Source organism: Podarcis filfolensis (genome assembly GCF_964270895.1).
Source record: "Podarcis filfolensis genome assembly, chromosome: 1".
In the NCBI taxonomy this organism is placed as follows: Eukaryota; Metazoa; Chordata; class Lepidosauria; order Squamata; family Lacertidae; genus Podarcis; species Podarcis filfolensis.
The window spans coordinates 54,399,678-54,543,856 of NC_139604.1; the positions used below are offsets into that span (position 1 = coordinate 54,399,678).

The following is a 144,179-nucleotide window of genomic DNA, read 5'->3' on the forward strand; positions in this document are numbered from 1 at the left end:
GACTGTGAGTGAATGGTCTTTGTCCTGCTCTATGTTACTCTCTTTTATTTAAAAATTATACCTCATATTTATTTATCAGATTATTTCACAGTGGCTCCCATCTAAAAAAGCCAACATAAAAAGTCCAAACTGCTAAAATCAATTTTGGTACTCATTTTTAATAAACAGTGTATACCAACAGAAGGGTAAAATAAAGCCACACTAAAACTCAGCAGAGTAAAATAGTTCTAGCTGCTAATCTGAAGTTTAAAGTGGGAATATCAGATGAATGTCTCTCAGGAGGGTATGCTACAATCTGGGTGCTTAGAAAGAAAAGGCCCTGTCTTACATCCCAATCAGTTATGCTTCTCAACATGGTGAGACACACCAAAGGACCTCTGACGTTGATCACAACTGATGTACAAGATTGTGTGAATTGCAATGGGATTTATTTTAGGCCAAAATGGTTCACCAGTAGTGGCTTAGTCATGCTGGCCACATGACCCGGAAGGTGTACGGTGGCACGCTCGGCCAATAAAGCGAAATGAGCACCGCAACCCCAGAGTCGGCCATGACTAGACCTAATTGTCGGGGTTCCCTTTACCTTTACCTAGGCTGGGCTCCCTTTTGCCTGGTTGGGTAAGGACTAGAGGAGCTTCAACTGAGGGGCAGAGTTCTGACCATGTCATGATCCTGTGGCGTGTCACAGGAAAAAGATCTCCCTCTGACTTTTTGGGGGGGATGGAGTTGTTTGTACAGATGCAGAAATGGCATTGGGCAGGATCAACAGAATAAACGGGGCTCCTCATAAGGGGTCTGAGGAGGGGGATTGGCCATGGAACCCCAAGCTTAGGAATTGAATTCCTGGTTGGAATCCTCACCCTGGTCAGCCAGCAAGATCTTGCAAGCTTTGCTTGCACCACAAGGTTCAACACTATAGGCACATGCCTCCACATTTGGTGGGAATGCTCCAAAATTCAACATTTTTGGACATCAGTCTTACAAGAAATCTGCAAAATAACAAAACAGGTATTAGAAGCAACCCTAGAACTGATCCTATTAAATATCTTCCAAGAGAACAATGCACACTCAGAATACAAAGAACTCATAAGACACTTTCCAATGATAAGTATTTTGGCACTGTTGGGTTGGCTTCAATGTTCATGAGTTTGGGAATAGACAACGATACCCCTTTTTGAGGAGTGAGGTTATTACCCCTCTACTACTATCCATACTAGGTTGCTCAACCATTGCTACTGTGTCCTTTCTTCTGGCAAATCAAGATAATAAGGTGACAGCAAAAACTGCAATTTTTTTAGCAGGGGCAATTGGAATAAGATATTTTATTTGATTATTGATGTATACCTCCAGAACCTATTTTTTATAGTTAAGTATTTATCCCTGTCTTCAGTATATTCCATTTTATTTTATTGCTATGGCTAGTGGCTGATGCAAATAAAGAGTCTTCTGATTCTACCATACTCTTTATCAATGAGCTTATTTGAAAACAAGGTAGAGAAAAATAACTAATGAGGATTGGGACCATATTGTGTGGGCTGAATGGAAAGCCAGTAGTCCTGTTTCAAACTAATTAAGGATGAGCAGTGGGAACAAGAACAAATTCCCACACAGCATGTCCTCTGGCGATTATGCTGAGAGGTCCTACACAACATTGTAATGATACAGCTCTCATTCATATATTTCAGGGATTTGATTTCTAGGTAATACCAAAGCAAGTATAAAACGAGCAGTTCTATCTACGCATCTTGATTTGGAAGGCTTTAGAAATGACATCTATCATCTTCACAGGTAAAGTTACTTGGGCTATGTTGACTAACCTGATAAAATCTCAGTTATACAGATTTTATTTTCATTTTCTGTTCACAAAAGTTGTATGGCTGGCAGACCTTGCTACATGTTGTCTCCTGCATGTTTCCTGTGACTGTTAAGAGACCAACAGATAAAGCAGATCTCATTAAACGTGGACTGAAATTAATTAGGAAGGCAGTATTTTCATGAGGCTTTGCAGCCAAATTTTCAAACTCAGCTCAGATAAAACATTTAAGTTTCAAGTTTAAGAGACCTGTCATATTAGTTGGGCATTGAGGCCAGTGGGTTAATGCAATATCTCTGCTTTCTTTCTGCGAAAGGGAAGGGATAGTTCGGTTGGTAGAGAATGAGATTCTTAATCTGAGGGTTGCTGGTTTAAGCCATATTGCAGGGGATTGGACTAGATGATCACTGTGGTCTCTTCCAACTCCAAAATTATCTGGTTCTATGTATTTGCAGCTTAAACATTGCAGGCATGTTCCTTTTTTATTCGCCACAGCAGCCTAACAAAATGAATGGGAAGACACCCTTTCAGTAGGAAGAATAGCACAATTCTTCCCAGCTTTAAATTTCTGTTTACTCAAGTGGCAGAGATGATGACATTAAAGTAAAAAGAATGAGAAAAAAGAAACATGAAACATGAAACTACATGGAAGCCTAATATTTGATGGATTTAGGAAGGCTAGATGGAACTGTCCCTTTGCTGTAGTAGCGTGCTACAAGGGCTGATTAAGGATGCTCTAAAAGATCAACGTTTTGTGAGCAAAACATATGGGTGATGTGGAGAAACTTGTGACACTAGTCAGAATTAGACTAGCGAATCTGTCAATTTCAGTTTCTCTTAGTGCCTCATTTTTCCAGTCACTAATTCTGTTTTCCCCGTTTCCACAGCAGTTTGCAAAGTTTTATTTTTTAAAAAAAAAATAACTGTGGGGAAATACATATCAATTTTTGATGGTATTTTGCCTAATCAGGAAAAAATATAGAAACCAAAAACTTCCATTTATCATTCTAAGCTGCTTGGGGAAAGTGGTTACTATGCTTGCAAAAAGCACCCACTCCTGTCAAAAAATATAGCCATTAAAAAAAATTCCTAGTTAGTGAATGGGCAGAATGAATTAGGCTAAGACAGTGCCACACTTTTCTAACCATTCTGTCTGTGCAAGCATTATAGCTTGTCAGATGAAATGACCACCCCCCTCTTTCCTCTGTGTACTATTCTGCCGGTTACCCTTGAGTCAATTTCTGGGGTGTTGGGGGAAGGAGAGGGCAGAAAGCCCTGTTGTAAAACTCTAAGTCTGTGTCTTCCTCTGACAAGGCTGGTGAGGTGAATCCTGCCTTTAATTTCTAATCTCAAATGGCATCTCGGAGAAAAGCAGGTGAGTTTGCAGTGGGAAAGTGGAGAGCAGAGATAGGGTTCAACACCCCCTCTTGCCTTTCATTTGAAATTGCTCCCTACCCTGCCGTTTTGTGCCAGTCTTTGGCACAACCTGCATTCTTAGGTCATAAGTCTGTCCTGTACTGACTTGCGGTTGCATAACATTGAAACCTCAGCTCGGAGTTTGCAATATTATGCACATGTATTTGGGCTTTAAATCTACTGATGTCAGAGTAGCTAATGCATCAGTAAAACAAGATAACATGGGATTGCAACTTTCCACCTTCTTTTAAAATATGGGAAAACTCTGCCCATGCTATATATTTTATTAATTATGATGAGAGGTCCTAAAATGTGAACAGTGAAAATAAGGAATGAGTGACAAACCTACATTTGTGCTAGGTCAAAATATTATCTTCTACAGAAAATAGCATATGATAAAATAAAGATGACTACCACTGCATCACATCTGAGGTTGCCCACATGAATGGCACATTGTGTATTATGAGTGAAATGACCATGGCTTCCATTGGTTTGGTTCAGAAATAAACTAGACACACACACGCACAAAGAAATGGGGGAAAGGAGACTGAACATTTATGTGCCAATCTGTTTTTTGCTCCCTGACCCTCAATTGGTAACAAGAACTGTCCCGGTCATTTGCTGTTAGTAGGCTGTGGAGAAGAATCTGAACATCCACAGAGGACCCTTGAGACAAGAGCAAGTGAAGAATTCCTGGTTGCTCACCTCTTCTGTGAGGTAAGAACTTTGAGTTCCTAAAGCTCATTTCTGGGGTGAACTTGCCAGGGTGGGAGCGGGTTAAGCAGTTCCTTGTTATTCCTCCACTTAAATATGTAGCCTCCAAAACAGCCTTTGATTAAAAGAGAGAGGAAGGGTGAAGAGAATATTACTTTACATGTTGCTATGTGTTACACCTAGAGAAAAGGTTAAGCAGCTCCATGTCACCCTAGTCATAAGCATGTGGCCTCATAAAACTACTGCTGTTTGGAACAAAATGTTAAAGATGATTTGCTATTCTGTGTCATATCGAGTATGGAAGTAATTCTCTTTCATCATTGTTCTCAAATGAGAGCACACCTTTCTTAAATGGAAGAGGGAAACTTCACAATTATTGAATTTAGGATTCATGGATAATTGGAATATGCACTTAATTCCTCCCATTGTGCTTCAAATCATGGAACGTGATATTTTAAAAGATTGTCATGGTTTCTGATCCCTTCTGCAATTTTCATACAAGTCATCACTTGATTGTGCATTAATTAGCCCCAGTGCTGGTAAAGATAGTCATAACTAGGGGTAGATGAGAATTTGGTTTGGATTTTAATGAGAAACCACCCAGTTTGCACTTTTCAAACCAATATGATAACCCAAATCTTTCAACCAAATCTACACTTCAATGAATTTTGTGATGCAGTTCTATGTAAAAAAATGCATATATTGTGGAAAGGGTCACAAAAATGAATACATTACTGGAAATAACACAGAGAACTGAATTAGGTGAAATCACTTGCCAATATGTATATATTAATTGAAACTTCATGCAAAAATGTGTTTAGTGAAAGAAATTCACACTAAAATCCTGACATATTTTCATGAGAATTTTAAAGAATAAATAAATAAAATTACTTGTTTTTTATTTCCTTTCTGCTTTTCCTCCTAGGGAAACTACGGGATTAATGATAGAGTACCCAAATCAAACCATGGTGACTGAATTCATCTTCGTAGGCTTTATGGAACATCCTGAGCTGTGGGCCCTTCTCTTCGTGCTGTTCCTCTTGATCTACATTGTCACAGTGTCAGGAAATCTTGGCATCATCATATTAGCCAGCCTTGATGCAAACCTGCACACTCCCATGTACTTTTTCCTTAGCAACCTTTCCTTGGTTGACGTTGGCTATTCCACTACTATCGCTCCCAGGTTGCTGATGACCTTTCTGGAGAGCAATAATGCTATTGCATTCACAGAGTGTACCGTGCAATTCTTCTTTTTCTGTCTGTTTGTCACAGTTGAAGCTTGCCTTCTAGCTATTATGGCTTATGATCGCTTCACTGCAATTTGCAACCCATTACTCTATTTTGTTGCCATGTCTAAAAAGCTCTGCATAGTCTTAGTAACAGGTGCATATATTTGTGGATTTGTGAATTCAGCTGTTCAGGCTTCGTTGATATTTAGCCTTTCTTTCTGCAGCTCAAATGTTATCAATCACTTCTTTTGTGACATCCCTCCCATCCTAAAACTTTCCTGTTCAAGCACAGAAGTGGCTAACACTGTGCATTTCATCTTTTCTACTGCAATAGTCATGACCACTTTGTTGATTATCCTCATCTCCTATATCTACATCATTTTTGCCATCCTGCGGATTCGCTCTGCTCAGGGCAGACACAAAGCTTTTTCCACCTGTGCCTCCCACCTCACGTCTGTCACAATCTTCTATGGGACCATTATCTTTATGTATCTGAGGCCCAATTCCAGTGTCTCAATGGATGAAGATAAAATTGTTTCAGTGTTCTATACTCTTGTGATACCCATGCTAAATCCATTGATCTACAGTCTGAGAAATAAAGATGTGAAGGATGCTTTCATAAGGATGAGAGGGAAGATTTCATTAAGATCTCATTAAATTAATTCAGTTATTCTTCAAGATGAGTTTGAGTTTCCAATAGATAATAACCAAGAAAGTGTGTATTTGTTCTATCTCTCTGTGTGTGTGTCCTGGTGTGTTGCTTTTTTTGACCATTCCACACTTAATAGTCAGGAGGTGGCATTAATAGTACATAGCATGGTTGGCTGGCATCTGTGGGTCTTGGGGGAGAATGGATGAGTTTGTCCTCACGGGTGAAGTCAAACCATTGGAGAGTTACATTGGGCGGTTGGACACTGGGGGAACCTTGATATTGGGTAGAGGGCATCTTGTAGCCTCTGCCTGCCCCTCCTTGGTTAAGGGTATTTTGTTAAAGGGATCCAGTGGGTGGGGTGGCCTATGACTGATGCCCAGACAGTGACCAAGGTCATATCACACCTCTAACAGGGACCTGCCAGGGGGATCTGCTATTTGATGTAGGTCATAGGCCCACTCCCCATGGTGGTCTACCATTAGATGGATTCCCAGCAGATGGGCTGGAGTGATTTAAACTAGCTTCACCCAATGTTTATGGTCTTTCCTTCTTTGGTCACAACTGTAGATACATGATCTGTCTCCAGACATAAGTTGAAATCTCCTTTCTTGTAACTTAAATCCATTGGTTTGGGTCCTAGCCCCCAGAAAAGGACAAAACAATCTTGCTTCACATTCCACGTGACAGCTCTTTATTTATTTGAAGATGACTATCGTATCACCTCCCAGTCTTCTCTTTTCCAGGTTAAAAACACCCAGCTCCCTTAACCATTCCTAATAAGGCTTGGTTTCCGGACCTTTTATCATCTTGGTTGCCCTCCTCTGCACACATTCTGGGGATCACGTAAAACCCCCAAAAGTGGCATGTCTGGGAATTTCCAGAGGTATGTCAACCCTACTATTAACTCATGTTCACCAGGGCCTTTTAAACTTCAGATTAGCAGCCGATCCATTTTATTCTACTGTGTTTTAGTTTGGGTTGCCTAGTTTTTATACTAATTTTATTTGGTCCCTCTGTTGGTTTTAACTGATTACTAAAATTGAGTGCTAACCATGATTTCAGTAGTTTGAACTGTTTTCATTGTCTTTTAACAATTTTATGATTCTCTGCAAACCATGACGGCTTTGATTTATATTTCAAAAGTGAAGTATAAATTTTTGAATAAATGAAATAAGTATATTTTTAAAAAATAATTAAAAGAAGGTATCATTGAGCAGGAAATAAAGCACTCCCTCCCAGCTCAAGCATTCCACCATTTATATCTGTGAGTATTGTGATGGTGACCTGATGGCCAAACCAATCAAAACCTCCAGAGGGAAAACCCCTCTAAGTGCAGAAATTAACTACAAACACAAATCCTGAAACCCATAAGGGAACCCAACCCCTGCCCGTGAGAAATGAAGATGTGGCAGTAGTACCACCTACCCACTTTACCTGGTCACACCCTGAAGGCAAATAAATAGGTTTCCCTTGCGTGACTCCAGCCCAGGGTCCCAGAGCTCCTAGCAGATGAGGCAAGTTGGTCTCATAGGTGTTCCCTATCCAGCTCCAGGGCCCCAGAGTCCCAAGATTCAACTTCAGGGGCATCCCCTCACCCAAAAGGTGCCTAAGGAGATCACCTAGGTTAAAGCTTCTTCCTACACCTAACCATCCAAAGTGACTTAATCAACATATTTATATGCCACAAGAGCGGAGGGCAACCTATAGACTTCAGGAGCAAGGCTTCAACACCTCCCAAATGCAATGCGTCAGGAAGATTTGGGACATGGCAAAGCAGGACAGAGTCTCAAAGATGTGGTCTTCCAAACCCACATTCCCATCACGTTCACCTCCCAGAATCTCTCAGTGACATCTATGCTGGCTTGGTCATGACCACAGAATGGAAAACGACAGGATCCCCAAGGACATGCTGCAAAGGGAGCTGGCTTCTGGCACCAAGCCAATTGGCAGACCAACTCTGTGTTGTGAAAGATGTCTGTAAACAGGACGGGAAGGCTGGCAACATTAACTCTGTTGTGTGGGAATCCCTTGCAGGTGGCCATAGTGCCTGGAGACAGTCAGGTTGTGTATTCACAGCAGTGACGAGAGGAGGAAGGATTGCTGGATGGAGTGCAGAAAGAAGGAACGCCATGGTGCATCTTTAGCAGCAAAACCAGATGCCTTCATCTGCCCCAGAACCAGCAAAACATGCCTCGCCTGTATCAGTCTCTACAGCCAAAGCAGGTGCTGTAAATCTCCAGCACTTTGACTTCACCCATGAAGGCACACTCATCCATTGTTTCCCAGGGCCGACAGAAGACAGCCAATCATGCTGTGGAATACTAATGCCACCTACTGACAACTCAGAGAGGAATAGGCAAAAAAAAAAAAAAAAAAAAGCAACCCACTAGGACAGTGGTGGCAAACCTATGGCACATGTGCCAGAGTGGGCACATGGAGCCCTCTCTGTGGGAACATGCACCATCGCCCCAGCATTGCCATTCGAGGTTTACATCTGCCCCCCATGCCATTGCAGGGTGGAAATGCTCCCTAGAGCACTCTCTGCCCGCAGCAGCGTTGGGGGAAGTAGAATTCCCACCAAGCAGCTGGTTTCTGGCCGCCATGCCGCTGTGGGTGTGAAACTGTGTAGGAAAAGGAAAAGGTGCACGTGATTGGTTGCTCCGTCAAGGTTTTTTGTTGATTGCTCCCTGACGGCGAACGTTGAGACTATCGGTTGCTTCTGCTTCCTTCTTGCATGTGAGTGTTTTTCTGAACCCTCCCCCCCCAAAAAAAGCTTCAACAACTCAACAACTCTAAATATGTGGGTTTTGGGTTGCAGTTTGGGCACTCGATCTCTAAAAGGTTTGCCACCACTGCAGTAGGACAATTACACATGCACACACAAATGAAACAAATACACATTTTATGTCTTGGTTAATATGTATTGGAAACTGAAACTCATCTTGAAAAGGAAATGTATTAATTTAATGAAATCTTCCCTATCATCCTTAGGAAAGCATCCTTCACATCTTTATTTCTCAGACTGTAAATCAATGGATTTAGCATGGGGATCACAAGAGTATAGAACACTGAAACAATTTTATCTTCATCTGTTGAGACACTGGAATTGGGCCTCATATACATAAAGATGATGGTCCCATAGAAGATTGTGACAGATGTGAGGTGGGAGGCACAAGTGGAAAAGGCTTTGTGTCTGCCCTGGGCAGAGCGAATCCGCAGGATGGCAAAAATAATGTAGATATAGGAGATGAGGATGATCAACAAAGTGGTCACGACTATCACAGTACATAAGATAAAGTGTACAGTGTTAGTCACTTCTGTGCTTGAACAAGAAAGTTTCAGGATGGGAGGGATGTCACAAAAGAAGTGACTGATAACATTTGAGCTGCAGAAGGACAGGCTAAATATCAACGGAGCCTGAACAGCTGAATTCAGAAATCCACAAATATATGCACCTGTTACTAAGGCTATACAGAGCTTTTTAGACATGGCAGCACAATAGAGTAATGGGTTGCAAATGGCAGTGAAGCGATCATAAGCCATAATAGCTAGAAGGCAAGTTTCAACTGTACCAAACATACAGAAAAAGAAGAATTGCACGGTACACTCTGTGAATGGAATAGTGCTATTCTTTTGTAGGAAGGTCATCAGCAATCTAGGAGCGATAGTAGTGGAATAGCCAACGTCAACCAAGGATAGGTTGCTGAGGAAAAAGTACATTGGGGTATGAAGGTTTGCATCAAGAGCAGCTAGGATGATGATGCCAAGATTTCCTGAGACTGTGACAATGTAGATCAAGATAAATGCCAGGAAGAGAATGGTCCACAACTCTGGATGGTCCATGAAGCCCAGAAGGATGAATTCAGTCACAATGCTGTGATTCGTGTATTCCATTATTTACCCCAAAGTTTCCCTAGGAGGAAGGAAATGAAATTGTGAAACAAGTACCGTATATATTTTTAATCCTCATGAAAATTTCCTAGCAGTTTAGTGCAAATTTCTTCTAATAAGCACATTTTTCTATGCTGTTTAACTAATACAAATTTTTTTGAAGTGATTTTCCCTAATGTAATCCAGTTTTGAAGGTTATTTTCACCAATATATGCATTTTTGTACCTAATGTTCTTTTTAGAAGGTGGCATAAGAAAATACAGGGAAGTCCACATTTCTAAGCTTAGCTGAATTTTGGTCTGCATATTGGATCAAGAAGTACAAATCAAGTCATTTCCACTAAAATGCAAACAAAATTAATTTTAACCTCCATCGCTAGTGGACCTCAAAAATCCACACTAAAATCTGGGACCGATTCTTCCTATCACCTCCCATGACCTTAAGTCCAGTGGGAGAATTCAGTATCACCTTCCTGGCAGGCCAAAGTCCTTGAGGCGGGTAGGCTAATGAAAGGCATTGTCTAGTAAGGAAGTGTCACCCTTGGAATGTCCTATGGACTTAGAGTTACATGAGGACCACATTTGTCACAGTCCTGAATGTCACAGTCCTGACATTCTTTACTCCCTGTATACATAAAGAGTGTATGCATGATAGTATGTCATAGTGATTCAGTCTCCTGTTGGCTGGTATCATGAATGAAATGTTTAATGATAATTGGAACAATGAATACTCCTGGCTGGAATAGTCTGTCTCCGGTGACATCTGTTTTTGCAAAATATATTTAAAGGGAAAATACTGGAACTTTCTCTGTCAGTGTTTTTAACAACTGGAAGACTGCACTGGATATTAAAACAGGATTCTCCAAGTACTGCACTTCAACTAAAGCACTCCTACCCAGCCTCTGCTTTAAACTGAAACACACACAACATTTATTCCTCAAAGTCAGTGTTTAAGATGGGAATTGTAGTCCACCAAAATAACAATGGCAAGGACCTCTTTTCACACCAAAAGCAGACATTTCAACTTTCTACATTACACAACAACACAATTTATTACCCCTCAAAATACCACTGGGCTAGTTGAAGCCGCCTTTGTGAATCAATATAGCTCTATCTTCAGTCCTGGTTTTAGTCTGAAAAGCTCATCCATTTTTCTTAAACATACTCCCCCTTCCACCACTACTTTCTTTCACTCCAGCATTTTCTTATTCAGCCTCTGATGCAGCCTCCCCCCCTCCCATCCACTTCTTCTTGAAATGACCCCTTTGGTCTCCACTTGAAATGAAAATAAATAAGAAATGCCTTTTCCAGTGCAGACTCTCCAGCCTCCAGTCCTGTCTCTCAGCACTCCATGCTCCACATGGCATCCAGGAGATGCTGTAGGTGGTGAAGGCAGCAGTCCTAGGTTCCTACCACTCTAGTTCTCCAATGCACTCTCCTTATTTACAGCCCTGCATCTCATGCCAGGTGTGCATGAACACTCAAAGAACCCTCTTCCTCCTCTTGTGACCAGCCCAGTTCTTTTCCTTCATCTGCTCTCGCCCTGGAGACTGAGGTCAACTGGGAGGGAAAGATGCAAACCCCCCTGGAGAGTCTATGCAATATTTTGCAGAAATGGGAGTTAATTGGGAGAGGAGAGGAGAGGAGAGGAGAGGAGAGGAGAGGAGAGGAGACTCCCCAGAGAGTCTATGCAGCTTTGGAGCTGGCTCCAGCTGGGATGAAGCTTGCTAGCTCCCTCTTCAACCTTCTTAGTAATATCTGAGCAGGATAGTAACAAGATGAGATTGTAATATTGCTCTATGCTGTCAGTGGCAAAGAAACACAATTCTGTGCATTGATTGTGCTCTACTTCAGAGGCTTTCAATATGTATCTCATATCCAGAAGCCTAATTGGTTGGGATGCAAGACAGGGCCTTTTCCAATGTGGCACCCAGGTTGTAGCATTAACTCTCCAGAGAGAAACACCTGACTCCCACCTTTTAAACTTCAGATTAGCAGCCAATCCATTTTATTCTACTGTTTTTTAGTCTGGGTTGCCTAGTTTTTATACTATTTTTTTTGGTCCCTCTGTTGGTTTGAACTGATTACTAAAATTGAGTGCTAACCATCACTTTAGTACCTTTGACAATATTTCTTGGAGTTTTATGAAGAAGAATTTGCAGGGGATGGGGGTTGGTCAAGGTTTTGAAAATGGTATAGGTGCAATTTATTCAGAACAAAAGCCTAAATTAATTGTGAACAATGTAGTGACGGAAGAATTTAAGATAGAGAAAGGAACACGACAAGGTTGCCCAGTCTCTCCATTGCTTTTTATATCGGTCCTGGAGGTTCTTTTAAACATGATTAGAAGGGACCAAACGGTTAAAGGTATACAAGTTGGAGCTAAACAGTACAAACTGAAAGCATTTGCTGATGATTTGATATTGACATTACAGGAGCCAGAATCCAGTACCAAAAGAGTACTGGAACTGATCCAAGAATTTGGACAAGTAGCAGGATTTAAGTTGAATAAGATGAAAACTAAGGTTTTAGAGAAAAAATTAACAGTGACGGAGAGAGAAAGGTTTCAAAAGGAGACAGGACTAACACTGGTTAAGAAAGTGAAATACCTAGGGGTCAACATGACTGCTAAGAATGTGAATTTATTTAAGGATAACTATGAAAAATGTTGGATGGAAGTGAAAAAGGATTTAGAAATATGGTCAAACCTGAAGCTATCATTGCTAGGCCAAATTGCTGCGATAAAAATGAATGTATTGCCAAGGATGCTGTTTTTGTTTCAAACATTGCAAATTTTGGATAAAATGGAGTGTTTCAAGAAGTGGCAGAGAGATATCTCTAGATTTGTCTGGCAGGGCAAGAAGCCTCGAATAAAATTCAAGATATTAACTGATGCTAAAGAAAGAGGTGGATTTGCCCTGCCAGACTTAAAGCTTTATTATGAATCAGCCACTTTTTGCTGGCTGAGAGAATGGATGCTTCTTGAGAACACTGATGTGCTGGATCTAGAAGGCTTTAACAATGTTTTTGGGTGGCATGCATATTTGTGGTATGATAAGGTCAAAGCACATAAAGCATTTAAAAACCATATTGTCAGAAAAGCACTGTTTAATGTTTGGATAAGATATAAGGACTTGCTTGAAAATAAAACCCCAAGGTGGTTGTCACCAATGGAAGCGAAGGCTCAGAAAAAGCTCAAAATGGAGGCCAAATGGCTGAAATATTGGGAAATTTTGGAACAAGAGGGAGACAGATTAAAACTGCAGAGTTTTGAAAAATTAAAAAATAGAGTGCGAGATTGGCTTCATTATTACCAGATAATGGAGGCATATAACTTGGACAAAAAAATTGGCTTCCAGGTGGAAAAATCAAAATTGGAAACAGAACTGCTAGATCCTAAAATTAAGAACTTGTCAAGAATGTATAACTTGCTGTTGAAATGGAATACTCAGGATGAAATGGTGAAATCTGCTATGATTAAATGGGCACAAGATGTTGGACACAATATTATGATGGCTGACTGGGAACAGTTATGGACCACAGGTATGAAGTTCACGGCATGTAATGCCTTAAGAGAGAATATAATGAAAATGATCTACAGGTGGTACATGACACCAGTCAAGTTTGCAAAAATCTACCATTTGCCCGATAATAAATGTTGGAAATGTAAAGAGACTGAAGGTACATTCTTTCACCTTTGGTGGACATGCCCAAGGATTAAGACTTTCTGGGAGATGATCTATAATGAAATGAAAAAGGTACTTAAATATACCTTTTTGAAGAAACCAGAGGCCTTTCTCCTGGGCATGGTCGGCCAATTGGTGTTAAAGAAGGATAGAACTTTCTTTATGTATGCTACAACAGCAGCAAGAATACTTATTGCAAAGTACTGGAAGATACAAGATCTACCCACCCGGGAAGAATGGCAGATGAAGGTGATGGACTACATGGAACTGGCGGAAATGACTGGCAGAATCCGAGACCAGGGAGAAGAGTTGGTGGAGGAAGATTGGAAGAAATTTAAAGACTATTTACAGAAACATTGTAAAATTAATGAATGTAAGAAGGATGTTGGAATGATGTTATGTGGCTTTAGCAGAAATGATACAAAGGATTTGGGAAAAACTGACTGTTAATTGGAGAAAGGAGGGAAAGTAAAGCTACATTATACTAAGATAAATTACAGGACTAAAATTTGAAAAGATGGAAAGGATTTGCTGAAATAGATAATCGAACTAGAATACAAAAAAGGGAGGTGTGAGGAGGTCAAGGAAATAAGCTAATGAAAGATAAGTAATGGGAAGATTTGTTGTATTTTTCTTTGTTGTTTTTTTGTTTGTTTAATGGACTTTATTTTTCTGTTTTTTCTTTTTTTTGTATCTCATCCTTTTTTCTTTACTTATTGTGATGTGTTGTATTGTTTTTTGTTTAAAATGATGTTTTTTACTTTTTCTTTTTGTAACCCTTAAAACTTTAATAAATATTATTTTTAAAAAAACCAACCCCCCCCCCCATCATTTTAGTAGTCTGAACTGTTTTCATTGTCTTTTAACAATGTTATAGTTCTCTGCAAACCATGATGGCTTGGATTTATATTTAAAATGTGAAGTATAAATTTTTAAATAAATAAAAGAAGGTAACATTGAGCAGAAAATAAAGCAAGCCAACTGGAAGACTAGCTCTGCATTACAAAAGATTCCTGCAAACGTGACATGAATGCTAGCAACATTAACCCCATCATGTGGGGATTCCTGGCAGACAACCACAGTGCCTAGAGATAGTCAGATCATGTATCCACAGCAGTGACCAAAGGAGGAAAGACCACTGGGAGGACCACAGAAATAAGAAATGTCATGGTGCATCTGTAGCAGCAAAGTAGATGCCTTCATCCGCCACAGATGCAACTAAACATGTCTCTCTTGTATCAGTCTCTAAAGCCACAGCAGGTGGTGTAATTGCGTGCCAGGACCCATGGACACACAGCTCCCTAGGGGTGAATAAATAGACAGGCAACAGTATATACGATTTGTGGATCAAATAGGCCACCACTTTTATTAGTTACAGATGTGAGTGGTTTTTCATAAACATTGGGTGAAGCCAATTAAAATCACTCCAGCCCATCTGCTGGGAATAAATCTAATGATAGACCACCATGGGGAGTGGGCCTATGACCTACATCAAATAGAGGATCCCCTGGGCAGTCCCTGTTAGAGGAGTGATATGACCCTAGTCCCCGTCTGGGTGTTGGTTATAGACCACTCTCCCCGGATCCCTTTAACAAAATACCCATAACCAAAGAGGGGAAGGAAGAGGTTAAAAGCTACCCTCTACCCAATATCAGGGCTTCCCCAATGTCCAACCACCCACTGTAACTTTCCAGCAGTTTGACTTCATCCGTGAGGACAAACTCATCCATTGTCTCCCAAGACACACAGCCAACCATGCTATATACTATTAATGCCACCTACTGGCTATTAAGTGTGGAATGGGCAAAAAAAGAAGAAGAAGAAGAAAAAGCAACACACAAGGACAATTACACACACACACACACAAATAGAACAAATACACACTTTCTTGGTTATTATCTACTGGAAACTCAAACTCATCTAGAGCAATAACTGACTTAATTTAATGAGATCTTTCCATTCATCCTTAGGAAAGCATTCTTCACATCTTTATTTCTCAGACTGTAGATGAAAGGATTTAGCATGGGGATCACAAGAGTATAGAACACTGAAACAATTTTATCTTCATCCGTTGAGACACTGGAATTGGGCCTCAGATACATAAAGATAATGGTCCCATAGAAGATTGTGACAGACGTGAGGTGGGAGGCACAGGTGGAAAAAGCTTTGTGTCTGCCCTGGGCAGAGCGAATTCGCAGGATGGCAAAAATAATGTAGCTATAGGAGATGAGGATAATCAACAAAGTGGCCATGACTATTGCAGTAGAAAAGATGAAATGCACAGTGTTAGCCACTTCTGTGCTTGAACAGGAAAGTTTCAGGATGGGAGGGATGTCACAAAAGAAATGATTGATAACATTTGAGCTGCAGAAAGAAAGGCTAAATATCAATGAAGTCTGTGCAGCTGAATTCACAAAGCCACAAATATATGCACCTATTACTAAGACCAGACAGAGCTTTTTAGACATGGCAACAAAATAGAGTAATGGGTTGCAAATGGCAGTGAAGCGATCATAAGCCATAATAGCTAGAAGACAAGTTTCGACTGTGATAAATAAACACAAAAAGAAAAATTGCACGGTACACTCTGTGAATGCAATAGCATTATTGCTCTCCAGAAAGGTCATCAGCAACCTGGGAGCAATAGTAGTGGAATAGCCAACGTCAACCAAGGAAAGGTTGCTGAGGAAAAAGTACATGGGAGTGTGCAGGTTTGCATCAAGGCTGGCTAATATGATGATGCCAAGATTTCCTGACACTGTGACAATGTAGATCAAGAGGAACAGCACGAAGAGAAGGGCCCACAGCTCAGGATGTTCCATAAAGCCAAGAAGGATGAATTCAGTCACCATGGTTTGATTTGGGTACTCCATCATTAATCCCGTAGTTTCCCTAGGAGGAAAAGCAAAAATGAAATAAAAAGCAAGTAATTTTATTTTTTTATTCTTAAAAATTCTCATGAAAATGTGTCAGCATTTTAGTGTGAATCTCTTTCACTAAACACATTTTTGCATGCACTTTCAATTAATATCCACATATTGGCAAGAGATTCCACCTAATTCAGTTCACTTTGTTTTCAGGAATGTACATATGCATTTTTGTACATATTATTTGGTGGAAGAACTGCATCACAAAATTCAGAGCAGTGTAGATTTGGTCTAAAGTTTTTGACTATCATATTGGTTTGAAAAGTGTAAACTGGGTGGTTTCTCATTAAAACCCAAACCAAATTCTCATCTATCCCTAGTTATGACTATCTTTACCAGCGCTGGGGCTAATTAATGCACAATCAAGTGATGACTTGTATTAAAATTGCAGAAATTATCAGAAACCGTGATTTTTTTTTTTAAATATCAACTTCCATGGCACAATGGGAGGAATTAAGTGCTGGGTTCTTCTGAATGTTCTGTCATGACAAGTACATCAGCTTGCTAGACAGGATGTTCCATTACCTTCTCCCACTGTGTGCAGTTTGGGGTTTCTCCTTACCAGGGCTATAGGGGAGGAGAGGGAGAAACCCCCGTTGTGAAGTTGGAAGTCATCAAATGGGCTCCTGTTCATGAGAGTTGTTCATTGAATCCCACCATTTAATAGTTTTAAATGTCAGCCATTGTTGAGCTTAGGCATGAGTCATCAGGTCATAATCAACACATGATGTAAAGGACCCCTGGATGGTGCAGGTATGAGAAGGATTTTTTCCAAGTGAGACGCACATTACCTGGTAGACAGCCTTCTGGAGTATACATGGCAGTTGGATGGGATCAGATCGTCACACACCCACGAAATCAGAAATCCTCAACTGAAGCCCATTCATTTCTCATGTAAGCATAGTACTCAGAAACAACCAGCTCAGGCATAAGACTTTGAAGAGTCTGGTGCAATCATCAAGTGCATGTTTCATATTGTTACATACCCATATTGCTGCTTCCTAGAAAGACTTGCTTCCAGTATCTTTTGCAGCAGCTTCCATCCATACCACCTGCTATTCTTTAATCTTGGACAATAAAGCAAGCTTCACTAATTAAGGCTGCAGTTATTAGGGGGAGTATATATGGCTGAACGTAATGAGATTTACTTCTGAGCATAATACTCCATATTCTATTATGTTTAAGCAAATACAACTGGGCACAGGTTCTTTCTTTTGACTACCCCCCCCCCCCTGATTTTGTGTCAGTTTGCTGCAATTGTCAAAATGAAAGGCTTTTAAAGAGTTGGTCCAATTGAATGCAATATCTCTTACCGACATAACAAAAATGCAGAAAAAATGATGATGGTAGCTTAGCTAAGCTGGTAACTCTTACCAGTGGAAAGAAAAGTCATTTCATGACTACAAGAGTATTACTGTGTGAATTAGCAAGATGTGTTTATATATGATTCCTTGGAAACTAGGGACATAGACCCCATGGGACTTTCTAAGTAAGATATAGCTGGGATTGCAACATTCCCTTCAGGTCCACTAGGGAATAGTAGATGACTACAAAGTAATATATTGTCTCAGATCTAGAGCACCAGTTCACATCACTTCTTGGTTGTTGTTGTTTTTTTATTTAACCAGTCTACATTCCAAGAATACATGAGTAGTGTACAAAAACAGAGCATCAAACAGAATACAAATCATAAAGCAATGCTAAAAACACAAAGCCAACAAGAATTTGAAACTGCAGAACTAGAATGGACTAATTCAGGGTGCTTTGGGAGAAAAAAAAATCTCAGCACATTTGGAAACGTAACAAAGGGTGGTATCCAACTAGCATGTCTCATTAGTGCATGGATTTTGACTTGCACAATGAGACTTTCTCCCTCTCCTCCCCCTGGTGCATCTCCTGTGGACTCCCCAAATCTGCTCCAGAGGGCTGAGAGAACCTCAGAACATATTTAGGGGGCATGTGGAAGGAGAAGGGGGGGGGAGTCCCATTGGGCAAGCCTCAGCTGACAATGCATCAAAGTGAGTTAAACATATGTGATAACCAGGTGTGAGGCTCGGGGGGAGGGGGAGGGGAGGGAATCCAATACCACCAAAAGCCATGGATCAAAACTTTCAGAATAAATAGAGAACATGACCAACAGAGAAATCATTTTCAAAAAGGTCAGTGTATTTCATCCCAAGAGCCATGTGTGTGTGGTGAACCCACCATGGCTTTTCATGGTTCACACAGATGCCCAAACACAAAGAATTTAACTGAACATCACTGGCTCAAAATAAGTCCCTAAAGAGTCACACGTGTTACAGGTAGCATCAACAGTAACAGGAAAAGTGGCTTGCTTGTAGGAACAATTGGCCATTGCTGTGGGGTAACTGGACAGGGGGAATTCATGCCCTTATGGCAATGGTGGTGGAGGCAGGATGAGCCTTAATCAGTACTGTGGCAATGAGCAGTTGCAGAGTGGCTACTTCAGAAATGCCACCTTGCCTACTATCCTGCATGCAGCATCTTTCACATCTTTGTTCCTTAGGCTGTAGATGAGAGGGTTGAGCAAGGATGTCACGAGAGTATAGAACACAGAAACTATTTTGTCCTGATCCTTTGGGAAACTGGAGCCAGGCCGTATATACATGAAGATGATGGTTCCAAAGAAGATAGTGACTGCGGTCAGGTGGGAAGCACAGGTGGAGAAGGCTTTGTATCTGCCCTGGGCAGAATGGATCTGCATGATAGCAAAAACTATGGCAATGTAGGAGACCAAGACAATGAGAAAAGTCGTCAGTGCAATGACAGTGGATAAAATGAAATGCACAGTGCGAGTGACATGGGTGTCAGAACAGGACAACTGGAGTATAGGAGGAACATCACAGAAAAAATGATTAATGATATTGGAACTGCAGAAGGACAAATTGAATATGAAAATGGTATGGATAGTTGAACTTGCCAAGCCACAACTATATGCAACTACCACCAATATGGCACACAACTTCTTTGACATAACAGCAAAATAGAGCAGTGGGTTGCAGATGGCTGTGAAGCGATCGTACGCCATCACAGCAAGAAGGCAGCCTTCAGTGGTCACAAACAGACAAAAAAAGAAAAACTGCACTGTGCATCCCTTGAAAGAAATGGTTGTCTTCTCTGCCACAAAGGTTGTCAGCAACTTGGGGGCAATGGCAGTTGAATAACCAATATCAATAACAGAGAGGTTTCTCAGGAAAAAGTACATTGGGGTGTGGAGCCGAGCATCCACACTGGTTACTATGATTATCCCAAGGTTGCCTATTATTGTGGCTACATAGATAACCAGGAACAAGATGAAGAGGGGGACTTGGAGGTCAGGGTGGTCCATGAATCCTACAAGGATGAATTCCGTTACAGAAGTGAGATTTTGCTTCATTATTATTCCTCTATAATGGGATAAAAATAATTATTAGCATAATGTGACAATCAAGGTCAACCACATCTTTGCTTTTCTACATCCCTCAGGAGTATATTGCGCAAAGGCAATAGAGATGATCCCTGCTTGATGTGTAATAGGAGGAAGTTCAAAAGGGTAGGTACCACCACACTAAAAGCCTGATTCCTATGTCATATGCTATGGACTTTCTAGTAAGATGGAATCTGCAGGAGGCCCTCTCCTGAAGTGTGAGGTGATTGATCTGGTACATAAGGAAACATTACAATTTCATAATACAGCATCAAACAATTGCAAAACAGGGACAGGGCCACATTTTTTAAAAAATAAATCATAAAAATAAAACGATTTCAGGGTTCCCTAACCTGGGTGCAGCCACTGGGAATACCTTCTCTTTTGTCCCATCCTAAGTGGGACACTGAGAAGAGTCTCTCATCATCATCATTATTATTATTATTATTATTATTATTATTATTATTATTATTATATTGTTTTGTCAGAAACAGTAACACAGTTTCTGCTTTGATGAACTTGTTCACTAGACACTGATGTGAAATGAACAAGAAAATTCACTGAAGCAACTTTTATTTGGGGGAAGACCAGTCTCATAATGACTGGATTGCTTGGAAAAGCAGCCTCCATCATTTCATGTAAAGAGAGGTTGAGAAAGCCTTCGTCAGACATTTTCTAGAGCACAGTTTCAAGTCTACCAACTTTGCTTTAAATAACCAGAATAAAAATCCATTCATGAAAAAAGAGCTATAACCAGTGCCTTTTTTCTGGGGGTATGCATACCCCTAAACATTTTGTGAATCTAAATTTGGCCTCATTGAGGGGCAGTATTTCAATATGAGCAGGAAAATGAGAGTACTCCTAAACATTATTTTAGAAAAAAAGCACTGGGTACAATGGAGGTTTTGACTGAGTAGTTCTCTACCTACTGCATTGAATGAGGGGGTTAGCATTCTTACCACCAGTTTTGAAAGGAATAACTAAAAATGTCTTTGTTTCCTACCTTTCCCCCCCCCTTTCTTTGCGTAGAATTCAGGTAGACTATTTTGCGTAGCAAATCAGTTTGACATCAGAACATATATTTGGAATTACCGTAGATATAATAAGCACTCAAGTAGGCTTGCCAACATGCATTCTAACTGTAATTTCCACAGCAACGTCCTTCCTTGTGGGAGGATGAAGTCTCTCTCTGTATCTTTCTGTATCTCCTTGTCTCTTTCTTTTGCACAAAAGTTGCTAAAACTGAATTGCTGGCATTTTGAAATTCTCTCACTCCCACCACATGTAGAAGTGCAATCTATTGTGCCTGTATTTTGAGGGATGTACTTCTGGATGAATAATGGGCACCTATTGGCTAGTGCTCACAACATCATTAATGTCCAGTGATGCATCTTTTCCATCCATATACCAACATTCTTTTACACACCAAAAAAGTAGGGATTAAAAATTATGTTATTCTATGAATTTAAGATTGCAATCCTTAAACACATTCACATCAGAGTAAGTTGCAAGCTCCCAAATTTTACAGTGCAAATATAAGATGCCAGTCAGAACTTGTTGCACCATTGCAGCTGGGCAATGTGGATAATCTAGCCTTTCAAAATATTTCTGCACTGGTTGCACCCAGCACTTTTTTTTAAAGAAAGCCTGGATTGTGGCTGTGAGTCCCAGAATGGTTTCTTTTCTCCCACCTGTGAAAAGCCTCTCCCCATTTATTGCCAGGGCAGCTGTAAACAATAAAGAAATAAATAGCCCTGCAGCACCCAAACAGTCCTTAGGGTTTGCTGAGTCACAACAAATATAGATAAATAAGGAGATATTATAAATGGATGATTAAAAAGATAATGCACCAGTAATGATCCCCTTGACTTTCAAGTGGTTTTGCATGGGTTGGAGTTTGGCAATGCCAAAAGGAATAAACTTCTAGATTAATAAATGGATGATAATAAGTGGATGAATCTATGTGATGTTCGTACCTCACTCAATGTTTCTGAAGATTAGCTTTGGTTGTGAAGATCCCTAGGAAACCTGCAAGAGATTTGTAATGCAGCATCATAAAAGGGCTTTCAAACCCTACCCAAGTTTGGTGGCTACTGAAAACTTGTTTAGCTTCCAGACAATTTAGCTGCTTATACTTCTGAATGCCAGAGAACATTTTTTTTTTTTGGCCAATATTTCATGAGTCAACCATAAGAAGAAGAAATAGTCTAAGAACTCTTACCTGTGAATCACAAAATGTCATTCCCAAAGCTTAAAAAGCAAGGAAATGTGGATAGAATTTCTCGCTTTATAGTTGGTTTGGTATTGAGCTAGAAACAGAATTGCTGAAATTCTCAGGAGAGAAACCCATATCATTAAAATATTCAGTATGACCTCTTCGCATAGTCATCACCTGAGGACCTGCAAGCTGGGAGTTTATTTCCATAATTGGTTTGAAACAAAACTGTCCCCATGCCACTCATTTCAGTACATATTTTCAACCATTAATCTACTCCATGTCACTTTAATGTAAGCTTGCATATAGAAGTCATTTACTCTTTGCTTATAGCTGCTTATTGCTGCACTATTTCTGCCAGTGCAATACTCACAATGCAGTAGATCAGGCTTCCTCAGCCTCGGCCCTCCAGATGTTTTGAGACTACAATTCCCATCATCCCTGACCACTGGTCTTGCTAGCTAGGGATCATGGGAGTTGTAGGCCAAAAACATCTGGAGGGCTGAGATTGAGGAAGCCTGCAGTAGATTCAGCAGCAGCTGCAGTATATCTTATCCCCCCAAATAATGAGCAATGAGGCCAACCTAACAATAGCAACATATTTGGTATGTTGGCCTTTGGCTAATTAATCACTATATGGCCATTTAAACCATATAGGAGGTTTATTGTTTTGGTTTGTTACTATGTGTTCTGTTGAGGAGGCCAGGTAGGAATTTTTCCACTTGGCAAATTGGCACCGGCCATGTGGCTTTCGCCTGCCTCGTAGCAATCGTCACAAATTTGTAAAGTTTGGCGGTTAGGCATTGGTAAAACCTGGTTTATGGGAGGGGAGATTGTGGCCATCACCTGCCCCTCCTCTTTAAGGGTATTCCGTTAAAGGGATCCGGGGGTTTGGATCTTGTCCGAAGCCCGGGTAGGGGGTAGGGCCATGCCATGACCCCATTGGGGACCCTGGGGGAGCTCTCAGTTGATGTACATCAACAGGGCTCCCCCTACTGGTGATTGACCCTAACTGGACTACTTGCATGGTGGGCAGGAGTCAGATATAGTCAATTCATTTCCAGTGACTAAGCCAATGCCACTCACATTCTGTAAGCAATAAAGTTGTGGCCTTAATTATCCCATTAACCTAAAATACTGGTGTCTTATGTGTTTTATTATTCAACAAATGGGGGAGGGCTCAGGGCCTTGACATGCAACTGTGTTGTTGTTGTTTAGTCGTTTAGTCGTGTCCGACTCTTCGTGACCCCATGGACCAGTGCACACCAGGCACTCCTGTCTTCCACGGCCTCCCGCAGTTTGGTCAAACTCATGCTGGTAGCTTCAAGAACACTATCCAACCATCTCGTCCTCTGTCGTCCCCTTCTCCTTGTGCCCTCAATCTTTCCCAACATCAGGGTCTTTTCCAGGGAGTCTTCTCTTCTCATGAGGTGGCCAAAATATTGGAGCCACAGCTTCATGATCTGTCCTTCCAGTGAGCACTCAGGGGCTGATTTCCTTAAGAATGGAGAGGTTTGATCTTCTTGCAGTCCATGGGACTCTCAAGACTCTCCTCCAGCACCATAATTCAAAAGCATCAATTCTTCGGCGATCAGCCTTCTTTATGGTCCAGCTCTCACTTCCATACATCACTACTGGGAAAACCATAGCTTTTACTATACGGACCTTTATTGGCAAGGTGATGTCTCTGCTTTTTAAGATGCTGTCTAGGTTTGTCATTGCTTTTCTCCCAAGAAGCAGGCGTCTTTTAATTTCGTGACTGCTGTCACCATCTGCAGTGATCATGGATCCCAAGAAAGTAAAATTTCTCACTGTCTCCATTTCTTCCCCTTCTATTTGCCAGGAGGTGATGGGACCAGTGGCCATGATCTTCGTTTTTTTGATGTTGAGCTTCAGACCATATTTTGCGCTCTCCTCTTTCCCCCTCATTAAAAGGTTCTTTAATTCCTCCTCACTTTCTGCCATCAAGGTTGTGTCATCTGCATATCTGAGGTTGTTGATATTTCTTCTGGCAATCTTAATTCCGTCTAGGGATTCATCCAGCCCAGCCTTTTGCATGATGAATTCTGCATATAAGTTAAATAAGCAGGGAGACAATATACAGCCTTGTCGTACTCCTTTCCCAATTTTCAGTGATCACTTCATGGATCACTGCCTTGCCGTGGCGAAGGGGCTTGAATAACTCAGAGAAGCTATGAACTATGCCGTGCAGGGCCACCCAAGATGGACAGGTCATAGTGGAGAGTTTTGACCAAATGTGATCCACCTGGAGCAGGAACCGGCAAGCCACTCCAGTATCACTGCCAAGAAAACTCCATGGACAAAGACAACAGACATGCAACTAGCCTTCCTCATTGATATCAGCAGCCTCTGCTCATGTGTTGCATCTAACTAATCAGACCTAGGCACTTGAACAATTCTACTTCTCCCATTGGTTTCTGATAAGGGTGGAAATGCCTCTTTTTGATTGCACCACAATGGAATCTAGAGGTTACTACTGGACGGCACTGCTAGAGTACACCATGGGCAACAATGCATCTGTTACAGCATTTTCCATGGTATAAAAACACACCCATTTTTCCTTCCTGAATTTTGAAATGTATCTTTACCTCTTAGTAAAGGTTAATGGTGGTGATCCCTTTAGCAGCTTTAAGTTAGGTGTCTGACAATGATATTAAGGATTTGTTTCAGTTTTCATGTCAACATTTGATCTGCTGATGATGGGTCCTAGTCAAGGTCCCTACTTCAAGGACACAGTGGAACAATCCAGCAGTTGCATTAAGGAAGAAGCTGCACTGAAAAAGAAAAAGAAACATGGAAACATGCCTTTCTTTTAGGAAGGCGCATAAGGCTGCAATACATGCCTGGATTGTGAAGATTCTAGTCCTTGTGTCAGAAGACCTTTTGGCAGATACAGGGAGATACAAAAGTGGTATAAATAAAGCAATTTTAGATAAAACAGGTATCTGGCTATTTATTTAAATGGGCAGTGGTTAAACATATGTTTAACTCTTGTATTGAGTTCACTGCTGCTTAAGTGTGGTTGGCTTGTGTCCTAAATGTAATAGACATCAAAGCCACAATGGTAAATATATGGTGTGTAAGTAAATCCCACTGATATTTTGAATGGACGTGCTGTTGGTTATAACTTTGATACATGTACTAGTGGTTTCAGATGGAGTACCGTATTTTTCGCCCCATAGGGTGCACCACGCCATAGGACGTACCTAGGTTTTTTTTGGGGGGGGGGGGAATAAAGAAAAAAATATATTTCTCCCCCAGGCGCAGGGCTGGCGCGGGGGAAGCCTGAGCTTCCCCCAACCCCAGCCCCCAGAACAGCCTGCTATCCGCAAGCCTAGGGAGACCGGCGGGAAGTCGCGCCGGTCTCCCGAGGCTTGCGGAGAGCTGTGCAAAGCCCGGGCGCGCTCTTCAGCGCACCCCAGGCTTCAGAATGCAGGCAGCTGTGCGCAGCCCTCGGGAGCCCAGCGCGACTTCGCACCGGGCTCCATAGGGTTGCGCAGAGCTGCGCGAAGCCCGGGGCTGCAGGCAGCTCTGTGCAGCCCTTGGGAGACCAGTGCGACTTCACGCCGAGCTCCCTAGGGTTGCGCAGAGCTTCCTGAAGCCTGGAGAGCGAGAGGCGTCGGTGCACACTGACCCCTCTCGCTCTCCAGGCTTCAGCGAAAGCCTGCATTCGCCCCATAGGACGCACACACATTTCCCCTTCATTTTTGGAGGGGAAAAAGTGCGTCCTATAGGGCGAAAAATACGGTAATTTCATAGCTCTATAAATACTTGAAGAGGAACATTTCACAAGTTTTTGCTCAAGACAGCTACATTTCATTAAATGAACATGGTTGTTAAACAGATAAAGCAATAGCAAATAGTGTGATGGACAGATCTAACCATGTCCAGGAAAACTGACATTTTGGTGACACTATATTTATTGATCATGATGAGAACTGTAATCTGCTATATTGGTCATTGAAAGGTGACCAATCTTTAACAAGATGCAGAAGATGGACATATATTTAGGTATGTCTAGATGTACATTTTTGGATCATATCAATTGACTGTGAGTGACAAGGAAGTAGAGTTCCTGAAACTGACATGGTAAAAGGGCACATGCATGTGGATGCAAGCCCGCACCCATTACTGATTTTGAGAGTTGATAGCGGCTAACTTTGCAAGCTTGAATGGCACATAAAAACTGTTCAAGTTCAATATCACAGTGCTGATAGCTTTCTGTTACAGAACCATTTATTTATTTATTTTTACATACCAGTCCCTAAGCAAAGCTTTTATTGAGAAGAAAGTTTCCTTTATATAGACCTCTTCAAAGCAACCTTCACTTCCTTGTTCCTTAGGCTGTAGATCAGGGGGTTTAGCATAGGAATCACTAGAGTATAGAACAAAGAGATGATTTTGTCATGGGCAACTGCAAACCTGGAATCAGGTCTTACATACGCGAATATGGCAGTTCCCAAAAATGGTCACAGCAGTCAAGTGGGAAGCAATAGTGGAGAAGGTTTTGCATTGACCTTCTGTAGAATTGATTCAGAGAATGGCTGCCAAGATGTATATGTAGGAAACAAGAATGGTTAAGATGGTGCTTGACAAAATAATGGTGGAGAAGATGAAATGTACAAGATGGATAAAATAGGTGTTAGAACACGACAGTTTCAGAATGGGGGGCACATCGCAGAAGAAATGATTGATGGCATTAGAGCAACAGAATATCAAACTGAATATGAAAATTGTCTGAACAACTGCATACACAATGCCATAGGTATATGCAACCATAATCAAGAAATGCAGAGTCTTCTGGACATGATAACTGTATACAGCAACGGGCTGCAGATGGCTGTGAAGTGATCATATGCCATTGCAGCCAGGAGGTCACACTCCCTGGACACAGAAATGCAGAAAAAGAAGAACTGAATTGCACACTCATTGAACGAAATAGATTTGCTTTCCATCACAAAAGTTATCAACATTTTGTATTCTGCATTCTTGTATTGTGTAATTTAATGTTGTCTGTCAAATAAAGTTTAATGATGATGATGATGTTATCAACATTTTGGGAGCAATGGTCATTATATAGGCAACATCCAAGAGAGACAGGTTGCTGAGGAAGTATGGAAGTACATGGGAGTATGAAGTTGCCAATCCATCCTGATCAACATAATCACCCCAAGGTTTTCCACAAGAGTCACAACATAAATGAACAGAAACACCAAGAAGAGGAGCATCTGGAACTCGGTGCTCTGTAAAGCCCAAGAAAATAAATTCTGTCACAATGGTCTGGTTTTTTGTCACCATTTAGCCCAGATAAGGTCTCTTCTGCAGGTGAATATATATAGAATCTACAGTTATATAGTAAGCAGATGATGGTTGGATTTGCTTTCTTCACAATTCCTGTATGCCAGGGGCTGGCAACCTTCTTGGGCACATTTGCAAATCAGGAAAATTGTCACGAGTGCCACACACACTACAACCAAGCACACAATGCAGCTTATCCTATTGGTCAAAATAGGATGCTTCTTTCAAGCCCAGAAGGACAACCTGTGGGCAGCAGAGAAGGTCCATGGCTGCCTGATTGATGATATTTTCTATACACCTTTACAAAAGTAAGCTCTAGTTGATTTCAGCTGCAATATCTGTGAGCAGGATTGAAACTTTAGGTTCTAGCCTTGCACTAGTTTCACTTAGCTGAGTAAGAGCAACGAAATCCTAGCAATGCCTATGCAAATCTCTGCATACTCTTTATGTATTTGAACCCATCCATGAGTTACTATCCATAAAATATCTCCAAACAATTTCACAATAAAAGGGTTGTTTTTTTTTAAAAAATAGAATTCCCTATGTAAAACCATTTACACAGCCGATATAGATAGAGACTGAGATAAAGGGTGGTTGGAAAAGGAAGGTCTTCAGTCAACACCAAAAGAACAGTAGAGACAGTGCCTGTCTGCATTCCAAAGGGTAGATGCTGCCACAGTAAACATCTGATTCCTATATCATACAGAGCAGACTTCCTGACGTGATGGTATCATCAGGTGGCTCTCTTCTGCAGAGAAAAACAAGATGAATTTGGGATATTAAGGGGGTAAGGGTATCTTTCTCATGAGTCCCAAGGAGATATCCTGGAGAATCTAGTGGAATGAAAGGAGCTGAAAGGAGCTTAGGGATCCCAACGGACTGGGGTGAGCCTCATCAGGGCCCCAAAATCATCTGAGTTAAAATCATCTATGATTAAAACATTAGAATCTGGCTGACTGATGACTGACTTAAACTTGAGTAAAACAAGATTGATAATTGCTAGCATTACTAACTCTCAGGAATCATGATTGATGAAAATGTGTTCTTTGTTAGAGAGCTTTAAAAGTTAAACTATTTCATCAGTTCATGAGTTTTCTTTGAAACTCATTAAAGGTGATGTGTAATAATCTTTGGAGGAGGCATGCAGTCATGTGATTAGGTCCCGAAGGCATGAACAATAACTGAAGAGCATCATGTGCCTCATCCAAAATTCATATTGTTCCGAATCGCATCCTCAGCTAACCATTAAACTATATCAAATGCAAATGCCTCATGGAAATAACACATTATGCTGTATTGTGCAGGAATATTTTGAGAACAGATACTCTTCCTGGGTAAGTTACCGTAATTTATTCCAGCTTTCTTGAAATGGAGTTGAAAGTGAGAGGGCTGGGTCAATTGCCAAGAGAGGATGCTTGTAGAAATCATTCAAACAAATTTTACTCAGGCTTCCTTCACCTACCGCTGGCTATCTTCCCAGACTCATTGTATCTTTTCTTCTAAAAGAAGGACAGGCAACCTGTGGCTTTCCAGATAGTGTGGGACTCCAACTGTGTTCAACGTGACCCAGCATGCCCAATAGTCAGGGATGTTTTATGTATTACTTTATGTCCTATATGAATATTTTTGCTACAGGAGCAGGGGGAGCTGCAAGCAGGAGGGGAAAGCTGCAATCAAATAGATTGCAATAATACTTATTCTCATTTAATTTCTTAAGAACAACCTTGAAGTCATTTATCATTGCACTGAGTACAATGTTCCACTAAATTGGAAATATTAGGGGTGGTAGTCAACCAAATATTTGAATACAAGGATTAGCACTAGCGCAATGGGACTTTCCTTTCTCCATGTCATCCCGAAATCTGTGCTGGGGTGTTGGGAGAAATCCAAAACAGATATAAGGAGCTAACAGAGGGAACAGATGAGGAGAGTGTTCCAATGTGCAGGGAGAAATCCTTTTGCTAGTAGAATAATTTCCTTAGTGCTATGTTGAACTTGATTTAGTGCTACTTCTGTAAGTATCCCAGCTCAACATTTGTGTAAAACTCCTGGATTAGAAACATTATATGGATATTTCTATTGATACTTAAAACTTTTCAGTAGCAAATGGGACAAAGAGGGGTAGATGGCAAAGGAGGGGAGTACTACATATTATTTGTTTTAGGAATAAATAAGCAGTAAGAATAGAAATGCTGGATTAGTATTGCATCCTTGTATGGACATCATGTTGGTATTTTGCAGTTATACAATATTAGAAATTACATGGTCATTATTAAGATTTATTTTTTTTAAAAAAGGTAGGATGTATTTCAAACATAGCTTCAGCTTATTTCAATGGGGCAGGTAAAATGGAATATAACATGGAATGTAAAAGAGTTTAACTTTAGTAACACTGTACTAACTATAGTAACACTGTAATTCTAAGCAGAACTCAATGAGAGTTAAAGACGTGGGGAGGACTGGGCTGCTGGTTTGAAGGCCATTTGCCAAGCAGCATCACATTAACTCAATGAAGGATGTTATGGAGCAACCAATATACTGGTGTGCCTCTGTGTTTCTCATCTAAATTTCTCCTCAGGTTTTAAAATTTCAGAACTGGAGAATTTCCCCACTGTTTTATACTTTATTGTTTGTATTTCTGAATGTTGCACAGTGCCCTGTACATGCACATTTTACCACAGATTTTTGTGCATTTAATGCCTTCCAGGGTCATGTCCAGTAAATTTATCTTTGTGGGGCCCCGTAAATTTTGCTGTAATGTGCATGTGTGCAGCAAACTATCATAACATGTATTGTAATCCATGCCCCACTACAACACACCTGCACAACTTTGTGTGTGTGTGCGTGCACGTGCATGCATTGTTGCTTAGAGCCACATTCAGTAGCTTAAAAAACAAAAACAAAACCAGAATGGTGAATGCAGAAGAGTGTTTTATTCCATCTTCACACATGTTCTCTAGCCACATGCGGGCTGGCCCAAGCATTCCATCATATTAGTGAAATAATTCCTATCTTCTCAGTAACAAATAGGGTGTGAATCTCTTTCCCCATTTCTTACCTCTATTTGTGATCTTCCCATACTGTTTGCTATACTATAGCAGCTATTGTGTTTACAGTACTTTTTTTTGCTCTCCAAAGCAGTCTTCCAGGTGTTAAAACCACTGACAAAGAGGATTCATTTTCAGTATTTATCTTTGAAATATATTCTACGAGGGTAGCAGAGAACAGTGTCACTAGAACAGAGTATTTCAGCCAGGTGTTTCCACTGTGCCAATTACTCTCAAACATTGCTCTCTGTTTTCAAGTGAGGCTTTTGGGTGACTGAGGAAGATACAGTTGCAAAATGTGCTGACAATTTTGGAATCATTTTCCTATGAATGTGACCGTGTCAGAGACTGGGCAGAGGAGGAATGGTGGAGACTGCCTCCCCAGCTTGACCCTTCCAGGGAGGAGGAAGAGGAAGACAGTTTAGAATTACAACAGGGGTTTGAGGGAGGTCACAGCTCAGAGGAAGATGAGGGGGAAAGTTAGGAAATAATGGGAAAGGAGGAGGGAGTACCAGGGGGCAAGTAGGCCAAGTAGTCTGAAGCCTAGGGCCTCTAAATCTAGGGGGTCTCGCCAGCCTGCCCACTTCCCAGTGGGCAGTCTCCCCTCTTCCAGAATTGCAAACCCAAGACTTCATGCAAGGGCAGGGCAACTCAGGCCCAGCAACTATGAGACTCAGGGCTAGCCAGTGGGGCCCAATTTGAAGCAGTGGGGCGCAAGTTGATTTTTTTTTTGTAGGGCCTCAGTTCACAGCCAAATATAATAATTTATACCCCACCTATCTGGCTGGATTTCCCCAGCCCCTCTGGGCGGCTTCCAACAAAATATTAAAATACAGTAATGCACCAAACATTAAAAGCTTCCCTAAACAGGGCTGCCTTCAGAATTCTTCTAAAAGTCTGGTAGTTGTTCTCTTTGAGAGGGAGGGCATTCCACAGGGTGGGTGCCACTACCGAGAAGGCCCTCTGCCTGGTTCCCTGTAACTTGGCATCTCGCAGTGAGGGAACCACCAGAAGGCCCTCGGTGCTGGACCTCAGTGTCCGGGTAGAACGATGGGGGTGGAGAAGCTCGTTCAGATATACTGGACCGAGGCTGTATAGGGCTTTAAAGGTTGGCACCAACACTTTGAATTGTGCTCGGAAAATCCATCTAGATTGCCCTGGTGTGGGGGCCCCCTTAGGAACGGCACGCGGGGCCCAATATGGCCAAATTGCTCCAATTGCCTTAAGGTCAGCCCTGATGAGACTGTGCAGGGGTTGGACTGACAAGCCCTGCACCTTCTAGGTCCCTGGTGTCACTATTCAGAGTACAGGCTCAAGGACTTGTTATGGAAATAAAGGGGGGCACTTATTGGAAATCAGTTTTGTCACCTCCCCCCCAAAAACCCTGAGACAATGAGCCCAGCCACCTTTTATTCACAGTCGCATAAGCACTACACTACAGCGTAGCCATAAACTTCTACGTTCAACTGCTGAAATATACACCCAAAATGTAGCAATGGAGATTTATGTTACTGCTTTATGAATGAACACTGTGTTTTATGAATGGACTCTGTATTTTATGAATTACCTAAGAGCTACCAATAGGGAGCTCTAGAATCTGACAGCTAACCAAACAGCGACCTCTATTGCTGAAAGCAGGTAACCAGCAGGGAACACTTCAGCTCAGCCTTTGCACTGTTTACTGAACACCCCCTGCTGTGCAGATAATGGAGAAAGCTCATAAATTGTATCCCTTCTTTCGTCCTGACCAACTCTATTATGCTGGTGTAAACCCCGGTGCACCAGGAACCCAGAATAACAGCAAATAAAATCCGCTCATATGTCAGCAACTGATAAGACTTGTCAACCAGTTCTTCCAAAGTCTTCCTAAATTATAAAGCTCCAAAATACAGGCCAAAAGAGAACAGGCCTGGGAAGAGCGAGGCATGCAATGGGCACCACCAGTGAAAAGGCCCTGCTCCGTGTAGCTCCTGCCCTGTCATTTGATAGGGTGCCCACTTGCCCTCCTTCTTGACATGGAATGCTCTTGACATGGAATGCTCTCTATTGGAGTCTCCAGGTCCAGTACAAAGAACATAAGAAGGGAGAGCAGGGACCTTGAAGTTCCCAACAGCTGTTAATCAAGCAAGCAAGCACACAGGGGGCAATCTCATCCTTTATTTCCACACTGTGGCTGCAGACCAAATCACCTGCCAGGAGAGTTATGAGATTCAGGTGAGGGTCAGCTGCCTTGTCAATCCCAGCAGGTATGTAAGAGGCCTTTGCCCTGGCCAGGCCTTCACCTGATAAATGACTGTACAAAAATAACCTTCATGCAATCACATCACATGCTTTTGGGCAGCATGTCATCACTGCTACACATAAGTAATGTTGGACAAGGAAGAGACTCAAATGAGCTCATGGAGCCAAAAGTAGCAAACATTGCATATTCCAATGCTAGAATTTTACGAATTATTCTACTGAGAAATGTGAATTTATAATAACAACTTTGTGTCAGACCATGTATAAGATTGAGAACTGTGAATTGGGTAGCTTCCCATTGAAATGCAAACAAAATCAAATTTCTTCCTTATCCCTAGACTTCAGACAACACACCTGCAAATTTGGTTAAACTGTGTTGAAAACTTTTATTTTCTCCCAAGCCTTCCTGAATTGGTCCTTTCTATTTCTGCAACTTTTAATTATTGTTGGCTTCATGTTTTTAACATTGTATTATGATTTGAATTATATTTGATATTCTATTTTTGTACACCAGCCATGCATTCTTGGATTGTAGACTGGTTAAATAAATAAATAACCCAAAGAAGAAGTAATGAAGGTATGTGAACTGGTGCTATATCTGAGACAACATGTTACTTCACAGTCATCTACAAATGCTCAGTAGGCCTGAAGGGAATGCTGCAATCCCAGCTATATCTTACTTAGAAAGGTCCATGGGGTCTATGTCCCTAGTTTCCAAAGAATTATATATAAACAATGCTTACTAATTCACACAACAAGACTCTTGTATTCATGGATGAAATACCTTTTCTTTCCACTGGTAAGATTTATCAGCTTGACTAATAAAGCTGAAAGAGTTGTTGTTGTTGTCGACCTTCTTCTGCATCTTTTTAAACTGTGCAAAATAGATATTACGCTCATAGAATTATAGAGTTGGAAGGGATTATGAAAGTCATTTAGTCCAACCTCCTGCAACGGAAGAATCTTTTGCCCAATGTGGGGCTCGAACCCATGAACCTGAGATTAAGAGTCTCATGCTCTACTGACTGAGCTATCCCAAGTTTGTTGGACTAGCTTTTTAAAGGCATTTCATTTTGTCATTTACACCATACTGATACAAGATCTGGGCAAGAAGTGTTAGAAGAAAAAACAGTGTCTAATTGCATTTTTGAAAACATACTATAACGTGGAGTTTTATGCCTAGTAGTAAATCTCACTGAATAGAAGAAAAAACAGTGTCTAATTGCATTTTTGAAAACATACTATAACGTGGAGTTTTATGCTTAGAAGTAAATCTCACTGAATTTACTCCCACTAGTAACTGTGGATAAGACTGCAGCCTTAAATGGTGAAACTTGCCCAACATTCTGGAGTGGTGGTGGTGTAGATCAAAGCTGATGCACAGAAGATATTGGACATATGATGTTCATATGTTACCATATGAAACATGTATACAATGATTGCACTGGACTATTTAAAGTCTCATGTCTCAGTAGGGTGTTTCTTTCAGAGTACTATACTTTAATGAGAAATTAATGGGCTTCAATTGAGGATTTGTGCTTCTGTATAATGTAAGAATGATTCTTCCTAGTTTCATCCAGTGTGGAACTGGGAATCTATCCATCTCCTTTCTGTTGCTCCATAAACTTTTCAAGGCAAGGCACAGTTTTCTTATTTTTCTTTGGATACAAGGAGTGGAAAGGTTTGTATGTACCTCCACTGAGGGAGGCGGTAGGCTTCTGAATACCAGTTGCTGGGAATCAAATAAGAGAGTGCTGTTGCCTTCAAGACCTGCTTCTTGGCTTCCAACAGCCATCTGGTTGACTGCTATGAGAAGAGGATGCTGGACCAGATGAGTGACTGGCATGTTCAAGCAGTCATTTCATATGTCCTTACTTAAAGCTTGCTCTGAATGTCTATTGGCAGGATACATGGATGTTGTTGTTGTTTAGTCATTTAGTCGTGTCCGACTCTTTGTGACCCCATGGACCAGAGCACACCAGGCACTTCTGTCTTCCACTGCCTCCCGCAGTTTGGTCAAACTCATGCTGGTAGCTTCAAAGACACTATCCAACCATCTCGTCCTCTGTCATCCCCTTCTCCTTGTGCTTTCCATCTTTCCCAACATCAGGGTCTTTTCCAGGGAGTCTTCTCTTCTCATGAGGTGGCCAAAGTATTGGAGCCTCAGCTTCACGATCTGTCCTTCCAGTGAGCACTCAGGGCTGATTTCCTTGGATACATGGATACATAATACAGTACCAACAAAAACAATGGGCTATATCTGCTCATGCACTTCCATTTGCAGAAGGCTCTTTGATTTAGCAGAAGCCTCGACTAATGGAAGCAGTTTCCTTCTATTTCTCCCTGCAACCTTCTCTACCACTTACAGTGCTGATTTGGGGTGCCCCCCAATCTTTAGGAGCAGAGTTTTGGAAGGCAAAGAGGCATGCATGAGAGATTTCTGAAAATCACTTCCCACCCTTTTTCTGTCCGTGGAAGCCTATTTTGGATCAGAAGCCCTTCTATAGTGAAAGAGCAGCATTTTATTTCATTTATTTAGCAGAACATTTAGACTACACCCTTCATATGTATTAAGAACATCACTCAGGCTGATAACATAAAACATCTGTTGAACTTTCGATATGTAAAACAATTATGAAAAAGAGAAACATTGGATACAACATATTATCCAAGGTATTGAACATTTTTCAAAGTACTGGAAATGTAGAACAGAAGAAGGACCAGGTTGGCTCCAACCTGGACCATCAGCTCCAACATATTGCTTCAAACAGTGAACAGGTAGATGCTCTCAGAAGCTCACAAACAAGGCATGCCTGTGGTAGACCTCCCCTGTTCTTCACCCCAACATGCAGTATTCAGAGAAACAGCCTCTCACTGACTTTTTAAATAGAACTTAATTTCCCTTCTTCTTTCTGCTGACTTGCCTCAGATCAGTAAAATGATGTTACCGTTCCATCCCAATAATATTTACTCAGAAAGAAGACTCATTGCAGCTAACTGATAGTACTGGAGACTGGAGTTAGGTGTGATGCTTGAGGCTCTGGTGGAGGAGTGGATATTTTGTTTTGACCTGAGGGTAACAGTCAACCTTGGCCAATCCTCTGAGGGGTGCATGCCAGTGATGGGCATGAACATCCATGCTCTTACACCTGCTGTTATGTGCATGAGAGGTGCAGGACATTGAGGACACATGCACAGCCTCTCCTTAACTAATCTGTGCAGAGAGGGTGGTTATCAATGCTCAATCAAATGATCAATCTGGGTGCTGGGTTGGATGAAGAGATTTAAATTTCTTTGCCTAACGCCTGTACCATGTCTACTTAACCCCCCCCTTTGATAGGGTTGGGTAGAATAAAGTGTTGGGGGACTGTACCACTAGGACCATCCCTGCTCTAGTGGAAGGAACAAAACTGCTACTGTTAATGAGTGTTGTGGAACCTATTGAGGTGCATCACGCAGTAGGCATTTGGAATGCAGTCATCAAAGAAGGGGCTGGAATTATTCAAAAATGGGGGACCAAGCAAGTGTGCATGAACTTGTCTTGAAGAACTATTAATGTTGGTGCTCATTTAATTGCAAATGCTCCTTCTCTCTTTCAGTGGAGAACAAAGGAACATAGATGGAAAGAAAGAATCATACCAGTGTGACAGAATTCATTTTTGTGGGATTTATGGATCACCCAGAGCTGCAGATTCCTCTTTTTGTGCTGTTCCTTGGTATTTATATCACCACCCTAGTGGGGAACTTTGGGATGATTATTTTAATCCGGATTGATGCCCGACTTCAGACTCCAATGTATTTCTTCCTCAGTAACCTGTCTCTTGTAGATGTTGGTTATTCAACAGTCATTGCCCCTAAGATGCTCATGACCTTTGTATCTGAAAACAGAACCATTCCCTTCATTGAGTGTGCTGTGCAGTTTTATTTTTTCTGTATCTTTGTAACAAATGAATGTTGTCTTTTGGGTGTGATGGCCTATGACCGCTTTGTAGCTATTTGCAATCCATTACTTTATCACACCGCAATGTCCAAGAGACTTTGTATCTCGCTTGTCATTTTGTCATACATAACTGGTTTTGTGAACTCCACTGCACAGACAATTTTTATATTTAGTTTGTCTTTCTGTGGCTCCAATGTAATTAACCATTTCTTCTGTGATATCCCTCCAATCCTGAAGTTGTCCTGCTCTGACATCCACAGTACAGACATTGTTCATTTTACCTTGTCCACAATAGTTGTCATGAGTACTATCTTGATTGTCCTAGTGTCTTATGTTTCCATTGTCACCACCATCTTAAAGATCAACTCTGCTGAGGGTAGGCGCAAAGCTTTCTCTACCTGTGCATCCCATATCATGGCTGTCACTATCTTCTATGGAACTCTGATCTTTATGTATTTGCGGCCTACCTCGGGCTACACAATGGACCAAGACAAAATTATCTCAGTGTTTTATACACTGGTGATCCCTATGCTAAACCCTTTGATTTATAGTCTGAGGAACAAGGAAGTGAAGGAAGCTGTGAAAAGGGCAATCGGCAGAAAGATCTTTGCTTGTTGAGCAGTCAAACTTCATTTGAGATAAAACTGATTTGGTAAGATAACTTTCTGTACCCATTGTTAAAGTATATATTAAAATCTCTTTGATCCTGTTACACTTTACAGTCTTTCCTCAAACTCATCCCTTTTGAGGTTCCTCAGAATCCCAGACCATCTTTGTTTAAAAGTAGACTTTGTGAGCCCTTTGTCCCCAGAACTCAGGAGCCTGGTTCATCACAGGACCCTCCTATGGGCTTCTCCTACATTCTTATGCTCAGGTTCCCCCCTCTTCCTTCCCTTAGTCTAACATAAACAGCATTACTGCTTCCTTTCTCCCCCTAGAAACCTTCCCCTTGGCTCCCTAGGAAGCTAGGTTGCCAGCCTCCTCCTTGGCCTGTCAGCATTTGGGTCATCTGCGGCCTTGAGGCAGAGGGGTCCACCATCTTCCTTGCCTGTCTGTGTTCCTGTTGGAAGCACCAGATGCTGTGGGAGTTTTACCCACAGGACTTTTAAAAATCCTTTCATAAAGTCCATCACCACTGAGTTCTGAGTAAGTCATGGGATAAGGTGACCAGTGCTTTTATTGATAAGTAACTGGAAAAAGAATAGGAGGCGAAAAGTAGAAATAAATGAAGTTTTCACAATGAAGAGACGTAAGGTGTGGGATTCCACAATGATCTGTATTGGGACTGATGCTTTTAAATCTGTTCATAAATGAAATCAGAGGTAAGCAGTGAGAAGACCAAATTTGCCATTGTTGGTGACACCCAGTTATCAGGGCTGGTAAAAACAAAAAGCAACTGTTCAGAGGTTCTTGTGTAGCCAGGGATATGAGCATAGAAGTCCACTTCTTCATGATGGGAAATCACCACCTAGATTGGTGTGTTTCCTTTTGAAAATTTTTCTTTTGAGCCTGAGTCCACCAACTGGAAACCATGAGAATCCAAGACACTTGAACCTGAGCACCCACACACAACGTCAAGGGCTGGACTGAGGAGGAATGGTGGGGGCTGCCCCCCTTCTTCTGAACCTTCCTGAGAACAGGACGACAGTGTAGATTTAGAGCAGTGGTTTGCAGAAGGGTATAGTTCACAGGCTGCAGAGAACAGAAGCTGGGAAATACTAGAGGAACAGCAGGAAGAAAGAGAAGCACCAGGAGAGAGGCAGCCAACAGACGTGGTGTCTTTGGAGAGCATTCCTGACCCCCCCTCCCCCAGGATTAGGAGTGCTGTGAGAGTAGCCAAACATAAAGCTCGGAGACAGAAAGCCCAGACCAACTGGCACAGGAATGACGTAGCATGAGAGAGATGAAGGGGGGGGGAACGTTACTTGGAACAATGCCATTTCTAGGAGAGAGATGCATTATTTTGTCTCTCGCTGTGATTACTGAATAAACTAATTGCTAAGAACTCTTCTTTTATCTGCTTCTTTTCTGCTGCCATGCGAGTGATAGGATTCACTGAAGCCTTGACACCCAAGCTGAATGAGAAAGAATGAGGAGGCTGTGATTTTTAATTATCTGTTAGCCAAAAGAGCACTTGGGAAAGAAACAAGGCACCCCAAGAGTGCTATCACTCTGCTTTCTGCTTTCACTGTTCTCTCACAGCCAAAACGTAGGACAAGGTTGCTCCACTTGAAGAACGACTGTTTAGTTCTCCCTTAAATCACTGTGATTGGAACAGACTGTATTTTTCTAATGAATATTTTAGATTAGAGGGTTGTTGTTCTTTAAATCAAGTAAACAGTAATATCACACACACACACACACACACACACACACACACACACACTATCCCATGTGATGTTAGGTAGGTTCCATTACTGGCTGTAAAAACTATATTTCTGCCTTGTCTTTCAGAACAAATTGTGTCTGGGTATCTGATTGTGTGGCCTGGCCTTGGTGACTTTATTATGCTGCTTTTCTGATATTATGTTGGACAGCTAGATTTTAAAATATGGGATTGTTTCACTGGTTTGATGTGAATTTTGCTTTTGTATTTCGTGTGTATTGCCTTGGGAAGCATTTTATTCTTGGGAGGAGATAACCAAATGAAATGAATAAACAAAGGCATTTTCTACACCAGCTTATTTTCCCTCCATTTTATTTTATTTGTACATCATATTTGTATATCAGACAAATTAAGACAATATCTCCTCTCCCCATTTCACCTCCAACTCATTCAAAAGAAATGACTGAATATGGGATGGGGAATCTTTGACTTTGAATCTTTGGATATTGTTGGACTCAAACTCCCATCCACTCCAGCATGCCTAGTGGCCACAGATATGAGCTATGGTCCAACATCTGGAGGTCCACAGATTGCCCACCCCTGCAGTCTAAACCATCCTGAGGCGAGGAGACTCAGATGATTTCTTTTGACAATTGATCACTTGCTTCAAAGCATCCTTTACCTCTTTGTTTCTCAAGCTGTAGATTAATGGGTTCAGCATTGGGACCACCAGGGTGTAGAACACAGCTGAGATCTTCTCCTGTTCTACAGAGTACATGAAACTGGGCTGCAAGTGACTTAAGCTTACTGGTCCATAGAACAAAGTCACAGCTGTCATGTGGGAAGCACAGGTGGAGAAGGCTTTGATTCTGCCCTCAGAAGTGCGCATCTTTATGACAGAGGAGAGGATGTAGAGGTAAGAGATTACAATGATCAGGAGTGTGGAAATAGCAACTGTCGCAGAGAAGGTTACCAACAAAAGTTCATTAATATGGATATCAGAGCATGCAACTTTCAACATAGCTGGGGTATCACAAAAGAAGTGGTTGATTATACTAGGGGCACAGAATGACAGTCTCAGCAATCCAGAAGTATGTGTGATGGAATTCAATATCCCCCCAAAGTATGCCCCTGCTACTAAGTAAATGCAGACACTTTTGGACATAATAGCAGTATAGAGCAGGGGATTACATATGGCAATATAACGGTCATATGCCATTGCAGCTAAGAGGAAGCCTTCGGTACTCACGAACACTACAAAGAAGCAATGCTGAGTGATGCATCCCGCATAAGAAATGATCTTAGATTGTGCTAAATTCATCAACAGCCTTGGGGCAAAGATGGAAGAATAGCAGAGATCAACTACAGAAAGATTGCTAAGGAAGAAATACATAGGGGTGTGAAGCCGGGGGCTAATCCTGATCAGTACTATCATCCCCATATTCCCAGCCAATGTCAGAATATAGATCAACAGGAATAACACAAAGAGAGGAACTTGAAACTCCAGCCGATCTGTTAGTCCAAGAAGGATGAATTCAGTCGCCATAGTGTAATTGTTTACAGCCATTTAGTTGTGTTGACATGATACTTGCACCTGGTTAACACAATGAAAAGAAGAGGGTCATCACTTCTGATAGGTAGCACAGTTACCAAGCCACTATAAAGATTTAAAGAGTTATATGTTGTTATATCACATTTAAATGTGAGCTTACCTAATTCACACTTTCGAAAAGAATCAGTAAGCCAGAACACACACATACTTTGGCATTTGCACTTCTCTGAATCTTGCAATGAAGTTATCCAATTGAGTACCGTGTAACAAATAAATCCTATACTAGGGTGTTGTGTATAAAAATCCATATATTTGTTAAAGTAACATGCAAAAAAGCATAATAGCAAGGGAAATGGCTTTGTAAAAAAGTTTTTATATACATTAGGAGGAAATTGCCCAGAAACGTGTGTATTAGGAGAAATAATGAAAGTAAGACTTCTCCTTTTAGAGGCCTGCCAAATTTTTGTTTGTAAGAGCAGCACGTTATGAGGCAAACAGAAGGTACTCAACTATTGTCTTCTTCCTAATACTAATTTACAGGAGGAAATAAGCAGGAACTGGATATGGGACAGCCATTTTATCCTGGTTTCCCTTCAGCTGGACTACATGACTGGAAATTAATCCAAGGGAATGACATATTGGAAGGGCACTTGAAGGGAAGAATTGGGGGTATGGCACAGAAATAGTTAAGAATCTCTATCTTCTGATTTACCCCTATAAATCCCCACCACCACCATTTGCATTATTTCATCAAATTAGGGAACTCACATTTGCTGATGGGTACTTATGTTTTCGGGACACGGGTGGCGCTGTGGGTTAAACCACAGAGCCTAGGGCTTGCTGATCAGAAGGTTGGCGGTTCAAATCCCTGCGATGGGGTGAGCTCCCTTTGCTCGGTCCCTGATCTTGCCAACCTAGCAGTAGAAGGTACCTTACCTGCGGGAAGGTAAAGGGCGTTTCCGTGCACTGCTCTGGTTTGCCAGAAGCAGCTTAGTCATGCTGGCCACATGATCCGGAAACTGTCCGCTGTCTCCCTCAGCCAATAAAGTGAGATGAGCGCCTCAACCCCAGAGTCGGTCACGACTGGACCTAATGGTCAGGGGTCCCTTTATCTTTACCTTTACTTATGTTTCCAGGCCCTTGTAATTCTAACATTACATTCCCGTTCAAGGAAAGTATTTTTTAAATGAACAAACTGAATCAATGTTTATTATTACGGCTAAACAGCCAGCATAGTGAAACCAGAAATTCAGAATATTTTTTACATAAACATAAAAACGGTCAAAATGGAGTTTAACAGTCAACATACTAATTGAATAGATTTAAAATATGTGTCCAAGGAAATGTAAACTCCAATTAAATAGGCAAACAAACTCTGTTCTTACCAGCACCTTTGTTGGATTTGTCAGGTTCAGGCATGAATCACATACATCTTCATTATCAATCAGTTTGCAATGGAAAATGAAACATTGAATGCAATTTGCTTGCTGCTACCTTAAAACATGCAAAGGAAATCTGGGAGTCCCAGCTACAGCTGACACCATCTGCAAATAATAGAGGAAGGCAGTCTACCTCTACCAGGAGGGTGGAATGAGTGCATGGCAGCATCACTGCACAATTTTTACAGGACAGTTGATCCCAGATTCAATGGTTTATGATGGGAGAGGGATTTTTTATTATTATTAATGAAATCCCTGAAGCCACTCTAGTCTCAGAGAAAATAATTAAAAATTACACTTGTGGGAGCTCTAAAAAAAGCTCTGTTTTTTAAGTTAATTGAAAACTGAATTGCTGTTTTTTCCTTCTATTTGAATATAAATAATGAACATACCTTTCCTCATAATTTATTTTGTTCATGCTTCAAGTACAAGGAACACCATAATCAATATTTGAGTTAGCCCAGTCTTCAGCATGACATATAAATAATTTTATCAGTTTTATATATGCCATATGGGCAGTGGCGGACTTTGATCTCTCAAATTCCAGTGATGTCCTGTGCAACATTAAAATCCAGCACCCTCTGCCTCTTGTGCTTCTTTCTACAGCATTGTTGTGGTGCCCAGTGTGCCCAAACTGGTCATGCTAGCAGTTTGAAAGCATGCCAGTGCAAGTAGATAACTAGGTACTGCTGCAGCGGGAAGGTAAACGGCGTTTCCATGCACTCTGGCACTCGTCACGGTCCTCCGTGTGCCAGTAGTGGTTTAGTCATACTGGCCACATGACCTGGAAAACTGTCTGTGGACAAATGCTGGCTCCCTCGGCCTGAAAGCGAGATGAGCATCGCAACCCCATAGTCACCTTTGACTGGACTTTACCATCCAGGGGTCCTTTACCTTACTACCATAAAACTGCCTTTGATACGGGGAATGTACAGTGGTACCTCTAGATACGAATGGGATCTGTTCCGGATCCCCGTTCGCATCTAGAAGTATACGTAAGTAGCGACGGCACATCTGCGCATGCGCGTGTCGCTTTTCGTCGCTTCTGCGCGTGCGCGTGACGTCATTTTGAGCGTCTGCACATGTGCAAGCGGCGAAACCCGGAAGTAACGCGCTCCGTTCCTTCCGGGTTGCCGAGGAGCGCAATTCGAACGCGCTCAGCTCGAAGCGTATTCAACCCGAGGTATGACTGTATTCCATTGCACTTGAGCCGGAATCCAACAATGGCAGAGCTGGATCCTTTCCACCTGTCTGAATTACACAAATGGTGGTGGTGTGTGTACTCCAGTGTCTTGAATCAGACACAGTCTCCACAATACAATTTGACTGGGCATTTTGTACTGCTTTGTATCTAATTGGCCTAAAGGGCTGTAAAAGATAGCATGAAGTTTAGGACTGGATAGGACTTTTGCTTCTCTTCCTTCATAGATTTAAGAAACTCTCCTTGCCTGTCATATCAACCATGTCCATGTAAGGATCTCCCATGTATCAATACGAGGGAAATTCTCTCAACACACACAGGGGTATTGCAGTGCATTCAGTCATTCAAATCTTGTAAGAGAGATACATTCTTGGACGGGGTTTCTGTGCACGTATGCAACCTACCACAGGTGTTGCTAAAGACACTGATGTGTGTCAGCATGCAAACCCCCCAATACCACTACATTGCTTGACTAAGACCTGTTGAACATCTAAAGGATTCACTTTAAATGGCGTTTTCAATTGTGTGCGGTGTTTCATTTTGTTAATTAAGTTGCACTAGTTTTTGCTGTCTTCTAATCTTTACAACCTTTGACACATTCCTGCATGTCTGTAATGGGGAGCTTAACTTTTGTGCTCCTATTCCAACCATAGGGTGTTAGCTGTGGCAGTCAAGTATGCTGCCTTTGTTCTTAGCAAGGACGCGGGTGGCGCTGTGGTCTAAACCACTGAGCCTTTTGGGTTTGCAATTGGAAGGTCGGCAGTTTGAATCCCTGCAGCAGAGTGAGCTCCCGTTGCTCTGTCCCAGCTCCTGTCAACCCAGCAGTTTGAAAGGATGCCAGTGCAAGTAGATAGATAGGTACTTCTGTGGCAGGAAGGTAAATGGTGTTTCCATGTGCTCTGGTTTCTGTCATGGTGTTCCGTTGTGCCAGAAGTGGTTTAGTCATGCTGGCCACATGACCCAGAAAGCTGTCTGTGGACATACAGCAGCTCCGTTGGCCTGAAAGTGAGATGAGTGCCACAACCCCATAGTCGCCTTTGACTGGGGTCCTTTACCTTTTACCTTTTTTGTTCTTAGCAATGCAGCTGCTACTTTCATGGTCACTTGTTTTGGTCTAGTTTCTGCTCTGAAGTAACCTGACCATGTCAAGTTCCCCAACCACTAAGGGCAGAATCCCATTCTTGATAGCAAATGATCTGCATTTGACTGGCGTGGAAGGACTGTGTCATGCTCCCATACCAAAACACAGTAACGGTGCTTCTTAACCGAGAATAAGGGAGATATCTTTATTCAGGCTAGTAACAGAAGAGGCTCAGCAGCAATCACAGGGCCCAGAAATCATGATTCCAAGGTACAACGGTTAGACAAGAGGTACACATTTGAATGGAAGCAATGAAGATGTCCCAACAGTTACCACACTCCTCCCACCACGATTTTAAAGACAGGGCGAGCTCACACACATGACTTTCTTGCTTTACAAGATTTCTGTGAGCACAAACGTAAGCTCCGTTTGGGCTGATGCGTGGGCTCGCTGTGTCTTGCCCTCAGACTCTGGATTCACTGCCACCTCTTTCTGCTCAGTCCCTCCTATAGGCTGGCCGAAGTGCTCCCCCTACCCCAGTGAAACTCTGTGCTTCACAGGAGGGGCAGTGGAGAGAGCCAGCAGATTTGCTTCTCTCTCCCCCTGATATCTAGAGTTGCAAGAGGAGAACCTCCATCTTCCATCTCCGGGTGGCAGCCTTCAAGGTTCAGCCTCCACCACTTCTTCTCTCTGCTCCTCTTCCATTTGGGACTGCCAAACCATGCTAGATCCTGATGAAACTGAGAGGCCTATAACAGACTGAACAGAGAAGGAAAGCACAGTGTATGCATTTAACAAATCCAGGGAATTCTGAAATACACACCTTCTCAATTCCCTCATCTCCTGACAGGATGACTGGCATTTAATTTGTTCTTTGTAGGGTAATGCTGGACCTGAAGTTCCATGTCCCTCAATGTCCATAGACAGGAAGGTTTAAGGTATATGTGGTGGGCTGGAAAAAGATGCAGTTGCTAGGATTTTATTATTCTACTGGTATAGATCACCAAAATACATTTGGAAATGTTCCAGTATGTTCAGTTGATATAAGGCCATGCCTTGAGATTTTATTGGCATATAGGTGGCCCAGTCCACCTATACTTGGTAACTGTTAAAAGAGATATTTATTGAAATACCACTTTTCTCTGAATCACTTTTCTTAGAGCACATTTTACATCCTTGTTCCTCAGACTGTAGATCAAAGGATTCAACACAGGTATTATCACTGTGTAAAACACAGAAGCTACCTTGTCTGTGTCAAGAAAGTAGCTGGAGCTGGGTCTGAAGTACATGAAAAGAATGGTCCCATGGTATATGGCCACTGCTGTGAGATGGGAGGCACATGTGGAGAAAGCTTTATGCCTCCCCTCAGCAGAGCGAATCCTGACTACAGCTATAATAATGAATACATAAGAGATTATAATGACCAGCAAGGTGCTCATTTCAAACAGGCTACCAAAAATGAATACCAGCATCTCATTGATGTAGATATCATTACAGGCCAGTTTCAGAAGGGGCGTGAGATCACAAAAAAAGTGATTGATGATATTGGAACCACAGAAGGACAGTCTCAACAAGCCACCTGTCTGAATCAGAGAGTTCACAATACCCAAGAGGTAGGATCCTGCTATCAGACCTGCACAAAGTTTCTTGGTCATCACAGAAGCATAGAGCAGAGGGTTGCAGATAGCCACATACCGGTCATACGCCATGGCTGCCAGAAGAAAAAACTCAGTAGTGGCAAAGATTGCAAAGAAACAATATTGTGAAATGCAGGCAGCATAAGTGATGCTTTTGTTTTCTACTAAAAAATTCACCAGCATATTAGGTGTGATGGTGGTGGAATAGCAGGCATCTAGGAAGGACAGGCTGCTGAGAAAAAAATACATTGGGGTGTGTAGTTGAGGATCTATGCCAATCAATATAATCATCCCAAGATTCCCCACCAGTGTGGCAATATAGATTATTAAAAAGACCACGAAGAGTGGAGGACACAGCTCCAGATTTTCTGTTAGTCCAAAGAGATTGAAGCTGGTTGCCATGGTGTAATTTTCTTTAGCCATTGGATTCATTCACACTTTCCTGTTAGGAAAAACAAAGCAAGATTTATTTATTAGATATGGGACACCATAGCATTTTAACCTCTTTTTGTCTCCTTTTCTCTAACCTCAGTAGTTGAACTGTGTGAGCTACAATTGTTTGGCTGGGAGGTCCTCTTTGATGGACCTTTATTAACTGGAGACTTTTTAAAAAGTGAAAGTTTTTAATCTGGTTTTGCCATTGCACCCATCAACCACCTGGACAGACTGTAAATTCCACAAAATTAATAATTGCAGCTAAAGTGAACCATTAATGCCCTTAGACCTCTTGGCTACTTCACAGTCCTGCTTCAATTAGATGGAATCACAACTCAAATAAAATGGAATTTGGCAAGAGCAGTGGTCTCGATATGCTTGCTCAGAACTGAGTTTAGGTTACCATGTACAGATTTCACCACATTAGAAGTACATAAAATGTCAAACTGGAAAAAGCAGAATGATACCATGTCCTCTGTGAGCTGCTGGGGAAAGTTCCATGTCATGCCAATTCCCAATACCCTCAAATGATACAACTCTGACACCATTCTAGCTCATAACAATTTACTGTTTTAAGTTACAATAGTGAGCCTGGTGGAATCTGCACACATTTTTTTAAAAAAAACGCAGTGAAAATGCTTTTTAAAAAAACGTTTTGAAAAATACATTGAATTTGTCATAGCTCACTCTCGCCATCTAGTGTCACATTTGTATATTGCACATTACAACACACTTAAAACATTTTATTTGCAGCTGTATAGCTGGGTCCCCTACCCCCAGTTTCCATAGTCCTCTAGGACTGGAGTGTTAGAGCCTCCTTAATTGTTGGGCTACCCATTCCCTTATCTTCTAGTTCAACGCTCCCTGCCTCTGAATTTGACACTGCTCTGGAAGGTGAAGTTCTCTCCACTGTTGACTATGGACCCTTACCACACTGGCATCAGCTGCACAACTCCTCTTTTGATGCTCCCAGACTCTCCTCTTTTCTTCCCCCACAGCTCTTCATCCCATTTCCATTCCTCAAGATCTTCTACCTAACTCTTCCCTTTGAGCATTATTTTTTCTCTTAGACAAGTGTCACAACCATGGACCTGGATCACTCTCCCTGACGGAACCTCACTTCTATGTCTCCTCACATTTACATAAGTAGATATGTCAAAGTTACTTCTAGTCTGAACAATGTTGCCCTTTTCCCAGATCACTCCAGTGAACGTTAGGAACATTCTCTTAAGTTTTCAAAATTGGAACAGTAGAATAAAAGAACCACAAATTCTTTCCCCACATCTGGCTGGAACCACCCTCCTAACCACAAGAGAAATGGAAAGTTAATTCATGGCTATAGGTTTATTAATTGTTTGGCTTTTATATTCAATAAAACTACTAATGACATCACAAAACAAATTTATTCATCTTTATTTGGAAAATATGAATCTTGGATTAAATATAACAGACCTTATTCTGGAGGGCACAAATCAGACTATTTCTGGTATATCAGTGTATTTCAGGGAACCTGCCAGCATCACCCAAAGTTAGGAACGTTGTGAGCTGCCATATGAGATGGGTAAACAGAACTGCTATCCATGAGGCTCAAGGCAGCCCTCAAATGACCAGAGCAATTGCTGTTATATGACTGGGGGTGGGGGGCGGATTCATTCTCTGGGACATGGACCAGATTGCACAACTTAAGACACACGAACCATGAACACAGAGCTTCTCCTATGTTGTTGTTGCACCTCCCATTTTTGAACTCAAAGGCACCCAACAAAACCAGGTTTATTGATCCTCTGATGTGTCACCACATTTTCCTAGTGAGTTTGACAGGCCCAAAACAGACCTGAGATATTGTAATGATTTTCTTTATGCTTTTCAGACATTTGATAAACAAAGTGAAGAAGCAACCACGAATAAATATTTAGCAAGCTACAAAAAGAGAAAAGTCACTAACGCTATGAGAGTTACCTGTAGAAGAAATGGAAGATATCCAGTTGCTTAAGAAGTCATTCCTGAAATGAAGTTGTGCTTTTCTGAACTACTTATGTGTATCACAGAGAGATTTGAGGCAAATTACGTGAAGTTTTCAAAAATATCTCTAACACCAAAACAACACAATTAAAGTTTCTCCCAGTGGTGTGTTCTTCAAGAAAGGTAATTGATCTCAAAGGTATTTGTGAATATTGTCCCTGTTTGTCAAATGCTTCTTTTACTCCAAAGTAATTTTTGTACTTTTCGTACTTCTGCTTTGCAGTTCTAACCATGTATGCTCAGTAGCACTGTTTGCAGCAGATGTCCCACCCACCCAACTTGCATGTTTGGCCCCTGTCCAAAGGTAAGCGGGCAATACATGTGTATGGCCTTGCTGTGGAGTTACTCGGTCACCATATTTGGGGACAAGCAGGAAAAAGCCTACAGAATTTGCCTACAGACAAATTGGGCTGGTTTGGAGGTTTTGCTTACCTCACAACAAACGTGAGGTAAACTTGCTGGTGGATAAAGGCACTGAGCTGAATCCTTAATCTAAACACAGGGGGTGGAAATAAGCCCAATTCCCTTCTTGTCAATCAAGAAGGTTCACAAACCTGCAGGGACACCATTTAGCCCCATTGAAACAAAATTAATATAGCAGAATTCGCTGTAATGCCTGTCTCCATAATGGAGGTGGAAGTACAGCCTTAAAGTAGGAAGCACAGGAATATAAGATGGTGATGAACCCAAACCATTGGCTCTTCTAACTCAGTATTGTCTACACCTATTGGCAGTAGCTTCATAGGGTTTCAAGCAGGAGTCTCTGAAACCCTCCCTCAAGATGCTGAGGATTAAGCCTGGGACCTTCTGGAAGCAAAACAGATGCTCTACCACTGAGCAATGGCTTAATAATATTCACCCCTGGAAACAGAGCTAGAATATATCCATGAAAAACGTAAATCAGTACAACTTATGCTAGCTTTCCATGCTTAGGATTGCTCCCTAAACCACCCTTTTCAGTGGAAATACATCCCAATATCAATTCCCAGTGAAATAATGCCATATAACTGATGGGATTGTTTATTTTATTGGACCAAACATGGGCATATTCTTGTCCCTGCATGGTTTTATGCACCATGATTCTATGCATGTTTAATTGGAAATAAGTACCATTGGATTCAATAGTTCTTATTATCAAATAAGTGTGTATAGGATTGCAGCCATACTACCCAGTCGTAGTATTTTCTGGTAAGTGTGCACATAATGTTATAGTTGTTCGGTGGAATTCCTGATCTGCACCTTGTGTAGAAGTAAATGAGAGTTCAACCCCAAGAATGTGTTTTAATGTTTTACTGTGGAACAGTTTTAAATGCTAGTCAGGTATAAACATTACATGAACAAAATAGTAAAGTAGCACAACTGCAAACAAGCTTTATGTTGTTCAGTAAACTTTCCTCTCTCAAGTCCCATCTCTGACTTCTGAAGTTTCATTTCTTGCTGTAAGAGTTGCAGCTCTGATTTCCAGGAGATGAGTCATCAGGTAGTTTAGCTCCTTGAAATTGAAAAACACTAGCCTTCCGCTTTCACCCAGAGTGGAACCTCTCATTTAAGGTAAATGTCTCTTTACAGCATTCCAAATACAATGTGTTCAAACACAACATTTTATGTACATGAAACTTACAACTTTAAGAGGTCATGAAACCCCATATGAATGTTACTGTCAACAGCTGTACACACCTTTTTGGGGACATGATCACTGCATAGAGCAAGGAGTTGCAGACGGTGACGTAACGGTCATATGCCATTACAGCAAGCAGGAGGCACTCTGAGGTTGCCAAAAAGATGAAAGTGTAGTATTGAAGAACGCAACCTACATAGGTAATGGTGGCTTTTCTTACTAAGAGGTCCGCCAACAGCTTTGGAGTGATACCTGTTGAATAAAAGCTGTCAACAATGGACAAGCTCTGTAGGAAGGAGTACATGGGAGTCTGAAGGTGGGCATCAGCATGAATCAAGGCTACCATCCCGAGATTCCCCACCTGGGTGACCAAGTAAATCATTAGGAACAGCTCAAATAAAGTGATCTGCACCTCCCTGGAAGCTGTCAGTCCCGAGAAAACAAATTCAGGGGTAGATGTAGTGCAATTCATGTTCACCATTCATTCAGTTCCAAGAGTTACTGCACCAGAATAAAAAAGGTAAAATTTAAACCAGGATAACACAGAGAGCAATTCTTGCAGCCTTCCCCTTGGTTCATCACTGTAAGCACAAAGTGCTGGACTAGATGGGTCATTGGCCTCATCCATCATGCCTTTTATGTTCTTCTGAAAATAGATGTATTGTTATATGTCTGTGTTCTGATATCCATGCACATATGTAGCAGAATCCAATGCAACCAATCACCTTTTAATGGTCAATGCTGTCTGTTGCTGAAAGCAGCAAAGCAAGTTGCTAGACCGCTTCTGTGTGCCATCTGTCCTCTACTCTTACCCTGTGTGGCAGTTTACCAGGACCAAGAAAGACTTCTGCTCTTGGCCACAAGAGTCCTGTCAGAACAATCAGTGCAAATGAATGGTCTTTCTCATATACATAGACCCATGGCTTGGAGACCATGACTTATTATTCTTTGCATTGCTATCTCCCCACTCTGAGGAATTCTTGAACTATTTTAACACATGACTTCAGAAAGAAATGATAGGTGATCATTTGATAGATGATAGATAGATAGATGACAGACAGACAGACAGACAGACAGACAGACAGAGGATTGATAGATAGATAGATATCACATATGATTATACTGTATCCTGATTTCTTTTCTGGCAACCTGAAAACCATTTGGATGCATAGCCATACTTACGGGATGGGATTTCCTTCTTGATTCATGGAATCACAGAATTGGATGGGAGATCTAGGTTTTTGTGTGCACCATGCTATTGCTGTGGAAGAGAATGCACTGCAGAGCTGTTCTGGGTTCATTATCATGCCTTTTACCACTTAGGAGCAGCATTAATCACATAAAGATGAGCATTCCTGCGGAACAGAAAATTATGTGACACTTTAGTGGTGCCACAAGACATCTCCCTATCCACCCTCTGCAGCTGATAAGCATGTTCACTCCTCTAGAATGTAAACTTCTTGCAATGTTGTGTAAACATTTATCATTTATTGCTTCTTAATTAGTTACAGTTTACAAACTGAAAATCTCAAACTTGCTTCAAGAATTCTTCCTGGTGATGGAACACACCATACAACAAACTTGGAATACAAGATTTCCTGCTGCAGTAGGTTGTCCATTTAGCTCCCAATGCCACCCATCAATAAACTAAGTCAAATTAATGGAGTGGGGCAAATTTTTCAGCCTAAAGGCCACACTCATCTTAGGGCAATTTTCTGGGGGCCACATGCAAGTGGTGGGAGGGGAAATGCCCTTATTAACATTTTATTAAAATGTTAAACTAGCATTTTAGCCACCTTCTCTGTTGGGGTTTTTTAGTGTCTTTACGTGCTGGCATTTCTAGTAATTGGAGACATATCCAAATGCTTCATACACAAAGAAGACCCATTGAAATAAATTGTTTTAAGTTACTATTATGAGTTTTGGGAGGTGAGCTCCTCCCCCAATAACCTTTACATTCAGTGAAGGGTTAGAAAATCATGAGCAAACTCATGATTATTTAGCAAGGGCTGGAAATAATACTAGCTAGCTTCCTCATGAGGCTCACTGTGAGTGGTTCATTGAAGAAGCAAAAGGCTGATAAAGGTCTGCTTTGTTTGATAATGGCAAGGCATTGGCAAAACATCAGACTCTCTGCCCAGTAGCTTTTAAGGTTGGTAGGATTACCATTGGCCTGATGTAAGCAATAGAAAAAAAGAAGAAGAAAGTCTTTTGCAGTGGACTTGAGAAACAGAGGTTGCCATGGTTGGGGCAACAGAGGCTGGGGATGCTGGAAGCGGAAGGTTTGTTTTCTGCAAGTGCCACTAGGAAACAGGAGGAGGAAGTGGGCAGAATTCCATGTCAGGACTGAAGGGCAGCCGCCATGCTGGCTAGCTGGAGCAGGTTGTTACAGACAGACACAGCTTTGGTGCTCAGGATGCCTCTGAATCCAGTGCTGCGCTGTTGGGAAGGATAAGCCCCTCCAGAGATGCAAATGCTGTGAGCTCTCCATAAAACGCTGGTGTAAATATGTGTGTAAAAACCATACTTCATAAAGACCCTAGCTTCTGTTGTGCCTCATTTCCTCCAAAGAAACACAAACACTGGTGAAGTGTCAGGAACCCTAGAATCTCTCACTACTGCTTGACAGAGACTGGGGTGGCTTGATTCAATAGTTCTACTCTGAATACAACTAATGCTGGATACAACCCTGGAAGGGGTGGAGAACCCCCAGCCCGCAAGTCTTTATACTTTGATCATGTAAATCACCCTGTGATCTTTGGATGAAGCGTGGTATAAAAAAAATTAATGAATAATAGTAATAAGTCAAGTGCAGAGTCAATTAACAATGGTCCCAGGGTATGATTGGGAAAGCACATGGAGCCATTTGGTAAAGCTGAGCAGGTCTGGAACTGGTCAGTATCTGGACAGGTGACCTCCACAAACCGCATTTATGCCAAATAGAAATGTAAGAAAATAGTCACAAATAATTGAATAAAGTGCAAAGTAAATGGGATGTCATTGGTAGGGCTGTTGGGGCTTTTGGCTGGCTGGAATGACTCCTCAAACTCTCATAATGCCAATTGCTTGCCTGAAAGAAAAATGGAGAGTTGTATGGCAAGGTGTGTAGAAGTTTACTACACAGAGTAAAGAATCACATCCACTGCTCTGCGCACTTTTGCCTCTGTTTCTACCCAGAAGCTTGTCAGTGAGGGAATGTGGCCTTCAGATTGAAAAAAGATTTCCCATCCCTGTTTTATGTGAGCAGGAATTCTGAATACACAGGTAAGGCAATAAGTTTCAAGAGACCATTGTGATGAATATAAGATCTGGACCCCAGCATGCAATACTGAATGACCTATTCAAAGGGACCGTATATGGTATCTCTCTCCCTCTCGCCAACCAACTCGACAACCAAAATGACAGGTATTATTTCCCTTTTAACAAAATGAGGTGCTCAGGTTGTTCCATCAAAATGGGTTCTTTACTCATCTTCATGTCAGGCAACAAACTTCTGTGCTTTTAAATAAAGTACTGTGCTTTTGTTTTTTGAACTTTGCTAAATTTTCCCACCAAATGTTATTCAAAATACTATGAACTTTACTTAACTTTTCAAGGCCACTTTTCTGCATGTCATTAATCTACCCCCCAGGAGATGCAAAGGGCATTTTAATTTTCCCAACAGGTCTTGTCTTGAAAGACAGAGATACGAGTTTATCTCTCTTTCAAAGCCGCATTATGTTGGATGGAAGGAAACCATCAACTCTGTCTTACATATCCTCAGGAACAGAGAATGGCTGTCATCCTTCTTATCTAACAGGTATGACCATTTCTCCAATGTAAAGGGGGAAAAGGGCTGGTGATGAGTTGTTCAGAGAAATTGGAAGCTTTGAGTGAAGCACGTGTGCCAAAGTTTGAGAAAGTGATATTCTCCTTTGGAATATTTCAAAACAGTACTGTTGCTTTCTTAAAGTATCTTTTGAAGCTCTTCTACTAATGCAAAATATACTTTCTTTCTTTCTTTTTTACTTTCTTTTTATTCAAAATTATAGCAAGACATCCAAAAACATATCATCCTTGTTTCCCCCCCATTTTTCCTCCCTCCCCCCTCCCCCCCAAAACCCACCCACCTCCACCCCCCGACTTCCCTCAGTTCCAGTCTTTGGTTTCTCTAAGAATGCTGTTTTCTGCATGTTACAAAGTTGTATAGATCCTCAAACTATTTAGCTGATTATTATCAATAAAAAGTTTGTGAATGTTTATTCAAAATCTGCCAAGGAGTCCAGTTCGCTTTGTTGCGTCTTCAGATACTTTGTAAAGGGTTCCCATTCATCCTTAAAGTCACAGTTATCCTTGTCCCGTAGCTTATATGTCAGTTTTGCCAGTTCTGCATAGTCCATAAATTTTTCTTGTAATGCAAAATATACTTTCAAAAAGACTGAAGGCTTGATTGGTAGATATATCAACTAAAGTTTGTTAGTTGATTGAGTGAAGTTTGGTAACTTGAATTAGCAAGAGCCAAATGCGGCAGAGGAGCCAGGAGGTTATTAGGGGTGCTAATTTAGTTGCTACGAGCTTCTATAAAAGGGAATCAATAAAAGTTAAGGAAAACTTTTTATTCTTACATTAAATTCAAGTTACATTGCACAATCTACCTGTTGGACATGCCTGCTGTAAAACACTCCCCAATAGAGATTGGGCAGGCATCCTACCTTTTGACTTTTCAGATGTCTCTTAAAGACCTTTCTATGCCAACAGGCCTATGAAGTTGTTTAGAATTTTATTTAGTAGCCAATCATTATAATAATTGCTCTGTATTACCTTTAATGGTTTTTATGTTTTTATATTGCACCATACTGCCCTGATATTTTATGAGATGGTGGTATATAAATACATCAATTAATAAATAAGAGTAAGAATAAGAATAAAGAATCATGAGGTATGGATAACATTACATTATTTTAATGAAACTGAGTAATTGGTTAAAGAGCTAAAATTATATTAAATTCATTGATAATCCTATATTAAAATTATGCTTACCTATATTTAAAATTAAATAAAAGGCAGACAAGGTTTTAAAAAGCATTTAGGCACCCTTTAATCATGATTATCATGCCTCTCCTCCCCTGCTCTGTCATTGCTATACATTTATATATTGTGATAGTATTATATGCCCTAATGTTGAAGTAGTGAGTGCCTCATCATTTACCATACAGCACTTTTAATTTGCACAGTGTTTCATAATCTTACAATGAGCACAGACACTTTATGGAATAGATTACTCCTCCCACTTTTCAGAGGCAGTGTGTTTTCCAGTGCTAAAGATGGAGCACGAGTCTCTTAATCTCAGGGCTGCAGGCTTGAGCCCCACATTGGGCAAAAGATTCCTGCATTGCAAGGGGTTGGACTAGATGACCCTCACGGTCTCTTCCAACTCGACAGTTCTATGATGCAAGTTCTCCAGGCCATAGTTCCAACCCGATCTGACAAGTTTGGTGTGGATTCTTATGAGAGCATTGCATGGGTTTGTTGTTGTTGTTTAGTCATTTAGTCGTGTCCGACTCTTCGTGACCCCATGGACCAGAGCAAGCCAGGCACTTCTGTCTTCCACTGTCTCCCGCAGATTGGTCAGACTCATGTTTGCATGGGTTAGTTATCCCTAAACCCTGCACTTTCCCTCTGTAAGCTGCTATGTGAAGTAAAAATGCTAATCTGCATTCTTAGTAGACACTGAAGGATATGTGCCTCCCGGTACTGAATTCATGCTCCTCACAGTGCAGATGGCAATGGAAGCAAAAGTCTGTCACAGGGCAGAAACTAGCATGGAAAAGGCCAGAGGGAGCACCTTAGTCATATTATTTTCTCTGATAATATACTTGAAGCATTATCCCCAAGTTTCTTCAGATGCTGAAGTGTTAAAACATTTTGCTCAGGCTTTTAAATGTATACACCCACCCACCCACCAATATGGTTAGAGCCCGTTATGACTGAATTCCCGTTTTTATAATATTCTTTTACTGGTTCTATGCTGTAGCTTTGTTTTTATGTATTCATTGTTTTATTGTATTTTAAAATAATAGGCAGCTCAGAAATGTTTTCAAATAAATAAATAAATAAATAAATAAATAAATAAATAAATAAATAAGATTTTATACCCCCTTTCCACTGAAGTACACAAGGCAGCTTACCTAAAATCAGCACAGTACCAAAATACAACCCCAAAGCAAAACGACATATTTTCCCTATGTACCCCTCAGCTAAGTTAGTGAAACTCTTCACAACGAACTCCTCACAGAAACTCCTCACAATAAAGCTGATTTACCTTCAAGTTTTTACACAGTGGCTGGATGCGGGGGGTCGTCCCTTATGAAGCAGTCTCTGTAGCTACGGTGGAGCAGGTGAACAGGGAATCAAACAGAAACGGCTCTCTCGATTGGTTAACCTGGATTTTTTTTTAAAAAGGTGAACTTGTGTATACATTCTTGGACTGTTACGTGTACAAAATGCTAAAACTTTCTCTTTCTTGCAGATACCCCCCAAATTTATCACCCCTCCTTACAGTTTTCTAGTGATAGTTATCATCTCGTGGAAGTAAGTACTGTACATATCAACATGATTTGTTTTATCATAATAATTTGTTAGCAGCTTTTGGGGGGCAGGGAGGGATTATTTAAGAAACCAGAAGACAGCTCAGCCTGCAATCCTAATTCTGTTTACTTTGGAGTGAGCCCCACTGAAATAAGTAGGACTTCCTTTTAAATATACATGGTTAAGATTGTGCTGTAAAGCTCTCTTTGTTCTGAGTTTTTTTTTTAAAATGAAGTATTATATGTGCATAATTGTGCTTATATACTGAGAGAAAGAAAGAGCAAAGAAGGGAGCAGGGAAGTACCATAGTATTAAAAATATTTTAAATGCACACATATATACATATATACGGGTTACAGACGCTTCAGGTTACAGACTCCGCTAACCCAGAAATAGTACCTCGGGTTAAGAACTTTGCTTCAGGATGAGAACAGAGATTGTGCAGCGGCGGCACAGCAGCAGCAGGAGGCCCCATTAGCTAAAGTGGTGCCTCAGGTTAAGAACAGTTTCAGGTTAAGAACGGACCTCCAGAATGAATTAAGTTCTTAACCCGAGGTACCACTGTACACACACACCTCTGTCCCCATTAGTTTTTCACTGATTAAATATTTGTATAAGCTACTGTTTTATTGTTTTCAAGCTGTGACTGTGTAAATATATTCCTGCTGGTTTATAGTTTAATGCAGAGGTTGATAACTGGTCGGCCCCATAGGTTGCTGGCCTCCTAACGCTCATCAACCCCAGTCAGTCAGTTGTCAAGCACGATGGGAGTTGTAGTACAGCAGCATCTGGAGGACCACAACTTCCTCAACTCTATTCTACTGACTGGTGTTCTTTATTCTGAAAGTTTTATTGTGTTTTAATACAAATTTTAAAACTAATATACTGCATTATGGAGCATTGCATTGTTGTGTTTTATAGTTATATTCCTGTTCACCATCTTGAGTGCAAGTAATGCAGAAAGGGTGTGTGTGTGTGTGTGTGTGTGTGTGTGTGTGATAGGACATTAATGGCAGACATTGCTGTTACATGAGGCACATAGAGATTGATCCCCCTTTTGCCTTCGGCAAGCAGGTTTTTCAGGATATGTAAAGCTACTGATTCTTTATTCACATATGGAAAGCTACTGATTCTTTATTCACATCTCCAAACACTATATACACAAGTTGGATATATTCATATTATGCCAAATAGAGCCACTCATTTTTATTACCCTTATGACAACACTTGTGAAGGTTTTCAGTTGGGTAAACGGTGATTATACAAAGCAACGTTTCAGAATGGATGGGTTGTTAAGCACATTCACCTTCTCTTTCAGATACAGGTAACAGACGAAATCTGAGAGGAAAGCTGCTCTTAGAGCAACTTCTCTGCCGTCTCCCTAATCCCATCGGCAAGTGCTGCTTCCGCATATATGAATATGAAAACAGAAGCAATGGTCAAGGGGAATCAGACAACAGTGACTGAGTTCATTCTCCTTGGTTTCACAGATCATCAAGAGACACAGGTAGTCCTCTTTGTGCTCTTCCTGGCCATCTATGTGGCCACCCTGGTGGGGAACATCGGCATCATGACGTTAATCTGGATCAGTCCCTCTCTGCACAGTCCGATGTACTTTTTTCTCAACAATCTGGCCTTCCTAGACCTCAGTTACTCCTCTGCCATTACTCCCAAGATGCTGGCCAGTTTCTTAACAGGAAGGAAAACTATTTCGCTTGCAGGATGCATTGCGCAAATGTATCTGTTTGCTTCCTTTGCAGATGCGGAATGCCTCCTGCTGGCTGCCATGGCGTACGACCGCTACATGGCCATTTGTAACCCGCTGCTTTATCCGGTTCTCATGTCGCGCAAGGTTTGTGTCTGGCTAGTAGCTGGCTCCTATCTCACAGGCGGCATGAGCTCATTTATGCACACTTACTTTACCTTCCGCCTCTCCTTCTGCAATTCCAATGTCATCAATCATTTCTTCTGCGACATCCCTCCTCTGTTGGCCCTCTCCTGCTCCAACACCCACTTCAATGAAATCCTGCTCTTTGCCCTTTGTGGATTCATCCAAACAAGCACTTTCATGTTCATCCTTATCTCTTATGCCTGCATCCTTTGCACCATCCTAAGGATCCACTCAGTAGAAGGCCGCCACAAAGCCTTTTCCACCTGCACGTCCCACTTGACGGCTGTCACTTTGTACTATGGTACTCTTCTCTTCACATACTTGCGCCCAAGCTCCAGCTATGCTCTGGACACAGACAAAATAATCTCAGTATTTTACACTGTGATTTTCCCCATGTTGAACCCATTGATCTACAGCTTGAGAAATGAAGAGGTGAAGGATACCCTCGGCAAAATATTGCAAAGGAAAGTGATGGTACTCAGAGGTCGATAGCAAGATTTCCATTTATTATCGGCGGCATAAACACCACCATTTGCCATACAGATTTGAATCTATGGATCCACAACAACAGAATGCTACACCCTTTACAGTACTTGTGGTTGTATTATATTTAAGGTTGCCACACGTCCGGAATTTCCCGGACATATCTGGAATACTGCATTCGGAAGCAGTGTCTGGGTAGGAATCGCAAAAACATTTGGGAAAATCCAGACGTATGGCAACCCATGTCAGCAATATTGTTTTTGGCTATTTCCCTTAAAAATAGCTCAAAAAAACTTCAAAAAGGTTTGCCCAACAAATTTGGCTAAAACTCAAAAAAGCTAAACAACTTTGGCAAAGGAAGAAGAAGAAGCTCAGCAACTTTTCTGGCTGGATTTTCACCATTTGGAATATGGTGACCCTAATTATATTGCTTCAATTCAGTTCTGCAGGTGATCATTACTTCATTTAAAACCATTTGCTTAACCAGTGATATTTAGATGTTTAATGGCTGTGTGGGACATAGCAGCTTTCTAATGGAAAAGTTGGAGAACATTGCATCTTTTGTAACCTTACAAGAGCCAGACACTAGTACGAAAAGAGTTTTAGAACTAATACAAGTATTTGGTCAAGTAGCAGGTTTTAAGTTGAACAAACAGAAAACGAAAGTACTGGACAAAAATCTAACAGCTGTTGAAAGGGAAAAGTTCCAGAGTGAAACTGGTTTAATAATAGCAAAGAAGGTGAAATACCTGGGGATTAATTTGACATCTAAGAATGTGAATCTTTTTAAAGATAACTATGAGAAATGCTGGACAGAAATTAAGAAAGACCTAGAAGTATGGTCAAATTTGAGACTTTCCTTGTTAGGCCGTATTGCTGTTATTAAGATGAATGTCTTGCCTAGAATGTTGTTTTTGTTTCAAACATTGCAGATTTTAGACAAAATGGATTGTTTCAAGAAGTGGCAAAAAGACATATCTAGATTTGTCTGGCAGGGCAAAAAGCCCAGAATAAAGTTTAAGATATTAACTGATGCAAAAGAAAGAGGGGGGTTTGCCCTGCCGGACTTAAAGCTGTACTATGAATCAGCGGCGTTTTGCTGGCTGAAAAGTTGGCTGCTTCTTGAAGACACAGACACTTTGGATTTGGAAGGGTTTAACAACAGATTTGGTTGGCATGCATACATATGGTATGACAAGGTAAAAATCCATCAAGGTTTTAAGAACCATATTGTTAGGAAAGCATTGTATAAGGTTTGGACTCGATACAAAGATTTGCTGGAAAACAAAACCCCCAGGTGGTTGTCACCAATGGAAGCTAAGGAAGTGAAAAAACTTAATATGGAATCTAAATGGCCAAAGTATTGGGAAATTATAGAACATGAGGAGGGGAAAGTGAGATTACAGAGTTATGAGAAGTTGAAGTCTAAAGTAAGAGACTGGCTACATTACCACCAGATAAATGAAGTTTTTAAACAGGACAGGAAAATTGGCTTCCAGGTGGAGAGGTCAAAATTAGAAACAGAGCTTTTGGAACCCAATACTAAGAATTTGTCAAGAATGTATAACTTGCTGTTGAAATGGAATACACAGGATGAGATGGTTAAATCAGCTATGATTAAATGGGCACAAGACATTGGCCATGACATTATGCTTGCTGACTGGGAACGGTTATGGACTACCGGTATAAAGTTTACGGCATGTAATGCCTTAAGAGAGAACATCATGAAAATGATCTATAGGTGGTACATGACCCCAGTCAAGCTAGCAAAAATTTATCACATGCCCGATAATAAATGTTGGAAATGTAAGGAAACTGAAGGTACTTTCTACCACCTTTGGTGGACGTGCCCAAGGATCAAGGTTTTCTGGGAAATGATTTATAATGAAATGAAAAAGGTGCTTAAATGCACGTTCGTGAAGAAACCAGAAGCCTTCCTCCTGGGTATGGTAGGCCAATTGGTGTCAAGGAAAGACAGGACGTTTTTTATGTACGCTACAACAGCAGCAAGAGTATTATTAGCAAAGTATTGGAAGACACAAGAACTACCCACACTGGAAGAATGGCAGACTAAGGTAATAGACTATATGGGACTGGCTGAGATGACCGGCAGAATCCGCGACCAAGGGAAAGAGACGGTGGAAGAAGATTGGAAGAAGTTTAAAATCTATCTTAAGAACTGTTGTAAAATTAATGAATGCTAAAATGTTTTGGGTAATGCAAAACAGAATTGCAGCGACTAGCAATTGGATATGAGAAATAAGATCTAAAGAAAGTCTTATATGGAAATTAGGGGATGCTGAAAAGATTGATAACAGGGATGCAGAAAGGGGAGGTATGGGGAAGTCGCCGAAAGAAGGTTAAGGAAAAAATGTTAAGAAAGTATACGTGTTTATATGTTTGTTTGTTTATGTATTGTCTTGTATTGTCTTTTATTATGTGTTTAAAACCTAATAAAAATTTTATAAAAAAAAAAAAAAGAACATTGCATCTTTTGGAAGAGGTGATGAAAACATTTTCAAATAGATACACTATGAGTCATATGATTTGTGGATCACGGTCATAAAGATTCTCTCAGTTATCATGAAAACAATGTAAGTGCTCTGGATAAGAGTTCCTATAAACAATTTATTGGGACAGTATAAAATAGTATTTTCACTGAAGCTTTATTCAGAAATTGCTCTCTTCATGCTCAGAAGCATCTTACTGAAAACACAATGCTGGAATAGATGGACCTGTGGTTTGTACTGCCAGTGATCACCTTCTAGACTTGGAGACACATTTCTAATCATTTTCTGAATTGCCATGAGTGCATCATGATTGTATGTCACACACAGTTAGGAATGGGCCTAATGTTTCCCAGTGGACAATTCAGTGTAAAAGGGGGTGTTTCAGGGGGTTGAGAGATCCCCATATGAATATATTTAGGGTAGGCCCTTATGCATCATCAAAGAGGCAGGCAAAAGAGGGCACATATTTGCATAAAATTAGCATTGGCTAATGCACACAGATAGAAATAATTACTATAATTTAAATAGAAATATGTCTCGCCATAGTGAGAAGGAATGTGACCTGTGTGCCTGCTCAATCTGTTGTGGTTCAGGTGTTGTTGATGAGGAGTTTCAAGGCTTCCTCACCCTCTCCCTCCTTGTGATTCTTTAAGCTGGACTTGACAGCTTTAAACAGTGGACTGTCCTCTGTAAAAGTAGGACACACAACCACCCTAGTCATATTTGCCACCCCCAACAGGTGTTACTTGAGCATTATTTTTGTTCCCCTTTAAAATTGCCCTTTGCGATCCTAGTAATGGTGATGTTGCTGCCCAGCCAATCAGATTTGGTTATTTGAGGGCAAGCACAGCTAATGAAGAGCAAGTAAAGGTCTGAATTAGTTTACTTTGCTTTTGGTGACATCGTCACATAGCCAGATCAGAGTGGCATTGCCGCTGTTACTGGTGGGAGATGGGCACTTTGATGAAAAGCGCCATAGTAAAGCTGCAGCCATTTTCAGTAGCAGTAGCCACCAGTTATACTGTTGCCATTGGAATAGGGAGCAGCGAGCTAAGGACTGCCTCCTCAGTGAGTGGGGCCTGCCTAAATTGCTGGGACTTCTCTCTGTAATGGCCTCAGGAGAAAAGGGGCCCTGATCACAAATGGTGAGTGGGATTTTTGCCAGGGGAGGAAACCACATACACCCCCATTATAACCTAGCCTTAGATAATAAATTATTTGAAGGGTGGTTGTGAGCGCTCACAGAAAAGGACAAGAAGCCCAATTCATTTCATTTGTGTTTCAGTGACTGAGCCTGGTCTTCACTAATCTTCACCTGCTGTGTGTGTGTAATTCCCCCCCCCCCAAAAGGATACCGTGTGCATCTCCAGACATGCAATGAACATGTACCTGGAAGCATAGGTGCCAACTCCCTGGAGCCCTGGGTGCCTGAACACCCACAAGATTCCCCATGAAGGGGCCGGGCACCCACAAATTTCAGTGCCAGGGGCATGTACACTGCATGGCACCCACAGCCCCGGGGACCCATGGTCACGAGGCCAAGCTGGCACTCCTGCCTAGAAGCCATAGTTATTCTTTCATTCTAGCATGTGTTTATGGAAATGGACATCTCTACATGACATTGTATGAGTTTGCCATAGTAAACACCAGCAAATCTGTTCTGCAACCAAAAGCATGAATTGGCCCTTTCATGTTGTATTCCTGTGCACAAAGAGTAGGGAAGGGGGAGAAATTTTATTCAGTTCTCCTTTAAAGAGGGAATCTAACTAAACTGCACTTTCTGAAACAACTCAAGGACCAAAACACAGACATCCTTCAGAATTTACACTTCTGAAAATTTTGCAATGCAGTTCCCCAGGCAAGTAATCTCTCTCTCTCTCTCTCTCTCTCTCTCTCTCTCTCTCTCTGTGTGTGTGTGTGTGTATTGGTGAAAAACATCAAATGTGCATTATATTAAGGGAAATTGCTTTGCAACTATGTGCATATTCAAATAAATTCACACTAAAATGCTGATGAATTTTTCATGAGGACTTTAAAAACTAATTCTCATTAAAAAACAACCTTCTACATCAATTTGTAAGTGTGGAGAAATGAACTCCAGATTGGAAAAATGAGAAACTGAAACCAGCAAATTTGCCCATCATCACATGGGTGTAAGCTCATTTGGAAACTGCGGGGCTGACCCACGAGGAAACATGTATAGGATTGTTCTCTCAGTAAAACAATGCTGTTTTTTTGCTGTTGATGTTCAGGCTTACTGGTTGAATTGGCTCATTTCTGTCACCTGGTTTTCTGCCAATTTCTATCTCATGCTTCAACTTCATTGGGAAGAGAGAGTGAAAGATGACACCAAGAAGCAATGAAGAAACACTCCTTTTCTCTTGAGTCAGTACTATTCTGTACTAGGGGATCCTCAGATTCCACATTACATCAGCCCTTCAACAAACACAAATCAAATTTCATGCCAAAAAGACAAGAAAGAAGGAGGATGAAATGAATAATGGAGGGTGTGGGGGAAAGAGTCAAGTAATTCTTTCCCTATTAAATATGCTGGAATATGGTACAGGAAAACACCAATTTTCAATGAATATGTTTTAAAATGTTTCCACATTTATGTAATGTGGTTTCAGGGTTGGGGGTGCTTCCTTCTCCCTGTTCAGAACCCCTCCCCCTGCAGTGTCAGATGAACAAATATATCACTGAGAAAATGACATTCATCCATTCAGAACAGGAATCATGGAAAGATGCTATATATCCTGAGTCAGACAATTGGTCAGTCTAGCACAATATTTTTTACTCTGACTGGCAGCTGCTCTCCAGTATTTCAGATGGGGATCTCGCTCAGCCCCACCTGGAGATGGAGCCTGGGATCTTCTGCATGCAAAACAGATGCTCTACCACCGAGTCACATCAAAACAACATAGTACATTAGAACCAAACCATGTAGAAGTGTGGCTTCTTCATACTCAGGTGTCTCTGACCAGGTTTATATATTCTTCTGGACCATTCCTTTACAAGTCTATCTATACACAAAGTAGATAACAAATGGACTAAGAAGAGCTTGTGTCCCCTTTTTTCTGCATTTCATCACTAACAGCAGCACAAATTTCTCTCCAATGTTCTCTTCAAAGCGTCCTTCACCTCTTTGTTCCTCAGGCAGTAGATCAAGGGATTCACCATGGGAAACACCACCGTGTAAAACACTGAGATTATTTTGTCTGTGTCCATGGCATAGCTGGAACTAGGACGTAGATACATGAATAAGAGGGTGCCATAGAAAAGGGCAACAGCTGTCAAGTGGGAGGTGCATGTGGAAAAGGCTTTGTGGCGGCCATCGGTTGAGGGGATCCTCAAGATGGTGCAAAGGATGCAGGCATAAGAGATGATGATGAGCACAAATGTGCTCATTTGGATGAATCCACACAGGGCAAAGAGTAGGATTTCATTGAAGTGGGTGTTGGAGCAGGAGAGGGCCAACAGAGGAGGGATGTCGCAGAAGAAATGGTTGATGACGTTGGAACCACAGAAGGAGAGATGGAAGGTAAGACAAGTGTGCACCAGTGAGGTCATGCTGCCTGTGAGATAGGAGCAAACTACCAGACATATGCACACTTTGCGTGACGTGAAAAGTGGATAGAGTAGTGGGTTACAAATGGCCATGTAGCGGTCGTACGCCATGGCAGCCAGCAGGAGGCATTCTGCATCTGCAAAGGCAGCAAACAGAAACATTTGCACAATGCATCCTGTGAATGAAATGCTCTTCCTCTCTGCTATGAAGTTGGCCAGCATCTTGGGAGTAATGGTGGAGGAATAACTGAGGTCCAGGAAGGCCAGGTTGTTTAGGAAAAAGTACATTGGACTGTGCAGAGAGGGACTGATCCAGATTAATGTGATGATGCCGAAGTTCCCCACCAAGGTGGCCAGATAGATGGCCAGGAAGAGCACAAAGAGAATGGTCTTGATCTCCTGACGATCTGTGAAACCAAGGAGAATGAACTCTGTCACTGCCGTGAAATTCCCCTTGGCCATTTCCTCCCGTTTTTGTTTCATTGCATCTGGATCTATGGTAGGTGAATCAAGAAGAATGAGCTGTGGGGACAATGAAATGGTTTTAGACAGTAGTTTCCTCTCCCTCTCCCTTGAAACTAGAAGAAGGAGAGTAAATATTCTCAAAAGCCGCCTTGTATATTTTATAGGGAGGTGTGCGATATATGGCAAAATTAAATAAACAAACAACAACAAATAAATAAATAAATATTACCCTTGTGAGAACATTTTGGGCGTAGTTGCAGTTGCTTGAAGGAGCAGTGTGGGAGGGCTCTTTGCAGAGAACTTTGCAGAGAACAGTCTTCTTTTTGAAAGATGTCCTCTATTTGAAGGGCTACCTGGCTCTCAGCCAGGCTATCACATGGCGGCTCCTGAGGCTGCCTCACCAGTAGTGGCTGGTGAGGAGGGGCAGTGCCCATGCTCCTGGCCTCCTGTCAGCAGAGCTGCTGCTTACTGGGAGTCTGAGGCAATGAGGGGGTTAATGCTGTGCAAGTGCACTGGTGGAGCCACTATTAGTTTAGTAACTTGGGCCACAGCTTCATTGGGCATTTCACGAAGGAGATCTACAGAAATCTGATTGTGGTGTAAACTATTGCTAGAGAGTGTAAAAGTACCTTAAATGGTTAATTTGTAAATGCTATGGCTCAAGTGTGATTAGAAACCTCACTTGCTGACCTGAATTTGCCTTCTCTCTTTGATGATAAAGGACACTTTGCACGTGCTCAGAGCTACTGTATCTTCCTTACTGCCATGTATTTCTCAGAGTTGAGCCTTGGCATTAAAATATTTTACAGGGCTTCAACCTCATGAACCCTAACTGAAATTAAGACAAAAATACCACTGCATAATAGTCAACATGCTTAGAAATAAGTTGTCTCTGTGTGTGTTTATTGACTGTTTAGAGCAACTTGCTGCCAACAGACGTCTGTTTATAGAACTTCATTCTGTATAACCACTTGCTTGTTTTTTTAAAAAAATACCCAAAGTAGTATATGCAAAAGCAGTAAAATGCAAAAGCAGTACAAACAAAACACCTAAGTGCCCTCATAACATTATTGGAAAGAACAGGTCACTTATAATATTGTATAGTTTCTTTTCATCCTATGCAGATTATAAGAAAACAAGTTTTCTTACTTTTGGAGGTTGTGCTTTCCTGACATTTTTAAAGGAAAGCAATAATTTGATGAATTAATGCAATTTGAGCTCAGAAAACCATGTAGAAGAAAATACAGTAAGGTGCCTTTGTGAAGCCTTTATGCAGAATAGTCACAAGCCGGAATCTTTGAAGTGTCTGCATCAAGGAAGACAGCAATTTACTGCTACAACAGCAGCAAGAATACTCATTGCAAAGTATTGGAAGACACAAGATCTACCCACTTTGGAAGAATAGCAGATGAAGGTGATGGACTATATGGAATTGGCGGAAATGACTGGCAGAATCCGAGACCAGGGAGAAGAGTCGGTGAAAGAAGATTGGAAGAAATTTAAAGATTATTTACAGAAACATTGTAAAATTAAAGAATGTTAAAATGATGTCGGAATGAAATTAAGTGGTTTTAGCAGCAATGTTAAAAAGGAGTATGTAAAAATGGATTGTTAACAGGTGAAAACGTAAAGTTATAATATATTAAGATAAAGAATTAAGATAAAAACAAAAAGGGAAAGGATTTGCTGAAGTAACCATTTGAACTGGAATACAAAGAAGGGAGGTGTGAGGAGGTCAGGGAAATAAGTGAATGAAAGGTAAGACATGGAAAGATGGATTTACCTTTAACTGTTTTTATTCTTTTCTGTATTTTGTATCTTTTGTTTCTTTTTTCTATTTCTATTTCTTTTTTACTTTTGTAACTCTTTTTGAAACTCTAATAAATATCATTTAAAAAAAAAGGAAGACAGCAATTCACAACTGTGTTGGAGCTGCTAAGATAGCAAAAATTACCATATTCAGGTCAAATTCTTCTTAAATGGTTCTCATTTGTGGCAACTTACCTGTGAAGCACGTAATGGATTATGCATTGTCTCATTGCAGGAACTGTTGCTTTTGAAGGTTTGCCGTTAATCATCATGCTGTTGAGACCAAGTCCCTGGAGAACTTGACAGAAGCTGGGGAAGGGTTCAGGAGGAAAGGGACTGTTGCATATCCAAACCAAAGAGTTACAGGTATATCACGATACTGCAGGGGTAAAACATGAATCAATGAAGGTTGGTGTCCTAAGATTTTAGGATGGAAACACCAGTGCTCATATTAACCAGTGCTCAGAAAGCTTTTGAAATGCTTTCCCTTGTTTCCACTACAGGAAAACAGCCCCAAATGGCTCAGGGGCCAAATACCTGAAAGACCGTCTCCTTCCCTAAAGACCCTCTCAGGTGCTGAGATCAGCAGAGGAAGCCCTCTTGGTAGTTCCTCTGCTCTCAGAGTCTCAGGTGGTGGTGGCATTCTCTGTGGCAGCTTCTTAATTTGTGGAACTCCCTCCTCACAGAGGTGTGTCTGGGACCTTCATTATACAACTTCTGGAGAGTGCAGAAGACGTACTTCTTTACCCTGGTCTTTGAAACTTGAGGTGTATGTTTTCAGGACCCACCTTATTTTTATGATTGTCATTTTTTTAAAAAATGATGTTGTGCTTTAATGTGATAACCCACCCTGGAAGCTTAGGGTGAAAGGTGGGCAATTGATAAATGAATGAATGAATGAATGAATGAATAAATAAATAAATAAATGTGGACTTCGGATATGTGAATGTGGCACAGGCATCTTGGCCCCACCGTCCAGTATTCACCAAATGAAGTTTGCTTCTGGCCTAGATTGGAGTGGTGGCAGATGTTCCTCACTGCAAGGGTGATGGAACTCATTGGGTAGCTCACCCCCAGAGACTGATGGAACCTGTTGGATTCCTGAATGCTCTGCCAGGCTTTCCAGTGGAGAAAGCTGTTGATCATGGTCTCGCTGTGGAATGGGAAGAAGAGACAGGTGGTTGATAGAGTCACTGCTAAATGTCCACTCCAGCATTGTGGAACCCAAGTGACTCCGGGGTATTCTGGTGAGCTACAGGCTATGAAACAAGCCAGATGAAGACTAGAGCACAAATGGTGCAATTCTTATTTTGAAGTCAACCCAACACTGGTTAGTACACAGAATCATGTCTCCCATGTGGCAGGTGTCCTGAGCACACCCAGCCCAAAGGTGACAAACGGATGGTAGTTTAATTCTTTATTGACAAAGCACACACAGTAGGTGCACTAAACACACCCGCTTCTGGTGCCTAAGTAGCTTGCATCCTCTCATCAGACTTGTGCTCCAAGCTGGACTGTTGGAGCAACAGCACGGCCATGCTCTGCCCAAACTTATTTACAGTGGTACCTCAGGTTACATATGCTTCAGGTTACAGACTCTGCTAACCCAGAAATTGTACCTCGGGTTAAGAACTTTGCTTTAGGATGAGAACAGAAATCGTGCTCTGGCGGCGCAGTGGCAGCAGGAGGCCGCATTAGCTAAAGTGGTGCTTCAGGTTAAGAACAGTTTCAGGTTAAGAACGGACCTCCGGAATGAATTAAGTACATAACCCGAGGTACCACTGTACCGTCATCTGATGGCGTACACAAAAGCAACCTGCGACTTCTCCTACACAGAAGTTGCTGCTGTGCCTGCTTCTTCAAGCCCTTTGCGGTCCTGGAAGACAGCAAGGAAGGGACGGAAAGCAACCAACCCCCGTCCTTTGGCAAGTGGTCAAGAGAGGAACTGCAGGCATTTTGAATGTCATGCATTATCTAGATCATTCTAATCTGGGTCCACACCTGGCCATGAGATGGAGCCAGTCTTGGTTGCTCTGATGGATGACCATTACCAAGAGTGGGACATGGGAAGTTCAAGCTTTCTCCTGCATCTCTGTCTCTCTGTGACCTTGGATTCCTCCATCTTGGGCTGGCTCTGTGGGATGGGAATTGAAGGCACTGTGTCCTGGTAGTTCTTGTTCTACCTACTGTGCATGGTCATGTCCAGTAGCATTGGGGAAGTGCTTTTCAGCACCCTGGCAATTATGCTTTGGAGTGCTGCTGGAGCACTGTTGTATACCCAGTGTGTGTGTGTGGGGGGGGATGGATCTAGCCTTGAAGACATAGCAAATATTTCTAGAAGATTACAGATTCACTTAAATGGAAGTTAAGTACTTAAGTACCCCATGTCACCAGACTAGAATACTTGAAAATATCTAAAAGGTAATCCATATCGGTGGGTAACTTACAGAGAATTGCTGTACTTTACAGGGGGGTTACAATACCATCAGTTACATGAAATGTTTAAATTAGATAGAAAAAAATGTTTTTCACACCAAAGCTCACAATTTGAAAAAGAACTTCTACAAAACAAAGAGAAACTTTTGTACAAAATATATAATTTGTTATTAGACTGGGAAACAATAGACGGGCGTGTTAAAGCACACTGGGCGATAGATATAGGACAAAACATAGATTTTAACCTCTGGGGGAAACTGTGAAAAAGTGATTTGAAGTTTACAGCATTTTATTATTTGAAGGAGAACTCTTTGAAAATGATTTATAGACAGTATCTAACTCTGAGTAGGCTTGTGAAAATGTGTAAGGCTGAATCAGATAAGTGCTGAAGATGCAAAGATGTGGAGGGAACATTCTTTCATATGAGGTGGATTTGTAAAAGGGTAAAAGAGTATTGGGAAATGATCCATAATAAACAGAGTCTTTTCTGTTGGGGGTAACTCAGACTGAAATTCCCAAGTGTCAAAAAAGGTTATTTATGTATACTACTACTGCGGCCTGTGTTTTGTTAGCCCCAAAATGGAAAACAAGCGAGGTCTCAACCAAAGAATGGCAACTTAAACTGACAGAATATAAGCAGCTTGGATACTTAACATATAGAATAAGAGAACAAGAAGAACACGTGTTTAGAGAATATTGGAAAACATTTATTGAATATATGGGAAATAATTGTGTACAGCTGAAAACGTTGGCAGCATTAAGGTAAATTCAACAGTATAAATAGTTGTGATGGATGCAATAATGGAATACTGAATGGTATAGTTTTTATAAAATATGCAGGGTATTATGATATGTAATGAACCATGGAAAGGGAAGAAGGAAAGTCATTGATATTTTAAGGATGTAAAAATGAGTATTTTAATTGTAAACCAGAAAATTTAATAAAAATTATATACGAAAAAATAAAAGCTCATCCATATGACTTGAAAACCTTTTAAAGTAGCAAGCTATAGTAAGTGAGAAGATGCGCTTTTACCTGTTACTCTCTTCATTGCCTCCTTTACCTCCTTGTTCCTCAGACTGTAGATTAAGGGGTTGAGCATTGGGATGACAAAGGCATAAAATAGAGAGGCCGTTTTATTCTGATCCTCTGAATAGTTGGAACTGGGCTGTAAATATGTAAATATGCCAGTTCCATAGAATATGATCACAGCAATCAGATGGGAGAAGCAGGTGGAAAAGGCTTTCTTGCGGCCCTTGGCTGACTTTATCCGGAGCACCGTGGAAAGGATGTACAGGTAGGAGCTCAGTATTATCAAGAGAGAGCCCAATATATTGATTCCAGCACAAATGAAAACTAGTGTTTCAGCTATGGATGTATCAGAACATGAGAGCTTGAGTAGTGGGGGGATCTCACAGAAGAAATGGTTGATTTCATTAGACTGGCAAAAACACAAAGTACCTACCAAAGTGGTATGAATGATTGAGTTCAAGAAGCCGGCTGTGAATGCTCCGCCAGCCATCTTGACGCATCGGGTGTGTGACATGATTGATGTGTACAGCAAAGGGTTGCAGATGGCCACATAGCGGTCATAAGCCATCAGCCCAAAAAGGATGCATTCTGTACTTACCAGAGCAACAAAGATATACAGTTGGATGAAGCATCCCAGGAAAGAAATGGTTCTCCTCTCTGATAGTAAAGTTCTTAAGGCTTTGGGGGTGATGTTGGAAGAATAGCAAAAATCTAAGAAAGCCAGATTACTGAGGAAAAAGTACATGGGGGTATGAAGCTGAGAGTCTATTCTGATCAGCAAAATCATCCCTAGGTTGCCCACCACAGTGATAACATAGATCAGCAGCAACAATGTGAAGATGGGAATCCTCAGTTCTGGTACATCTGCAAGTCCCACAAAGATAAATTCAGACACAACACTGATATTTTCTGTAGACATTTTTGTAGCTGATTTATTCCTGCTATTTTTATTTTGAATGAAGATGGATCTTTATATGATTTCAGTTGGGGGAGAGGATGGATTCAGCTGGGAAGAGCGAATGATATACCTTCAGTAGTCATAACCAAAAAAGGCTGGTTGTACTAAGTAATGCATTTCTTGGGTTGTCAGTGTGTACAGACAGCTTGTGTGCCTTAGGTTGTAGAGCATAATTTTTCTTTTTCTTCACAATCTGCAAATAAAAAATAAAGTAAGCCTTTTCTGTCTGGATTTTCACTGTTTGAAAAATGGCAACCCTATGTCAGAGATCTCCACTGCACAGATGCAGAAATTCCCAACTTCCTTGTTTATTCACTGATTAGAAATGGAGTTTCTTGTTGAACTGAATGCAATTGTATTTTCTCAGGGTCGTTTTTTTTAAAGAAAACCCTCAGTAAATTATATGTAATTAGTTACACATTTTTTACGTAAGTGCTGTGCTACTACACTAATAGATGATTCATTTCCCTAACTCTCTGAATTATATGGCCCTGAAGAAAGTAGTTGTCCACCCATGAATGATGGGCAATACCTCCATCATTCATAGATGAACAACAGTTACTATGGGGGATGATGGTGTTGTGATTGGCCTTTACCTGCGTCCCTAATGTTAAATAGAGAGATAGGGGGCAGGTCTGGATAAGATAATGAGTCTGTGCATGACACAAGTATGTGTCGATTGCTGAAGGACTGCAGTTATCAGCACCGTGGATTTTTGGGGTCCTGTCTGGATAATGCCCTAAGACCCTTCCAATTATTGGGCTCCTGTACCCAGTGAGGGTTGGAATCTAATATAGATTGCTGAACTAGTCAGAGAAGTTTCCTTGTAATAGAATGGCTTTAGCTGACCCCTTAAGTGTCCTCCTCGGCATCCAAAACGAATGAGCTAGGCTACCACTAGGTGATGGTGCCTTCCAGAGTAATATGTGGGCCTTTCATCCTCTTGCACACACCTAGCTACTAGAGAGGAAAGCAATAGTCTGGTGGGTGGGTGTGAACTGAGCTGGAAGCAGGCTGGAAGCTGGAGAAACAGGGACATGATGGAACTGTGCTATATCCAAAGCTGGGACTGATAGAGAAACAAGATCTGGTGGGGTGTTAATGCTGTGAGCCCCTCCATCTTATGCTCAGGTTATATACTGTATGTGTCTAAATGAAACTAGATATCTTAAATGCACCACTGTCTTCGCTGAGCTTCATTCCAAGGAAAATGAAATCTGAAAAAGTGCTGGAACCTCTAAAATCTCCCACCACTTGGAGATTAGGGCTGCCTGGAACAGTAGTAACATTTCTTTGGAGGATGATTCCATCTGATACCTGCACTGAACTCCTCCCATTTCACATATATACACTGTTCACTCTCCTTTCCCTTCCCCCACATCTCACATTCTAACTACCCAAATGCCCCATTCACACATCAAGCAGTACTCACCCATCCCTAAAAATTCACAACCCATTCTCTCATGCACACACCCTTTCATATATATGCGTGTGTGCGCTACACACAGAGAAAGTAAAGACACACACATACACACAAAGACACCATTCATATCCCCAGTCAGAAGCACTGTAAAAGGGCAATAATGACAGAACACATGTAACTTGATGGGATCAGAAACTACCTACCTGTATGACTAGGAAGAAAGTCACTTGACAGTGGAAGTGCCCCACCACCAACCTTCAGAAGTGTTTTCTTTCTGTGACTCAGTGATTCAGCTACAATGTACCTTTAAGTCCTCAATTAAGTTATCATCCTAGTAAGCAAAGAGTGTGTGACAGATTTCATTCAGGGTCAGGTCTACCCCATCTGCGGAGGTTAACAAAAGAACTATATCTTTCTGCCACTGTGCCTTAAATTCCTTTTGCAAGTATACATATGGGAACAAACTTTTTTATACTAATTAGAGCATACATTTTTTATCAGGGAACTTAATCTCCAAGGGATAAGAAAGATCCAGAGACTCAGAAGTTTTCATTTCCATATTATTGGACCAGTTAAAAGGTAGACCATTAACAGATACAACTTTTTTCACTGTGCTTGCAAGCAACACAGACCACATGTCCAAGGCAATGATTAACTCAGTTCAGCTGCTTCTCCACATTGTATAAGCTCTTTCCATATCCCTCTAGCCCTGCAGATAAATGCTTGTACTACCACGTGAGGTATGAAACCAACCACCCTAGTTCTTTAGATTCTTTCACAAATGTATATTCTTTCTGAATATTAGGGCACTTCTGTACAGCCAGCTGAGAAAAGTCTGTGTACTTCCTCCAAGATCATTAAAATGGCCAACCAAGATTGCTTCTGTCCTACCTTGATTACATTTCAATTGATTTTCTTCCAAAACTATGAAAAGTTTAGAATTTGCACTGCCTCGCCAGAATTGAATAGTGGAAGCAATAAGTAAGAGCTGGTCTGCCTGGACCAAACTACAGGTGACTTCTTCAGGTAGATGTCAAAAGCATAGGAGACAAGATACAATCATTCAGTGCCTACATGTCAAAGGCCCAATTTAGGGAAACAGTACCCAGCACTACCTTGTATTTCAGGAAGTAGAATAACCACACAGAACAATGTTTTTTTCTTCTTCCCCAAAACCTTCTTACCCTTATGGTCCAGAAGGATTCTACCCTGGGTGTGGATGAAGGAAATCATCAGAGTCCAAAAAAGTCTGGAGGACCCCAGATTTACCACTCATTTTAGGCAATTTGGGAACACATGCATTCAGCTCTACCATCATTTTTGCATTGCTCTCTTTTTTGGAAATTTTGAGGGCCTCTTTTTGGGGAGTGTTTTCTAATAGCTCAGTGCTCATTGTATCAGGGTGAATACTTGACCATCAACTCCAAATACAAAGGGAATCCATATGTTCTCTAAAATGTTCAAAAACATGGCAAAGAACATAGACAGTTATGTTGCATTACAGATATGTTTAAATGAAGAACATGCTTAAGTACTTTACATAAAAAGGCTAGAGGACTTGAATAAAATCTAACATGCAATCTAATTAATTTGACAGTCTGTTGATATAGTATTTTATAGTAAATGTGAAAATGCATTCTTATCCATCACTCTCTTCATTGCCTCCTTCACCTCCTTGTTCCTCAGACTGTAAATTAAGGGGTTGAGCATTGGGATGACAAAGGAATAGAACATGGACACAACTTTATTCTGATCCTCTGAATAGTTGGAACTAGGTTGTAAGTAAATATATATAGTAGTTCCATAGAATATGATCACAGCAATCAGGTGGGAGATGCAGGTGGAAAAGGCTTTCTTGCGGCCCTTGGCTGACTTCATTTGGAGCACCGTGAAAAGGATGTACAGGTAAGAACTCAGGATTATCAAGAGAGAGCCTAACATATTGATTCCAGCACACATGAAAACTAGTGTTTCAGCTATGGATGTATCAGAACATGAGAGCTTGAGTAGTGGAGGGATCTCACAGAAGAAATGGTTGATTTCATTAGACTGGCAAAAAGACAAAGTACCTACCAAAGTGGTATGAATGATTGAGTTCAAGAAGCCAGCTGTGAATGCTCCGCCAGCCATCTTGACGCATCGGGTGTGTGACATGATTGAAGTGTACAACAAAGGGTTGCAGATGGCCACATAGCGGTCATAAGCCATTAGCCCAAAAAGCATGAACTCTGTACTTGCTAGAGCAACAAAGAAATACAGCTGGATGAAGCATCCCAGGAAAGAAATGGTTCTCCTCTCTGATAGGAAATTGCTTAAGGCTTTGGGGGTGATGTTGGAAGAATAGCAAAAATCTAAGAAAGCCAGATTACTGAGGAAAAAGTACATGGGGGTATGAAGCTGAGAGTCTATTCTGATCAGCAAAATCATCCCTAGGTTGCCCACCACAGTGATAACATAGATCAGCAGCAACAATGTGAAGATGGGAATCTTCAGTTCTGGTACATCTACAAGTCCCACAAAGATAAATTCAGACACAACACTTGTATTTTCTGTAGACATTTTTGTAGCTGATTTATTCCTGCTATTTTTTATTTCAAATGAACATGGATCTTCATATGATTTCAGTTGGAGGAGAGGATGGATTCAGCTGGGAAGAGCAAATGATAGACCTTCAGTAGTCATAACCAAAACAGTCTGGCTGTACTAAGTAAAGGGCATTTCTTGGGTGGTCGATATGTACCGACTGCTTGTGTGCCTTACGTTGTAGAGCATGATTTTGCTTTTTCTTCTCAATCTGCAGATATAAAATAAAATAAGCCTTATCTTAACGTCTAGGGATATTACAAACAATATTTCTATTATTTAACAAATATCATTTTGCAACGTTCCATTCCTTAAACAAGGTTTTTTTTCTTCAGTTTTCTGGAAAATCATCCATTATCTTTAAGATTTACAGTAATATTTTGCTGTATGAATTTGCATCTGCTTTCTTTTCATTTTCAGGTTTGAGAATTTAAGATGCAATTCATTCATATATATATATATATATATATATATATATATATATATATATATACCTGGGACTAAGCCACATTGCATTCAGCTGGAAGTACTTCAGGGTAGACTTGAATGGGATTTTGTTCTTAATAACTTAATAACTAAATAAGACATACAGAGCTATATATTTTAGTGCTTTAGCCTATAGTTGTCACCTTGTTCTAGGAAGGACTATGCAGGCATACCAGGGGGCTGCCACTTGCACATCTTCTGCTCGAGGGAGAACTCTTATGTTTGTGTCTGGTTTAAAGACAGCCCTGCCATTAGACAGAGTAAGGCAGCCATGAAAAGTAAAGTGGGAAACAGCTGCTAAGCATCAGGGAGCTCTGCGTACCCAGTGAGGGTTAGAATCTAACCGAGGAGATAGCTGATCTAGTTGGAGAAGTTTCCTTGTAATAGAATGGCTTTAGCTGACCCCTTAAGTGTCTTCTTCGGCATCCAAAACGAATGAGCTAGGCTACCACTAGGTGACAGTGCCTTCCAGACTAATAGGGGTGCCTTTCATTCACTTGTGCTCACCTAGCTGCTAGAGAGGAAAGCAATAGTCTGGTGGGTGGGTGTGAACTGAGCTGGAAGCAGGCTGGAAGATGGAGAAACAGAGACATGCTGGAACTGTGCTTTATCCAAAGCTGGGACTGATAGAGAAACAAGATCTGTTGGGGTGTTAATGCTGTGAGCCCCTCCATCTTATGCTCAGGTTATATACTGTATGTTTCTAAATGAAACTAGATATCCTACATGCACCACAGAAATAAACCCTGGTTTGATTACACCTGTTTTGAGGCCAAGAGAGCCCTGCAACATGCTTACAAAACCTTCCTGACAGCCGAAAATTCTGTCAGACAGCAAGCCTATCTTGCCGTCTGTGCCCTAAAAAAAGAGTATAAAGACCTAATAATCCACCAAAAGGACGCCTATACCAGAAAATGTTTCTGGAATTAATTAGTGCTGCAAAAGCAAAAGATCAGACACTATTTTGGAAATTGATAGCTTCTGGCACCCATAAGGCTATTTCCCCCTTAACCTCACAAATTCCCCCTAACCTTTGGGGCTCATTCTTCCAATCTTTGTATGAGGACGCTGAACCTCCATCATGGAATTATAATATATAACAACTGGCTAAATGGCTGCCAGTTTCAGTAACTGAAGTGAAAACGACCAAAGCCCCAGCCCCAAACGGCATTACGCCAGAAACGATAAAAGCACAGGCGGATTGGTGGGCACCTTTCTTAGACATCCTCTTTACTTACATAGATGACACTGGTCGCATCCCAAGGGAATGGGGAACAGCCATAATTGTCCCTTTCTATAAAAAGGGTAATAGAGGGGACCCAGCAAATTACATTCCAATCAGCTTATTAAGTGTGATTAGTAAACTCTACTCAAAGCACCTCCTTAATAAGTTTACAGAATGGCTAGAGAATGAAGATATCCTGGCAATAGAACAAGCGGGCTTTAGACCTGGAAGGTCCATGATAGATCACTGTCTAATGTTGCAACATCTCATCAATAAATACAAATCAGGAGGGCAGGCCTCACTATATGCTGCTTTTGTTGATCTAAAAGCAGTCTTCGATACAGTCTCCAGAACCAGACTCTGGGACAGACTACACGGTACCACTATAGATAGAATCATAGAATCATAGAATCATAGAATCATAGAGTTGGAAGAGACCACAAGGGCCATCGAGTCCAACCCCCTGCCAAGCAGGAAACACCATCAGAGCAATCCTGACATATGGTTGTCAAGCCTCTGTTCCTAATTCAGGCACTGCACACAAACACGGCTCTTAGAGTCAGGTGTAGCTGCCTAGGACATCTAACAGACCCCATTAAAACCTTCAAGGGAGTCTGGCAAGGGTGCCTTTTGGCCCCTCTACTATTCAATTTCTATTTAAATAATTTAGGATCTGCACTCAATGACTTAGAACTCCACCCTCTGAAGCTCACAAATCGGCATATTTCAGTCCTCTTATATGCCGATGATGCGGTAATTTTATCTAGAACCCCCATTGGGCTCAAAAGAGCACCAGGAAAGCTTACAGCATACTGTGAAACTGAATGTCTCAAAATCAACTATCAAAAGACCAAGATACTCACTTTTGGGGGAAAACCAAAGTTTAGAAACTGGGAACTTCGAGGCCATAAATTAGAAAAAGTCACAAATTATAAGTATCTAGGAATGGTGGTACGGGCCTCAGGAACAAACTTCACATAAACTTCATCGGGAGCTCAGCAGAAAAAACCGCAAACTGTATTCTTAAATTTTTTAGAGCACAAGGGGGCTTTTTCGTCCCCGCGGCACTAAAATTATACAAGGCCAAAATGTTGACACAGCTCCTTTATGGAACCTTTCTGGGCCCACCTTCCTCTGCTTTCTCCCCCCTTGAGAGAGTTCAATCTAAACTCCTTAGAGCTCTCCTACAAGTCCCCAGATGTGTTTCAAATGCATGGATTAGACTAGAAACGGGGATGATGAGAGTGGAGGCCTATATCTGCCTAACATCAATTTACAAATGGCTGACATTGAATCTGCTCCCCTGAGGAATAGCCCCACTGATCCTCTGTGACCAGTTCCACTCAGGATGGCTGACAGCAGTCCTGAACACCCTTCAGAAACTGGGTTTTGCCCCTTAAGCCCTTCTAAGTCTGGGGTTGGGCCAGGCAAAAGCTATGATCAGGCAAAGAGTCACAGACACTGAGAGACAACAGGACTGCTCAAGGTGCCCTGATTGTAAAATTGGAGAAATCAAGAGATATATAGTCGTACCGGCAGCATATCTCTTCTTTCTCGTATCCAAAAATGCTAGAAGGGCCTTTACACTCGCCAGAAGCTTGGCTCTGCCCTCGCTGGTCCTGGAAGGAGCCTTTTAAAAAAGTCCCATATGCTCAGAGACTTTGTGCCTGTTCATTGGGGGATATAGGAAGCCCAGAGCACTTGTTCTTTAGATGTCCCTTTTATGAAGAGGCACGTTGTAAAACCATTGATCCCCTACTGGTGAGGCTCGCTGAGCTACTGGAAAAATAAAAAATTCGACCTTTTCCTGTTAGGCAAAGATCATAAGACGACCCGGATGGTCGCCAGATTCTGTGTACAGATCTGTAGGCTCAGACCATCCCCTGACTCAAACTAGTTCATGAAGAAAATCCCCAAATTCGGTTCCATGGGTGACTCTGGGTCATATCTATGCGGTAGCTGATCTTAAAGTTTTAAGTGTCTATATGCTTATCACATTTATAAATTTTAAATTTATTGTGGTACATTGTTTTAACAGTTTGTTTTCTTTCTGGAATTGTACCCCAAGTGTGTTTTATAAGCTGGTCTCCGACCGTAATAAATTATCTATCTATCATGCACCACAGTCTTCGCTGAGCTTCATTCCAAGGAAAACGAACCCTGAAAAATTGCTGGAAACCCTAAAATCTCCCACCACGTGGAGATTGGGTCTGCCTGGAACAGTATTTTTTTGGAGGATGATTCCATCTGATACCTTCACTGAAGTCCTCCCATTTCACATATATACACTGTCCATTCCCCCCCCCCACCATCTCATATTCTAACTACCCAAATGCCCCATTCACATCAAGCACTATTCACTCATCCCTAAAAATACACAACCCATTCTGTCATGCACACACTATTTCATATATATGCGTGTCTGCACCACACACAGAGAGAGACAAACATGCACACAAAGCCACCATTCATATCCCCAGTCGGAAGCAATGTAAAAGGGCAATAATGATAGAACACATGCAGTGGCGTAGCGTGGGTTGTCAGCACCCGGGGCAAGGCAAGTAATTTGCGCCCCCTAACCCGTGGATTTTAGTGGGGGCAGAGAGCTGCGAGTGCGAGCGTGCCCCCCCATGTTGCGCCCGGTGCGGCCGGCCCCCCCTGCACCCCCACGCTACGCCACTGAACACATGTAACTTGATGGGATCAGAAACTACCTACCTGTATGACTATGAAGAAAGTCACTTGACAGTGGAAGTGCACCACCACCAACCTTCAGAAGTATTTTCTTTCTGTGACTCAGTGATTGAGCTACAATGTACATTTAAGTCCTCAATAAAGTAATCATCCTAGTAAGCAAAGAGTGTGGGGCTGATTTCATTCAGGGTCAGGTCTACCCCATCTGCTGAGGTTAACAAAAGAACTATATCTTTCTGCCACTGTGCCTTAAATTCCTTTTGCAAGTATTCCTATGGGAACAAATATTTTTATACTAATTAGAGCATACATTTTTTTATCAGGGAACTTAATCTCCAAGGAATAAGAAAAATCCAGAGAGAAGTTGTTATTTCCATATTACTGGACCAGGTAAAAGGTAGACCATTAACAGACACAACTTTATTCACTGAGCTTGCAAGCAACACAGACCACAATACCAAGGCAAGGATGAACTCAGTTCAGCTGCTTCTCCACATAGTATAACCTCTTTCCATAACCCTCTAGGCCTGCAGATAAATGCTTGTACTACCATGTGAGGTATGAAACCAACCACCCTAGTCCTTTAGATTCTTTCACAAATGTATATTCTATCTTTCTGAACATTAGGGCACTTCTGTACAGCCAGCTGAGAAAAGTCTGTGTACTTCCTCCAAGATCATTAAAATGGCCAACCAAGATTGCTTCTGTCCTACTTTGATTACATTTCAATTGATTTTCTTCCAAAACTATGAAAAGTTTAGAATTTGCAGTGCCTCGCCAGAATTGAATAGTGGAAGCAATAAGTAAGAGCTGGTCTGCCTGGAGCAAACTACAGGTGACTTCTACAGGTAGATGTCAAAAGCATAGTAGACAAGATACAACCATTCAGGGCCTACCTGTCAAAGGTCACATTTTAGGGAAACAGTACCCAGCACCAACTTGTATTTCAGAAAGTAGCATAACCACACAGAACAATGTTTTTTCTTCTTCCCCAAAACCTTCTTACCCTTATGGTCCAGAAGGATTCTACGCCAGGTGTGGATGAAGGAAATCAGAGTCCAAAGAAATCTGAAGGACCCCAGGTTTTCCACTCATTTTAGGCTAATTTGGGAACACATGCATTCAGCTCTACCACCATTTTTGCAATGAGGGCCTCTTTTTGAGCAGTGCTTTCTAATAGCTCAATGCTCATTGTATCAGGGTGAATACTTGACTATCAACTCCAAATACAATGGGGATCCATATGTTCTCTAAAATGTTTAAAAATATGGCAAAGAACATAGACAGTTGTGTTGCATTACAGATGTTTAAATGAAGAACATGCATAAATACTTTACATAACAAGGCTAGAGGACTTGAATAAAATCTAACATGTTATCGAACTGATTTGACAGTCTGTTGATATAGTATTTTATAGTAAATGTGAAAATGCATTCTTATCCATCACTCTCTTCATTGCCTCCTTCACCTCCTTGTTCCTCAGACTGTAAATTAAGGGGTTGAGCATTGGGATGACAAAGGCATAAAACATTGACACAACTTTATTCTGATCCTCTGAATAGTTGGAACTAGGTTGCAAATATATAAACAGGCCAGTTCCATAGAATATGATGATCACAGCAATCAGATGGGAGATGCAAGTGGAAAAGGCTTTCTTGCGGCCCTTGGCTGACTTCATCTGGAGCACCGTGAAAAGGATGTACAGGTAAGAACTCAGTATTATCAAGAGAGAGCCTAACATATTGATTCCAGCACACATGAAAACTAGTGCTTCAGCTATGGATGTATCAGAACATGAGAGCTTGAGTAGTGGAGGGATCTCACAGAAGAAATGGTTGATTTCATTAGACTGGCAAAAAGACAAAGTACCTACCAAAGTGGTATGAATGATTGAGTTCAAGAAGCCGGCTGTGAATGCTCCACCAGCCATCTTGATGCATCGGGTGTGTGACATGATTGAAGTGTACAACAAAGGGTTGCAGATGGCCACATAGCGGTCATAAGCCATTAGCCCAAAAAGCATGAACTCTGTACTTGCCAGAGCAACAAAGAAATACAGCTGGATGAAGCATCCCAGGAAAGAAATGGTTCTCCTTTCTGATAGGAAATTGCTTAAGGCTTTGGGGGTGATGTTGGAGGAATAGCAAAAATCTAAGACAGCCAGATTACTGAGGAAAAAGTACATGGGTGTGTGAAGCTGAGAGTCCATTCTGATCAGCAAAATCATCCCTAGGTTGCCCACCACAGTGATAACATAGATCAGCAGCAACAATGTGAAGATGGGAATCTTCAGTTCCGGTACATCTGCAAATCCCACAAAGATAAATTCAGACACAACACTTGTATTTTCTGTGTACATTTTTGTAGCTGATTAATTCCTGCTTTTTTTTTATTTGAAATGAACATGGATCTTCATATGATTTCAGTTGGGGGAGAGGATGGATTCAGCTGGGAAGAGCGAATGATATACCTTCAGTAGTCATAACTAAATAAGTCTGGTTGTACTAAGTAAAGGGCATGTCTTGGGTTGTCGATACGTACCAACTGCTTGTGTGCCTTATGTTGTAGAGCATTATTTTGCTTTTTCTTCTCAATCTGCAGATATAAAATAAAATAAGCCACATCTTAACATCTAGGGATATTACAAACAATATTTCTATAATTTAACAAATATCATTTTGCAACGTTCCATTGCTTAAACTAGTTTCTTTTCAATTTTCTTGAAAATCCATTATCTTTAAAATTTACAGTAATATTTTGCTGTATGAATTTGCATCTGCTTTCTTTTCATTTTCAGGTTTGAGAATTTAAGTTGCAACTCATATATATATATATATATATATATATATATATATATATATATATATATTTGAAGCTGTTATCCTAGGCTTACTTACCTGGGACTAAGCCACATTGCATTCAGCTGGAAATACTTCAAGGTAGACTTGTATGGGATTTTGTTCTTAATAACTTAATAACTAAATAAGACATACAGAGCTATATATTTTAGTGTTTTAGCCTATAGTTGTCACCTTGTTCTAGGAAGGACTATGCAGGCATACCAGGGGGCTGCCACTTGCACATCTTCTGCTTGAAGGAGAACTATTATGTTTGTGTCTGGTTTAAAGACAGCCCTGCCATTAGACAGAGTAAGGCAGCCATGAAAAGTAAAGTGGGAAACAGCTGCTAAGCATCAGGGAGCTCTGCGTACCCAGTGAGGGTTAGAATCTAACTGAGGAGATAGCTGATCTAGTCGGAGAAGTTTCCTTGTACTAGAATGGCTTTAGCTGACCCCTTAAGTGTCTTCTTCGGCATCCAAAATGAATGATCTAGGCTACCACTAGGTGATGGTGCCTTCCAGACTAATAGGGGGTCCTTTCATTCACTTGTGCTCACCTAGTTGCTAGAGAGGAAAACAATAGTCTGGTGGGTGGGTGTGAACTGAGCTGGAAGCAGGCTGGAAGATGGAGAAACAGAGACATGCTGGAACTGTGCTATATCCAAAGCTGGGACTGATAGAGAAACAAGATCTGTTGGGGTGTTAATGCTGTGAGCCCCTCCATCTTACGCTCAGGTTATATACTGTTTGTGTCTAAATGAAACTAGATATCCTATATGCACCCCAGTCTTCACTGAGCTTCATTCCAAGGAAAACGAACCCTGAAAAATTGCTGGAACCCCTAAAATCTCCCACCATGTGGAGATTGGTTATTAAAATTTCTTTGGAGTGTGATTCCATCTGATACCTTCACTGAAGTCCTCCCATTTCACATATATACACTGTTCACTCCCCTCCCCCACATCTCACATTCTAACTACCCAAATGCCCCATTCACACATCTAGCAGTATTCACCCATCCCTAAAAATACACAACCCATTCTCTCATGCACACACTCTTTCATATATATGTGTGTGTTCACTGCACACAGAGAAAGTATACACACAAACATTCACACACATTCACCATTCATATCCCCAGTCAGAAGCACTGTAAAAGGGCAATAATGATAGAACACATGTAACTTGATGGGATCAGAAACTACCTACCTGTATGACTAGGAAGAAAGTCACTTGACAGTGGAAGTGCCCCACCACCAACCTTCAGGAGTGTTTTCTTTCTGTGACTCAGTGATTCAGCTACAATGTACCTTTAAGTCCTCAATTAAGTTATCATCCTAGTAAGCAAAGAGTGTGTGACTGATTTCATTCAGGGTCAGGTCTACCGCATCCGCTGAGGTTAACAAAAGAACTATATCTTTCTGCCACTGTGCCTTAAATTCCTTTTGCAAGCATTCCTATGGGAACAAACATTTTTATACTAATTGGAGCATACACTGTTTATCAGGGAACCTGATCTCCAAGGATTAAGAAAGATCCAGAGCCTCAGAAGTTGCCATTAACTTATTTATTTATTTATTTTCTATACCACTCTATATTTTTAAGAAAAATCTCAAAGCGGTTTACAGCAAATTAAATCTATAAAACATAAATAAAGCTATCTGAAGAAAGTCAAATATAGAGTATACAGTCAAAGCAGCATAATATAAAACTAAAATATTATCTTAAAGATTTCTAAAAGGTAGATCATTAACAGATACAACTTTATTGATTGGGCTTGCAAGCAACACAGACCACATTTCCAGGGCAGGGATAAACTCAGCTCAGCTGCTTCTCCCGATAGCATAAACTCTTTCGCCCTCCCTCTCGCCCTGCAGATAAATCCTTCTAATACCACGTGAAGTATGAAACAAACCACCCTAGTTCTTTAGATTCTTTCAGAAATGTATATTCTATCTTTCTGAATATATGGGCACTTCTGTACAAAGAGTCGAGAAAAGTCTGTGTACTTCCTCCAAGATCATTAAAATGGCCAACCAAGATTGCTTCTGTCCTACCTTGATTACATTTCAATTGATTTTCTTCCAAAACTATATAAATTTAGAATTTGCAGTGCCTCCACAGGATTGAATTGTGGAAGCAATAAGTAAGAGCTGGGTGTCATCAGCATTGTGATGACATTCCACCCCCAAACTACAGCTAACTTCTTCAGGTAGATGTCAAAAGCATGGGAGAGAAGATGGAACCATTCAGTGTCAAAGGTCACATTTTAGGGAAACAGTACCCAGCACCACCTTGTACTTCAGGAAGCAGCATAACCACACAGAAAAATGTTGTCCCCCCCCCAAAAAAAAAACTTCTTACCGTTGTGGTCCAGAAGGATTCTATGCTGGGTGTGGATGAAGGAAATCATCAGAGTCCAAAGAAATTTGGAGGACCCCAGGTTTCCCACCCATTTTAGGCTCATTTGGGAACACATGCATCCAGCTCTACCGCCATTGCTGCATTGGTCTTTTTTTTGCAAATTTTGAGGGCCTCTTTTTGGGGAGTGTTTTCTAATAGCTCAATGCTCATTGTATCAGGGTGGATACCTGACGATCTCCTCCAAATACAAGGTGGATCCATATATTCTCTAAAATGTTTAAAAATATGGCAAAGAACATAGACAGTTCTATTGCATTACAGATATGTTTAAATGAAGAACATGCTTAAGTACTTTACATAACAAGGCTAGAGGACTTGAATAAAATCTAACATGCAATCTAATTAATTCGACAGTCTGTTGATATAGTATTTTATAGTAAATGTGAGAATGCATTCTTATCCATCACTCTCTTCATTGCCTCTTTCACCTCCTTGTTCCTCAGACTGTAAATTAAGGGGTTGAGCATTGGGATGACAAAGGAATAGAACATGGACACAACTTTATTCTGATCTTCTGAATAGTTGGAACTAGGTTGCAAATAGACATATATAGTCGTTCCATAGAATATGATCACAGCAATCAGATGGGAGATGCAGGTGGAAAAGGCTTTCTTGCGGCCCTTGGCTGACTTCATCTGGAGCACCGTGAAAAGGATGTACAGGTAAGAACTCAGTATTATCAAGAGAGAGCCTAACATATTGATTCCAGCACAAATGAAAACTTGTGTTTCAGCTATGGATGTATCAGAACATGAGAGCTTGAGTAGTGGGGGGATCTCACAGAAGAAATGGTTGATTTCATTAGACTGGCAAAAAGACAAAGTACCCACCAAAGTGGTATGAATGATTGAGTTCAAGAAACCGGCTGTGAATGCTCCGCCAGCCATCTTGACGCATTGGGTGTGTGACATGATTGATGTGTACAACAAAGGGTTGCATATGGCCACATAGCGGTCATAAGCCATTAGCCCAAAAAGCATGATCTCTGTACCTACCAGAGCCACAAAGAAATACAGTTGGATGAAGCATTCCAGGAAAGAAATGTTTCTCTTCTCTGATAGTAAAGTTCTTAAGGCTTTGGGGGTGATGTTGGAAGAATAGCAAAAATCTAAGAAAGCCAGATTACTGAGGAAAAAGTACATGGGGGTATGCAGCTGAGAGTCCATTCTGATCAGCAAAATCATCCCTAGGTTGCCCACCACAGTGATAACATAGATCAGCAGCAACAATGTGAAGATGGGAATCTTCAGTTCTGGTACATCTGCAAATCCCACAAAAATAAATTCAGATACAACACTGATATTTTTTGTAAACATTTTTGCAGCTGATTTATTCCTGCTGTAGTTATGGTGATTGAACATGGATCTTTGTGCACCTTCAGATGGGGAAGGAAGTGAAGTCTGCAGTGTAGTGCACTGCCTATTTTGACATCTTGCTCTGTGAAGAGGTCATTTGACTTCTCCACCCCCTTGCCAGATATTAAGGGTGTGCGTGGACAGAGGCAGTTGGAGATAGAGTGTGCTGAAATACCTTCAGAAGTCATAACCCAAAATGTCAGAATGTATCACTGTACTTAATAATGAGTATTTCTGTGATTACCAATTCGTACAGGCTACTTGTGCGCCATAGCTTGCAGAGCATGAATTTCTCCTTTATCCTCAATCTGCAAATATAAAAAAAATCATAATACCTAGTGATATTACAAAGAATAGTTATATAATTTAACAAATGTTACTCCCATAGTTCATTAGCGGAATAAATTCCATATAAATTTTAGGGGAAAATCTATTTTTTTCTTCATTTGCGCTAATATCCAGCTTTGTGAATATGCATCTTTTTAAAAATCATTTTCAGATTAGATCATTTAATATGCAACTGTTATCTTTAAAAATGCTTTGAAGCTGCAATCCTATGCCTTATTACTTTGAAGTAAGCCCCAAATCATTCAGTAGGCGTTACTTCAGGGTAAACAGGCATCAGATTGTGGTACAGATTTAAGTCAATGTTTTAAGAATTACACAGCTATATATTTTAGTGCTTTATACTACTATTCTCACACTGGTCCAGGATGTCCTAAGCAGGCATGAAATTCTGCTAGTCTCACTGAGCCTAGCTCACTGAGTCTCATCCAGCAAGTTTGAGGGGAAGGTGCCATGGGAGAGGTCAGGGTCTGCTTCTTTTATGTTTCTGACCTATCAGATACCCCATTCACAAGTAGTATTCATCTTCCCCTAAACACGCACAGAAACATCATTCTCTCATGTACACATCTTTTCATATACATATACATTCACACACAGGACCCCACAAATACACTCAGCCACCATTTCTATCCCCAGTCATACTGGGCAGTAAGGAGACAACTCATCTGATCTGTTGTGATCATGTACTACCTACCTACCTTAATTAATGTGAAGAAAGTTACTTGACAGTGGAAGTGCCTCACTGCCAGACTTCAGTACCATATTGTTTCTGTGGTTTGGTGATTTTATCGTAATGTAAATAAGTCCTCAAGTAAGTAATTATCACAGCAACTATAGAGTGTGCTGCTGATCTCACTGAGGCCAGTTGGCCAGTCAGCTGAGGTTGGCAAAATAGCTATATCTTTCTTCCACTGTGCCTTAAATTCCTTTTGCCTTTAAATCCCTTTTGCATGTATTCATATGGGAACAAACACTGTTATACTAATTGGAAAGATATACTGTTTACTAATTTGAGGGACTTGATCTCAGAGGAGTAAGAAAGACCCAGAGATGCAGAAGTTGTCATTTCCATATTTACTGAACCAGCTAGAAGATAGACCATGACACAACTCCTAATCAATAGCCACAACTTTATTGATCAGGTTTATAAGCAACACAGACCATATTTCCAAGGCAGGGATAAATCACTCAACATTGTATCGGGATAAGTGCCAGGACCAAGGATGGTATCACTTTCAGGGTTAGTAGGCTCCATACAGATAACTGAGCTCAGCAGCTTCCCCACATTAGACGAGAGACAGGATGGAACCCTTCAGTGCCTGCCTGTCAAAGGACACAGTTTAAAGCCACAGCTCCCCAGCACCATTTTGTGGGACCTTTATTCCAGGAAGAAGTTTAACTAACAAAACATTCTTTTTCTCAGAACCATATTATGCTCATTGTCTTGAGGGGAACAGTCCAGAGTCTTCTCCAAAAATAAAAACAATTCATATGATCTCTAAAATTATACATAATATGATTGGAAGCATGGATACTTCTGTTAGATTACTGATACGTTTAAATGAAGAACATGCTTAAGTACTTTACATAATAAGGCTAGAACACTTGAATGAAATCTATGGTGAAATCTAACTGAAGAAGAAGAAGAAGAGTTTGGATTTGATATCCCGCCTTTCACTCCCTTTAAGGAGTCTCAAAACGGCTGACAATCTCCTTTTCCTTCCTCCCCCACAACAAACACTCTGTGAGGTGAGTGGGGCTGAGAGACTTCAAAGAAGTGTGACTAGCCCAAGGTCACCCAGCAGCTGCATGTGGAGGAGCGGAGACGTGAACCCGGTTCACCAGATTACGAGTCTACTGCTCTTAACCACTACACCACACTGGCTCTCCTGAGAGGCAGAAGAAAGAATTCATCCTCAGCTAGTGGACCTATTTACGTAAAAGTACTACCCAATGCTTCATGTTGATAAATTAGCTTACTGAATGCTGACATAGCATAGCGGCTGAGTGGCTGGGTTATAAATCGGGAACTCCCCTTCAGGAATACATTTCTACCATCATCTCACTAGGTCTGTGGTGAGGAACTGGAGCTGCCCAGCGGGCTTCATTCTCATCTCCCCCATTCCCCATGGGCCAAGCTTGACAGGAAGGTGGTGTCCATGTGTCATTCACACAGTGTCAGGACAACTAGGTGACTGTCAGGACTTACAAAGAGCTATAAGCAAAGCCATGGAAGGTCTGATTTTCAGCTGACTAGGTAGACTTATGCAAGCTGCTCTCCCTCAGTCCACAATGTGGGTTAATAATACCAATTTACCTTACTGGGATTTTGTATAGGTTACAGCAAAGCAACACATAAAAAGTTCATTGAACATGTCCTTCATTTATATAACATGCTCTATATATGCAATTTTCTTTTGTTATACTGGCGTTTGTCCTTAAGGTTAACCTGAGTATGAGACTTAATACTGAAGCTGTGCTCCTTACAACTTTGGTGCTCATCCCGAAAGGCAGAGGTTATCATTAACTACACAATAGCCTAAAGATGGGAAGGAGCAACAGCTCATTAATTGTCTGCTTCACATAGCACTGTGAAGCCTGACTGGTGTGATTTAATCCATTTTAGTCTGTCAAGATAAATTGTACAGGACTAAAAGCATTCCAGTGCAATTACTCTGGGAACCTTAATTATAGAAAAGGCAGTAAAGGTCAAACTCACTTATGTGAAACACACCATCAGAAAAAGAAGCAGACTCCTCTCCCCATCATACCAAAGGCCTTACACAGCTCATATTTGTCCTTTCAGTTTGTGACATCAGCAGCAGACTCAAAAGATACAGAGCAAAGTTGGGCATGTGGTTATTATGGCACTCAAATGTGGATTCCCCCCCCTCTACTTCCTCTTTGCACAGAGGTGACATCTAACTTTATCAAAAAGTATAAAACACCTATGTATTGCACATCATGCAAGTGGAATAGATGATTCTGTACAATACAAGCCAACAAAAATCACAGAGAGTTTCCTGTACCAAGTCAAGAACAGGGCAGGAATGTATTTCTTAAAGAGGGCAGCATTTCCAACATATTATATGATGGCAGATCCTGTGGGCATTCCCCACTTGTGGACCACCTGTGGCCCTATAGATGTTGTTGGACTCCAACTCTCATCAGCCCTAGCCAATGTAGTTCATGGTCAAAGACAATGGGAGCTGGAGTCCAGCAACATTTGGAGGCTCACAGCTTCCCCACCTCTGTGCTGAGACCACCAGAAATTTGGTTAGCCATGCTGCCTGGCTCTTGCATCAGAAAAATGTATGACCCCCTCTATCTTACGGTGCAGTTTTAGTCACCAAGAAAGGAATCTGCCTCTCACTTTTCTGAGGGCATCTTTCACCTCCTTGTTCCTCATGCTGTAGATGAGAGGGTTCAACATGGGGATTGTAACTGAGTATAGAACAGAAACTACCTTGTCCTGATCTAGGGAATAGCTCGAGCTGGGCCGTGAATACATGAAGAGCGAACTCCCATAGTACAAAGCAACAGAGGCCAAATGGGAGGCACAGGTGGAGAAGGCTTTGTGCCTCCCTTCCGTTGTCCGGATCCTCAGGATAGTGGTGAGGACAGACAAGTACGATGCTAGAATGATAACAGTGGTGACTATGATGTTGAAGCCAACAACCGCAAAAAGCAGCATCTCATTGAAATGTGTGTTTGAGCAGGCCAGAGTTAGGAGTGGAGGCCCGTCACAGAAAAAATGGTTGATCCTACGAGAACGGCAGAATGGCAGGCGAAAGATGGAAATGGTGTGTGTGGCTGAGCTAATCACGCCAGCAGCGTACGCCCCAGCCACTAGCCCTATGCAAAGCTTATGAGACATCACAACCGCATACAGCAGAGGGTTACAAACGGCAACATAACGGTCATAGGCCATGGCAGCCAGCAGGTAGCACTCAGTGGTAGCACAAGCTGCAAAGAAGAAGAGCTGAATGGTGCATCCGGAGAAAGAAATGGATTTGCTGTTTGCTAAAGAATTCATCAAGGTCTTGGGGACAATTGTAGTAGAATAGCACACATCTAGGAACGAAAGATGGCTAAGGAAAAAGTACATGGGTGTGTGGAGCCGATGGTCCATCCTGATTAACACAATCATGCCGAGATTCCCAGCCACGGTAAAAATATAAATGGCAAAGAAGAGCACAAAGCACAAAACCTGGAGCTCATGCTGATCTGTAAATCCTAAAAGGATGAAGTCTGTTCCCGAAGAGCCATTTCCCTCAGACATTCCTTCAATGCTGCTCTCACATGCCAGTCTTTGTCTCTCCTTGTCACTTGATGGCATTGGAGCTGAAAGAAAAAATACCGTATTTTATTTTAGTTGGCTGCTAATGCTGTAAAAGTCTACAAGGTCAACTCCTTAGTGTCCAAGCTTGGAATCATCTCCAACTCATCTCCTTCCTTCTCCTATATCCAAGCCATTTCCAAATCCTGCCATTCTCATCAATATTTCAAATCCTACCTTTTCTCCACATCTCCTGGCAAAACCTTTAGCCATGTTTTTGACACCCCCTAGTTTGAGTATTAAAACATATATTTACTGGTTAATATATACATTAAACTTTTGGCAGAAAAAAAACATCTTCATCAATTTAGAATGTTTCTGATTTGCTTTCTATTCCCATCTCTTTAAATATTTTCACTGCTATTTTATGCTCCACTTGAGGCTTCTCGCCATTCATATCCAAATGCACAAATATCACCATCAACCGATATATCATCATATACATATAAAACTTTTGGAATAAAATATTTCTAAGAAAGGAAACAAGATCAGATTTTAAAATTTTATCTGTACCTTTAAGAGGCATGGAAATGGCTCCTCCGGAAGCTCTCAGCATTGTTTAACTGCATGTATGAAACCACAAGTCACTGGAAATACTTGTTTCTGTCCCCAAGAGTGCCTATACCGTGGCCTCACCCCAAGAGCACAATGATTCTGAATTTGTTTGTGTCTTTTTCAAGTTGTTTCTGCACTTGGACTTTGTTTTTCTGCTGTAGGTTGGAAGATGAAAGCACAAGAGGATTTTTGTCTTAGGGGAAAATCTCCTTGAAACGATCCAGAACTTAACTCATTAGTTCATATGACAGCCCTGCATCTTTGCACACAGGTCCTGGTATTAGGGCATTGGTGTAGCATGTGGTACACAAGACTGTTCTGGTGCCACATATTATTCCTACCTATTGTATTTCCTACATACAAGAATAAGGTATCCTTGATGATGAACTGCCACATAAACAAGTTTAATTAATTAGTTTTATAAGCTTAACTTTTCATCCATTGGCATAAGGAGCTCCTTAAGACTGCAACTTAGGCTGTGTTCAGACTCCCATTTAGTGTGTACTCAACTGCATTTCCAGTGCTGGACATGTTCACATGACATTACCCAAAATACACATGCATCTAGTACTTTCTTTTACAGTGCTACTATTTGATGCATTGTATCTCAAACCAGCTTCACACCGATTGGAGTCCTTAAGCTGTCCTAATTTGTTTGCTAAAGTGCTCTGTGAAGCACTTTGCCCTCAATTTAAATGCAGCTGCAGCATGGTTTAATAGAGGAGTGGAGATTTTGCCCTCCCTACCCGCCTCTTCATAGGGCTGGGGGCAGATAGCCAGGTATATGTTGGTACTAAAGGGTTAAGAGGTAACAAGTCGCTCTAATCACTGAGCAGCTGGAAGTCATTAAGCATCCAGGAATGTGAGTTAGTTTGTATAAATAGTCAGTTCACCCGTGTGTTTTCCCCCTTGACCTGACTCGCAGACTCAGTTTGTGGCCATGGGCGTGTTTGCTGATATGAGTTAAGTTTAGAGTAAAGTTTTCTTTATGCCGGAGATAAAAGCATGTGTGCTTTATCGCCAGGGTTTTTCTTTTGTAAATAAAGTTTTTTCCTGAGTTCCAAAGTGCTTGCTCCAGGATTCTTCATTGAAAGGTACTGACTCTCCTGCCTTCTTCAACCGCTGCACGAAATTCTCTGCTGAGATAACATTTATGGCGTTGGAAGCACACTGGACGTTTACTTAACATTAAACTAATTAAAGTTTAATGGACAGTATAGCACCACTCTGACTTTCTACACAATTACAGCTGTGTGCAGCGGAATGCCTAAATAGAGCTATACAAGCCCAATTGAAGGCAGCCAAAGTTTAATTCAGTTCTGACATTTATTCACATGAGCAGCAGATTGCCTATGCTGTACAGTAATACCTCCGCAAACATCCACCTTGTCTAGCGTCCATTCCAGCAAACGTCCGCAGCAAAACCGGAAGTACCAGAACGGGTTACTTCCGGGTTTGCTGCTTGTGCATGCACAGAAGCACAAACCGCTCCATGCATGTGCGCAGACGCATGGCTTTGCCCTGCGTCCTTTTTGGCTAGCGGCCGGGACTCCAGGACAGACCCTGGCCGCAAAATGAGGTATGACTGGACTTCACTTTACAGTCGTACCTTGGATCCCAAATGCTTTGTGAGTTGAATGTTTTGGCTCCTGAATGCCGCAAACCCAGAAGTTAGTGTTCCGGTTTGCGAACGTTCTTTGGAACCCAAATCTCCGATGGGGCTTCTGCAGCTCCTGATTGGAAGCTGCGCCTTGGTTTCCAAAATGTTTTGGAAGTCGAACGGACTTCTGGAACACATTCTGTTCAACTTCCAAGGTATCACTGTACTGAGAACCCATGTTCAAAGGATCTCTAGGTTTCATTAGAAAATCGATCGCCCAGCGCTCTGGTCTTGTAAGTCAGGGAGCAAGAGTGGAGCCTGGGGCTGGTGGAGCAAGGAATGGTAGCAGTGTTATTTGTTCCTTTAAAGATAACTGTGCATTTTAATAATCAGTGCTTTTTTCTGGGGTGACGCAAGGGTATGCATACTCCTAAACATTTCAATGTGAGTATGAAAATGAGAGTACCCCTAAACATATTTTTTTTAAGAAAAAAAAGCACAGATAATAATAATACAACTGATACAGTGGATTTTTTCCAGTGGGTACTCAAAGGGATGCAGTACTATCATCTCTTTTTGTTGTGGTTAAAAAGTGTGGCACTTGCTGTAACAACTTCATGGTGAGTACCGGCACCTATTTTTTCTAGAAAAAAAAGCATTGCAACTAAAGTTTTGTCATAATGTTTCTTTTCTCCAAGATGGGGAATTCTCAAATTGCTCCAGAGAATTAAACCCCAAAGGCCATAAAAGTGAATGAAAAACAGCTCCCGCACACTCAAGTAGCATTTGCTTTTGAATTCAAGGAAGAGCATCTTCTCTCTTCCTTCACGGCTTCCCATGATAAGGATCAGACAGGTAAGAAGGGCAGGAACAAAGTTAGGATTGGTCCCAGAAAATGTTGGCCACTGCAACTAAAACAGTTCTCAGCAGAACTGGAACCCTCTCTTTCCTTCCAGGATCCTTCAGAGGCAAAGACCTTCCCTTCAGCATTAACTCTCACAATAGCCACTTAGCTTTTCATAAACTTTACCCCAGATTTAGACAACTGGCGGGAGATTTTCCTTCTCCTTTCACATTATGTGGTCACTATAACACTCGCTATGTAACCTGGAAGCAATTTCATGTACCCATTTCTTTTCTTTTTTTTAAATATTTTTTTATTAAAGGTTTTTATAACAGTAACAAACATATAACAAATACATAAACAGACATAAACAAAAACAAAACAAAAAACATGTACCATTTCATATCTTAATTTCTTATACCTTTCTTCCCCGACTTCCTCATGCCTCCCTTTTCTGTATTCCAAATTCTTATCAATTACTCAGCAAATCTTCCCTTATTTTAGTTTAAATTTAATCTTTCCTTATTCTCCTTGTCTTGACCCTTACTAATAGTAACCGTTTACTTTCCAGTCCAACATCATTCTAACTTTCATTAATTTTGTAGTATTTCTTTAAATAGTCCTTGAACTTTTTCCATTCTTCTTGCGCTGCTTCTCTTCCCTGGTTTCGGATTCTGCTCGTCATTTCTGCCAGGCCCATGTAGTCTATCACCTTCATCTGCCATTCTTCCAGTGTGGGTAGTTCTTGTGTCTTCCAGTACTTTGCAATAAGTATTCTAGCTGCTGTTGTAGCGTACAAAAAGAAAGTTATATCCGTCTTTAACACCCCCTGTCCGACAATGCCCAAGAGAAAGGCCTCTGGTTTCTTAGGGAAAGTATATTTAAATACCTTTTTAAGTTCATTATAGATCATTTCCCAGAATGCCTTAATCTTCGGGCACGTCCACCAAAGGTGAAAGAATGTACCCTCCTTTTCTTTACATTTCCAACATTTATTATCAGGCAAGTGGTAAATCTTTGCAAGCTTGACTGGGGTTATGTACCACCTATATATCATTTTCATAATGTTTTCTCTCAGAGCATTACATGCCGTAAATTTCATCCCGGTGGTCCACAACTTTTCCCAATCAGCAAACAAAATATTATGACCAATGTCCTGAGCCCATTTAATCATAGCTGATTTAACCGTTTCGTCTTGTGTATTCCATTTCAGCAGCAAATTGTACATTTTTGACAAATTCTTAGTACTGGGTTCTAGCAATTCATGTACCCATTTCTAATTTGATCAGTAAATAAATGTTGTAAAGACTTCAGTAGGTCCATCCCTTGGTTGTCTAGTAAGATATGTGAAAAATGCACCTTTCCCATAGTCAACATTCTAATCGTTTTTAATACTGATATTAAATTGACCTGTTTCATAAAGATTTTTGCACACAGTATTTTTTCCAGCTGAGTTTTCTTCTAGAATGATATTTTTAATCACATGCTAAAAACATGAGAAACAAAAGCATCCTTTGAAGTAAAAATAAATAAAAAATGTAGTGAGTGGACTTTGAATTTAATATGCTTCTTGCATTTTATTTCTTTGTTAATTAAATTTATATGCTATCCTTCCTCACACAGGAACACAGGACAGCAAATAAGAAATGATAAAACAACAAAAACATATCCAGTATAAATACAGAATATTTCATAGTGATGAACCTTTAGATTAATCTGGTTCTCTTTCAAACCAATTACAGGATCATTTAAGTCATCCAGATCTCTCTATCCAGCTCACAAGACTCTACCCAGACCATGCACAGAGGTGTCAACATGAAGCCTTTACTGCGGCACTCTTCATTGACAAAATAATATGGCAACAGATAATCTTGTTCAAAGCTGATTTTTGAGTCAACAATCTTGTATCCACTACCATCTTCCCCAATTCTTAGCGATAAAGCATGATCTCAAAGGAATGGAGAAAGGAAATTACACTTTGGTATCAGAGTTCATCCTCCTGGGATTCACAGACCACCCAGAGCTGCAGATCCTCCTCTTTGTGGTGTTTCTCACAATCTATGTTGTCACCTTGATGGGGAATTTTGGCATCATCCTCATAATCCGGCTTGAAGTGCGACTCCACACTCCCATGTACTTCTTCCTCAGCCACTTGTCCTTTATTGACATTTGTTATTCTTCATCCATCACACCCAAATTGCTTGTGGACATCATCTCTGAGGCCAAAGGAATTTCTTTCTCTGCTTGTGCAGTACAGATGTACCTCTTTGTTAATTTAGTGGTGGCTGAATCTTACCTTTTGGCTGTGATGGCATATGATCGCTACGTGGCCATTTGTAATCCCTTGCTGTACACAGTGGCCATGTCTAGAAAGCTCTGCACCCAACTGGTAGCTGTTTGTTACGTGTGTGGCATGGTTTGTGCCCTAGTTCACACTTGTTCTGCTTTTCGGCTAGTTTTCTGTGGGCCAAATGTCATCCATCACTTCTATTGTGACATTTCCCCAGTGTTAGCCATATCCTGCTCTGACAACAGCATCAATAAGATGTTACTTTTCATTTTTGCTACCTTTGTGGAGACTAGCACCATAGTGATCATTCTCATGTCCTACATTTTCATTATTATATCTGTATCCAGGATTCGCACCAATGAAGGGAAATACAAAGCCTTCTCCACTTGTGCCTCTCACTTCACAGCCATCACTATATTCCATGCTACCATTCTCCTCATATATTGCCAGCCAAATGCTAGCCATTCTTTGGAAAGAGACAGAATTGCTTCTGTATTCTACACAATAGTGATCCCCATGTTGAATCCCCTGATTTACAGCCTGAGGAACAAGGAAGTGAAAGGTGCCTTCAAAAGGCTGATGCCCCTCAGGTAGCATGTGGATCTAGGGTAGAGGAGCCCTCCCACCTTAGCTCCCCAATGTTGTTGAACAACAGTGGCTAGCATGGCCAAGGGTCATGGATGCTGGGAGTTGTAGTTGAACAGCATCTAGTGACCCAAGACTAGGAAAGTGCTAAATTCTAGGACTCCTTCTTGTTTGCTGTTCTGGTGACCAGCTGCAGTTGCAGCGTGGACAAAGTTATTCCTTATGTTCATATGTTCATAAAAAGTGTTCTTTGCAAGTGTTCTTTGTAATCCATTTCCAGAAGAGGGTCTAAAAGATGCATGCATGCAACCAATATTGAGATCTATACCATATTTTCCAAGGACAGCTGGATATATCTATGTATGTATTCATTTTAGAACATTGCAAAATAAAACTAGAAATATGAATCAAACTTAGAATGGGAACAGTATTTATTTGGGAACCATTGTTTCACATTTAAAAATATGGTAGATTTTGATGACCACCTTTATATTATGAGGCTGAAGAAGGATTATTTGATTAGGAAGGGGAGTAGCACCAAAACTGCAGAAGGCCATGAAGGCATGCACAATACTTTATGCAACTTTGGCAAAGGTTACATTCTGGGAGTTTGCACACAAAGGCAAAGTACTGTGATGTCAGGAAGACCCCAGGAACCACCCCTGCATGATTATCCCAACTTTTGGGGCTGTGGGAGGCTTGCAGGGCCATCCAGGATCTCGCAGGAGCTTTCCACAGCCTTCTAGAGGCCTTGAGTGTCCTCCTCAGAGCCCAGTAAGCAGGTTAAGGACTTAAAAGTATTTCCAGTGTGAAAAGACTTTGTAAGCCCTCCACCTTGCTTACCGGACCCTGGAAAGATTGTGTGAGATCTCAAATGTCCTGTTCTGACTGTTTCCCTCCTGTTCTCCATTTATTTTCCTGCCACACATGCAAAGCCACCACTGTAAATGATGCATAAGTTGCAGGTCTATTATATTGCCTGAATGTGTCTGGGCTGAAGACTGCTCAGAACTGTACAAAAGCAGATGCCTTTTCTGGGCAGCTTCTTCTGGGGTAGGTGGGGGGTGGGTTGGGTGTCTCTCCAAAATCTCTCATCTCAAAATCACAATTAATATTGGGGAAAATTTATCATGAAAGTTGTTCCCATTTCTGTTGTAAAAGGTATCATGGAAACTCTATTCAGTAGGTAACATTTCTCAGTGCAAGCTGCTCTACAGATTATGACACTTGCTACATGCAATATTTGAAGCCCGTTTTCAAGTGACTTCTACATTGTGATCAATGATCATACAAGAATGGTGTAGGTAGAATGAAAGTGTGGCTCTAGATCTCATGCAGCTTGGCCAAAGAAAATCTGCCTCCATCAGCTGAAGAAATTATTAATGGGTTTACCCTGAGTTAGACAAACACAGAATACAACCCAATCATGAGAACGTTTCATGGATATTAATTGTTTTTTATTGTTCTATTTTCCTTGAATGAGGTTCTAAATAATAGAAAGGCAGAATCATACCCCTAAAGATTCAGTATTCCCTTGACATTGCTTGCATACCTATGGTTTTAATTGCTGCAGACAAATAAATACACACAGACACATCTATAGAGGAAAATAAGCAGCTATAGCAAGGAATTTAGTTAGACACACACATCTTATTTCCCTCTCAAATGAGCTTGTTAGGCCGATTCTCCCAGGGACAGATAATGCAGCATTTATTTTCCTGACCCATGTGGCCCTTTTGATGTAGATCTAGCAGTGATTATCCATGGAATAGTCCCCTCTACCACCCAAACACACCAGGACACATTAGTTTTTGCCCAAGCTTTAGGTATTAAAATGCTGGCCAAATATTTTTTTTTAATTCAAAATCATGAGCATGTCTCTGACAGGGCAGAAGTCCAGCTTGCCGAGCACTGTTAGCTGTCATTACACAAACTATAAATATTGTTATCATGTTTTCTCTCTCTACATATGGATTGTGTAATTTCCCTATCCATGCAATAAGCAGTTTTTAATAAGGCATACTGGGTATTAGCTAAACGCCCAATTACATCTTTATTTTAAAGTGGGCAATCAAGAAAGTTACAAGAATAAAGCAACAAAAGAAAAGAGAGTGAGTCACCACATCACCTCAACCTCTTGGCTTACCAGCCCTGCCTTAGCTCAATGTAGGAAAGCAATAGCAAGGCCGATATCAGGGGGTTGGTTCCACACACACCCCTGCTCACTTTCCTACCATGAGCTTGTTGTTGCAGTGTGTGTTCATACTAAAAGTTTATGCATTTGTTACCCACCGTTAGAAAACATTTCATCCTCTCAAACACACATCAAGGCTTACCTGACACCTTCACTACATATCTTTATGTACCCAGCGTTTGGCCTTTTAAATGTGTGGGGGTTTTTTGGTGTGTTTTTTTGAGGGGGGTTGTTATTGGTTTGTTCTTGTTTTATTATGTATTTTGTGAACTGCCCTTTGGTGAAAGGTGGTATACAATACACAGGGCTGGATTTAGGTTTGATGAGGCCCTAAGCTACTGACGGTAATGGGGCCCTTTATATGTCCAGCTGTCCTTTGTTAACAACAAATTATCACTGTGGTGTTTTTTGTGTGTGTTGAATATATGCTATATGGTAATTTATGGACCTAATAGGTATCTAAAGCCATTTGCACATGCTGCCATGCAACCAGTCCATGCAGAATGTAGGCACCATATATATAGAAATGAGCAAACCAGTGATATTATATGGAGAAGGCTAGCAGATATTGCCTATTACTTACAGCATAGGAGCCTACACAACACAAAACACTGCTGCTGTATGTAGGTTTTATTTTATTTGTTTTTTATCTTATATTTTGGAAATGTACATTCAGTTTTTTCCCTTTAATTTTTTGGGGGGCCCCAAGAGAGGCTTCTTTAGCTTATACGTAAATCCTGCACTGACAATATGGCTGCCATTCATCCGGGAATCGCTCTGAAAAAATGGCGTCTGGAAGGATTTGTGCTCAACAACTCTGTCCAGATTTTCACTTTTGGGAATATGTCAACCCTCGTATACAAATAATAAAAATTAAAAGAAATTAAAGTACTGTATACATCTTTATGCACATTGCTGTGTGTTTTCCCCTCCAGGGTTATTTTCTCCATTATGTGGGGGGAAAGCAGAGACCTACATTGGCTCCCAGTATGTTTCCAAGCAAAATTCAAAGTGTTGGTGCTGACCTTTAAAGCCCTAAACGGCCTCGGTCCAGTACACCTGAAGGAGCATCTCCACCCCCATTGTTCTGCCCGGACACTGAGGTCCAGCGCCAAGGGCCTTCTGGTGGTTCCCTCCCTGTGAGAAGCAAAGTTACAGGGAACCAGGCAGAGGGCCTTCTTGGTAATAGCACCAGCCCTGTGGAACACCCTCTCAACAGATGTCAAAGAAAACAACTACCAGATTTTTAAAAGACATCTTAAGGCAGCCCTGTTTAGGGAAGCTTTTAATGTTTAATAGACTATTGTATTTTAATATTCTGTTGGAAGCCCCCAGAGTGGCTGGGGAAACCCAGCCAGATGGGCGGGGTATATATAAGAAATTATTATTATTATTATTATTATTATTATTATTATTATTATTAGCATGCTAGCTCCACTTCTACAGCCAAATCCTCTGCTGGCCCCACCCTCTGCTGTCCACATGTTGGGGGCATGTCTGTAGAGGGGAAGCCTGCTGAATGCACATAGGCTATACCTTTCAGCTGGAACCCAGGAACATGGTTTCAGAAATATGTGGCCTTTAATACTGGAGGTGACTTCTAGCCACAATAACTAGTAGCCACTGAGCAACCTATGCTCCATGAATTGGCCTGATCCTCTTTTATGTAACTAATCCCCTTTGAAAACTGTCCTTGTTGGTGGCCACCAGTACATTTGTGTTAGTGAATTCCATGAAGTGTGTGAGGAAGTACATTTTTTTGTCTCCCAAGATGTAGCTTTATTAGCTGACCACGAGTTCCACTGTTATGGACCTCAGTCAGGTCCCTTATTCACTTTTTTTTTTACTCAAAAGGGTTCTGTGTGTGTGTGTGTGCGTTCCCCCTCGCATCCTTCCACTGTAAAAAAATAATAGTGTTTCATAATATTTTTGAACAACAGCAACCATAACTTATTGTATTTAATGACTCACATTTATTTATTTATTCAAAATTTATTCTTTAAAATGAGCATCACAGAAAAAACTACATTTGAAAAGAGAGTTTTGTATGTCAACAAAACACACATATTCTCCAGAGCTAAATGAAACATTGAGCTAAGTGAAAGACAAAAGATGACAAGTTCACAGAGTTGGTTTTTATTAATAAATTATTTGAATGACAGATTTGAAGCCAATGTGCAACCATTTCTTTGTTTTGAATAACTGTATTCTCATGAGTGTATGTTTGTTCCTCATATCTGTGTCTTTGTCTGGGTTAGTCTGGTAACAATACAATCTTGATGTCCACTCTAATAACTTAGAACCTTCTAAATATGTACTGCTACTATTGCTATGTTCTTATATTTCTCTTTATTGTATATATTGTATTTACAAATGTTCAAATTTTTTTGTTCATTTCATCACATTCTGAAAGCTTGTATGATTCTCTATTTTGAAATAATGAAATATGGATGATCTACAGCTGTCATACTCAGAGAATAGAGCTCTTGAAGTCACTGGATGTACATTATTTAAATCTCTTAAATTCATTGGGCTTGTTCAGAGTGTGATTATTTTTTACTCACAATTTTTCTTTCATTTTAAAATATTCTCCCCTCCCTATTCTTTGGCTTCTACCTAGCAGATGATTGCTAAAGTTATCCTCAGCCTCCCCATTCCTTTCATGAAAGCTTCTTTCACATCCTTGTTCCTGAGACTATAGATCAGGGGATTCACTAAAGGGACCAACACTGTGTAGACCGCAGCAATTATTTTATCCTGTTCCATAGAATAGCTGGATCTGGGTCTCAAGTACATAAAGAGGAGGGTCCCATAGAACAGACTGACAGTGGTCAGATGAGAAGTACAGGTGGAGAAAGCTTTACACTTGCTGTCATTGGAGTGTATTCTGAGGATGGTAGAGAAGATGCAGGCATAAGAGATGAGAACTACCAATGTGGTGGTAACCTCATTAAATCCAGCAATAGCAAAAACAAGGATTTGGTTGAGACTGGTATCAGAGCAAGCCAACTGAATCAATGGTGGCCAATCACAGAAGAAATGGTTGATTACATTAGAGTCGCCAAAGGACACTGTTAAGGTAAATCCTGTATTTACCAATGCATTTATAAACCCAGCTACATAAGAAGCAAAGACCAACAAAATACATAGCCTTCGAGACATAATGACTGTATAGAGCAGTGGGTTACAGATGGCCACATAGCGATCGTATGCCATGGCAGCCAAGAGGTAACATTCTGTTGTTGCACCAATAATATAAAAAAACAACTGGGTGAAACAGCTAGAGTAGGAGATTGTTTTTCTATGAGATAAAAGACTCACTAGCATCTTGGGTGTTACAACAGAGGAATAGCACAGGTCCAGGAAGGATAAGTTGCTAAGGAAGAAATACATTGGCGTCTGAAGCTGAGAGTAAGTCCTCACTATTACAATGATCCCAATATTTCCCATCACAGTGATAATGTAGATCAGCAAGAAGACAATGAAGAGGGTGATCTGCAGCTTGGATTGATCTGTGAATCCCGCAAGAATGAACTCATCCACCATAGTGCAATTGTCCCCATCCATGTGCACTTGCAAGCACTTGATATATCCATCTGTCTATATGTATATCTATGTGTACATATTCTGTTATTTGAGAGGGTGGAAATAATATTTCAGTGCCCCGTGTACATCATTCACAATGTTTTTTTTTAAAATAATGTTATTATTTATACCCTGTCCACCTGGCTGGGTTTCTCCAGGGATTTGAATTTTAAAAGGTATGTGGTTATTGTTCATGAAAAAAATATGATTTAATTATAATTTTAAAGCAGAAATATTATCAGTTTTGGATGGAAAGGTGGATCTTTCCCCAGCAATCTCCATTATTCTAGTTCAAATGAGAGCATGAAGGTCATGTTACGGTGACTCATGTAATGCTTCTCCTCCTCTTCCTTCTTCTTCCTCCTCTCCTCTTTCAGAATTTCTCTCTATTGTAAGAAAATTAAAAATACTGGACAGTGAAGGCACTAGAGACAGCAATTTCCAGATAATTTCTCAAAGTTTGGTGCCAGTAACCAACAAAATCTGGGTTAATAAATGCATTTTCATGAGGCACCAAAAACTCAACAGAGCTGCTACTGTGGGGCATGGGGTGAGATCCCAGAGACTAGATTCTGCAACTGAAAAAGGCCTGGCTTAGCCTAGGTTACCACTAGATGTAGTTGTTTTTTTTTAAATAAATGTTTATTAGGATTTTACAACACATAAAAATCAAACAATACATATCAACACAAAAAATAAAAAATACACACTTAATAAAAAAAAGAAAAAGAAAAAGAATCCACTTTTAAATTTCAAGGTTCTATATCCCTCTTTCCTGACCTCCTCACATCTCCCTTTTTTGTGTTCCTCTTTATTCCGTCAAATTCAGCAAATTCTAACCCTCTTTCACATCTCATTTATATTTGTGTACTCCCACTTGTTATATCTCTAATTTCCCCTCTTTTTTAGATCCTTTTTTTTCATACCTCTTTTAACCATATCCCAAATGCCATGTTACCTTTACATCCCACATCATTTTAGCATTCAAACAATTTACTATATTTCTGTAGATAATCCTTGAACTTTTTCCAGTCCTCTTCCATCAACTCTTCTCCCAGGTCTCGAATTCTGCCGGTCATTTCTGCCATCTCCATATAGTCTATCATTTGCATCTGCCATTCTTCCACGGTGGGCAAATCTTGTGTCTTCCAATATTTAGCGAGAAGTATTCTTGCTGCTGTTGTTGCGTACATAAAAAATGTTCTGTCTTTCTTTGGCACCAATTGGCCGACTATGCCCAAAAGGAAGGCCTCTGGTTTCTTAGGAAAGGTAAATTTAAATACCTTCTTCAGTTCATTATAAATCATTTCCCAGTAAGCCTTAACCTTTGGGCACGTCCACCAAAGATGAAAGAATGTTCCCTCAGCTTCTTTACATTTCCAACACTTGTTATCAGGCAGGTGATAAATTTTTGCAAGCTTAACTGGGGTCATGTACCACCTGTAAATCATTTTCATAATATTCTCCTTTAAGGCATTACATGCCGTAAACTTCATACCGGTGGTCCACAACTGTTCCCAGTCAGCAAACATAATATTATGACCTACGTCTTGCGCCCATTTGATCATAGCTGATTTGACCGTTTCATCCTGTGTATTCCATTTTAACAGCAAGTTATACATTCTTGACAAAATCTTAATTTTCGGTTCTAGCAATTCTATTTCCAACTTTGATTTTTCCACCTGGAAACCAATTTTTTTATCCAAATTATAGGCCTCTCTTATTTGATAGTAATGAAGCCAATCTCGCACTTTATCTTTTAGTTTCTCGAAACTCTGCAACTTCAATTTGTCACCTTCTTGCTCCAGAATTTCCCAATATTCCATGTTGGACTTTTTCTGAGCCTTAGCTTCCATTGGCGACAGCCACCTTGGGGTTACCACTAGATGTAGTTTGGCAGGCCACAGCGCAACCAGAAGCTCTCCCATTATTACAACTGTCAACTGATTAAACAATTTATGTTATCAGCATTCTGAATTTAAAGTATTTGACTGACTTTTTAATAATAAGAAGAATAACCATGTTGACATCATGTTTTTTGATTATATTGAAACAAATGTAACCTAATTGGGGTTTGTTTTTTTTCAAATGAAATATGTGGCCAATTGTTAGGATGAGTCATCATTCATACTGATTCTTTCATACTGATTTTTTCACAGTAATGCGCCACAAACAGGTTAAAACAAACAGGTTAAATTAATTGAGTGAGTTCTTCAGCTCCGTGCCTCACTGAGAAAGCAATCCTGTACATGTATACTCAAAAGTAAATCTCACTGAATTTAATGGGGTCAGTGGGCACCAGATTACGGCTGAAAGCTTTAGGTGACAGCTAGACCAATTAAAGTTTGATTATTGCAACTGCAACTTTAGCAAATGCTGTAATGGCATTGGGAAACATCTTTGTTTCCTAGTCTTCTACTCAGTCACAACCCTTTTGTCAACCTTTCCAACAGAGTGAAATTCAACTCTCTCATCCTGCTAGTTAATACCCTAAATTTATGCCTCTAAATAATGCCCTTTTCTCATTTCAGAAAAATACAAGGGTCTGAAAGTGTTGGTACATTTATACTAGGTTGCCTGATGTCAAGAGCTTTAGTTCCCTGAGCACAAAATCGGTTGGTTGTTAATGGCTTGAGTTGTTTTCCCTTGATGGTAGAGAAAACAATATTGGAACTAGGGAATCATTTTCTGTTCAAAACAATTCCCTACTCCCAAAAGAAGAAAGAGTGCTTTTATGTTAGGAAACCAGAAATAATGAGACAAAACACCAAGTATGGCGTAGAATTAGGCCCACTTTATTAAATATAAGCAGAACATACTCAACTTATAAATAACAATATGTACAGAAGCATCTTCAAACTCTATCAGGCTCTTGTCTGTTAACTTGGTAAGCCTACACTAAAGGGAGTCAAGCTGGCCTTAATTTCCAACTCCCCTTGCCACACTAGGGCATGCCATTTTAGGGGGTGAAACTTAATTTTTGCAAATTTCAATAAAGGGTGGACACCACAGAAAATGGTCAATTTCATTTCACCCACAGGAGGAGAGCTGTATAGTGAGGAGAGTCTGTACCATTGAATGTAAACTGCACTCAGCCATAATACCCTCATCATCCTGCTGCATACACTTCTACTCATGATAGCTGTGTAATGGTTTTGCAGATGGACATGTACCTGTCACACTACATCCTTAAAGGTGAGGAGGGAATTCTTCCTGATTCGTGGCCCATTAAGTCTGCAAAACCCAAAATGGGTGACACAGGTTAAGCTCAACAGTGAGCCATACCCTTCACCATGACGTCACAAAGCGTGAAATACTCTGGTATCACAATTTACCTCAAACATGCCTCAAGGAACTCATTATCCATTTCAATCTATTCCTTTCCTGTTCACACCTGCAACAGGAAAAGGATAGCTTAGTGCTTCTTCCCCCACTGCTCAACTGTTACTGCTCTTAACCCCCTATGAAGGTCAGAAGGAATGTCTCCACCCCTATCGTTCAGCCCAGACACTGAGGTCCAGCTCCGAGGGCCTTCTGGTGGTTTCTTCACTGCAAGAAATGAGGTTACAGAGAACCAGGCAGAGGGCCTTCTCAGTAGTGATGTCTGTCCTGTGGAACACCCTCCCATCAGATGTCAAGGAAATAAACAACTATCTGACTTTTAGATGACATCTGAAGGCAACCCTGTTTAGGGAAGTTTGTAATGTTTGATGTTTTATTGTGTTTTTAATATTCTGTTGGGAGCCACCCAGAGTGGCTGGGGAAACCCAGCCAGATGGGCGGGGTATAAACAAGAAATTATTATTATTATTATTATTATTATTATTATTATTATTATTATTATTATCAGAGAGCAAAATGTCATTCTATAAGTCTGAAAAGTGGACTCCATCAGCTCTGTAAAGTTCCTGTCTCATGTGTGTAATCCCATATAGTTTCAGATTTACAGTTATCACTCTCTGCACCTTCTAGGGAAATATGGATATCTTGATCTTAGATTGGGTGTTATTATTTAATTTGTTTAGTTTTTGTATGTTATTGTTTATCTGTTCTTATGGTTCTATAGCAATTTGAAAACTAATAAAAATAAACTTAAAACCCCTTTAACAAGTAGCCCCTTCAAAAAAAGAAAAGAAAAAAGGAGCCACTTAAAAACAGCATTTTTATACCATATATGATATAATTAAATTCCACCTTAACTATGAAAAGGCTATTGCAGCCATCCTAAAAATACTTATAAATAAACAGAGTAATACCAGAAAGGCTTATTCCCCTTAAGGAGAAAATGGAAATGTCTTTTGTAGCACATGTCACAGCTTTTAGTACTGACCATAGATATTAGAGGTGTGCACTGAACACAAGATTTGGTTTGGACCTCGACCAGATGATTCAGAAAGTGGTGTGTTTTGGCATGGACCACTTCGGAGGCTACTTGCTTTGCTCAGACCCAAATCAGAATCTTGTTTTGGAACAACGAAGCTTCAAGTTTCCCCATTCACTACAATGGGAATATTTAAAATGTTTATAATGCCTTAACTTTTTGAAATAACTGCTTGAGAGTATAAGATTGTGCCTTTGCCAGTTATGCGGTATATCTCTGAAAATCTTGGCTATCCTTTTTTTTGTTTTCATCATCCCAAATAATCTGATTTGTTTAGCAAGCTTGGCCACCTCACAGTTTACCCCAATGCCAAATCATCTCTGAACCACCTAAGCACCAGCACCAAGTTGGATTGAGGGGGCGGGGGGAGGGGGCAGTTTGTAAAGTTGCATAATAATTTTTGGATAATAACAAGCAGATTTTGTATTTTTATTTATTCATAAATAATTAATATGCAAATCATGAATCACCTTTCTCATTTTCAAGAAACCCTTTCTTATATTGACAAAGCTACTTTTGAAACGGTAGTTGCATATGTTAATAAACTTTACATACTTCTAAGCCAAGCGAAACATAGGGCTAAGCAAAAGACAGGAGACAAGCTCACTGAGAGATGGTCCATATCGATAAATCACTGGAACAATAAATTTCAAGCCAATGTGCAACCAATGTTGTTTGAAAATCTAAATTTCAACATGTCTATATTTGTGCCTTCTACTTGTTTATTTGTCTGGTTTCACACGGTAATAGCAATCAATACAATCTCCATACCTATCCCTTCTAAGCATTAAGAACCTTCTAAAAATCAACTCATAGTACTACAACTACTACTATCACTATGTTCTCGTTTTTATTTATTGTAGATACTGTACGTACAAATATATTATTTTTCTTCCTTTTGGTTACTTTTTGAAGGCTTGTGAAAATCTCTATTTGAAATAAGGTGTGGATGATATCCAACTGTCATATTCAGAGCTCAGACCTATTAAAATCAATGAATGTACATTACTAAAGTTCAGCGCTCCCATTGTACCATCCTGGCACAATGGGTATAACTAACATTGAATATAATCCTGTATAACTCTGGATATATATAGATAATGAGCATTAGGTTTATTCCTATTTTTTTCTTTTGTTTTACAATTCTCTCCCCTCCCCAACCTTCAGGTAAATCAAAGAGCTAACCCTTTGCTATATTCTTTCCAGTATGCGACTGCTACATTTATCTTGAGATCCTGAGTCTCTCCATTCCTTTAATCAAGGCATCCTTCACATCTTTGTTCCTGAGGCTATAGATCAGGGGATTCACGAACGGGATCAATACTGTGTAAACCACTGCGATTATTTTATCCTGCTCCAAAGAGTAGCTGGAACTGGGTCTCAAGTACATAAAGAGGAGGGTCCCATAGAACAAACTGACGGCGGTTAGATGAGAAGTACAGGTGGAGAAAGCTTTGTGCTTGCTGTCAGTGGAGCGTATTCTGAGGATGGTAGAGAAGATGCAGGTATAAGAGATGAGAACTATGGACGTGGTGGTAACTTCATTGAATCCAACAATAGTAAAAACAAGGATTTGGTTGAGAGTGGTATCGGAGCAGGCCAACTTCATCAGTGGTGGCCCATCACAAAAGAAATGGTTAATGACCTTAGAATCACCAAAGGACACTGTTAAAGAAAAACCTATCTGTACTGTTGCATTTAGGAAGCCCACCACAAAAGAAGCAAACACCAACAAAACACATAGTCTTTCAGACATGATGACTGTGTACATCAGTGGGTTACAGACGGCCACATAGCGATCATATGCCATGGCTGCCAAGAGGTAACATTCTGCTGTTGCCAAAGCAATATAAAAATACAACTGAGTGAAACAGCTAGAGTAGGAGATGGTTTTTCTATGTGATATGAAGCTCACTAGCATCTTGGGTGTTACGACAGAGGAATAGCACAGGTCCAGGAATGATAAGTTGCTAAGGAAGAAATACATTGGCGTCTGAAGCTGAGAGCAAGTCCTCACGATTACAATGATCCCAGCATTCCCCAATACTGTGATAATGTAGATCAGCAAGAAGACTATGAAGAGGATGATTTGCAGTTCAGATCGATCTGTGAGTCCCACAAGAATGAACTCGTTCACTATAGTGCAGTTGTCCCCATCCATGTGCACTTGCAAACATACTGTTATTTGAAAGGAGGAAAATAATAAATTTCAGTGTTATAGGTAGCAAATCAGATTTTGAAAAGCTGCTATGAAAAATACAAGATCATTTAACATTCAAAATCTCTTAGGATATATCATCATTTTTTTTAAAAAAAGGAGGAACTTGTCTGAGCAATCTCCAGTTTGATCCTTTAACTGAAAATAAACAGGCATTGTTTCAGTTATTGTTCTTTCTCCTTTTTTAAAAAAGGCCCCCTTCTAAATATATTTTTATATTGTGAGAAAATTAAGAATACTGAGCAGTGCAGAGGCACTAGAACAGCAGGATAGAATTTCCTATAAACAATATATAAAAACAAGAAGAAAGAATAAAATGGGAGAAAGGGGAAAGGAAATTGTAGGCCACTTTTAAGAACTCCAGCAATGATGAGTCATTTGGACTTAAGCTACACCCAGTTGACTTCATTTAAACTCAATATCATTTCCTCAAGTGCTGGGAATAACAATTGATGGTAGCACTCTTTTGTTCATATCCTGTTTATGAGCTTCCCATAAGGATCTGGTTGCTTAGGTCAGGATGCTGAATAAGACAGGTCTTTGGTCGGTCAGAGCTCTTCTAATGTTTTCGTTAATGTAACATACTGATGTAACATACATGCCAAGCCAATAAAGGAGTTCCACATATGGAAGCAAAATTCCACAGATGGAATGTTCTCTATATATGGACATGGGCACCAGGTTAAGAAATATAAGATGACAAATCATATGGGAAAGAAGCAAATCATTTTCTTTACGTCAGCATGGATGTCTCATTTTTAGCCATAAATGCTTTAAATTCATTATAAATTCTCTGAGAATCTGAGGACAACATCAGCTTGTATACCACAGTGAAGAAAAGGAGAGATCTGTACTCACCACAGTTTCAGGCAACAATTATAGCAGCCAGGGAAGGAGGCATATTGAAGTTGGTTTCTTAATTATTATTCTAGGTTATTATTCTAGGTCTGAAGTGCATGCCTTCTTTTAGTCATCAGATTCCCAAATGAAGATGTAGTTATTTTATCTTGAAGATCTGGGTTTGGGTAAACCCATTGGGATCCTTCCACCTGATGGACCTCTGCAGTACTAAGTCAAGCTGCTCTGTTAATAATTCTTTGTTTACCTTGTGACTTTGCCAAGATGTTTTTGGTTTGATATGGAGGAATCCCTAAATAATACACAGTGGAAAGATATTATGGATGATACGATTTTGGGTGCTTCACACTGACAGACCTCATTGGAAGGGAATATAAACTTCCACAAACTGTTACAAAAAGTAGCTTTATTATACTGGCCTTTCTTTGTTGGTGAAGTGCCAGGATTTTACAAGACAAAAAAGTAATTTTCTCCATACTGTACTTTAACAACAAAACTCCTGTGGCGGTTCTAGCATACAGAGATTTGTTAGTACAATCTCCCATGGGGCACTGGCTAATGAAACAGTTGCTGGATTCTCTGTTAGTGCCATCTGTAACCATAAAGGAAACAGATTTTTGTGAATTCTAATATTTACTTATTTATTACATAGACCCTCTTCTTCACCCAATTGTCCCAGGATGAGTTACAAGAATACCAAAAATAAAACAGGTGCAAGTTATCTTGAATATATTAAAATAAATATGCAAAATATGATCGGATCCTAAAGGACTACAGTTGGTGGGAAGCAATCTGCCCCATGGGATATGGCTTGGCAGCAGCTGAAAGCATCTAAGATGCTGCTTGAAAAACTGGCAAGGCATTTTTTAATATTAAAAAAAACCTAGAGAAAAGAAATGAACATAAGAGCCCCACTGCATCAGACCAAAGGCCCCTCTAGTCCAGCTTCCTGTTCTCACTCTCTCCACTTTTGCTTCCTGGCAGCTGTCCAGTATGACAAGATCAATTGCCATTTCCCCATGATTTGGAGAATGATTTTGGACCTGCACCTTAGAGAGGTTTACCTATAACAACAATGAGACCTCACATAACTTAAACAGTTTGGCATTGAGGTCTATTGATGATGCCAAAATTCATTTTGAAAAGTGTCTTAATTGTATATTACCCTATTTGTATTGAAAATAAAACTCACAAGGAAATCAACAAGCAGTACTTCCAGTACTAACAGTATTCATGGTCTTGAAATACTTATTTTGCCAGCTATATTCCAAGGAGGACTCTCTTTTCTTCAAGTTCTTCCTCAGGATCAAAACATAAATTGAAAGTATGTTGAGATTTTTAGGCTAGCATTGTTTGCATTAACCAAACTGTCTTCTTGCTCAAAGTCACCTTCCAGGGTAGGTATTTGACACATACCCAGAAGCTGATTAGTTTAACTCAGGAATGGCTAACCTACAGCCCTCCAGATGCTCCTGGACTAACATTACCCCTGATCATTGGCCATATTGGCTGGAACTGATGGGAGTTGGGAGCCCAGCAGCATCTGAAGGGAAACAGATTCTCCACCTCTAGTTTAACCCTTTATTCATGATGAAACTATGAATTATTGCTGAAATGGACCTGAACCTTTTATGAAATGGTATTACAGAGCAACACATTTCCTTCAAGCAATCAGCTTTATGGGAATATTCACATTTGAAAAAGCCAAGTGTACCCCAAGGGCATGTAGTTTGGTTTGTGTATGAAGGACTCTAGATTCTAGAGCAGCGGTTCTCAACCTGTGGGTCCCCAGATGTTGTTGGACTACAACTCCCATCATCCCTGAGCTCTGGCCTTGCTAGCTAGGGGTGATGGGAGTTGTAGTTCAAAAACATCTGGGGACCCACAGGTTGAGAAAGGATGCTCTAGAGGGAAATAAGGCAGGTGAAGAGAAATGAAGAAGCTGAGAGAGCAGAGTGAATACTGGACCAGAAGTCCAAGTAGATTCTTCCCTTCATGTGGGTGCGCTGTTGGCGGCTGTGGAGAGCTCATAGGGCCTTCTTAGTAGTCACATCTACCCTGTGGAATGCCCTCCCATTAGATGTCAAGGAAATAAAGTATATTTCCTATTTTTCACACCTTGCGCTTATTATGAGGAATCTCTGAACATCTATCATGGAACTTTTGCACACTGCTTTATTATATGTTTAGCTGTTGTTGCTTTAAAAAAATACCTGACCCTTTCTCCAAGCAGAAGGTAGCGTATTAATTTATTTGCAGTGTTTATGTTCTGCCCAATAATTAAGGTTCTCTGGGTGTGTAGAGTAAACATGGTCTCCTTATTACCTTTTTATCCTCACAGCGATTCTATGAGGTATATAGTAGCATATATTCTATATCCTAAGTAGTAGAATATTCTATATACTAAGTAGTAGTGATCGGCCCAAGATCTCCCCATGAGACCACTCTGGCTTTTGTGTTTCCTCACAATCTTAAGATCTCATGTTCATCTCCACAGCCCTCTCTCATTGCAACCACACATGATTTGTGGTATCTTCTACATATTTATTGTAAGAGGTAATCATAGATAAGCAATTTAAGAATAGGGCATTACTTTCCTAGAATTGACTTACTCTCTTTTCTTTAAAAAACAACTCAACAATTTTCGGGGTTTCCTAAAAAAAAATCTCAACAACTTTTGGGATGTCCTGGTTTTTGCTTTTTGAAATATGGCAACCCTAAGCTACAATGAGCACTTCTAGCTTATATTATTTGCTGAACTTATATTGATCCTTAAGATCATCATATAGGTAAATGACAAGAGAGGCTACATTTTTGTAATTTTAATATTGGACATGCAATACCATACATAGATGCTGATAATGGACTAGCAATATATAGCTCTTGTGGAAATGTTTAGAAATTGTTGCTAGCTACTCATTTTGTTACATACCTTCCTCTGAATACCTCCTAAGGCATCCTTAACCTCCTTGTTTCTCAGGCTGTATATCAAGGGATTCAGTAAGGGGATGACAATTGTGTAGAACACAGCAAGGGTTTTGTCCGTGACATCTTGAAGAAACGATCCACTGCCAGAGTTTGGTCGGAAATGCAAGATAAGAATTGCCCCGTGGAAGATGGTAACTGCAGTGAGGTGTGAGGTGCAAGTGGAGAACGCCTTGAGTCTACCTGCCCTTGAGCTGATCCTCACAATGTTGATGAGAATGTACATATAAGAGACGATGACACTCAGGATGGTGGTTCCTTCTACAAGCCCAGCCTCAAAAAAAATCAGGCGTTCATTGATGTAAGTATCCGAACAGGAAAGTGATAAAAGTGCAGTGATGTCACAATATACATGATTGATTTCGTTCGATTGACAGAATGACAGCCTGAAGGTGAAGACTGTATGGAGAAGAGAGTGCAGAAGCCCAAGAGCATAGGACCCCACCACCAGAAGTGTACAGATTTTAGGAGACATGAGGACTGGATACAGCAGTGGTTTACAGATAGCCACATAGCGATCGTATGCCATTGCAGCCAGGAGAAAGCACTCTGTGCTGCCCAGACCTATCACAAAGTACATTTGCAATGCACATCCAGTGAGGGAAATGGTCTTTTTATCTGCTAAGAGATTCACAAAAGTCTTAGGGGCAACCACAGAGGAGAAGCATGCATCGAGGAGAGAGAGGTTGCTGAGAAAGAAGTACATTGGAGTGTGGAGCTTGGGACAGGCTCTTATTAACACAAACAGTCCTAGATTTCCCACCAAAGTAGCAATATAAATAGCAAGGAAGACTAGAAAGAGGACAATCCGTAGTATGAGATTGTTTGTTAACCCTACAAATACAAACTCATTGATTATTACGGTGAAGTTTTTCTCTTTCATTGCATTCAGATTGTTTTATTCCAGAGCTGTAAAATAAAGAAACACGACAACTGAGAAGAAACGACCATTTATTCATCATGCACACGAGAAATCTATGCAATTCATTTGCCACCAGTGACTCCCTTGTTTTATTTAGACAAATATTGGAAGGATTTCTATCAAAGGTACCAGGCGCTTGGGGATAAAGGGAGTGTCTTACCTTCTTCTTCAGCTCTGCAAAGGTATCTGCTTATACAACATGGGGGCCTAGTTATAGGTGGGAAAGGATGTGATGAAGACACCCACACAAACTAAGAATGTACCCCACACAGCTAGCACATCCTTTGTTAATGTAGGAAAGTGGCTATACCAGGAAGCAATGTAGAACCTCTTTCAAAAATTACGGTACTTTTTGGCATTGAAAGTGAATACCCTCCAGCCCAGCCCAGAGGAAAACCAGGACATGCATCTTTCGGGGCTGCAATTTCAAAGGAGCCAGGGGACTTGTGCACGAACACAGCACCCCAAAATGGGGTGTCCCACTTAAATTGGGACAGTTGAGGGGTATGAAAGTGTGCCTTTGGTTCTGCTGCTACAAGAATGCCGCTGTTAAGAGTCTCTATTACTGGGGATGTTGAGAAAGAATATGTAGTCAAAGTTATGCAAGTAAATTCAAGAGTTCGACTGAAAAATTCCTCTCACTTCTGTTTTAAGTGTATAATTGAGACACTCAGAGTAGATTTACGATAATCATTACGCATACTTGCAATTTTTCCAGAAGCTCTTTTGACTGTTAAGAGGGTCCCTTAGTAAAATTCTGCACATTTTCCTTCCCCTTCTAAACTAAAATGACACTGCAGGATCTGGTATCTGTTACAGCTAAGTAACAACTCTGACTCTTGGATTGCTGAGCATAATCTTCTCTTGAGAACAATGCTTGGAAGGTACATGCACTACAATATTGAAGAAAAATAATCAGTGCAGAATGCTGATCAACTGGCTTGCAGTGGAATCATGAAGCACTCTCTCCTTTCTCTGGAGAGCATAAAAAAACCATAATTCTTTAAATGTATATAAGCCTGCATAACAGAGCTCATATAAAGAATGCAAACAGCAAACAAAATCACAAACAAAGAGGCAAAAAGCCTGCTACAAGGATCAATCAAACATGCTTCAAAATTATCATTAGCAGAAGAAGTGCATATATGTGCCAAATTAAGAGCAAAGTTGGGGGAAAGTTATGCAGAAAAACAAGGTGTGTGGTTGCAGGAAAACAACACACTGACTCCTGCTTTCTTATATGTCTCTACTTACTCTTAAAGGAAACTGGGGTGGTAGAAGATCTGAAGAAATAAATGGAGAATAAAATTGCATCAATGGAACTTAATTCCAGAGAGATAACTATGTTGGTCGCTTGGAGTAAAACCCAAATAGAAAAATGTGATAATGAGCACAGTTATTGTATCCAGAAGCATTCTTAGACAGAGTCCACTTTGTCAGCTGCACGGAATGGCATGTATATATAACTGTAGAGCTTTTATTTTATCCCTACCACCCTCAGTGCTCCATGTCCTTGGAGAACTGCACAGAATTCATCATTTTAGGAATTCATCTATTGGGAAAATGTGCCATACTCTCCCCAAGACTCAAGTGCATTGAGGCACAGAAATTGTTCATTGTTTGTTTCTGGTAAATAATAATAATAATTCCATATGAAGAGGCAGGGCCGACCCAATACATTTTGGCACCTTAAGTGAACCACAGAAAGTGCCTCCTCCTTGCTAGGGAAGATGGAGTGAATAAAGATTAACAAAGGGGAAATAAAGATATACACTGGGATCTGCTACCCCTGTGGATCTTGCCACCTGAGGCAGTTGCTTCATGGGTGGGCCACCCTTGTGAAGAGGCAATAATAGAGAAGGGGAGGAGTATTGTTAGCCTTGAAAAACAAACTTATATGAAGCTACAACCATAGCTGTCAACTTTTCCCTTTTCTTGGAGGAATCCTATTCGGAATAAGGGAATTTCCCTTAAGAAAGGGAAATGTTGACAGCTATGGCTACAACTGGAAGAATGTTGGGGGCATCATAGACTGGAAATGGATAACATTGTTTCATGAAGGAATCCCAATAACATAGGAAGCCAAAGCCGGATCACTGGTTTATCTGAATGAATATTGGCATTGGAGGGCAGCAGCCATGTGCAGGACTTAGCACTGACTGGAAGTGGCTCTCTAGGGTTTCAGGGAAAGAACCTTCCCAGCACTACCCAGAGATGCTGCACATTGAACCTAGGATATTTTGCAGGGAAAGCAATGTTCCATCAAATTCACATTGACACTTTGTCACAATTTGTTTTTCTGGGAAAGGGTTGTAACTCCGTGGTAGTGCATCTGCCTGCAGAAGGTCCCAGGTTTTAAACACACACACACACACACACACACACACACACACACACACACACACCAATACAAAACAGTGAGCTGGCAGGAATCAGGGGTACCATATGTCCATAATTTACCGGACATATCCAGAATACTGCAGTCGGAGTCAATGTCTAGGCGGAAATCAGCTAAATGTCTGGGAAAATCTGGATGTATGGCAACCGTGTTGGCAGTGTTGTTGCCGATTTCCCTCAAAAATAGTGCATTTTTAAAAAGCATTTTTGCCAAAAATAGCTCAAAAGCTTTTTAGTCCAGATTGTCACTTCTTGAAATATGGCAACCCTAGCAGAAATACAAAGTACTGGTAGGTACCAGTGCTGAAGCATGGGGAAACACGTGCGACTGAATTTTCTAATAATAAATATTGATATCCATTTTGAATTTTATCTCTTTTGTTCAAGGAAGGACCCAGGGGAGCAGGAGATTTAGGCAGCTGTTGGAAAGTGGGGACTTGCAGGCAGTCTCCACAACTGCCTCAAAGGGGCTAGGCCTCTGAAATGTGTTGCTATGCTGACACTCCTGAGCAGACCTTGTTTCTTCTAATAAAGAGTAAACGTCACTTACTCTGTGTGATTTATTGCTGGCTAGCTTCTGGCATAATGTCAAGCCAAACAATTGAAGAGGGCCTAATTGAGTTTCACAATTAAGTCTATAGAGGAGATAAGTTGACTGCCTTTTTTTAATTTTTCAATTCTAAAAAATACTTCATAGCCTAAAGTCATGCAAGCATTGAGAAAATAGAGAAATATAGGATAAAATATAAAAGAAACAAACCCAGTGAACTAAAAGCAATAAAATCATATCTACAGTTATAGTCACTGTAGAAAATGACTGAGTCACACATCAGGGAAAGCCTTTTTAAACTTTCTGCAGGCAGTGCAATGGCATCTCAGATACTTTTTGAGATGACTGGCAGACAGCAGCTCCCTCTCCCTCTGCTTCTTTCTGTGTGAAAGTTCTTTGTCAAATCCACAGCCCGGCTGTACATCACAGGTAGGACAGGAGTTGGGAGCAAGAAGACTGTTGCACCCGCTTGGAACTGAATCGGGCACAATGTTTTCATACGATGGTAGTAGCACTGGGAAGGGATCCCTTTCAAGACTTTCCACTGGCCACCACTCGCAGCAATCCCATTGGTGATACTTTTATCTGGCCATACATTTGGTGGATAGAAAAGGGTGCTCTGTGCCAATGGAATGCTGTTGGCATCACTTGGCAGGCAGCAGGTGGGCAAGATGGATAGATGGACAACTCTGTCAAATCCAAGCCCTCCCTCCACCCTTGCAGAAAGGGGGCTTTGACTGCTTTATAAATTGCAATTTCAAAAAGAGCATGATAAGCAGCATCCCAAAAGCTTCTTGCATATTTCTCCCCTACACCCCCGATTCCGCCCCCCACCCCTGTCAGCTTCCATGTCCCTCACTATAAATATATAACATGCTCAGTTTAGGACTGACAGGTACCTACTGCCATATAATGTAACACAACAGGGGAAAGGTTGGTAGGGGAGATAAAAGCGCCCGTTCCTCTCTTCTGAAACTCCCCACTTCCAACAAAGTCTAAAGAGCACTACTGTCTGGAGCCCTGGGCAGAAGCAAACCTCTCAGGGTGTGGATAGGTTAGCAAGGATGTAAAATGCAGCCACCTAAAACTAAGGTAGTGGTTTCAACACAAACAGGAGTTTCTCTAGATACACAGAAGAAATTTTGTCAATTAAAATCACACACTGTCAAATAATCTGTCAAGAGTTCCAGAATGTGAAGGAGGCGGGGGAGAAAATGGAGGTGGGGAGAAAAGAAGAAAATAGGTTGTTCAATCCTCAACAAGTTATAGAAATGAATATGGAATGTGAAGTAAAAATAAAATCCCTTACAGGATGTAGTTTAACCTTTCCAATGCCTGTACCACTCTCCTCCCCCAATTATCTAGATGTAAAATGCTTAAGCCAGGCCCACACTAGTTTTTCTGACAGCTAATTCATACCCTCCACCAACATTACTCCAATTAAAATAAGGACGTCCTATTCAATAATGATGATGATGATTTTATTATTTATACCCTGTTCATCTGACTGGGTTGCCCCAGCCATTCTGGGCACCTTTCAACATATATAAAAACATAATAAAACATTAAACATTTTAAGAAAACTTCCCTGTACAGGGCTGCCTTCAGAAGTCTTCTAATGATTGTAGAGTCACTGGTCTCCTTGACTCAGTGGTTGGATGCCCTCTAACATTTCTCCAATGAAAATAGTGACATCCTAAGGAAAAGAGGGGTGTTCCAGGATCAAATCAGAAACCGGATCGGCTTTTGTAAATTGAGAACTGTCCCTGGAAAATAGGAGCACTTGTAGGATTTGCTAATTTTCATGTCCTGAAACTAATTTCTTTAAGAGTTCTGAACAGCACTGAAAGGTTCCTGTTCCAAGTTGACTGAACAGGAGCACTTCTCATACTCCCTATGGCTTAGGGCAGGAGTGATGAACCTGTGGTTCTTCAGACACTGCTGAACTATAACTCCCATCTTGCCTGAACATGAGTCTGATGGGAACTGGAAACCAACAACACCAAGAGGGCTACAGCAACTCCCCATCACTGACTTAAGGAGGTGGGGATACAATGCACTATTAAGCACTATGTTAATAATACAAAAGAGAATAGTTAAAACAGTGGTCAACCTCCATATTAGGGGATACACCATATATCATTCATAGCATAGAATGTTTCCTTCATTCAGCTTGGAATAATATGGACATAGTTTAAGGGAAACATTACATTCCTCACCAAATCAGCACATAGAGGCCAGAGAGAATTCGGTGCATCCTTCTTTCTTTCCAGACTTTACAGATTTAATAATGCCATGCCCATTTGATTTTATAAGGTTCATTAACAAAATATTTTGTCACACACCTTCCGCTGAAAGCCTCCCAGAGCATCCTTTACCTCCTTGTTTCTGAGGCTATAAATCAAAGGGTTGAGCAAAGGGATGACAACTGTATAGAACACGTTCAGTGTTTTGTCAAAGACGCCTTGAACCAAAGATTCATCGCTAGAGGTTGGTCGGAAGTGCAGAATGAGAATTGCCCCATGGAAAATGGTAACCACCATGAGGTGCGAGGTGCAGGTGGAGAAGGCTTTCAGCCTGCCTGCGACCGAACTGATCCTCACCACAATGTTGGTGAGAATATATGTATAAGAAACTACAACACTCAGGATGGTGGTTACTTCTACAAGACCAGCCACATAGAAAATCAGGAGTTCATTGAGGTGGATATCTGAACAGGAAATGGCCAAAAGTGCTGTGATGTCACAGAAAAAGTTATTGATCACGTTAGACCTGCAGAATGACAGCCTGAAGGTGAGGACTGTGTGAAGGAGAGAGTGCAATAGGCCTAGGGCATAAGACCCCAACACCAGAAGAATGCAGACTCTAGGAGACATGAGGACTGGGTACAGCAAGGGTTTGCAGATAGCCACGTAGCGATCATATGCCATTGCAGCCAAGAGAAAGCACTCTGCGCTCCCCAGACCTATAAAAAAGTACATTTGCATTGCACACCCAATAAAGGAAATGGACCTTTTCTCTGCTAGGAAGTTCACTAATGCCTCTGGAGCAAACACAGAAGAGAAGCATACATCCAGGAAAGAGAGGCTGCTGAGAAAGAAGTACATTGGAGTGTGGAGCCGGGGACTGGCCCTTATTAAGGCAATCATTCCTAGATTTTCAACCAAGGTGATCATATAAATAACCAGGAACACCAAAAAGAGACTAGTTCGTAGTGTAGGGTTGTTTGTTAATCCCACAAAGGCAAACTCACTGACCACTGTTGTGGAGTTTTCTTCAGACATTGCACCCAGGTGAAATGTCCAGATCTGAAAAAACACCAAAGCATAGCACAGGTAAAACAATACTTTACAACCAATGTATGGATTTCATTGTTAGCAGTGGCAGGGATGACTATGAGCTTCCATTACTCAGTGGCGTAGAGTGGGTTGTCAGCACCCGGGGCAAGGCATGTAATTTGCGCCCCCTAACCCGTGGATTTGCGCCCCCTAACCCGTGGATTTGCCCTAACCCCAGATGTTGCGCCCGGTGCGGCCGGCCCCCCCTGCACCCCCCACGCTACGCCACTGCCATTACTTTAACAGAAAATTTTACGCATGCTTGAAGGACAAGACCTTCAGGCATAGTTTGCTGCAGGCTTGCGTTCAAACCAATGAACAGTTTAATGCAGCATCTTAGAGACTAACAGATTTGCTATGCTTTTAGTCTGCAATCTTATGCACACTTACAAGGGAGTAAATCTCACTGAATGCACTGAGACCTACTTCCAGATTACTAAACATTCATAGGATTGTACTGTCTGTGGCTAATCTGAAACGTCAATTACAGAAGCAGCATTATATATCTGGTTGTCAGATGCTTGTGAAAAAGACCAGGGAATGGCTACCCGCCCCATGCCTTCTTTGTAGGCTCCCCAGCCCAAACTAGCGGGCCAAAGTTTAAGGTGAGTTACTGAATTTGATGGAGGTTTTGTGCTCAGCTTTGGTGTGATAGGGAGCAGTCCCCTCAAGGCAGGAGTCTGGGGCAAAAGTGCAAGGCACCACACAGTAGAATGAGCAAGAGGAATCCCAAATGCACCAGGTTGGGCTTGTCATAATTTAATGAAATGAAATCACCATCTAAAGAGGAGCTATCTGTAAGACCACCAAGTCCATGTTTAAAGTTACCTATCTGCACAACTAGAGGTGTGGGCTGGGGTCAATGAACAAGGATGATGAAAGCTGTAGTCCAATGACATCTAGGAGGCATAGATGATTTGAGGAAGCATTGTCAATTTGTGCAGTCGTACCTTGGTACCAGTGGTACCAGTGCAATTTGCCTTTGAAGTGGTACCTTGGGTTAAGTACATAATTCATTCCAGAGGTCCGTTCTTAACCTGAAACTGTTCTTAACCTGAAGCACCAGAGCACGATTTCTGTTCTCATCCTGAAGCAAAGTTCTTAACCCGAGGTAATATTTCTGAGTTAGCAGGGTCTGTAACCTGAAGCGTATGTAACCTGAGGTACCACTGTATTAGATACAGTGTGAGAGCTCAGAATCATGAATTGCTTCTAGTACAGGGTGTGCCTCTTACATTGATCCTGCTGTAGGCATACTTCTACTTTAAAAAGCCAGCAAATCCAACACTTTTGTTGGAAAAACAAATCCAGTTAGAATCTTTGCAAACCAATTTGTACTAAAAGTGCTTAGTTGAGATTCCTGCATTGCAGGGAGTTGGACTAAATGCCACTCAGGGTTCCTTCCAACTACAGCTCTATGATCACATAGGAGTAAACCCCACTGAACACAGTAGGACTTATTTCTGAGTATGGATGGTATCTAAGACTGTTAAATTGGATTATCACTGCATCTACTCGGGAGATATTTACTCTTGTGCTATGAACGGTCAAAGAATTCATGCAAGTCATTTCTTTCACTTCACATACTTCTATCTACACCAACACAAAAAAGCACAGCATAAAGTGCACTTTTGCATACTTTTACATACCTTTGGAAATAAGCTCTGCGCAGCTTCTGCATAAACAGCTGTGGTACTCTGGTGCAGTCAGAGAGGGGGGGGCTTAAGGCAGATAGATCTGCAAGTTCATGTAAGATGTAAAATAATATTAAAATGAACTAGATGTGTTGAATCACAGGGATCTGATAATTTGCAATAACATTTTCTCTCCTCAACTCTAAAATAAGCTACAAATGTTCCCTTAATCTGATTGCCAACCCCCTGATTGTTGGTACTATATGGGTACCATAAGAAGCTCTGTTCCATTTTCTTTCTTCACCAATCTTTCCAATGACACTTGGTTCCTAACATTACTTTTCCTCCAGATGTTATTCTCTCAGCAGTCCCGCTCTTTCAGAATTCTTAGCATAAATAGAATGTCTATTCTGATCTGAATTTGCAAGAGACTATCTTGCAATTTATTATGGAGCACTTTTGTTTGGCTGCTGTAAGATAAACAGCTGACAGGATATTGAGCTTCCTCACACATGACTTTTTCAGACTTTAATCCCTCCTGAAGTCTCATAGAAACTAAAACGACCAACAGGCAGCTAATTATTATTTTTTGCCTCTTAATGGAAAGGTGAAATGAGGTGAAATGGCGCTGTCAAGCAGAATTCCAGAGAGGGAAAGAGTGAAATATCACCATTATCACCATCATCACCACCACCACCTCAGGGCAGTTCACAGCATAACAACACAGAATAAAACATCAAAGTATATAATAAAAACAATAACAATAACAAAACAATAGCCACCAACACCCACCCTACCACAAGACACGCTTAAAGGTCCATAGAAATTAATCAGCCAAAAGTCTGGTTGAAGAGGAACGTTTTTGCCTGGCACTTAAAGATGTATAATGAAGGCGCCAGCTGAATCTCCTTGGGGAGAGCATTTCACAAATGGGGAGCCACTGCAGAGAAGGCCTCTTCTCATGTTACCACCCTCCAGACCTCTGGTGGAGGAGGCACACTTAGGAGGGCCTCAGAAAGTGATCTCAGGGGCTGGGTGGGTTGTTTCCCCACCCTCCAGCTTAGATTTTCAAGGGACATGTGGGGCAGCAGTGGGTGGGGGAATTGTCAAAATGGCCCCCTTCTCCTCCATTAGCAGATACCTCCCACTGGGGCAAAGCACTAGGAGGGTGTTCTGGTGGGGCAGAGGTTTGTATAGATTCAGACAAAGCAAGGAGCTTTGAAATTGGGGTGTCAATATAACAAGTATTATGGCTAATGCAGTTTCAGGATGTTTTTACTAAAATCTTTACAATTTAAAGAAATATGTTTTTAGTAAAATTCCAGTTAATTTTGTCGGAAGCCATGGGATGATGCATGGAGTAGAGAAAGTGGACAAAGAAAAGTTTTTCTCCCACTCGAATAACATTAGAGCAGGTGGCCTTCCCATGAAGCTGAATGTAGGAAAATTCAGGACAGGTAAAAGATCATACTTCTTCACACAGCCCATAGTTATAATCTGGAATTTGTTCCCACAATAAGTAGTGATGGCTACTAACTTGGATGGCTTTAAAAGGCAAAATTAATGGAGGGCAGGTCTATCAATGACTGCAGCTCATTTTGTCTGTATTCTATCTCAATTGTCATTGTTTATATGGATTTGAATTCTGGTTGCTGGGATTCACTTGTGGGTAGAGTGCCTGTGCTCTGCTTTTGGACTTTGCTTGGACATCTAGTTGGGCGCTGTGAGAACAAAATGCTGGACTGGTGTGCTTTCGAACTGCTAGGTTGGCAAAAGCTGGGACAGAGCAATGGGAGCTCAGCCCATCATGGGGATTCAAAGTGCCGACCTTCTGATCTGCAAACCCCAGAGGCTCAGTGGTTTAGACCACAGCACTACCCACATCCCTTATTGTACATAGGACCATATATGTCACCAGGTGTCATACGTTCAAATTCATATTCAAGCTTGAATTTGGGTTTCTCACCCTCTCTCTGCCCTCTGTTGGAAAAACTGAGCTAAAGCTGTGAAAGCCATATTAGCTACATTGCAGGGAGGAAGGGATAAAAATATATAAATAAATTGTGGCAGGTGCCAATTCAGTAATATCCTCACGTTGTGCAACATTCTGGCCCATGACACCTACACAATACTGAACTTTCTAACATTGTGCTAGAATAGCAGTTATTGTTCCTTGTTCAGCGAAGTTTTTAATGTGTGACATTTTAATGTATTTTTAATCTTTGTAGAAAGCCACCCAGAGTGGGCAGGGTACAAATAATAATAATAATAATAATAATAATAATAATAATAATAATAATAATTAATGTGCTTCATCCCGAGAAAGGCATTCTTAGCACAGAAACTGATTGGGTTGCACCTTTGATCTATATAGAGCTCTTATCACTATGAATGTCACTGTATGTTTCTAAATTTCCTAGCACTGCAATAGCCTTCTCTCAATTTCATCATAAAGTTTTCATTCCAGTAACCCCTGAGGAATGAGAATTCTTTTTATATAAAGGCAATAGGCTTTTCAATTGTCCTTCACGTGTACAAAAAGCACGTGAAGCCATGGTTATTGTCGCTCCAAATTCATTCCCTGCTAGGACTCGCAACAAACAACCAGGAGAACAGATCAATTATAAGAGTGATCAAGTTGTATTGCAAGGTTCTTTTGTTGTACTTTGTTCCAGCTATTCTGCTATTTCATTTCACAGTGATAACATCCTCTCAATCGCTCGTTGAAGGGCACATTTAACCTCCTTGTTCCTCAGGGCATAGATCAAGGGGTTCAACATAGGGATCATCACTGTGTAGAACACAGAGGTGACCTTGTCTTGATCCAGGCTGTATGCAGAGCTGGGTCGGAGATACATGAAGAAAATTGTCCCATAGAACAGTGTAACAACCATCAAGTGGGAGGTGCAGGTGGAAAAGGTTTTGTGTCTGCCCTCTGCGGAGCGTATCTTCAAAACCGTAACCAGTATGCAAGTATAGGAAATACCAATGGTCACTGTGGTGGTCACACAATTTACACTAACCAAAGCAAAGATCACCATCTCATATATGTGGGTATCAGAGCAGGAAAGCTGGAGAAGTGGAGGAATATCACAGAAGAAATGATTTATTTTATTTGCTCTGCAGAAGGACAAAGTAAAAGTGAATGTGGTGTGGGTAACTGAATGGAACAGTCCAACTCCATATGAACAAGCAACAAGCCAGGCACACCTTTCCTCAGACATAATAACTGAATAGAGCAAGGGGTTGCAGATTGCCACATAACGGTCATAGGCCATTCCAGCTAGCAGGAGGCACTCAGTAATCCCAAATACAACAAACAGAAACATCTGGGTTGCACAGCCTGAAACCCCAATGCTCTTTCTCTCTGACAAGAGATCCACCAACATTTTGGGGGTGATGGTGGAAGAATAACAGAGATCCACAAAAGCCAAGTGGCTGAGGAAGAAATACATGGGAGTGTGAAGCTGTGAGTCACTCCTTATCAGAAAGATCATGCCCAGATTTTCTACTACGGTGGCAATATAGACAATAAGGAACAGGATAAAGAGGGGCAATTGCAGGTCTGTTCAGTTTGTGACTCCTAGAAAAATGAATTCAGTGATTGTGGTGTGATTCTCCAGAGACATTTCCTCATATACAAGTTACCTGTGTGGGACGAGAAACAATGGTTAGCAAAGTAATCTTTTATTTTCTCAGATCAGTTCCCTTTGTGTTGCAAACAAAACAAAATACGATTTCAATAGGTAACTTTGGACAAAGACTTCATGTGCTTCCAGAGTTCTAAAGCAAAGGGTTTCAAAATACAAAGCCTGGAAGAGTGAATGGGATGGTGCTCTTCTGCCCTTGTTTCAGGTGAAGGGTGATTCCCTCACCCACATCCGTTTTGGTGACCCATAGCTGGTGGGACGCATCTGCCAGACAAAGGAGGAATGTGGACAGGCTTAAAAGCCTAACCCTCCTCGGTGCATTTCCAGAGTGGCAGCTCTCCTAATGCGCCACTTTTTATGTTTATAATTATATACTGTATATATGGGACACGGGTGGTGCTGTGGTCTAAACCACAGAGCCTAGGGCTTGCCGATCAGAAGGTCGGCGGTTCGAATCCCCATGACGAGGTGAGCTGCCATTGCTCGGTCCCTGCTCCTGCCAATCTAGCAGTTCAAAAGCACAAAGTGCAAGTAGATAAATAGGTACCAGTCCAGCGGGAAGATAAATGGTGTTTTCGTGCGCTGCTCTGGTTCGCCAGAAAGCAGCTTAGTCATGCTGGCCACATGACCTGGAAGCTGTATGCCGGCTCCCTATGCCAGTAAAGCGAGATGAGTGCCGCAACCCCAGAGTCATCCACGACTGGACCTAATGGTCAGGGGTCCCTTTACCTTTACCTTTACTGTATATATATTTATGTATTTAGAGCATGGGAGTAGCCAGTCCCTATTTAAGGGGTTAAATAGAATTTGTATTGGGGTGGGTACCCTCAGAATTGGCAAACTGAGAGCACTGGCCCCCCACATCTATTTCATGCTGTAGTAGTAGAGGGATATGTTGAGGGAGGGATATGGTAATTGGGCCAACTTGGTGAAACACCAGTTTGACACAGATGCAGGTGTAAGATGGGTCAGGAGGGAGTTAAACTGAGGCATCCTTATGGTGAAGAGATGCTTATCCAATCGACTTCTCACAACTGTCTTGCATAAGTGCTACAGAAATGAAGCTACTCTAGGATTCTGTCGGTCTCATTACATCTGTGGTTGATTACCTTTAAGGTGAACAGGCAAGGGGAGACTGTTCTAGTGGTCAAAGCAGGGATGGAATTTTGGTAAGCTTATTCTCCCAGCTATCAGGAACCCACAATGAGGGGTGTTAGGGTGTTTCTTTTAACTGCATGTTTCATTCACCCCAATTCATACCTCATTTCTTCATTCCTGGCAAAGGAGGCAAAGATGTAACCTGAAAATCTGAAAATTCTACTAAGAGTAGATAGTAATAAAATTATAGTTAACCTCAGGAGGTGGGAAAAACTTCAATGGTAAAATGTTGATTTCTTATGGAATCATGGTCAAGCTATTAAACGTTTTTCATAAGACGATTATGGGCCGTGGTGTGGGCTGTTCAGCAGGAAGGTAATTAATGACTTAGGCTAGGGTGCAATTTTCAAGTGCTGTGTCTTTCTCGTACTCCATTCATTGTATCTTTCAGTGGTATTGTTAGAAGATCTCGAAATGTTCTATAGCAAGAGGTGGTGAGCCCATCAGGACCCGATGATTTACCTGTTTTTGCTTGATTAATAGCCAGCTCTATTTCCACAATTGAAATGGGTGCATTTAGAGATGGATCCTCCTCCTCCTTCCAGGTTGCCCCTCAAGATGCTCCTTTTCCATAAATCATCTTTACTTGTTTCCTCTACCATCAATTTACTTTCTGCTGCTGCTCCCTGCAGTGCATTGTCAATTCCTGATGTCTCCCATCAACCCTCCCTTATCTATCCAATATAGAATATCCAGCCCTCCAGGCATATATTACATCTATTTTCCCAACAGCAGCTACTATGTTGTTTGTCTCTATATTGGTGATTAACACTAGTGATAAAAATGCTTGTGATTGCTAAGCATTGGCCCCTAAATACCATACTCAGAAGTGATTAATTGCCAGCTTACCCTGTGAGATGAAGCACCTGCTTGTTGAACATGATTGTCTGCTATCTTGAGGAGCCTCTCATAGTATTTATTATTTGCTGTTACCTCTGGGACTTAACTCCCCTAAGTTTCACATATACTTTTTAGTGTGATGCTGAAGATAAGTTGCCCAATTAGTCTGGGCTGTTGTGAATAGTCATTTGTTCTAGAATGAGTTATTCATTCCTATAGCACTTCCTCATCTTCTTCCTTCCTTGTCCTTCTATGGGCTTTAGAGAAATCTACATAACGCTTGCGGGGCCAGCCCAATATATTTTGCTGCCTAGACACCCCCATGTACAGAAGCCAATCAGACTAGCAACTGAATCTTACTTCAAAACCAGCACTGGGTCAGCATCGTCTGCTGGTTAGCTTAGGAAGTGCAGGACAAGATACATGGAACACACGCCTCTGCCTTTCAACACTTTGCTGCCACTCTCTTACTTCTATACCTGGTGCATGCTCACTGTCCACTCAAACAAATGCAGCAGTAATGGCATCAGCACGCATCACATATTAAGAGCAGTGCTTTCCTGCTGAACTATGTGGACTACGTTGGCTGCCTTTTCCTGAAGGTCCTATCTTTGACACAATCAGAGAGATTAACTGACTGGAAAAGCCAGTCAACTCAGACCAGCATTGAGCAAGCACCATCACTAGGGCACTGACTTAGGGAGTTGGGAACATCCCAGGTGAGTCTCAGGAAGAATGAGCGCTGCCTTCTCTCATCATCTTCCCTCTGAGGTGGTTGTCTCGCTCTGTCTAATTGTAGGGCCACAACCTTCATCTCCCAGGTTTCCAGAACACCCTTTCCATTGTCAAGCAGACATAAACCCCGTTCCATGCCCAATAAGCATGGGACCCTTTGGCCGGTGGGGCTGTGGCCAGGTTTTGCCCAGTATCTTCTGTGTGTGATGGGCTTGTGTGAAAAAGCTTCCTCATGGGTCCTTGCTGAAGAGGGGAGGGGAAAGCCTATATAAGGCTGCTTCCCCTGAAGCTCACAGCCATTTTGCTTTGAGAGCTTCCTACCTGCCTGCCCTTGGGTTAGAGCCTTCACATAGCAATTCTGGGTCATTGGTTGAAAGGACCAGAAAGGAATTTCTTTCCTTTTGATTGGCATTTGGTTGGGGCTTTTCTCACCTTTCCCTCAGTGAAATTATGGCTTTCCTTTGTTAGCCGGAAGAATGTTGTTTGTATGAGGGCGGAAACGGCATTAGTCAGGATCAACATAGTATAGGGGAGGCCATAAGGGGCCTAAGAGGAGGATTGACCATGGCAATCCCAAGTGCAGGTTCAGTATCTGCCTGGTTGGAATCTGCACCCTGGTCTCCCAGTGAGACCCTGCCTGCACCATGGCAGTTTCAACATCAGCTGACTCCCATCGAACAGGTTTGGAGCCATCCAAATCCAGCAGATCCATTCCATCAATACGGGGCTTGTGGAATGATCAATTGATCTTGGGACCCAATGCCATGGCAACCCTTGAACTGCCTGCTGCTTTCAATAAAGATTTGGCCTGATTTTATCCCATCACCACTGTACAGTCTGGTTATTTTGCTGTTCTCACGGGTCACATAATGCACCTGCCTGGGCAAGCGCAGGCCATTGTGGACCTCCAATCTCATCATTTGTTAAGACCATAATCATTGTTACCATTTGGAAGCATTGTTCCTAATACTAAATAAAGATTTGCCTTGAGTAATTATTGCTTCCATAAACTTAATGAGTCTCTAAGAGGAATTATATCTTTGTAAACATTCTACCTATAATAACCACTAGTGTATTAATAGATCATCATCACTAACTTACATATCCATCTGGAGCCTGTATCCGTAATAGGTGGATCACAGGGAATTCACCAGTGGAAAACCATGATAAATATAGTTCCCACACATAAGGCTTAATGGAGCTTTTGCTTCAGTTGGGTTTGTAATGCATATGTTAAAATTACATGGGCCAGAATGTTCAAGTACATTGCAGTCTTTATCCTTTCTAAATCTGGAGATCCGTGTTTCACGTGTGAAAACCGCATCAAATTGCATGTTTCTAGTTGGGTATGTAGCTACTTGAACAAGCAATATTGTTTATAGTGGTTTATAGTGTTTATAGTGGTATCCACCGCAGCTCTTTCAGATAGGAGTAAATGTTGGATAAGAGAGGCATAGGCAAACTCGGCCCTCCAGATGTTTTGGGACTACAACTCCCATCATCCCTGACAACTAGCCCTGTTAGCTAGGGATGATGGGAGTTGTAGTCCCAAAACATCTGGAGGGCTGAGTTTGTATATGCCTGGCGTAAGAACATAAGAGGAATCTGCTGGATCAGCCAAATGACCCATCTAGTCCAGCATCCTGTTCTCACAGTGGCCAGCTACATGCCTGTAGCAGCATACAAGCAGGCACTTTCCTAGAGTTGCCATAACTCCAAGTGAAATTCAGAACAGAGTTTTTTGGGTGTTTCTTTTTTAGGGGAACAAAAGTTATGCTTTTTTTTATTCCAAGGCATGTCCTGGAAAGTCAGGATGTATGGCAGCCCTAACTTTCCTCTCCTGCATTCAGTTTTCCCATCTAGGTTCAGAGGCTTCTAGCATTAGCATATAAACACTTATGCACAGATGCATTTCTGCTATATCTCTTTATATAAACAAATGCACATTCAGCTGTATTTGCTGCTAGCCTGTCTCTCCTTGAGCAGGTAAACCTATTCTTAGGCTGTACAACTCCAGATTCCATGACTTAAAGCCAGGGTGGTGGCTTACCCATTGTTAAACTGACAAAAATAAAAAGGATGAAGTAGGAGAAAGGTTCACATAACATTTGCAGGTGCTAATGTGTATAGATGCAAATCTGGAAATAATTACTACAATTGAAATACAATACATCTCCCCATAGTAGCAAAGACTGTGACCAGGTGGCATCTGTGTCTACTTAGACTGCAGTGCAAGAGCTAACCATTGATAGGCAACCTCAAGGCCTCTGCTGCTTTTTCTTCTTGATTGTTCTTTATATACTAAGCATGTAATTGGTAGCCCTTCAGATTAGAGGGCTGTCCTGGGATAACTCTTCAAATGGAGAACTGTTCTCTGCAAAGTAGAGAATGGCTATCCTACTGACTGCTTTGGCATTTTAAAAAATGTAAAAAATTTAAGATGCCTCAGAGATGAATTTTGTCTGAATTTGTAAGTGAACAAACCTAATCCACGTCTCCCAGAATAATACATAGATCAGAGTGTAATTTTCTTTCTGCTTCTCTGAATTTCACAATACATTTCTTCATAGAAACAAAAACAGGAAAGAAATGTGTGTTTTAGGATAAAATATGCTTTAAAATGCACAACGTGAGATGAAAAAGGTATTTTAAATGCTCATTTTGGGATCAAATAATATTTATATACCGTATGTATTTTGTAATAAAAGTATGTGTATGTATTATATGCAAAAATTCTTTTGTATTTTTAAAAGTAAAAATTGCAAATTAATCTGGAAATGGGATGGGATGGACTTCTGAACCAACATGTAGATATGACTGATGCATCTGTCCTTGGTAGAGGGGGCTGCAACAGGGAGGTGAACATTTTGTGAACTGCCCTGAGATCTTTTAATGAAGAGCGGTATATAAATCTAATAAAAAAAAAATGATAAACATTGGTTTGGGAAGGTTCCTTCTACTTGCACCACCATTAGAACAAGCCCTTAAAATAGAAATACAGCAACAATAATAAACTGAAAGGCATAATGAATATTAGTAAACAGAATGAAAGTTGAATATCCTGTTCATTATTATATTGGTTTGTTATTCCATAATTGTCCTTTACAATGGCAGTGTCTTCCCAAGCAGTCTCCAAAATGCATCCTTAACCTCCTTGTTTCTCAGGCTGTAGATGAGGGGATTCAGCATGGGCATCACCACTGTGTAGAATAGCGAGGCCACTTTGTCTTGCTCTAGTGCGTACGTGGAGCTGGGTCTCAGATACATGAAGAAAATTGCCCCGTAGAATAAGCTGACAACCGTCAGATGGGATGTGCAGGTGGAAAAGGCCTTGCGCCTGCTCTCAGAAGAATGGATCTTCAAAATGGTGGCCAAGATACAGGCATAGGAGAGCAAGATGATTGCTGTTGTGCCAACGCAATTTATGCTAACCTGTGCAAATATCACTGTTTCGTTGGTGTGCGTATCCGAACAAGAAAGCTGTAGCAGTGGGGGAATGTCGCAGTAATAATGGTTGATCACATTTGGCCCACAAAAGGACAGAGTGAAGGTAAACACTGTATGTAGAACTGCATAAGAATTGCCAAGGAAATAGGAACCAGCTACTAGCCACATGCACCTTTTCCCTGACATTATGATGGGGTAACGCAGTGGGTTGCAGATAGCCACATACCGGTCGTACGCCATCACTGCCAACAAAAGGCATTCAGAACTCCCACATATAACAAACATAAACATCTGAGTTGCACATCCAATGACCCCAATGCGTTTGTTCTCTGTCAAGAGAGTGACTAACATGTTGGGTGTGATGGCTGAGGAATAGTTGACATCCACAAAAGCCAAGTTACTGAGAAAGAAGTACATGGGGGTGTGGAGGCGAGGGTCTCTCCTGATGAGCAAGATCATCCCTATGTTCCCCACCAGGGTGACAATGTAGATCAGAAGGAACAGAAAGAAGAGGGGCAGTTTCAGCTCCATTCGGCTTGTGATTCCCAGGAGAATAAACTCAGTGGTGCTTGAATGATTCCACACAGACATGTTTTTTATTATAGATTAGCTGCTGGGACAGAAAGAAAGAAAAAGGCTGAGTATCTACTATCTATTTTGAGAGAGCGAAGAAGATGGGAGGAGGGGTCAGACAATTTCCATCTCCTTAATCCTGCCAGTTGCATATGGTCATTAGGAGCAAATGATGTGCAAGAGGGAGATTTGTGGAACTACACCCTTTTTAAATTCAGGAGGAGATATTTCAGAATTCCCTTCAAATTACAGAATGTTCTATTTTCAGGAGATGCCCATTTATTCAGGGGTAAGCCACACTAGACTCAATGTTATTTACTTCTGAGGCCTGTAAAGATTTCATGTTTTATTTTACTTGGAGATAAAGTGCTACTATCACAGAGCCTAGGACTTGCCAATCAGAAGGTTGGCGGTTTGAATCCCCGCGACGGGGTGAGCTCCCGTTGCTTGGTCCCTGCTCCTGTCCACCTAGCAGTTCGAAAGCACGTCAAAGTGCAAGTAGATAAATAGGTACCGCTCTGGCGGGAAGGTAAACGGTGTTTCCGTGGGCTGCTCTGGTTCGCCAGAAGCAGCTTAGTCATGCTGACCACATGACCCAGAAACTGTACGCCGGCTCCCTCGGCCAATAAAGCAAGATGAGTGCCGCAACCCCAGAGTCGGTCATGACTGGACCTAATGGTCAGGGGTCCCTTTACCTTTTTAAAGTGCTACTAATTTTTAAAATCCTACACATTTTGCATGAAAACACCTTTTGAAGGTAGATTTTAACTTAGTGCCCTCCTGTAATCTTTTCCAGATGTGGAAACTCTGGTGCCTGTATAATGCTATCTTCCCAACCAAATTACTTCTCTCTTTGTTTTCAGTGAAAAAAACCTGATCCACTCACATATTCCTCAGAACACACAAATTGGCTCCCTTCCACCCACACGGAAGTTAATAGGAATTCCAATCTATGCAAGATATGTATTTGAGTATCCAAAAGCACAATCAGCTATGGATTGCAGCATTTTTAATTGTAGCAAATGAGCAAAATCCTAAACTCTCAGCACCATTCTGTCTACCACTAATATCTATTTTAAAGTACTCAATGAATTGCAGATGACAACAACAACAACCAGAGATTCCTAGGACTTGTCTCCTGAACACCATTTTCATACTTTAGTAGCTCACCTGTGGAATGGAGCCTCAGCAGCATTCAGAGGGTTGAGCTTGGATGAGGAGCGCACAGAGTATTTATTCATTCTCTTGTGAGGATTCCCTATAGGCTCTCAATCACCTTTATGTCTCTTGCTGCAGAGCAGAGAAAGTCACACTAGGTGTGGATGGCTCAGGATTAGTCTATCTGCCTCCGAACTTGGGTGTCTGCAACTGACTAAACTCATCAATTTCACCCGAGCCTTGGGAAAATTCCCCATAACATCAAGCAACACACACACACACACACACACAGAGAGAGAGAGAGAGAGAGAGAGAGAGAGATTATAATGGTGCCATCTCATCAGGGTCCAGACTTGCAAGGGGCCTAGAGTCTAAGCTTTCATTTTTTAAAAAATAAAAAGTACAGTGGTACCTCGGTTTTTGAATGTCTGTTGACAAACATTTCAGTTTGCGAATGCCATAAACCCAGAAGTAAATGCTTCAGTTTTCGAACACACCTCAGAAGTTGAACATGCCACGCAGCCTCCACTGACTACAAGATCCGGAGGCCTAGCTGTCGGCTGTCGAGTCCTCGGTTTTTGAACGTTTCAGAACTCAAACGGTCTTCCAGAACAGATTATGTTCAGAAACCGAGGTACCACTGTACCTTCTAGAATGTACATGCAACTTTCTAAGCAATTTCTATGAAATGAGTCACCAGGCTGCTCCTGCCTTTCAATGTTTTTAATCAATGTGTGAAGTCAGAGCTGTGATTGATGAATGAGTTATTTGGACACCAAGCTCTATAGCAGTGTTCCCCAAACTTTGGTCTCCAGCTGTTTTTTGGACTACAATCCCCATCATCCCAGACCACTGGTCCTGCTAGCTAGGGATGATGGGAGATGTAGCCCAAAAACAGCTGGGGACCCAAGTTTGGGAAACACTGCTCTATAGGAATTCTGGTAGTCCAAAATGGCTGCTGTTTTCTACTTCCCTTTGGTGCACTTTGCTTTCCTGGTTCTGTCTCATGGTCCAAACCACAGAATCTCCAAAGTTTTCTTGGAATCTTAAAAGGGGGCTGCTGGATTGCTGCTCTGATTCATTATAAAGCAGCATCTCTTTTAATTTAAATGTTACAAAACTCTGCAACATATATATAAAAAATACATGTTCACCCCATTCATTGTATGTACAAAAAAGCAACAAGAAGCACTTAGGACCAAACATTCCCACCTAGCCTTGTCTTGTTTCAAAATAGAATGACAAGTCACATCTTATTATTGATTTATTGCAGCCATTACTGCACAGACTTACACAAACTCTGAATCTGCACCAGGGCCCTAATCTAGATTCCCAGGATTCAGCAGACCTGCCAAAGGGTCATCCACCCAAAATCTGATCCCCGATCAATTCAAGGCAGCGGTGCCAGCTCCTGGGGGCTGAGCCCTTTTGCCATCCCTATATTTTGGGAGTGGGGGCTTCCTCCAATGTCCAAAAAGTGCAGAGGTGAAGCACAGAGACAAGTGTTGCACAACTCCAGCGGTCGACTCATTCTTCTCCTGCAGCTGTTGCAGAGGGGAAGGAGGGTCGAAGCAGCCTCCCATCAGTGGTGGTGCCAAGAGGAAGTGGAGGAGAAGCCACCAGCCACTGAAGCTTCATGATCACCATGTTTGGCTCCGCCCCTGACCTCTTGACATCACACATATGTCACACATGCAACACTGGCCTTGCAAGCTGGTGCCTCTGATTCAGGGCTACTTAGGGAGGGCTGTCTTTAAGGGGGTGCAAGGGGTGTGGGGCACCCAGGCGCCTAATTCTGGGGGGTGCCAAATATATACCTACTGCATACTGGTCTCTCTTGATCGGCGGCAGTGAAAAGGTTGTTATAGGTGAGCGATTTCCCCCCTCCCCCCCAAAAATTCAGTAACTTTGACTGGCAGACAATATAAAATTGACCCTTTCATGCAAAGAAGGGCTTCTGTAACAGGAGCCTCTGGAACTATAGTTGCTGCAAAGCCAAAAGTGAAAGCAATGTCTACAGAAGAATCATTTGCTAAGGTATTGGAGAAGATAAATGACTCCTTGGAGGAATTAAAAAAGCAAGGTGCAGAGACTAAATTGCAAGTTGCTGAAACTAAAGTACAAGTTGCTGAAACAAATAAAAAAATTGAAGAAATCTCTGGGAAAATTGACTTAAATACTAAAAGTATAACTGACCTTGGGAATAAAGTGAACTCAAATGCAGAAGCAATTGGGAAACTATTGGAAGATTCATCTACAACACGAAAGATAGCTGAGGAAGCCAAGGAAATTGCAACTGCTGCGGAGGAAAAATTTCCACCAGTTTACAAGAAATTGGATGAGTATGAGCTGGCACTCTCTATGCAGGATATGCAACACAAGGAGAGGAATTTAAGGATTAGACTTGTGCCGGAAAAGGAAGGAGACAACTTGGTGGATTATTTGACAAAAGAATTCTCTGATTTTTGGAAGCAGGAGTTGGAGAAAGAGGACTTTAAGATAGAAAGTGCATTCAGATTGGGAACAAGACAGAAGAAGAATCGACCCAGAGATTGTCTTATTTCTCTAAGATCAAAGGAGGAGCGAGATAAAATACTGAACCTGCACTACCAGACAACCCTTCGAATTGAAGATTCTTTTATTGAGATCTTCAAAGACATCCCTAAGAGTATCTTGGACGCAAGAGGACACTATAAGGACCTGGTGACACTGCTGAAGAGGAACTACATACCATGCAGGTGGGAATTTCCCCAAGGCCTGTCTTTTAAATATAAGGGAAAGAAGAGAAGAATAAAGACTGTAAGTGATAAAGACAAGTTCTTGGGAGAGCACGAAGAAGACCTACAGAAAGAGACATTTCCAGGACAGGGGCATCCATCACTGGACACGAACACGGCACCACCGACAGACGAGGAACAAAAACAGGGAGCTGTAGGAGGAAGGAGTAAATAATCCCATCATGGCTCTGCAACTTCTAACCTGGAATTGTAACGGCTTGAACATTCCCAGGAAGAGAAAAAGTATATTTCATGCCTTAAAGAAAGACCAATTGGACTTGATTTGCCTACAAGAGACCCACGTGACAAGAGCACACAGAAAATTACTAATAAATAAAAGACTGGGACAGGAATTTATATCCTCAGACAGAGTAAAAAAGAGAGGAGTGGTGATCTACGCAAAAGAAAAATTGCAACCGAAACAAATCTTTAAAGATGATCAAGGAAGATATTTGGCAATTGAAATTCAATCCCAAGGAGAGAAGTATTTGATAGTGGGAATCTATGCACCAAACGAAGGGAAAGCTGAATTTTTTAAGAAGTTGCATGAAATCTTGATGGACCATATGGATTACAACTTAATTTTGATGGGAGATATGAATGGAGTAGTTTCAACAAATATGGACAAGGCACAAAGACAGGTAATAACAAAAGATGGAAGACTACCAAAGACTTTTTTTGAAATGACTGACAATATGGACTTGATTGACATTTGGAGAACAAAACACCCATTAGAAAGAGAGGGAACCTTCTTTTCTGAAGCCAAAATGACATGGACAAGGATTGACCAAATCTGGGTGACTAGCAGTATGGCTCCGAACATAAAAAAAGTAGAAATCTGCCCAAAAACTTTCTCCGACCATAACGCTGTAAAGATGGTGATGAGGCAAACAACAACTGGTTCCTTCAGATGGAGAATGAATGACACCTTATTCAGAGATGAGGAGATTTGCAAGAAGGCCCAAAAAACTTTGAAAGACTATTTTGAAATCAACTTAAGGTCTAAAGTAGAAAAAAGAATAGTATGGGACGCAAGCAAAGCCGTGATGAGAGGGTTTTTGATTCAGCAAAATACTTTAAAGAAAAGAAAGCAAAATGAGAAGAAGGAGAGAATTTTGGAAAAGATAAAAGAAGGGGAAAAACAATTAAGATCAAAGCCAAAATCCCAAGAGATTTTAAGAGAAATTAAATTTCATCAAACACAATATATGGAACTGATGAATCAAGAATTAGAGTGGAAAATTAAACAAATGAGACAAAAGACCTTTGAATCTGCTGATAAATGTGGCAAGTTACTGGCTTGGCAAATAAAGAAGAGACAAAAACTCAACACGGTAACAAATATAGAAGTGGAAGGAAAAAACATAAGTAACCCAGCGGAAATTAGGAACTGTTTTCAGAACTACTTTAGACAACTCTACACACAAGGGCCGCAGAAAGAAATGGACATACAACAGTTCCTCGAGGAAAATGGGCTGAAAAAAGTTTCGCAAGAAAGTAAGACAATATTGAATCAGGAGATATCAGCACAAGAAATTGAAGATGCCATTCAAGGCATGACGCTGGGTAAATCCCCCGGACCGGATGGATTGACTTCCAAATACTACAAAGTTTTGAAGGAAGGGTTGATACAACCTCTGAAGGAAGTCTGCAATGAGATTATGGAGGGGAAAAGGGCACCCGATACGTGGAGAGAGGCCTACATTACACTTATACCAAAGACAGAGACTGAAAAGACCCAACTTAAAAACTACCGACCCATCTCGTTATTGAATGTGGATTACAAAATCTTTGCTAATATTTTAGCAAAGAGACTGAAAAGAGTTTTGATGGAGGAGATTCACGGGGACCAAGCGGGCTTTCTCCCAAAAAGGCATTTGTCGAACAATGTAAGGAATATAATTGACATTTTGGAAAAGCTGGAAGTGAACATAAACACTAAAGCTGTTCTGATATTTGTGGATGCCGAGAAAGCCTTTGACAACATTTCTTGGAGTTTTATGTTGAAGAACCTCCGGGGGATGGGGGTAGGCCAAGGGTTTGAGAATGGTATAGGTGCAATATACTCTGAACAGAAAGCCAAACTAATTGTAAATAATGTGGTTACAGAAGAGTTCAAGATTGAAAAAGGGACACGTCAGGGGTGCCCTATCTCCCCACTACTTTTTATATCGGTCCTGGAGGTTTTGCTTAATATGATTAGGAGGGACCAGTTGGTTAAAGGGATTCAGGTCGGAGCTAAACAATATAAACTGAGAGCATTTGCAGATGACTTAGTACTTACATTACAAGAGCCAGAAGCTAGCACGAAAAGAGTTTTGGAAATAATTCAAGAGTTTGGTCAAATGGCAGGATTTAAATTGAATAAGTCTAAGACAAAGGTTTTGGAGAAAAATTTGACACAGATAGAAAAGGAAAGGTTTCAGAATGAGACAGGGTTAACTGTGGTTAAAAAAGTGAAATATTTGGGTATAAATATGACAGCTAAAAATGTGAATTTGTTTAAAGATAATTATGAAAAAACTTGGAGAGAAGTGAAAAAAGATTTGGAGATTTGGTCCAACTTAAAGCTTTCCTTGTTAGGCCGTATTGCAGCTATAAAGATGAATGTATTGCCAAGAATGTTGTTTTTGTTCCAAGCATTGCAAATAATTGATAAAATGGATTGTTTCAAGAGGTGGCAAAAAGACATATCTAAATTTGTCTGGCAGGGCAAAAAGCCCAGAATTAAATTTAAGATATTAACGGATTCAAAGGAAAGAGGGGGGTTTGCCCTGCCAGACTTTAAACTTTACTATGAAGCGGCAGCTTTCTGCTGGCTGAAAGAATGGCTACTTCTTGAAAACACAGACATTTTGGATTTGGAAGGTTTTAATAACATTTTTGGGTGGCATGCATATTTGTGGTATGACAAGGTTAAAGCACATAAAAGTTTCAAAAATCATATTGTCAGAAAAGCACTATTAAATGTCTGGGTCAGATATAAAGACTTGCTGGAAAATAAAACTCCAAGGTGGCTGTCGCCAATGGAAGCTAAGGCAGTTAAAAAGTTAAATATGGAGTCCAAGTGGCCAAGATACTGGGAAATTTTGGAAAAGGAAGGGGACAAATTGAGATTGCAGAGTTTTGAGAAATTAAAAGGGAAGGTGAGAGATTGGTTCCACTACCATCAAATAAATGAAGCGTTTAAACTGGACAGTAAAATTGGCTTCCAGGTGGAAAAATCAAAATTGGAGATAGAACTGTTAGAACCCAGTACTAAGAATTTGTCCAAAATGTACAATTTGCTGTTGAAATGGAATACACAAGATGAAACGGTTAAATCGGCCATGATTAAATGGGCTCAGGACATTGGTCATAATATTTTGTTTGCTGATTGGGAAAAGTTGTGGACCACCGGGATAAAATTTACGGCATGTAATGCCTTAAGAGAAAACATTATGAAAATGATATATAGGTGGTACATAACCCCAGTCAAGCTTGCAAAGATTTACCATGTGCCTGACAACAAATGTTGGAAATGTAAAGAAATTGAAGGTACATTTTTTCATCTTTGGTGGACTTGCCCGAAGATTAAGGCATTCTGGGAAATGATCTATAATGAACTTAAAAAGGTATTTAAATATACTTTCCCCAAGAAACCAGAGGCCTTTCTCTTGGGTATTGTCGGCCAAGGGGTGTTAAAGACGGATATAACTTTCTTTATGTATGCTACAACAGCAGCTAGAATACTCATTGCGAAGTACTGGAAGACGCAAGAACTACCCACACTGGAAGAATGGCAGATGAAGGTGATAGACTACATGGGCTTAGCAGAAATGACGAGCAGAATCCGAAACCAGGGAAGAGAAGCAGCGCAAGAAGAATGGAAAAAATTCAAGGACTATTTAAAGAAATATTACAAAGTTAATGAAAGTTAGAATGATGTTGGACTGGAAAGTAAATGGTTGCTATTAGCAATGGTTAAGACAAGGAGAATAAGGAAGAATAGTCTAAATTTAAATTAAAATAAGGGAAGATTTGCTGAACAATCGATAAGAATTTGGAATACAGAAAAGGGAGGCATGAGGAAGTCGGGGAAGATAGGATATGAAATTAGGATATGAAATGATACATGTTTTTTGTTCTGTTTTTGTCTTTGTTTGTTTGTTTGTTGTGTTGTGTTTATATGGAAAAAATAAAAATATTATTAAAAAAACAAAAACAAAAATTCAGTAACTTTGAGTTCACCCTCCCCCACAAGGTCATCAACTTTGGCTCCCCCCTCCCCAAAAAAGCTCAATAAAAGTTAATTTGGGGGCGGTTAAACTAAATTTGGGGGTGCTGGGCAGATATTTGCACCCTGCCGGCGCATATGCTAAAGACAGCCCTATACTTAGGGTTTTTAAAAACATAAGTAAACATATGGTTGGGCAGGGGAGCATCTGCATCTCCTTTCCCCCTCTCCTGACTGAATGAAAGGTCCTGCATGTTTGTGAGTGCAATATGCAGGGTTGAATCCTGCACTTACCATCTGATAAGCAAAACATTCCATTGTGCTCAGTGTTGCTCATTCGCAACCACCTGCCCTTAAGGGAAACCCCTTGGGAAGGAGCAATGCCATGCTGGGTTGAATTCTGCACTTACCAGTTGGTAAGAAGAGGATTCCATCATGCAAAGAAGCATGATTACATGGCACATGTTTATCTCAGCAACTCATTTGGAGATATCCCTAAGGATCAAAACTCCTACAGGCGGAATATGAGGCAGAATGCTAGAGGGACAGATACACACATAAAGAGCTTGGAAGCAGTCAGGGGGACCCATTCAGAGTGCATAAAAGAACAAGGAAATGGACACTCTGGTAGGTTGGGCAGCTGGCTACTTTAACCAAGAACCAAATCAGCATTGTTCTACAAGGGGATAATTTCCATGTTTAAAAAAATGTGTATTCTGTTGTGAATGAGGAACACAGGAGGAGAGTATATTTTTATCCATGAGATGGGGAAGCAATCAGTGCAGAAGTGCCTCAGCATGGTTAGTGGTGGCAAAAAATGGACACTGTCACATTCTTCAGCCACAACTTTGCTCACCTTTCTTCCAGGAAGGGTGAATTTTACCTCTCTGCGGGAAGAGTGACAAGTGCAAAGTATCGCTCAGTTCATAACTATATTTCTTCTGGCACTTTGGGAGTGAATGTGCATTTCTTTATATGAGATCTTAGTATTTAACATCTTCGTATATGTAGATAGATACATTTTTTATGTATAGATACAGAGAGATACATCCTTCAGACATTGAGCAGCTCCAGGTGGAATAGCAACCCTTATGGTGAAAAATGGGATTTGTCCAGGAAATAAGAATAGAAGTATGATATATATGAAGATGAAAGAACAATCTGTTTCTCATTTGTGTCATCCATAAATCTCTTCCATAGGCTGATTCCATTAATCAGCCATTTCTTTTTGTAAAATTCCACACAAAAATGCATTTATATATGTGTTGGTGTATATTTCTATATGTATTCTCTCTTTCTCTCTCTCTCTCTCTCTCTCTCTCTCTCTCTCTGTGTGTGTGTGTGTGTGTGTTTCTAAATGTACTTTGATACCCTTAAATTGCAGAGAGCAGTGTTGCAAAATTCAGAGAAGTGCAAAAATTATCCAGTCTAAGAAATTCAGAGCAAGTCACAAAAGACGAAATTCCCCAAGCATCCGTTAACAATATGGCCAAGGATCTACTTGCCTAGAGATTCTTCATAAAAGTGTCAGGTGTGTTATGATTCAAGCAAAAACCTGATTGGGAGGTGACGTTCATGTATCAACTTTGTTAGAAAGGCAGTTTGAAAAAGCTGCCCTGCTGGCAAGAATAAGGTGCTGCTACGGACCATTTCACATTTTATGTAGCAGCACCTCCAATTTTGTCACCTGTGCACTCAAAAGGTTGCTGCAGCCAATTTAGTCTCTTCAGTGTACCTGTATGACCATGATGGTTGGTGGGGAGGAGGGGTGGCGCTTACACGACCTCTCATCACTGACATCAGTATAGTTTACTGGGAAGGAGAGGTTGGCAAGATATAAATCCACCAACAGGAGTACCAGATTGGCTTCATAGCTGTGTTTGCACCACACCAATCTCCCCACCACCTCACCTCTCCCAGTAATCCACACCAGTCACAGAAGGTTAGGCAAGTGCTACCACTCCTCCACCCTGATCACTTTTGCTGTATGGTGTATTTATGTTTGAATATTTCCCTGCTGTGTGCAATGGATATATTACACACCTTATTCTAAGGAGGAAATACAGAAATGTATCAAAACGGGCAGCATTTCTATTGCCTTCCTGACTTCAAAATGACAAAAAACCCTATAAGGAGACAGAGTTTAAGCTACCCGTGTTCAGTCATAGGGTTTATCTGGTAAGAAGGTCAAGAAATGCTTTCTGAACCCAGGCAAACTCTTAGGGTTGAGGTGGTGGTGGTTATGCAGATCAGAAACACATAACATTTCTCAAACAATGATTTCAGCTGGTGGTGACATTGTGATTGCATGACAATGTTTACCACATCAGAACTGAAAACGGAACACCTACAGAAACAAGACAGTATTTTTAAAAAGTACCCACAAGAAAAAATTATCATCCACATATGCTGAGATAACACTACTGTATGTTTTCTGCCTGTCAGAGATAAGTGAAATTCTCCCCTAATTTAATCATGCCCTGTTTAACCAGATGATCTGATGCGGAATAAATGGCAGATGCCAATCACACCGTGACCACAGTGAAAGAGTTCATTCTGTTTGGACTCACCGACCGCTCGGACCTACAAGTCCCCCTTTTTGTCATCTTCCTCCTGATCTACGTTATCACTGTGATGGGGAATCTTGGGATTATCCTTCTAATCCGGACTGATAGCCACCTCCATAACCCCATGTACTTCTTCCTCAGCCACTTGGCTTTTGTTGACCTCTGCTATTCCTCTGTCATTGCCCCTAAGATGCTGGCAAACTTCTTAGCAGCTAAGAAAACCATCTCGTACTATGCATGCGCAGCACAGTTGGGCTGCTTCCTTACTTTCATGATCACAGAGTGCTTTCTCCTGGCGGTGATGGCATATGACCGTTACGTGGCCATCTGCAATCCACTGCTTTATCGGATCATCATGTCCCAGAGAGTCTGCATCCAGCTGGCAGCTGGCCCTTATGCATACAGCTTCTGTGTTGCCTTGTTCCACACCATAGTTACATTTCGTTTGTCCTTCTGCTCTGCTAATGTGATCAACCATTTCTACTGTGATGACCTTCCACTGTTAGCCCTTTCTTGCTCTGACACCAGCACCAAGCAGATACTGATCTACGCTTTTGCTGGTTTTGATATGCTGTGCTCCCTTCTCATTGTTCTCATCTCTTATACGTTTATCCTCTCAGCCATTCTGAGAATCAGCTCTGCCCAGGGACGACTCAAAGCCTTCTCCACGTGTGCTTCTCACTTGACTGCTGTCACCATCTTCTATGGCACTCTAATCTTTATGTATTTGCAACCTAGTACAAACCACTCTCTAGCAACGGATAAAATAGCTTCCGTTTTCTACACACTGGTGATTCCTATGCTCAATCCTCTGATCTATAGCCTGAGAAACAAGGAGGTGAAAGATGCTCTGAAGAGAA

At 41.0% G+C, this 144,179-nt stretch overlaps 17 protein-coding genes and 1 pseudogene across 19 annotated transcripts in view; 5 read left to right on the forward strand and 13 right to left on the reverse strand.

Moving 5' to 3' along the window:
• Positions 1-4,901: 4,901 nt before the first annotated feature.
• Positions 4,902-5,829, forward strand: LOC310744664 (olfactory receptor 5AR1-like; the record flags this gene model as incomplete). Its single annotated transcript, XM_083576309.1, has 1 exon — positions 4,902-5,829. Exon 1 carries the CDS (start codon positions 4,909-4,911, stop codon positions 5,827-5,829), a length of 921 nt encoding a protein of 306 aa, XP_083432435.1. The 5' UTR covers positions 4,902-4,908.
• A 2,953-nt stretch (positions 5,830-8,782) lies between these two features.
• On the reverse strand, positions 8,783-9,718 carry LOC310742928 (olfactory receptor 5AR1-like; the record flags this gene model as incomplete). The annotated part of the gene is made up of 1 exon (XM_083572785.1): positions 8,783-9,718. One exon carries the CDS (start codon positions 9,716-9,718, stop codon positions 8,783-8,785), a length of 936 nt encoding a protein of 311 aa, XP_083428911.1.
• A 5,619-nt stretch (positions 9,719-15,337) lies between these two features.
• LOC310770440 (olfactory receptor 5AR1-like) lies at positions 15,338-16,950 on the reverse strand (the record flags this gene model as incomplete). The annotated part of the gene is made up of 2 exons (XM_083631235.1): positions 16,890-16,950; positions 15,338-16,292 (listed from the first exon to the last, which is right to left on the reverse strand). The coding sequence occupies exon 2, from the start codon at positions 16,274-16,276 to the stop codon at positions 15,338-15,340; it is 939 nt and encodes a 312-aa protein (XP_083487361.1). The 5' UTR covers positions 16,277-16,292; positions 16,890-16,950.
• A 1,838-nt stretch (positions 16,951-18,788) lies between these two features.
• Positions 18,789-19,724, reverse strand: LOC310742592 (olfactory receptor 5AP2-like; the record flags this gene model as incomplete). The annotated part of the gene is made up of 1 exon (XM_083572055.1): positions 18,789-19,724. The coding sequence occupies one exon, from the start codon at positions 19,722-19,724 to the stop codon at positions 18,789-18,791; it is 936 nt and encodes a 311-aa protein (XP_083428181.1).
• A 6,564-nt stretch (positions 19,725-26,288) lies between these two features.
• LOC310744670 (olfactory receptor 5AR1-like) lies at positions 26,289-27,288 on the reverse strand (annotated as a pseudogene). Its single transcript has 2 exons — positions 27,044-27,288; positions 26,289-26,961 (listed from the first exon to the last, which is right to left on the reverse strand). The product of its transcript is annotated as an olfactory receptor 5AR1-like (transcript).
• An 8,907-nt stretch (positions 27,289-36,195) lies between these two features.
• Positions 36,196-37,134, forward strand: LOC310744685 (olfactory receptor 5AR1-like; the record flags this gene model as incomplete). The annotated part of the gene is made up of 1 exon (XM_083576344.1): positions 36,196-37,134. The coding sequence occupies one exon, from the start codon at positions 36,196-36,198 to the stop codon at positions 37,132-37,134; it is 939 nt and encodes a 312-aa protein (XP_083432470.1).
• A 2,315-nt stretch (positions 37,135-39,449) lies between these two features.
• Positions 39,450-65,328, reverse strand: LOC310744816 (uncharacterized protein; the record flags this gene model as incomplete). The annotated part of the gene is made up of 3 exons (XM_083576492.1): positions 39,450-40,410; positions 49,887-50,079; positions 64,374-65,328. The coding sequence occupies 3 exons, from the start codon at positions 65,326-65,328 to the stop codon at positions 39,450-39,452; spliced, it is 2,109 nt and encodes a 702-aa protein (XP_083432618.1).
• On the reverse strand, positions 45,170-47,447 carry LOC310769748 (olfactory receptor-like protein COR4). The gene is made up of 2 exons (XM_083629448.1): positions 47,118-47,447; positions 45,170-46,194 (listed from the first exon to the last, which is right to left on the reverse strand). The coding sequence occupies exon 2, from the start codon at positions 46,182-46,184 to the stop codon at positions 45,237-45,239; it is 948 nt and encodes a 315-aa protein (XP_083485574.1). The 5' UTR covers positions 46,185-46,194; positions 47,118-47,447; the 3' UTR covers positions 45,170-45,236.
• On the forward strand, positions 53,000-59,329 carry LOC310769152 (olfactory receptor 5AS1-like). 2 transcript variants are annotated; one of them, XM_083628267.1, is made up of 3 exons: positions 53,000-53,091; positions 56,336-56,397; positions 57,713-59,329. In XM_083628267.1, exon 3 carries the CDS (start codon positions 57,809-57,811, stop codon positions 58,775-58,777), a length of 969 nt encoding a protein of 322 aa, XP_083484393.1. In that variant the 5' UTR covers positions 53,000-53,091; positions 56,336-56,397; positions 57,713-57,808; the 3' UTR covers positions 58,778-59,329. The 2 variants fall into 2 exon arrangements, with proteins under 2 accessions (XP_083484393.1, XP_083484394.1); XM_083628268.1 differs by lacking the exon at positions 53,000-53,091 and adding an exon at positions 53,486-53,626.
• Positions 65,329-70,562: 5,234 nt separating the features above from the next.
• On the reverse strand, positions 70,563-71,507 carry LOC310770061 (olfactory receptor 5F1-like; the record flags this gene model as incomplete). Its single annotated transcript, XM_083630203.1, has 1 exon — positions 70,563-71,507. One exon carries the CDS (start codon positions 71,505-71,507, stop codon positions 70,563-70,565), a length of 945 nt encoding a protein of 314 aa, XP_083486329.1.
• A 3,076-nt stretch (positions 71,508-74,583) lies between these two features.
• On the reverse strand, positions 74,584-75,528 carry LOC310770176 (olfactory receptor 5F1-like; the record flags this gene model as incomplete). The annotated part of the gene is made up of 1 exon (XM_083630635.1): positions 74,584-75,528. The coding sequence occupies one exon, from the start codon at positions 75,526-75,528 to the stop codon at positions 74,584-74,586; it is 945 nt and encodes a 314-aa protein (XP_083486761.1).
• Positions 75,529-81,368: 5,840 nt separating this feature from the next.
• Positions 81,369-102,897, reverse strand: LOC310744823 (uncharacterized protein; the record flags this gene model as incomplete). The annotated part of the gene is made up of 6 exons (XM_083576510.1): positions 81,369-82,306; positions 90,290-91,267; positions 96,042-96,209; positions 96,317-96,418; positions 96,830-97,091; positions 101,962-102,897. 6 exons carry the CDS (start codon positions 102,895-102,897, stop codon positions 81,369-81,371), a joined length of 3,384 nt encoding a protein of 1,127 aa, XP_083432636.1.
• On the reverse strand, positions 85,592-86,536 carry LOC310770031 (olfactory receptor 5F1-like; the record flags this gene model as incomplete). The annotated part of the gene is made up of 1 exon (XM_083630070.1): positions 85,592-86,536. One exon carries the CDS (start codon positions 86,534-86,536, stop codon positions 85,592-85,594), a length of 945 nt encoding a protein of 314 aa, XP_083486196.1.
• Positions 96,219-97,145, forward strand: LOC310743474 (olfactory receptor 5L1-like; the record flags this gene model as incomplete). The annotated part of the gene is made up of 1 exon (XM_083573799.1): positions 96,219-97,145. One exon carries the CDS (start codon positions 96,219-96,221, stop codon positions 97,143-97,145), a length of 927 nt encoding a protein of 308 aa, XP_083429925.1.
• A 4,940-nt stretch (positions 102,898-107,837) lies between the features above and the next one.
• Positions 107,838-120,510, reverse strand: LOC310744826 (uncharacterized protein; the record flags this gene model as incomplete). Its single annotated transcript, XM_083576528.1, has 3 exons — positions 107,838-109,486; positions 113,289-113,978; positions 120,219-120,510. The coding sequence occupies 3 exons, from the start codon at positions 120,508-120,510 to the stop codon at positions 108,519-108,521; spliced, it is 1,950 nt and encodes a 649-aa protein (XP_083432654.1). The 3' UTR covers positions 107,838-108,518.
• Positions 120,511-124,891: 4,381 nt separating this feature from the next.
• Positions 124,892-125,827, reverse strand: LOC310742478 (olfactory receptor 5AP2-like; the record flags this gene model as incomplete). The annotated part of the gene is given in 2 exon segments (XM_083572021.1): positions 124,892-125,767; positions 125,771-125,827. Coding segments are annotated over 2 exon segments (933 nt in total).
• Positions 125,828-131,683: 5,856 nt separating this feature from the next.
• Positions 131,684-132,619, reverse strand: LOC310744830 (olfactory receptor 5AP2-like; the record flags this gene model as incomplete). Its single annotated transcript, XM_083576539.1, has 1 exon — positions 131,684-132,619. One exon carries the CDS (start codon positions 132,617-132,619, stop codon positions 131,684-131,686), a length of 936 nt encoding a protein of 311 aa, XP_083432665.1.
• Positions 132,620-143,263: 10,644 nt separating this feature from the next.
• The window catches only part of LOC310747254 (olfactory receptor 8U3-like), a gene marked incomplete at both ends in the record, with an annotated part of 945 nt that continues 29 nt past the window's right edge, over positions 143,264-144,179 (forward strand). The window contains one exon of the mRNA XM_083581602.1: positions 143,264-144,179. This exon is cut by the window's right edge and continues 29 nt beyond it. Within this exon, the coding sequence (XP_083437728.1) occupies positions 143,264-144,179 (916 nt within the window).

What these genes read in the sequence shown, in the direction of transcription:
- LOC310769748 (XM_083629448.1), bottom strand. Translation starts at nt 46,184, where the DNA reads ATGAATCCAATGGCTAAAGAAAATTACACCATGGCAACCAGCTTCAAT.
- LOC310769152 (XM_083628267.1), top strand. Translation starts at nt 57,809, where the DNA reads ATGAATATGAAAACAGAAGCAATGGTCAAGGGGAATCAGACAACAGTG.